This window comes from Saccostrea cucullata, unplaced genomic scaffold (assembly GCF_032062105.1).
Source record: "Saccostrea cucullata isolate Sc308-1 unplaced genomic scaffold, CSIRO_AGI_Scuc_v1 ctg527, whole genome shotgun sequence".
Lineage (NCBI taxonomy): Eukaryota > Metazoa > Mollusca > Bivalvia > Ostreida > Ostreidae > Saccostrea > Saccostrea cuccullata.
Window position 1 is genome coordinate 288,359 of NW_026930262.1, and position 122,964 is coordinate 411,322.

General features: G+C 33.3%; 5 protein-coding genes and 1 long non-coding RNA gene across 6 annotated transcripts in view; 4 read left to right on the forward strand and 2 right to left on the reverse strand.

Moving 5' to 3' along the window:
- The window catches only part of LOC134283456 (DNA annealing helicase and endonuclease ZRANB3-like), a 15,090-nt gene extending 2,947 nt beyond the window's left edge, over positions 1 to 12,143 (forward strand). The window contains exons 2-19 of the mRNA XM_062765910.1: positions 479 to 497; positions 638 to 816; positions 1,467 to 1,701; positions 2,766 to 2,884; positions 3,231 to 3,375; positions 4,174 to 4,326; positions 4,674 to 4,913; positions 5,207 to 5,386; positions 5,691 to 5,855; positions 6,083 to 7,343; positions 7,687 to 7,808; positions 8,688 to 8,818; positions 8,968 to 9,088; positions 9,266 to 9,364; positions 10,561 to 10,704; positions 11,006 to 11,109; positions 11,391 to 11,499; positions 11,828 to 12,143. Of these exons, the coding sequence (XP_062621894.1) occupies positions 479 to 497; positions 638 to 816; positions 1,467 to 1,701; positions 2,766 to 2,884; positions 3,231 to 3,375; positions 4,174 to 4,326; positions 4,674 to 4,913; positions 5,207 to 5,386; positions 5,691 to 5,855; positions 6,083 to 7,343; positions 7,687 to 7,808; positions 8,688 to 8,818; positions 8,968 to 9,088; positions 9,266 to 9,364; positions 10,561 to 10,704; positions 11,006 to 11,109; positions 11,391 to 11,499; positions 11,828 to 12,019 (3,718 nt within the window). The 3' untranslated portion in view covers positions 12,020 to 12,143. The remainder of the gene's footprint in view (positions 1 to 478; positions 498 to 637; positions 817 to 1,466; positions 1,702 to 2,765; positions 2,885 to 3,230; positions 3,376 to 4,173; positions 4,327 to 4,673; positions 4,914 to 5,206; positions 5,387 to 5,690; positions 5,856 to 6,082; positions 7,344 to 7,686; positions 7,809 to 8,687; positions 8,819 to 8,967; positions 9,089 to 9,265; positions 9,365 to 10,560; positions 10,705 to 11,005; positions 11,110 to 11,390; positions 11,500 to 11,827) is intronic.
- A 7,786-nt stretch (positions 12,144 to 19,929) lies between these two features.
- Positions 19,930 to 27,537, forward strand: LOC134283457 (metastasis-associated protein MTA3-like). Its single transcript, XM_062765911.1, has 19 exons — positions 19,930 to 20,131; positions 20,619 to 20,686; positions 20,861 to 20,954; positions 21,332 to 21,340; positions 21,657 to 21,847; positions 22,036 to 22,153; positions 22,352 to 22,457; positions 22,574 to 22,673; positions 22,861 to 23,049; positions 23,163 to 23,296; positions 23,416 to 23,501; positions 23,611 to 23,760; positions 23,878 to 23,942; positions 24,052 to 24,277; positions 24,818 to 25,009; positions 25,116 to 25,211; positions 25,518 to 25,585; positions 25,807 to 25,937; positions 26,569 to 27,537. Exons 1-19 carry the CDS (start codon positions 20,104 to 20,106, stop codon positions 26,687 to 26,689), a joined length of 2,172 nt encoding a protein of 723 aa, XP_062621895.1. The 5' UTR covers positions 19,930 to 20,103; the 3' UTR covers positions 26,690 to 27,537.
- A 1,507-nt stretch (positions 27,538 to 29,044) lies between these two features.
- LOC134283459 (integrator complex subunit 7-like) lies at positions 29,045 to 49,337 on the reverse strand. Its single transcript, XM_062765913.1, has 29 exons — positions 49,170 to 49,337; positions 48,167 to 48,239; positions 47,694 to 47,823; positions 47,255 to 47,387; positions 46,946 to 47,026; positions 46,572 to 46,713; positions 46,041 to 46,179; positions 45,691 to 45,806; positions 45,470 to 45,577; positions 45,074 to 45,201; positions 41,460 to 41,607; positions 41,064 to 41,210; positions 40,679 to 40,816; positions 38,249 to 38,378; positions 37,634 to 37,873; positions 37,431 to 37,545; positions 37,222 to 37,347; positions 36,922 to 37,037; positions 36,387 to 36,483; positions 36,017 to 36,156; positions 33,180 to 33,374; positions 32,805 to 32,960; positions 32,337 to 32,531; positions 32,063 to 32,166; positions 31,725 to 31,790; positions 31,226 to 31,349; positions 30,961 to 31,059; positions 30,658 to 30,849; positions 29,045 to 29,353 (listed from the first exon to the last, which is right to left on the reverse strand). The coding sequence occupies exons 1-29, from the start codon at positions 49,297 to 49,299 to the stop codon at positions 29,063 to 29,065; spliced, it is 3,999 nt and encodes a 1,332-aa protein (XP_062621897.1). The 5' UTR covers positions 49,300 to 49,337; the 3' UTR covers positions 29,045 to 29,062.
- LOC134283458 (COMM domain-containing protein 1-like) lies at positions 42,237 to 43,975 on the forward strand. The gene is made up of 3 exons (XM_062765912.1): positions 42,237 to 42,439; positions 43,196 to 43,486; positions 43,611 to 43,975. Exons 1-3 carry the CDS (start codon positions 42,260 to 42,262, stop codon positions 43,713 to 43,715), a joined length of 576 nt encoding a protein of 191 aa, XP_062621896.1. The 5' UTR covers positions 42,237 to 42,259; the 3' UTR covers positions 43,716 to 43,975.
- A 14,561-nt stretch (positions 49,338 to 63,898) lies between the features above and the next one.
- Positions 63,899 to 86,023, forward strand: LOC134283463 (HHIP-like protein 2). Its single transcript, XM_062765915.1, has 9 exons — positions 63,899 to 64,264; positions 66,449 to 66,534; positions 68,722 to 68,903; positions 69,908 to 70,051; positions 71,351 to 71,480; positions 71,774 to 71,916; positions 72,113 to 72,194; positions 76,486 to 76,658; positions 85,741 to 86,023. The coding sequence occupies exons 1-9, from the start codon at positions 63,899 to 63,901 to the stop codon at positions 85,932 to 85,934; spliced, it is 1,500 nt and encodes a 499-aa protein (XP_062621899.1). The 3' UTR covers positions 85,935 to 86,023.
- Positions 74,110 to 75,212, reverse strand: LOC134283437 (uncharacterized). Its single transcript, XR_009995481.1, has 2 exons — positions 74,902 to 75,212; positions 74,110 to 74,479 (listed from the first exon to the last, which is right to left on the reverse strand). It is a non-coding gene; the product is annotated as an uncharacterized LOC134283437 (long non-coding RNA).
- Positions 86,024 to 122,964: the final 36,941 nt, after the last annotated feature.

Here is a 122,964-nt window from a genome sequence, read left to right on the forward strand (position 1 = left end):
TCCCTCATATAGTATAGTGTTTTTGAACTAACACAGGTCTAAACCAAAGACTATTTCTACTTATGTAAACATTGTGACAGTGTCACTGCGAGCTCTTAAAGTAACCCTAAGCAAAGACAAATTCAGACATTGATCCCAACAATTTTTTTCAGCAGTTACCTCTGGACCCATAATGCAAGGCTTGTTAAAATTACCATCTCACGAAAATGACTACAAAAGTTAAACAAATAATAAATTTGCTTTGATTTAGTAGAGATATTGCTCACTCTCACTTTGAAAAAAATGTTGAAGGGGAAGTTATAAAACTCATTGAATCATCAAAATAATCTTATTGTGCATTCATGTAAGTTCTTAAAGTAAAATAATTTCAATTCTGCCATCTGTAAGCACTCTATAAGGACAGCAATGCATTATTTAATTCAAATTTGTTACCTTGCAGAAAATTTTAAATTCAACATTTTCAAAATTTCTCTTCCAGATGTCTTATTGCAGATGAGGTATGTTAATTGAATATATATGAATGGCACCATGGTATAGTACACACCATCATGTAAACTCAATTTTTGATTTTTGTCAGATTAAAAGATTACTTCAGGATTGTGAGATTAAAAGTTTCTCGTGCAATGGATTATTTCAGATGGGTCTTGGAAAAACCCTGCAGGCTCTCTCAGTGGCCTACTTATACAAATCAGAATGGCCTCTGCTTATCATTGTTCCTTCCTCCTTGAGATTCTGCTGGGTGGAAGAGATTGAAAAATGGTTCCCAGACACAAGTCCAGAAGATATCTTTATGGTGCAAACTGGGAATGATGCCAGGTAAATTTGATTGATTTATTGTATGTTGTTTTACATCCCATTGGAGAATATTTCACATATTTAGAGGCGTAGAAGTTAACAAAAAATGTTGGTTGTACCTTATACAACTTCAAGAATATTTCTGGTGCTGTGAGTAAAATAAAAGAATGCATGCTGCTTTGATTTCATTCATGAGTAATAGCATAACCTTTTTCTTTCTATTAGATAAGTATTTAGATATTTGATATCTCAATTCATACAATTTTGGTCCCATCAAGTTTAGATACTTGTATTGGGGTTTGACCAACTATTTTCTTTATACATAAAACTTCACAAGTAGAAAACTTTGAAGAATATAATTCTAAATGTTTTTAAGCCATAATGTACAAAAATCTGTCTAATATATAGTTTCAAATCACCCATTCCTTCTAAAATTTTAATCAGATAGAATAAATACATGAAGTACCTAGATTACAGAGTTTCAAGATAAATTACCCTGTTTGTAATATTGATTTATTGTTTTACCAAAGACCCAGTCGTACTTGCTAAATGTAAAGTTATTAGTTAAATTGTTTCAAATTCCTGCCCTCTCTATATTTTTCCCCTTTTAAACAAAATTTATAAAGGACAACTAAAACACATTATTTGATATAATGATTTTCACTCCACAGTTGGATTCAGAATGCAAAGATTGTCATTGCCACGTATGGCTTGTTGTCAAAGACTTCCAGCAAAGTGGTTCTGCAGGCGCTGACCAATCAGAACTTCCAGGTGGTGATCGTAGACGAGTCCCACTACATACGGAATATCAAGACAGCCTCCTGTAAAGCCATCAGCCCACTGATCCGCAACGCTAACAGGCGCATCCTTCTGTCTGGAACGCCTTCCCTCTCCAAACCAGTAGAGGTATGGTTAGCATCCAAAACAGGAAACAGGACTATAAACATAAAATTTTTTATATCAATTAAATTATGGTATATTTCAGGATGTTTTTGTAAAGGTTTACGGGGTTTGATACTCATAAGAATTTGATCTCACCCTTTGGGCCACCTTGGTACTCATCAGGGTTCAGGTTGCCCGAATGAATTTCAGGTCGCCCGAATAAAATATCAAATGAAACAAAATGTGTAAATGTTTAAAAATTTGTGAAGATAACAGAAGTTGCACTTTTGTACTATGAAATATAAACCAGACATTATAAGGCTAAAAAAAAAATTGTTTGATTCCTTAAATGTTCCCAATAAATCAAGGGTTGGTAGGTTGAGAACAGGGTAATGATCACATATTAAGACTAACAAGTAATAAAAATAATTTAATTCTAGTTTAAAACTTTCATTTTGCCTACCATAAAGGCCTAAATAAATAGAGTCAAACATCCCTGGACTGAATAATCTAGGTGTGATATTTACAATGAACACCCAACATGGCTGCCTAGCAGCAGAAAACGAACATCAGAAAGTTGTGGGGGATACGCAAGATGTTACAATAATGATCATTACTCTCTATATTTAAAGTGATTGTTTACTAGATTAACATATTTTATATCTCAAATAAAACTTAATTTAACATTTTTGTTAAAAATTGCATCAGCTGATTCATGAAACATAGATTTGACAGAAAGAAAAATGTACTTGGCTGCAAATTGAATGGGTCCATCAGGTCACAGGAAACAATATTTTCATGACCATAACAAGTTTATATTAAAATAAAATCATTAATACCAGATATTATTTAAGGAAAATCAGGTCGTAAAAAAATCATGACGAGACACCCTGGGTTAACTGTAATATTTATATGAAATGCAGTTCTGGAGATCAAGGTTAAATAAAAAGTGACTATAAGATATTAAGAAAAATTAGAATCTGTAAAATATTGTTAAATACATGTACTTTGAATAGATACATGTACAATGTAGGTTAATTAAACAAATAATTGCACATGAACATGTATATGCTTTATTTGTCTTGCAGCTGTTCTCTCAGATTGATGCTATATGCCCTAACAAGTTCGGGAGCTGGTGGACCTACACAGCTCACTTCTGTGATGCCAGAATCCAGCATATAGGAAAAATCCGCAAAAGAAATGTAGAGTAAGAAATTCTGAACTAATTTTGTTCCCAACAGCATGTTTTCTTAGGTCAGATAAGATTTTCACCAATTATAATACCCTGGAGGATATAAGTAGTCTATGAAACTTTGGTTGTACTTGAGGCCTCATTGTATTGAAGTCAATGTCCAAGAATTAAAGCCTAAAAATATAATTTTTATATTGATAGGATTTGACGATTTGTATTGATAAAAGGAATCTATATCATGTTGAATAAATAGAGAAAAATATCCTGTAAGCCTTATCTTATTGCACATATCAGTAGGTTGGTTGGAAGACCAAGTGTTGTCCTCTTAAAATTTTAATTGTTTTTATTTTTTTTTGTTCAGTGGTTCCAGTAACTTGGCAGAGCTTCAGAAGAAACTAAAGGATTTGTTAATGATTCGAAGAATGAAAGACGATGTTTTGACCCAGCTGCCAGCTAAACAACGACAACAGATATTGTTTCAGCTGAAAGATTCTCAAGTCACCAAGGTAAATCATGTTTGGTAAGATTTGCCTTTTTCTAGAAGAAATTCTTCCCTTAGTAAAATTCACTGACAATCAGTATTAAGCTCTGTTAGATTTTATGCTTTATGTTTATTATACATGTAATGTGTAATTCAGGTAATAACTCTCTAACATTTTGTGACAGAATTGAGAAATTTTGTCATTTGGAAATAATTATGAAATCAGACTAAAACCTCAGTGCATATCAAATTGTCAAATTGTACATTTATTACTATTTTCCACGTGGTATTAAACATCACAACTGCAGCAGCATATAACATAAATATAAGGCATATAGTGACAATCTAGAAAACTCTCTACAGAAATTGGCTTATACATTACTCCAGTATCTTAACATCAGAACTGCAGCAGCATCTATAGAACCACTCTCTACCATTGGCTCATACATTCACCTCTGTCGTCGGCTCGCGTATATCACAGTGATAAACGTTCAAAATAGTGCATTTGTTTTAATTTATTATATGTCAATTTCTAAGTGCATGTCTGAGTTTTGAGATAAATATTTACCAAATCAATCCAGAACTATTAATTTAATTTGAAAAAATTCTACTTATATTTTGCTTTATACGTTATGTCAAAAATTTTGTCGTGAGCCAATTGCAGAGGTGTCTGAGAGAGGAACGAACAACAGCTCTGCATAGGAGATTGCTATAGAACATCAAAGAGAAAACAAATTAAGTAATTGCTGATGTTCTTGATCTTTCATAAATTTTAAGTTGAGCTTATCAAATTTGTGTTATAGTTAGGCATATATATTTTCAGGACATTCAGAAGACTTTTCAAGAGTTGAAATCCTCCATGAAGAGAGACAGGTGCCAGGTGGAGAATGTTTGTGACATGGCGACCAATGATGGCTGCTCTGGTAACACTCTCAGTCTGATACAGAAGTTGTATCAGCTCAGTGGGGAAGCCAAGGTACTGCCAGTAATCTATAGTCATCAAGAGTTCAGTTAAAAATCAATTATTTCAATGGATTCTTTTTAAATTTAGTGACTCCAATTTCCTTTTTAAAAAGATGAACATATTTTTTTCACCATTTTGAAGATCTGGCTCTGGGGCCATAAAACTTAGATTAGCTCACTTTTAATCTGAGTCTCACTTTTGTAAAAGTGAATCAGAGATCAAAAGTGAGTTTGTCTAAGTTTTTTTGGCCCTTGGCCTTTACTTTGGATGTCAATTTACAAGATACACATGTAATACATTTAAAGATTATAATATGGCAGGGAAGAAAACAGATATTATTTGATTCTTTGTTATTCTAGATAGGCCCTGCTCGAGATTATGTTGCCATGTTGTGTGACAACAAAAACCTCAAGTTCCTGGTCTTTGCATACCATCGCGCCATGATGAATGGTCTACAGCAGACATTGATGGAACATGATGTGAAGTTTGTGAGGATTGATGGGGAAACAAAGCCTTCTGACAGACAATTATATGTACAACAGTTCCAGTCTGACCCAGATACTAGAGTTGCCATTTTGAGCATCCTAGCTGCTGGAGTGGTTAGTATAGAGATTACAATTGGAAGGGGTTGTATGCATGTGATTAAACAATTTTGCCATATTGAAAATTCAAACAGCAAGAGTAGTTTGTTGAGGATAAGGTCTGACTTTGTTAAGCACCATAAGGTTTCAAAATCTTACATGGAAAAGAACAGCAGAGCCATGATAAGTGATATTAATTTACAATTATCTGTAGGTTTTCACATCATGATGTATCATGTCATCACTGTTGTTTTATTGTATTTGATATATTCCAATATTTAATTGATGTCATCTTCTTTTTATTTTTTAAGGGGTTGACATTTACTAAGGCCACCCTGGTAGTGTTTGCTGAGATGTACTGGACCCCAGGGGTGTTAATCCAATGTGAGGACAGGGCACACAGAATTGGACAAACTAGATGTGTGTCTGTTCATTACTTGGTGGCTAAAGATACCATGGATGAGTGGGTTTGGTCTGCAATATGTAGAAAGGTAAAAAAAAAATGTAACATCCAAAGCTAGGAGACACATTGATATAAAAAGATCATGGATGAAATATCTTTGACTTATCTTGTTTGGGGTATTCTGCAACTTATCAATTTCCAGACAACTTCCAAAAAAGACTCTTAACCTTATTTTGGTCAAATGGTGACTCTTAAAGTTTACCTAAAATAGTAAGTGTAGTTTCTGATATTTTTATCTATTACATGTCTACTAGAAACAAGTCTACTAATCTAGTATTAAAAAATTCAACAAAGTTTAGCATGATCAGTAAATATAAAATGTCTGTCTGTAGACAATTGTGACCACCACAACACTGAATGGTCAGAAGCAGGTGATGAAGGCAGATAAGGGAGACAAGTACCAGGTGGATCTGCTGTCAACAGCTGACGTCTACAAGGCTCCGTCCACAGAGGAGGCGGGTAACACAGACTTCGCGTCAATATTTGCTTCTCAACAGGTGACCCTTACCTTACATTAAAATTCATTAAAATTTGTGAAATGTGTAGATGAAAAATTACAGACAAATCTTTTTATATACGTAATGAGAATATTTTACATAGCTATTAGTTTATTATTTTTTAAGGGCATATCTAAGCACAGGTTGCTAATGAAATCCATAAGAAAATGAAAGTTGCTTGAAATACACTGTAAACTGATTTACAGTGTTATTGTTTTAAATTGCAGCCAAAAGACCAACCTTCAATTCTGGATTTCATTAGTAGCGGAAAGAAAAGAAAGAGAGAGGAAGGAAATGTATTCAGAAAGAAAAGGAAGAGTTTCATCAACACACAAGGCTCAGAGGATGTCATAGAACTCTTAGACAGTGATGGTGAGAATGAGATTGATGAAAACACTCCTCCAAGAGACCAAAATAACATAAAATCCCATTCACAGGAAAATTCATTGAAATCAAAAGGAAAAATTAAGGACTTAAGCCAAAGGATGTTATTTTCTCAACAGCAAAATGATGAAGAGGATGAGTTTGTTTTTGGTAAGACAAAACTGACAAGGAAACCTTTACATATGAAGAAGGCCGACTCTTTATCTGATACTTGGAGTTGTTCAGGATGTACATTTCAAAACCATGCTGACCTCCCCTACTGTGAAATGTGTAACACTCCAAAAAACAAGAGGCCAATGAAATCTAGTCAAAAGAAAGACAAGGGAGGTTTGAGTGCTTCGCTAGACTCATATCTGAAAGACGGGGTTTTACATAAAGAATCTCAAGAAAATAGTAATGTTTTGAAGTGCAATGATTCCAAGAGATCCATGAAATCTAGTCAAAAGAGTGATGAGGGAAGTCTGAGTGCTTCTCTAGACTTGCCTGTAAAAAACAGTGTTGTTGAGTCTCAAGAAAATAGCAATGTTTTGATTTGTGATGCTGAAACATGCCATAATGAAAATTTATTTCAGTTGTCTTCAGGCTGTGATAATTCTAGTTCTGCATTGAAAACAGAGGAATCGTTTGATCAGAGGGACATTGAGGATGATCAGTCAATGTGTGATCAGTGTGACAACGAAAGGCAGAGTGAAGACACTGGGTCAATCTCAACAAAATCTAAACAGAGACGTAGAACTTTCTTCCTGGAGACTTATTCCCCAAATTTGAAATCAGGAGCAGATCAAAGCAGTCAATCATCTGAAAACTCTAATTGCAAAGACCAGTGTACAAAAAGTAAGCAAGATATTTATGAAGATGATGGAATAGAATATCCAGATAAGGAGGAAAGGACTGGAGGCAATGATCAGGAAATGAGCTGCAGTCAGGAATTGACTGATAGTGAAGAGAGTACTGTAGAGCTTCAGTCCTGTGAGGATTCATCACAACCAACACAGAGTGCCCTGAGTGATTCAGTGACGGAGGGTGATCTTGACACTACTAGAGAAACTGATGATGGAGGTGAAATGTTCGATGATGATTGGGATCAAGAAGTCCTGTCTCAAGGTAAAAGTTTTATCATGATGCGTTTCTGTGAAAACCAGTTTAAAAAAACACAGCACATATTGACTGTCTGGAGTTTAGATGAAAAATTTATCATTTATAGTGAGAAGTTGGTAAATAATTTCATTCGGTCATGGGCTGATGGATTCTCATGAATCTTAAATGATTCTTTCTTGTCACAGGGCACATTTCCCATACCCTTTCCTCTGAATTTCAAAGACAAGTGTTGAAACCCCAAAGTTAGCATGGCTGATGATCACTAAATGTAACTGAATTTTCCTTAATCTAGCAAACCCATAAATATGAAAATATCAAATTAGAACTGATTTTTTTTTTCTTATTGCAGATGTTGAGTCTACAAAGACAGAAGACAATGTTGTTATAAAGGATATTTCAGCTGTTCCTGTCTATAAGAGCTTCTGGTACAAATGCAGTGCATATACAAGCAGAATATACCTATATAATGAGGTAAAGGGTCATACTTAGCCATCGATGAATGTGGCTGTATCTACAAAAGGCAATTTAATCTTTGTCACAGAAACAAACATTAAAGCCACCATTTTATAAACTCATGGTCAGCCATTATATCATTTTACTGACAAATTTATTTTGATATATGTAGTAGAAACATTTTGTTTGATATATCCTAGAGTCATTTTTGCTGTAATAAGCAATAATTTTTATTCCACATATTTTTTGGATGGATTTACATGAAATATATGTTCTGTCAACTTCTGTGTGTGCAGTTGAACATCTCGGTTTATTAGATTTTCACCTCTTAATTACAAATAGCTTTCATGTGCTTGGTGTAATGGCAGACATACTTTGTACCATCGGTGATATTCTAGTTTTATCTGGATATGATAATATACATGTAGGGCCTAAAAAAAAAAAATGTTTGTTTCCTGTAACCCGACCGACCCATTCAAATTATCCCCGGGTGGATTTTTTTTTCCCTGACAAATGGCAAAACTTCGTTTGATCAATCAGCTGATTCCATTTATTAAATAAAAAAAATACCTTAATTTGAGACATAAAATATGTCAACCAAGTTTACATTTACCTTAAATATAAAGAGTAATCATTAGTGTAACAACAGTTTCCCCCTACAACTTTCTGAAGTTCGTTTTCTGCCGCTGGCAGCCATTTTGGATGCCATGTTGGGTGTCCACTGTAAATATAACGCCTGTTATTTTCAGGGATGTTTCAACATTCATAAAAAAAAAAAAAAAAAAAAAAAAAAAAAATGAATTTCCGACCTACCGACCATTGATTTTTTAGGAATGTTACAGGAAACAAACTTATTTTTTTTTTAAGCCTAGTCTTAAATTGCTACTTTGGTTTCAGACTGGTGACTCTCTCCAAGCCAACTTTGTGCCACTGGATGTAGAAATGAACAACCAAGGAAATCTCCCCGACATCTTACTACATCCACAGAATTTAAGACTGGTGCAAAAATTTATGAGGGAGTGGAATAGGTAACTATGAATCTAGTCTTTAAATACATCCCATTTCTTAAGTATAGTATGCATATGATTGAAGGAGTACACTCAACATTAAAATTTCTTGAGTAAATCTCGCCATAATGTGACTTTAAATTAACTATCCTCTCAATATCAAATTTCAGCCTAACTGAAACCAAGCGCCGACTAATAGTGAAGGCATCCACACTCTTTGACAGTCCACTTGTTGCATACGAGACACTGAAAAGTGACAGATGTGTCACAACTATCCGCCATAAAACAAAGGTTTTATCTAGTTTCCATTTTTATATATGACCATCCAAGTAACTTTTTTTTTAAAGATGAAAGTTGTATAATTTTAAATATTTTTAAATTAAGTTATTAAAAACAGTGGAAGCAATTCAGGTCTAAATTAAAGTAGAATTAAACATGTGAAATGAAATTATACATTGTGTTTGTTAGGAGGACATTGCTGCCCAGTCATTAGCAAAAGCCAATCAAATTCAGGGGAATGTCAGAGTGGTTAAACGATCCCACCAATCAGAAACCAGCTTACTACAGGTAAACCCAAAAATATACTGTAAATTTAGTTTTATATTCACAAAAACTTTATTTTTGCATAATTACGCAAGACAGTGTGCTCGTGGAAATATTCACACATACAGTCAATTCTCGAATTATTGCCATTCGATTCATCGCCATTTTCGCAATACCGCCATGATTTCCCAAGAACGTTTTTCCTGCTATATAAAATTCTCTTTATAACGCCAAATTCGCATACCGCCATCCGCCACTCTGTTTTCACAACAAACGTCCGTTTTTAAGTGTCAATTATCTCGATAATACCGCCACAGGTGCGTGTGGTCAGTGAAGCGCGGTTAATTGGTTGACGCTATCCCTGTCGTAAACATGCAAAGCCAGTCAAGGTACATGCAATTAAGTAAACAATAATTTTAACATGAGCTGTTAAAATAATTTTGTTTTCTGTTTGATAAAATCATTTAGTCAAGGCTTCGCCACGAAAGTGGTCGTTGTAAAGTACGCCGATAACGATATTATTTTGATGAACTCTGCTTTTAAAAACAATGCAAAGTTTGCTTAAAAAATAATTATAAGTCAGGAATTGTGAACCTTTCATTAACAATGACTTCATAAACAATGAATTTATTCAAGAACTTATTTTAAGTACTATAGGTAATATATCACGACGATCGACCCAGCATTTTTTTTTCAATATCAGACGTTCAGATTTACATGCATACACATATATGCATGAACCTGTCTTAATTTCACAACTGAATACTTTGTTTTAGCGAAATTGTACATAAAAAAAATTACATGAAGTATTTTCAAATTTAGATATATGTTTATATATACATGTACATGTAATAATAAAAATAGAAACGCTAAATGGCATTTTTAAGAACGATAACTCTACGTCTTATTTCCTAAAAGATGGAAAATTCAATTCATCGCCAAATTCGTTATACCGCCTTGATTTCTAAATTACAAAAGGTGGCGGTTTATCGAGAATTAACTGTATATTATTAGTATTGCTAAAGGTAATATAAAGCGATTTGGGAACATTTTGTTTCGCTTATAAAGAGTAAATGTCTATCTCGCGAAAATTAGGTTTGGTGAAAATTAAGTGATCTACAGGACCGAGGAATACTAAAGTCTTACTTTAAAAAGAACTGCAGAATAGGATTGTATGAGAACATAAAGAATACATTCTATTATATTTTTTGTTTCATTAGGCCACCACCTCGGATGGTATTCCAATCTGTTTGAATTGCAGTAAACCATGTGATAGCAGTCTACTTTCTAAAGAAACCTTGAAGGACTCAGATTCTGCATGGGCCACAAGGTTTTGTTCCCAGAAATGTATGAACAAATATTGGGTAAGTATTGGGATAATAAGTTGGGGCATTGCCTCCAAGAAAGATACTAGATAGAGATTATTTCTGTATTTTGGCTCATGTTGAGGTGCAGAGCACAAATAATAAAAAGAAAGTTTATTTGCCTCAATTTTTTTACTTATGTTCATTTGCAAATATTGAAATATGTATTTTAAAAATAATCCTTCTTGTGTAGTTTATTTCCAATGTCTTTGGAGAAGGGGAGCATGGGAAGTGTCCAAATAGGATAAGATCACAGTAATTCAACAATTACATAAAGACAAGTTATCATTTGGTTTTACAGATCCAAACCAATTCCAGTTACTGCAGAGACCAGCTGTATGAGGCAGAGCATGGCGTTTGTCAGTTATGCAGCTTTGATGCACACTCTCTGTATAGACAGATAAGGTATATTGTTTTTGTAACTGAAAAAAAAAAACCCAACTTTTTTATGTATATGTGTTGGCAATTTTGATGTGCCTGCACTTTCACTAGAATATCAGCTTATAATGGAGATTTTTCCTGAATAATGCTCAAAAATATACATGTAATAGGCTACTAATCTTTTTTCCTTGCACTTATTGTCACGTTGTTACCCTACAAAGTCCCAGTAATGGAACAATATCTTGCTTGAAAGTAAATAACATCTAGAATGTAGCATGTGGTTAACTTGTGTGCTATTTTTGCAGGGATACAGATGATGTGCAGAAAAGAATAGATATTCTTCATTCCAGTATATTTGACAAACTAAATCCGAAACAGAAAGAGGCAATAGTGAAAAACCCAGTGGCAGGACAAGTAAGTCCTTATTTATTTGTAACTATTTTAGGGGTTGTTAATGAATAACCTTATGTTAGAGTGTTAAGGTACTAAGTTACTGATTTTTTCTTTGCTAAAATGTCCTATAAATTTTCTGCTAAAATTGTGCCTTTTTTAAGACTAATTATTTTTTATGAAAATGGTCAACAAAACATAATTGTTCTTTTCTTTGTTTTGGGAGAAAATTTTGATTCCCCCCAAAAAACCTAATTTTACCAATATATTGAGATAGATTTAAATTAATTTGAAATTATCCTTTCAAAAATACACTTATCCAGTCCTAATTGATATAAATTTGATGTTACAGTTCTGGCATGTGGACCATATCCAGGCAGTGTGGGAGGGAGGGGGACAGTGTGATATTGACAATTTTAGGACCCTGTGTGTTCTTTGTCACCAAAAAGTCACTGCACAACAAGCTAGGAAAAGAGCAACCATCAGAAAACTTGGAGTAGCCACTGGTATGGCTGATATATCAGCTTTTTTCCAGCCAGCATAAATTTAGTGCTAAGTCACTGTTGACAGTCTCTCTGTGTTTTATTTATAATGCACGTCATTGATATTCAATGGATTTAAGATTTTTTTCGTTGAATTTTTATTTGAATAAACTGAATATTCAGTTGTTTGAGTTATTGCTCTTTATTTTATATGCTTAAATTTTCATTAATTTAGATATGCTGCAAATGTCCATAGTTCTGCATACTTCAATACTAGTATCCTTAAATCACCTGAGTTACTAGATGTTGTTTGTTGGTCATCTAAACATGTCAGCCTCTTCTCAAAAACCAAACCCCTAAATCAATTTCAACCAATCTTGGTATAGTGATTAAATATAGCATTTTTGGCAGAGATGTGAATTTCATGTTCTTGAGGTATGAGGGTCTGCTTCAAAACTGTTTTAATTAATTCAGTCAACAAACATCTTCTTCCATACTATGGGACATCAAGCAGTCAAACTGTTTGCATGTTTTTAACATGAAATGTCTTTTATGAAGATTGTTAAAATAATGGCCCTAGGAAGTTCAGGAGTTGGATGGGGCTATATTGACCATTTTATGATTACATTAAGATATGTCGAGTTTGAAGACAATTTTGAAGGGAAATTGTCTTATGCGCATGTAATGATTGAAAATTAAATTACAAGGAATGAATTTAATAGCTATTGAAGTTAAACTAGTATTACCTGGGTTATAAATAGAGGGTTGGAGCAGTTTACACTTTTTTATAAACACTTTTACAGCATAATGTATAGCTTTTTGCTTGGTACATATAGTACCCCCATCTAGTGAAAATGCCCTCCCTCTTTCACTAAAATTGTTTCCTATGGGCCCAAACTAGACTGGTAAATAATCTAAAGATAAAAATGAGACAGAAATACCCTAACTTTGTACATTAAGGCTCTTCATAGACCAGCAAAAGCCAGTGGAAGAGGGTGCCATTGTTTACTCTTGTATGTGAGAATTTTAGCACTGGCAGGTACATGCAAAAAAATGATAAATAGATCGACATAAATATTTGTTACTGAGGTACATGCAAAAAAATAATAAATAGATCGACTTAAATATTTGTTACTGAGTACCTACTTAATTATATTTTTGATCCATGATTATCCTTTTTCTCTTGCTTTTGGACAATATATCTAAATCTAACTGTTTGCAGCCACGTAGCATCGGTTTTGAAGAGGGGGGGGGGGGGGGGCAGCCAGAGAATTTTTTTTTACTTCCCAGAAAAAGTTGACAAGTAAAAAAAAAAATTGCCCAAACTCGAAAATCCTATTTCATGGGGGATGGGGGGGGGGGGGGGGCAACTTCTTTAGGTACCAATTTTCCTGCTTTCTAGCTTTCTATACTACATTTTCCTTGATAATAACTTAGTGTACTATAAAGTGGGGGGGGGGGGGCAACCAGCCTTTCAAAGAACATTTCCAATAGTAAAAGTAATGTTGCCCCCCCCCCCTGCCCCCCTCCCCCTGTTGCTACGTGCTTGGTTTGTTTTGTTTAGTTCAAGCTTCTAGATGTTTAACAGTGCCGTTTTCAGGCGGTGCGTTCAACCGCGTAGCTGCTAAGTAGCCCCTACTTAAAGCTACGCTCTTGAACGCAAAGCTTGCCTAGCCACTTCGTAGAGAGAGCTAGCATAAATATTGAATGCTTATTAGCAAATCCAAGATGGTTGATTATTTTCTACGTCTTAGCGAATCATCTTAGCAAGATTCCAAATCTTGGACTTAGCAGCTAGTCTAACTGTCCGTTCAATAGAGATATCTATCTATCACCTAGCTGCTAGGTTAGCCGTTACAATCTTGAATGCAGCCCAGGAGACCGTCCGGGTCCTTGGGGCCTATGTTTTCCTTCAGGTTTGATTTTCCAAAGTATGCAAGTTCCAGTATTTTCTTCTTGTGCAATGTATAAGATGAATTTAATGCAGACACGTTTACGTACATAAAAGAAAATATTGTTTCCCAAATATTTCTTTTGGTCGACAAGAGCGAGAGTTGGAACCTACCCACCCACCCATTTCTTGTGTTGTCTGTCAATTTTTATTTTATTTATTTTATTTCAAATTTTTACTTTAAATTTAATTTAATTTGTAGTTCTTTGAATATCATGCATCCAACCTGGGATATCAATGCAAGAGTTATCTCTCTTCTTAGCCAAACCATCAAAAATAAGTTTTTTTGAGTATTGTATCCTGCTTGATTCAACCAATATATAAGGGGAAAAAAAAAGAAAGGAAAGCTTACAGAACAATACGGACGGGATTTACAGAAAGATGAGAGAAGACTACATCGATCTGTGTACAAATGTTTGAACGTTGGGATTTCTGTGGAATAATTCGTTCATCAATCTGAAATCAATATTAAGTTTATTTAATTAATTTTCTGGAGACTGACAAACCAGGAAGTGACTAATTATTAATAACACGGTTCTATGACTTGACTGAAATAAAGTCCGGGTTTATTATGTTGTACGACAAAATTTTTAACTTAAGTGGATTGTGCAATTTCAGAAAGCCGCTTAACAGTAATGATTCCGATTTCAACTAGATGCCTGTCAGTTTGGTTTTGAGTTTTACTTTGTTTTCATTTAATCGATATCGCATACTCACATGAACAGTCTAACCTTCCCTCGGGAATATTTGGCATTGAAGGAGACACTAATGAGGTTGATGTGCTGTCGTTTTTCGCCAAAAACAAAATAATTTTGCTTCAAATATGATTTTGAAAAATAATAAGCGGAACATAATTTCAGTGATTTGTAACCCCTTCCCTTCGCTAGCTGTCAATTACAGGTAGTATCAATAGTTCAATCCACTCCCTTTTTATTTTAAGAAGTCAGATCTTAAACTAAGAAAGAAAATTTTAGTTCAAAATCCCCCAACTTTTTGATTTTTGTCACAGGATGTTTAAACCCTCCCTCGTTAATGTAGCCGAAGCCAAAGAATAAAATTAGAAATTGGACCTGGAAGCCCCCCCCCCCCCCCAACTCCACACACACACAACCGTATACGATATAAAATAAGATACTTGACTCATTCCGAAATTCTAACAGTCGCTTTCTATTAGAATTCCGAATCAAAGATGTGATTTTATCAGGCCTATATCCCCCCTTCCCTTCCGCGAAATCTGAAATTTCCGTATTAGCACTCCCTCTCTTTCTAACTCTCTCCTGGGGTGGGGGTTTCCATTTTTCCTTGCCCCCCCCCCCCGCCTCCTTCTTTAAAACGATGCGACGTGACTATCCTGTGATCCTGAATTTTTGCATCTACTAGTATTTTACATTTTCTGAATGTTTAAATCTTTTTAATCTTATCTTTTTTGAAAATTATAAAGTTATCTACCAAACCTTGTTTATTGTCTGGTCCCGAAGATTAGTTTGAATGCAACAACCAAATTTTAAGACTTAACGTAGAAAGAAAATTGACCTTTTCAGAATATTGTCAGGTTTGTAATGTCCTATTCATGCACTAGCTCCTTATAAATTTGCCCTTACGCCTGTAAAACACAACCAGAAGTCTCCTGCGAGACTGTAGCTCTACTGGTTTGTACTTATAGCAAAGGATGAGAAAAGAAGCCATTGCCATCAGACCATAACTGTAGAAGGAAAGGAGTAGCGTTTTAAAGGAATTTCACAAAAAATTCTATTTTAGTAACCATGGCAACATTGTTCATAGAAATCAAAAACGATGCACTATTTTATGTATCTTAGTGTAGTCTACTTCTGTGCCAAGCAATATTGGAATCAGACCAAAACTGTAGAAGGAGTAGCGTTTTAAAGGAATTTCACAGAAAATTCTATTTTTAGTAACCATGGCAACACCGTTCATCGAAATCAAAAACTGATGCACTATTTTATGTATCTTAGTGTAGTCTACTTGTGTGCCAAGTTATATTGAAATCAGATCAAAACTGTAGGACAAGTAGCATTTTAAAGGAATTTCACAGAAAATTCTACTTTTAGTAACCATGGCAACACCGTTCATCGAAATCAAAAACTAATGCACTATTTTATGTATCTTCGTGTAGTCTACTTGTGTGCCAAGTTATATTAAAATCAGACCAAAACTGTAGGAGGAGTAGCGTTTTGAAAAATTGTTTACAGACAGACGGACAGACAGACGGACGGACGACGGACACCTTACTATCGCATAAGCTCTTCTGGTCTCTGACCAGTAGAGCTAAAAACGGCCTTCTATGACATTGTTAAAAAATAATATACTAAAAGTATTCAAAGTTTATCTATACATAATTAATAATATACTAACACATTCAAAGTTTCTATATTTATACATAATTGATAGGTGATAATATTTAGTTATGTAGAGAAAGCGATTGTGCGGCTTGAGATATTTTTCTGCAATGACGGCAACATTTATCATTACATAATAAGTCATATCATTTTTCATCCTATATCTATTTAGATTATTGGGAGAGAATGCGTAAAAAAAAATATTATTGGTTTTATTGAAATAAGATAACAACGAACAGCAATCAGTTCAAAGCTGCATTAAAACTACACAGATTGAGAGTCAACATGGGCCTTGAAAAGAACATGAGAGATGGGATCAGGTGCCATGAAGACGTAGACATCCCTTCGATCGGTCACATCCGCCGTGAACGTGCTCTTTTTATAATAGGGCAAACAGAGAAATCAGAATATTAAACATATTGGCCTAACAATTGATATGAAAAATGTTAGTAATCGTCCGACTTAATGTTGGGTTTTATTTGCTGGGAAATTCATTGTATCGACCATGAACTCATGAACTGTACGAAATTTTTACTTAAAACGACACTGTTGATATCTTTTATTCGTCAATAGCTTGTCTAGTTCATTTTAGAAGTTGTTAGTACTTAGACTAAGAGTATGTTCTTGCGTATCTAATCTCGGTGGGGCTATAGACGCTGCGCGTCCAAGACCAAATTTCTATAGCCCAGCAGGAAAGTTGATGGACAGTAGAAAAGTTTGATTTAGCACGTTCATACTGAAGTACTGTTGTTTGGTTACCATTGATGTCTTTCTCTATAGTATGAAACCGAAGTGTCAGAGTTAGACTGTGTTTAACATTCAATTTGAACATGCAGTTCAAATGAATCGGTGTTAAGGTTTCGTCAAAGGTCAACATGTCTAAAAATTTATTCGTACAATTGCTACAAAACTGTATGTGATATAAAGTCAAAACGTTTACAGTCTTTAAATATATCACTGAATAATAGATAGAAAGTATTACTTGATATCAAATATTTTTGAAAAGATATTTTTTGAGAAAAATTGTATCAGAAAATGTGCATATTTTAAATAAATGCACCTGCTTAATTCTGTCCTTTTTGTGAAAACTAACATTGTAGAAATAATATATGTTTATCATTGAAGGGCAAGTTGGACGTTAATGGTCTTTGTAAGGTTGTTATTTAAAGCATGACATGTATAAAAACAAGACCCCTATACAATCCGCCATTTGCAGTGTACTTTCACTTTCACGTCTTAACATTTGGACAAAATAAACAGGGAAAACAACTTTCCAGAGGCTATCCAAGTCCAACTTGCCCTTCATTGATAAACATATTTTGTTTCTTCAATGATGGTTTTCACTAAAATCACAGAATTAATTAGGTGTATTTTTTTGAAAATATATGCATTTTTAAGAAGAATTTTTCTCAATTAATATTATTCCAAGTATTTTATTTTTTTTATCAAGTGATACTTTTTATCTGTTAATCAACAAAAAAATTATGAAGTGTAAAAGTTCTAACTTTATACCTTACATAGTTTTGGAGCTATTGTAAAAATAAATTTTTGGACATGTTGACCTTTGACGAAACCTTAAACCAGCTGTATTTCCAGTTTGATTCGACATCCCGTCATCATCAGAAAAATGGTGTAAAATTTTCTGAGAAAATAGTCAGTACCAGTGTATAAAATATTTCTCCCTTTTCGTACACTATAAATGAAGTAGATGTCCCACAAAACCTCCTAAATTGTCATATTCCAAACTCTAATTTGTGAGGAATGGTAATTAACAATTCAGATTGAGGAATGACTCGGTTGAGATTGAAAATATTTTTGATTAATTGTGGATTTCTTTCTTGCCTCATGATTTAGCGCAATGAAAATTAGCTTTGTGTTGTAATGTAATTTAAGATTCGAGGAAGACTTGAACTTGCTGTTGATTATTGACTTGTTGGTAACGGAGGGCGTCAATGGGGTTCAAGATTAATTAATGAATCTGACTCCGTTTACAAGTTGAATGTGTTCCCGGATCAGCAAAGAGGCGGAAACTCTCGGATATATATTCTGCATTCCTTCCCCATGATAGTAAAATGTAGAAGTAGAGACAAATTTGGTGCTACGTTAGTCATGTTAGTGATGTGTTCGTGTTAAGGTTGATGAGGTGTGCAGTTAACTTTGACGCAAAATCACTCATCTATAGAATGTTATGGTTCATTTATTTTATTTGCCACGTCTCTTCATCTCATACTACTAGTATTACTCTTTACATATTTGTACAAATTAAGAGACTTAATCAAAGAAAATATACTCTATAATTATATCTATTAGCATGTTTATATCATGTACATACTTGGAAAAAAGAAAGGATATTGTAACCAAGAGGTTCTAATCGAGCACCATCACGTACTGGAAAAGTACTTCGACATTGTTTGCCGCACGTTATTGCTTGAGTCTTTTGGATTTCTCAGTTTTGTTGCCTGTAAATTTATAGTACATGTATCTACATCCGTGTCTCTCAGAATGATGTTATTTGTTTTATAAAAAAGAATTAAAATTATATACATCTATGATAATCAAAAAGATTTTTTCTTGTTTATGTTCCCACAAAAAAAGCTGTCTCAGAATTAAACTTTTTTGCAGTAAGACTTATATTTATATATTTTAATAATTTTTGAGAAATCTGAATAAAGAAGAACATTTTTCGTATATATAAAATGATCAGCGCCTGTTGTCCTGCAAATCAAACAATAGATGTGTCCAAACACGCGTTTACTTTTGGGATTTACAAAAGTAAATTTACAAAAATAAAATTCATATAATAATTAGGAAAAAATAATGAATTTACAAAGTACATTTATTAATGGCTTTATCTATCAACTTGGCTAAATTCTGTTAAAACCATATATCTACTTTTTCCAGGGTGAGTTTCTATTTAAATTGATATTCGGAGTTTAAACTATGCTGATGGGTATCTATTTGCATAAACAATCTTATATCGCCGTTCCAAGCGCATTTGTCGATGATTAGGTATAAATAGCTGCGATCTGGATGATTGCACATAAAACTGCCACATGACACTCATTAAGGTACTATTTCTCAGGCGTAAGTCCATAGATGTGATTAACCCATGACGTCATATAGTTGCCAAGATACAAGTTTTTTCACTTGTGCAAAAAGCGCATGAGTACCTTCAAGAAAGGAATTTATAGTTCCGTGATGTGGACATGTATCTACATTTACCCCGCCGGTTCCTCTACGAGGCCAATCAGTGGGACGTTTAAACATCGAAAGTCTATTATATAGATATTTAATTTTCGCTGCACAATGCAAATGACTTAAAAACACAAGAAATATACAAAGATTTAAAAGGATATTTTTTCTGGATAAAAAACTTAAGAACAGATATTGACTGTAGTCTCAGAAGTTTCAACTGAATATTGATTTTTATCGATTTATCATAAGTTTCACCAAATACTACTAAACAATAGAAATGTCTTTTAAAATTAAAAAAAAAAAATTTCATACAAATTTTAAAAGTTGAAGAACTTCATTGAATAAATAGCAACTTTAGGGGCTTCTTCGCATTTGTTAATATGTATTGTGTATAATCACTTTAATTATTCCTAGACAAAAATATATAGAACTTATGGAATGCCAACGCCACCGAAGGACGTGTGACGTCACGTGTGAAAAGAGGAGGAAGACAGAAAAGCCCGAGAAATGGCGACTCCATGATCTGTCGTCGTCTGGGGTGACTCGAACTGGACACCTGAAGTGGCTGGTCCATCATACTCATTTCAATGACCGAGACTTATAGTGGTTGTTTGAAATCCAAAAGGATTACCTAATCTTGGAAATGGCTGCAAACATGTACAGAGTTGGTGGTAAGTACAATAATTTTCAAAGTGTAAAACAGCATGGACGGACCCAATTTTTCAATTGGCGGCGTGATATCAATATTTAAATTATAATTTGAAATGAAGCTAAATTGTTATGAAGATATTTTTAGGTGATGTAGAACGAAGATAAGCAACAGAAAAACACGTTGAATGCTTATTTAGAGGATTTTAGAACTTGTATTTCTTTGTAAAATTTTCAAGAAAAGCGAGGCCCCAATGGGGTGGCGGTAATTTGGTCATAATGATCGATGCTGTTTTTGTGCGTCGTTTATCTTGAAATCCACTTGTAAAACATCGTGATTTTTTGCATTAATTATCTTAAAGATGTATCAAGCAATATTATGACAGTCTTTTTTAAGTGAAAAACGACTCATAAATCGTCGTATTCGACATGTGTGCACTATATTTTATCGCGGTGGGATTTATTGGGCCGGTAATTTCACACAAAGGTCTTTCATTTCTTTACCTTCAGATTATGTCTTTTTTGAGACATCATCAACAACTCCTTATCAGATAAGAAGGATAGAAGAATTAAACAAGGTAGGGACAGTTTTAAAAATCATATCCATTGTTTTTCACACAAAGCTTGGTGTTGAGGCCACTGAAGGGGCAAGAAGGTCCCGACGGGGTTTTTTGATTCCATTTCGCGCAGCTAATGTTCCACTTGAGTGGTTACATTGCCATGATCTAAGTGTTTATCACTCGCTTTTCCAGACTCCAAACGGCAATGTCGAAGCCAAAGTTGTATGTTTCTACCGACGCCGGGACATTTCAAGTTCTCTTACACTTCTTGCCGACAAACATCAAAGTGAGTATTTGATTAGGAAAATCCACGAACTTGCATTTTGTGACCAGAAAATCCATGAATGAGAAACTTGAAATATGAGTTTAAGTGACTATGTCCCGTCAGAATGAGAGAGAAAAAGACAGTTTTCGATGTAAAATCAGCGAAACAACCTTTATATTTTGTAAACATGGAGAAAGCACGTGTATTTGTGTTGTTAACTGAAAATAGTCCGGCTATGCTTTCGTTTGATTGGTTGACTTCATTCATTCATAGCATCTATTTTACTACAAATACTACTACAACAAACGAATAAGAAATATTTTCTGTGTAAAATATCAATTTATTATTTATTCCTTAATATTTATCTGTTAATAAGACTTTAATTTAATTTTTTTTAGCTGACAGTGGTGAGTATAGAGCATGTCTGTGTCATCAGCAAGTCAATATGTGTACATTTCAAACACATATTAATAAAGATGTTAATTTTAGAAATAAGAAAATATAATTTTATGAATATAAAACTTTTAATGATTTTATTTTAAAAAGTTTATTAATTTAAGCAGAATCTTAAAAGATTTTTTTTAAAAGGTCTTTTAAATTAAGTAATCAGGCAAAGGTCAAACAATACTTTGAATAAAATAATTGACCTGATGTGCCACATAATTAAAGTACATCGCAGCATAATTGTACACTATGAACACAAAATTGTGATTGCTATTGAAGACTGCTTGGATGATGCTGAACTGGAATCTAAATTGGATGAAGTGGGTGACAAACAAAAACACCAGCTGAAGCACAGGGAGCTTTTTCTGTCACGTCAAGTAGAGACCCTTCCCGCAACTCATATACGAGGGAAATGTACTGTCACTCTTCTGAACGAAACAGAGTCCCTGCTTTCCTATTTAAATAAAGATGTAAGTTTGATGGGAAAGTTTTTAGAAATACCTGTCTGAGAAAGGAAGTGAAAAGATTTTCCATCAAAATTGTTTCCTTCTTTTGCACGATAATATTTATTTTTCTTCTTGTAACGTTTTTGTTTTTTTTCCTTTTGTGTTACATTTATTTCATAACAGTAATTCATAAAATATGTTTGTTTTTGTAGGACACATTTTTCTACTCATTGGTGTATGATCCACAACAGAAAACTTTACTAGCTGATAAAGGTGAAATTCGAGTCGGCTCTCGTTACCAAGCTGAGGTGCCAGATAAGCCATTAGAAGGTTAGTTTATGAATCTTCTCCTTTTTTATCAAAACCAAAAAAATGAAAGTCAAAAAAATTTTTATGACTTCAAGCTCTTGAGCTCGAATGCTATTTAGTGGGCGGCCAAACTTTATGCGACCAAATGTAACAGTCCATGCATCTGCAAAAGAAAATAACGATTTCAATGCATAATTTTTTTTCATTTTCAATTTTAAGGAGAAGATACAGATAATAGAAAGATGGAAGAACTAGAAGATTTAATTTGGACACCAGAAAATGGGCTAGCAGATAGACAAATTGACCAGTTTTTAATTATATCCAGGTTAGTATTTCTATAGAGAATGTGTTGGGTTAGGTATGATATACTGATTAAGCGTTTTGAAAAGAGTAGTTTCTAATAAAAGGTAAAATAGTAACCAGTTGATTTTGTTTCCTCAGATCTGTAGGAACTTTTGCCAGAGCTTTGGATTGTACAAGCACAGTTCGACAACCAAGCCTTCACATGAGTGCTGCAGCAGCTTCAAGAGACATAACTCTTGTAAGATTTTAAAAATTTTAACTTCACAATTCATTATTTCTAATTTTTATGTTAAATTAAAAATTAAAGTTAAATAAAAAAATATTTTTATTTTCTGCCTTTTAGTGACAAGTTCGTCAATATTGATACATGTAGGTTCTAGTTTGTTGTCATTTTTAATTTTCTGTTTCTATACAAATTGTTATAGTTCCATGCCATGGACACATTGCACAAGTCAGCGTATGAACTATCTAAGGCCTATGCTAGTCTTGTTCCCACGGGAGGTCCTATGCTATGTCGAGACGAGATGGAGGAGTGGTCAGCATCAGAGGCCAATCTGTTTGAGGAGGCGCTAGACAAATATGGCAAAGACTTCAACGACATTCGCCAAGATTTTGTAAGCACAATAAAAATTTAATTTTCTTCTTTTAAGATTTTTGGGTTTTTTTTCATATCCCTTTCAAGGGTTTTTGTGATAGACACCTTCATGTAATCTTGTTTTATTTTTAGCTTCCATGGAAATCTTTGAAGAGCATTGTGGAATATTACTACATGTGGAAGACAACAGATCGCTACGTCCAGCAGAAAAGAATCAAAGCAGCCGAGGCAGAAAGCAAGCTGAAACAAGTGTACATTCCCAACTAGTAAGTGGTCTTATGATTTATGTAGATGTTGGACTGTTAGTGAATTCCTTCAAACCTGATATAGTTTATTCACATATGCCTTTAATTTTAAATCAATGCTTTATACATCTTATTTATAGTAACAAGCCCAATCCAGCAGCCATTAATGGTAAAATGAATGGCGTGGATGGTCAAGTGTCGGGAAGAGCTTGTGAGAGCTGCTATGGTAAGGCTTATCTCCCTTTAACTTTAGAGATTGGCGAACTGTCTTTTGTTCTAACTTCTAAGTAGACATTAAAATTCATTTTAAAGCCCTCTTGTTTCAAAAATTGCAGCTGCCCACTCCTCCCAGTGGTATTCTTGGGGTCCCGCCCACATGCAGTGTAGGCTATGTTCCTCCTGCTGGATCTACTGGAAGAAGTATGGAGGACTGAAGATGCCAACAAGATTGGATGGAGAACGACCAACACCGAACCAGCGACAAGGTAGGGTCTTATTGTTCAATGAAAATGAACTATCCTATTATACATGTAAATCAATTTAACGTATATAAATTATATAAATTTATATTTAAATCAATTGATACATGAATTTTTTTCCAGAGAGAATAGCAGCCCAGATAAACTCAATGAGAATGCACAGGTGCACCATAGCTGGCTGTGGAAAGGTAATAAAAAGAATGCATACTTAACTTACAGTTTATGTAACCTTAATCTTGGAATAAAAAAGTGTAAATTAGTTTACTTTAAATAAAAGCTATTTTATTTTTCTTTAAGGAATTCCGTCTGAAAGCTCATTTAGCACGGCATCTTGCAACAGCTCATGGATTAGTGGTGCGTTCAGGTAGCCCAAGACCTGTAATGAAAACCAGAGCAGCTTTCTGTCTGATCACGACGCCTCTCACTCGCATCTCGCGGCGTCTGTGTAAAGACATCCTCAACCCACGGAGAGCAGCTCGCTCACCATTCATACCTGTCAACATAGCAGCCATCAAGCAAGAATGTAAGTTTACAGATAAAAAGAAACAAAGATTGTCTTTCACTTTATGTTCACTCTCTAATAATGATAGGCTTTGTTAATGATCTTGCTTCTTAAAGTTTTTAGTGAAATCAAGTTTATTAGGAGTCGTTAAGAATTTACATTTAGATTAAAGAAAAAATCTGAAGTATTTGATGTTGACTCTGACCTTAGATTATCTGCGTAAACACGTATTTCTCAGGAAAGTCAACAAGTGGGTATCATTGTTCAACAAAATGGCTTTATGGAAGATGTCATTTTTCAGAGACTTCCATCAGAGCTATGAATTTAGATTGGTAGTGTCTCAATGAAAATATATAGGTTGAGGGAATTTTGAGTGTCAATTCGTCAAACATTGCTAGGGGTTTCATTTCATCTTGGAATAAATACGGATATTCTTCTTTAATAACTGGAAAAATTCCAACTTCCAATTTCAGGTTTCTAATTGAATTAAGGTTTTGCTTTAGAAAAAACTTCAGTCTCAATGCTTGTCACAAATGTAATATCTTTACTGATTTTTTTTAGGCCAACTTCGACTGACAGAAGTAGAAGACTATGTGCCAAACATCAAGCTTAGGAGTCCAGCGACCCTGGAGCCTGTCGTGGCTCGACTCGGAATCAACACTGAAATGGAAAAGCCCACCTTGCTACTCAAGTCAGAAAACGATCATAAAAAACCGGAGAAAATCTTCTTTCCTCCCTCGGCCTCACAACCTCGTAAGATTTTACATTATTTTGTAAATTAATAAGTCAAGTTTTTAGAGCACAAATAATGTGCTTTCATGTTTGATAGTAAATAAAACTGACATTAAATTTTTTGTAGAATTCCGAGCACACACCCCAAGTCCTTCCAAGCTTACCACAGGCTCTCCCTCCATCATGAAAAAGAGAGGCTATGAACAAGCAAATGGTGTAGATGGTAGGTATACACTGTAGAGACATGTATTAATTGTGTCAATGGCATGTGTATAGTTGTAAATACTAATTGGTAAAGATGATATGTGTACATATACTGTTGGTGTATTATGGTGTTAATATTTTAATCATAATAGTGATCAGATTACAAGTTTAGTGCATTGAATAGTCAGCTTTGATAGAGTAAAACAGCATGTACACTTTGTCAAATTGGCTATAAAACTTTAAAAAAAATTGTTTTGGTTGTTTAGTAATCTGTGACATTGGCCTGATACATGTAATAATTAAAGTGACGTTTATTTTCCAACAGGACCAGTAGCCAAGCGTCCAAACATGGGTGTTATACGACAGATTGGATCATCCATGAGGTCTCAAGTTGTAAGTAAAATGTTTCCCAATTCCAATGAAAATGTATGACAAGTTGTGGACAAAATTTTATGTTGTTTTTCTGATTGCATGAACAGCTGGATGATTTTTTTGAGTGGAACCTGTAATTAAACACAACTCGGAAGATTTTTTTTGGTTGATAAAATATGTGTTGAAGTTACATCCCTGATGTGAACGTTTAAAGATTACTGAAGTTGATGTAATCTTTGCAGAGAGGTAATTTAATGAATCACAACATGAATGGGCGTGGCAAAGCGATGGGGGTCCGGGGAATGAGAATGCAAATGATCAACTGGTTGGATGCCCCAGATGACGTGTATTTTGTGGCAACCGACGCCACCAGGTACAACTAAAAATGATTTTGCATTTGTGCATAGATATTTTGGTTTTCTACAAAGTTTGGCAGATAACTGCACTGTTTGTTTCGCACACCTTTCCTTTTTTTTTTTTTTTTAATTTGGATGCTTGTAAATATTATGCTTAAATTTTTTTTTGTGTTTTAGTCAATCTGACTTATCTTTCTTATTAACCCATCATTTGTATTTCGCTTTCGTCACCTAACAAATAAGTAACTTAATATTTTTGATATCATAAACTCTCTGCCTAGATTCAAATACAGATAGCTTTTGCTTTTACATGTATACTTTATTTGACAATATGGCCACCTATTAATTTTGTTTTTGTACTAATTGGTTCGAGTCAAAATTTTTGAAATTTTTTGAAAAATATGGTATACATGTTAACACCCATGAATATATACATGTACAGTAAGCTAAATGTATGTGTCAGAATATTGTTATCTTAAAGTCACGTGTGAATAGAACTAACCATTTGTCCCTTGAATAGTTGTATTTTAAAATATTTTTAAATTTAATGATACATATTGAATGTTAATGTTGTGTGAAAGAGTTAATTATCCTTTTATATTTTGTATATTAACAGAAATAACAAAGATTCAATGTTGTATTTTCTAGGAAGCTCAGGAAACAGCTGCAGCCCCAGGATTTCAAGAGAACGGCCAGAAATCCCTGGCGGAGTGTGCTAATTAAACCACCGATAATGGGCGGAGACTCGGAAGTCGTTGTGCTTGATTGACAAGGATGCGGACTAATTATGGACAGAAATGTTTCTTTCTAGGAAGTAGCCAAACATTTAACATCTTGCAATAGGAAGGAAATCCATTGTGATGCTGTCAGACTTAAGACGGTTGCTTTAAATAGCTCAACAGCTTAGCAAAAATGACAAATCGGAGACTGAAGTCCAAGAAATATTAAAGCAATACCAAGTATAACTTCCCTCAAGGACAGAAAGGGTTGTCAGTATTATGATAACGAGGAACTTTGTGATCCTGACACTCAAGTGAGAGTCTCTGGGTTGGAGATAAAAGCCTCTGTACAGATGATGTAAATTATTAACAAAATTGTAAATAAAACAAAAAGGGGGAGGTGGCAGATGTTCCTGTAGTTTGATCTGGATGATTGAGTGAATTTTTTGTACCTAATTTTCTATTTCCTTTTTTTATTGTATTTGATTTTTTTTCTTCAGAAGATGTTCTGCCTCTAGATCTCTAGTGTTCTCCAATCAGGGAAGTTGAGTGTTGAGACTAGGATAATTTATTTTGTGTTGATGTGACTATTGTGTTCATCATTCAATGATGTTTTTCTTTTTTGTACAGTACTGAAGTAAAATGCTTTCATGTCAAACATCATTTAGTCCTTCCTGCTATATTTTCGCATCAAAGTGGACGACAAAATTTGCCATCTGCATCATTTAATTTATTTATTGTTGGATTATATTCATTTAATGTTTGGTACTCATATCCATTACACTTTTCTCATTTAAGAAACGAACTCGTTTTGTCTTGCATATTATTGCATGAAATAAACTATACATGTGTAATTTTCATACATGTGTAATTTTTCCAGAAATAAAGTGAATGCAAATATGTTGTTATTTAATACATATACCTCTACAAATGATTAAAACAAGCTTATTCAGGTAATTTATGTCCCACACTTAAAGTATGGATGGAAACCTTAGAAGAAAATGTAGATAAAAAAGGACTGACTCTTTACCATTTACTCTTGAAACCAATGAGTCCATCACTTTGTTTCAATGGAAAAGCTCTCAATGAACTGAAGTTACATGTATCTGGAAACCATTGTACGCAACATTAATTTCCATCTTTTAATTTTCTTTACCTCAGAAGCAAGAGAAGTTTTGTTTCAAAAGAAAAGCAGTTTTGACTTAAAATTTAATTACAAAAGCTCAAAGGGAACAATTTTTCATATGGAAACCATGATAGCAAAATATTGATTTCTGTCTGTTTGATGTTAAAAATCAAGAAGGAACTTGATTAAGACTGGAATTATCACAAGATAATTTTATACAAAATATGAATTAATGTCTTTGACCTTGGTTTCAAGTGCAAATTTCGACAAGATGAAGTGAAATTTCATTTAAAAAAAAAAACAACTGAGGTATCATTAGGAATAAGATTTTAGAAGTGTTTCACACAAATGGGGACCCATTTTACAAAGCAACTTATGGCTATTAAATCTGCTGCAAAATGGGGCCCTTAATGGTAAACCAAAATTTCTATAATAGTCCCCACTTTCAGTGAAAATTGGAAATAAGTTTTCAATAGCTAATATACATGTAAATGTGGAGGGTTAAAAAATTACAAGGCTTCTTATTGCTTTTAACTTGAGTGTTTGTGATGAGAATGTGTCATGTATTCTTCCAGTAAAGGGTAAAGATCTAGATATGCATATACATCTATAATGCTTGAGCTTGAAATGTATAAATATGCAGTATTGATCTAATTTGAGTGAAGTATCATTTTAAAGTAAAACCTGACTCACTTCTCAACTTAATAAATTTTTTCAGATTATTTCTATAATAGAAGCCATAACACACTTCAAAGATAATGCTTTATCATACACATGTATAAGAAGAAAATTCTATTTAAAAATTATCTGTACACTGCACACTAGAGTTGTGGTTTTGTGGTATGATTTTGCAGTTGGAGTAATCTGCCCCTGGATCTAAAATCATATTAAGCAGTGCATTGCTCAATTTGTAATTTATTCAAGCATTTTTGATTTACATTTTAATAGGCCAAGCTAAATTAAGTTCAGATTTTATTAGCATATATATTTCCCCCACAATTAAATAACATTGATTTCTTTTTGTGGGTACTTCACTGTCTTTTAACATTCTTTCAGAAGGTGAACACCAGGTATCTTATGTTGAAATTGAGATAGATGAGCTTAATATTTACATCTTTATATAATATTAGTGTAGAGAGGGTCTATTTTTAATGCTTGAAGCATGCAAAGCCAAACTTCAAATTTGAGGAAAGTTTATCTGTATCTATCAGCATCAACGATTTTGTCTAGTCTTTAGAAGCACATAACCAACTATGCAAATCCACAAAAAACAAAACCATTCCTTGCTAAATAAGTTTTATTGGTTACTAGCACTAGAAGTGGATGACACACTTGGTGGCATTTGGCCAAATGATGTTCTGACAGGTTTATGTTGAGGTTTCTTACTGATTGAGTCATCATAAGACTTCACAGATAGAGAAAATGTTGGGCCTGTTTTCCACAGTGTCTCATTTTCATCAATAACATCTGCCCGGATGTGAACTGTGTGTGACCCCGTGACAGGAAAGGTCAACAGGAAGTTGACAGAGAAATAGTCATTGTGAGGCTCCACATTCTGAGTCAGATTGTTGGTAGTAACCAGGGAAACCTAAAACATAAGTATACTTAATGAGGCATGATTAAATCTAACATGTGTTAATATATAAACAGAAGTGGAAAATGAACATTATCAAGACAGTTATGGTGATACTTCTCATCAGCTAAAAGAGACTACACTGATTCAAAATATATTTATTCAATTTAATGAACAGGATTGAACAGCAGACATAATGTCTATGATCGTTTTCTCCACAAGAGACTATATTCAATAGCAAATAAAATTGTCTTAAGGGTACTCCACACCATGTGACTTGTGACGTACATAGAGAAAAATACTTTTACTTCCGGTTATATCTAGTTTGTGCACTGACGATTTCCCTGGCACCACTTGTAAGAGAGTCTTACAAACGCTTTTGAGATAAATGTTTTGCTATGGGAAAAGTATGCAGTACACTGAGAGCGACACCCTAATCATAAACAATGAACACATGGCATGATCAGGGAGTGACAGATAGAAAAAGATGTGCGGTTTTCTTTTTCAATAAAAGAACAACAGACGTCTGGGATTATGTTACATAATAATTTGTACACAATGGCTGCCGGTATGATGAGAAATTTTTAGGTTATTTATATTTTCAGGCTAATCAACCGAGTGTGTGTTGAAAGTTGATATTTTTGCACACTAATTTGTGCATTTCAATAATACATTATCTCATTGTGTGTTTATAAATACTGATAAAATAGTGTGTGTTTCTAGTTTTCCTATTTTACATCTGTCCAGTTAATAGCAAATAATGAGTAACTATATTCATGGTGACGTATGCGGAGACTTGCCAAAGTTTTTGAGTCCCAGACAACAGGAAAGATAACTCCAAAAAGGAACTTTGATACCAAAGATTTTGAAAATATTTTTTCTACATCAGTGAATAATTTTAATTCAAATTTTTGATGTAATCTAATTCATTGCTGTTTTTTTTATACAAAACATTTCTTCATTGATTTTTCTCTGGATGTATTTTAGAGAAAATGAGTTTTATCTATTTTTTATAAATTAAATAAATTTCTCTAAAAAATATGTTGATCGATAAAATTGAGTTTTTATGGTTATTCTGTGAGCTTAAAAATAGGCGAAAGGGTAAAACAAAATTTGTTATGCTAGGTATGAAAACGCCTTGGGAAAAATATCTTGAAACTTGTGAAATTATTATTTTAAAAAATCAGTATAAACTATGTTTTAATTCCTGGCCAGTTTTAAAGGTTGATATATGCCTCTTATTAGTAATCCTCAGTAATATGAGAACATAAGTTGGGTGTGTGTGGAGGACCCTTAAAATCTGTGAGTGAAAAGCATACCTTATGATCAGTGGAGGTTGAGGCTTTGTTAATAATTTCTGAACTGGCAGATACTTGTACTTTGGCTACTTTTCTGAACAGATTTCTAAGTCTTCCATGTTGTACAATGCCCTCGACCTTCACGGTCAACTGAGTGTCCTTGTGAACCTGAACCGGGTCAAGGGCTGAGGCCTGCTGAGGGGAAACTGCCAACTACAACAGGAGATTTTTTTTTAAAGAAGCATACTGAAACATGGGAAAGTCAATAACTGAGATTTAGCCCGATTGACATTTTCACAGAAAACAGTATATACTGATTCTTACCTTTATGTTAGTGGTCTGCAGTGTTTGAAAGAAGAACCTTGGATAGGTAAATGGAGTCTGTACTAATTTTCTGACACACTGACACAGGAAATCCACATGCTGAAAGTAAAAGCTCAATTTTTGAATATTTTAAAATGATACATAAAATCATAAACATGCACCCCCCTTGTCAATTTTTTTTTTTGGACTGGAGTGTCATGCGTCACTTATGTTATGATAGATTACCCGGTAAGTAGTTTATTATTTTGGCTGATTAGTTGTTTACCACATGCGTCAGTCCCTCACTGCTCTGATTCTGTATGATGCTGTTGAGATCTCTTTGTATGGACTGTATGGTGACAGTTAATGTGTCTCTGTCAGTGGTTGTTAGAGCTCCAAACTGTAAATACCTGGAAATAAAGAAAATGAAATTTACAGTTTATGGACCTTTTACCGTAATTAATAATCAAGAATCAGAAGTAATCTGAAAACTTTGGAAGTAAACAACTATTACACCAGGTGTAACACACATACACTGTAGTAGCTTGATGAAGAGACCTCTATTTACTGTTCACTGAATAGACAATGAAAACCTTGTCAAAAGTGCTTCCTCTTTTACCACATAAACCTCATCAGGTGACTTTTCAGTCAGCATATGTTTGAACAAGGCGACAAAAGCCAGCTATTGCTCTTTCAGTCTTTGTGCAAAGAGCCTGGACAAAAATGTCATGAAAGCAAGCCACAGCTAATAGTTAACGATTCATATTTTAAGTGCTGTTGCTCACCTGGCATGGCTGCTTCTTATGAATGTAAGAATACAGGACTTGATCACCTCACAACTTTGCTGCAATCTAAATCAGTTAAGGGTATGAACACATTAATTTCTAAGCATTGAAAAGAGCCTTGAGAGAAGTAAAATTTGGTTCTTTTCAACTCTGCAAGTATTTACTCTGCAAGTATTTCCAAAATTTGATATGAAAATATGAGTGTTCAGTTCATAAAATACTGCTTGAATGATGGATAAAAAACTTGCACACAATAGTATACAAATATGAATTCTAAAGCAAACAAGACTTTGGTATTCTTCATGTTTTCATCTGTATACATGCTGATAGAAGGATACAGAAGAATGGTGTGTAGAGTGTGATTATCTGCATCAAACGCCGACTGATAAAGATCTGCGAACCTCTCACTCAGGGATTCATACTCCTTCAGACACTTCCCCAACTGAAAAAAAGAAAAAATCTGAAGAGGTCAATGGACCATCACAGTCAATTGGATATCATTAATTTCTGACTTTCAACTTAGACTCGAAGATCTCACCTCATGAAAAAATTCCACTTTGGTGTGGACTTGTAACAGGGTATGAGATACATGATATAAGACAATTTTCTGACCTGATTCAGTATCTGGCTGACCCTGGAGATTTCATGTCTGTTGGAGACCGCCATAGCTGTAGCAATGGCCGGAGGGGGACATGTCCTGAAGGTGTTACAGGTGTGGACCAACTGTTGGTGTGTCTGTAAGAGCCAGATCCTCAGACAGACAAACTCACACTGAAAGACCATACTACCCACACCAGTGGAGGCTGCCTGTAATGAATAAACCAGAAGTCTGAGGAGACTGTTTCTTTTTAGAGCTCTACTGATCAGGCTCTGGGGCTATAAAACATAGATGAGTTCACTTTTAATCTCAGTCTCACTTTTCCAGTATAAATTACTTAAATAAAAGTGAGACAGAAATCAAAACTGAGTTCATCTATGTTTTATAGCACCGGAGCCAGAAGACAAAATAAATTTGCCAGCTATTAAACAAAATTATTTTTGCAGCAATAAACAGTAGGTCTGTTAGTAAATTTCCCAGACCTTTAGTGATACCAATGCTCGTTGATATAAGACCAGCATCTCTGATTCTTGAGACATCAGAATCTTCATGTTGGTCTCTGATTTGTCTACACAGGCCTCTGCAGCACAGATTCCATGGAGTCCAGTCAGCCAGAAGTAATTGTGTTCAGATGCAACCTAACAAAACAGCGCTTGTAATAATTGTAAGAATTATATTTAGAGTTTGTTTCTAGGTTTGAGAGTGTTCTAAACTTCATGATTAAGCAAAATCTGTCAAGAAAATAATTGGAGGCAGGAGCAATCTTCATGTTTTATTTTTATTTTTAAACGAAAAATTCAATTTTAAAGAACACTTAAAAGTTAAGTAGAATATATTTTCTCCTACAAAATCCTTACATGTTGTGCAAGATTACGAAATATCTCGGATGCGATCTGATACTGTCCATATCGCATGCCCTGTCTACCAACTTTGTAACCAAACCAATCATCCATGGCTGTAGAAACACACTGTAGTATCATACTCTGGACATGTAAAGGGATGGGGTCACCTCCAGCTACTTGGAAAAAGACAGTCCCCAGATACAAACAACACTGAAAATAAACAAGAGGCCCACGGGCCTTATAGGTCACCTGAGTTTCATGTAACAACTTCCAATGAATTTTGTTTGTGTTTTAAACCAGAGGCCATGAAATTCACAATTTTGCAAAGAGGCACTGCTGCTTATCATAATTATACACTTAGCAATGCTTACTAGATAGTCACTTAACACCCATAAGTAGATTAGAGTAACTAAGAGAAAAATGCACTTCCATTCTAAACCATGCAATTGTGCACCCCAACAAAAATAGACCCTGGGGCCACATATTTCAAAATTTTATCATCATAAATGTTATTTCATCAAATATGGTTCATTAATACTTATGAGTAAATTTCAAAGCATTCATTTATTTTCAGACTAGACCCCCCCCCCCCCCGATACCCCTGACCCAAGGGGGCATGAAATTAACCATTTTGCTAGATGCACCTTTCCTCATCATATATATATATATATATATATATATATATATATATATATATATATATATATATATATATATATATATATATATATATATATATATATAAATATATATATACTTAGATCATTGACCCAGGAGCAAAGGAAAAGATTTTCAAAGAATTTATGTAATGTAGAGCCTCCCTCCCCTTACACCAAGTAGCTAAACCCCTGACATAGGGGCCATGAAATTAACATATTTGGACAAGGCACTCTTACTCATTATAACTATGTACTTAGTTAGTTTATTTAATACTCAGGGTCAGAGGAGAAATTTTTTTTTAAAAATAATGTATTTTCACTGAATAATCTATAGCCCCACCCTAGCACCAGAACCCCTGACCCTGGGGCCAAGAAATTCACAAATTTGGAAGAGGCACTCTTGCTCATCATAACTATGTACTTAGTTAGTTTATTTGATATCCAGGAGCAGAGAAGAAGATTTTCAGAGATTCAATGCATTTTCACTATATAATCAATAGAGCCCTGCCCTAACACCAGAACCCCTGACCCTGGGGCCATGAAATTCACAAATTTGAAAAAGGCACTCTTGCTTATGATAACTATGTACTTAGTTTGTTTATTTAATACCCTAGATCAGAGAAGAAGATTTTCAGAGATTCAATGCATTTTCACTATATAAGACCAGCATCTCCGCCCTAACACCAGAGTCTCCCTGACCCTGCCATTTATTCACATTTGAAAGCCTCTGCACTCTTGCTTATCATGGATGTACTTAGTTTGTTTATTTAATGTTCTAGAGCAGAGAAGAAGATATTCAGAGATTCAATGCATTTTCACTATATAATCAATAGAGCCCCGCCCTAACACCAGAACCCCTGACCCTGGGGCCAAGAAATTCACAATTTTGGAAGATTTTTCTTTTCATAACTATGCACTTAGTTAGTTTTTTAATACCCAGGAGCAGAGAAGAAGATTTTCAAAGAAATAATGCATTTTCACTATATACTTATTTAGCCCCACCCTAGCACTAGAACCCCTGACCCTGGGGCCATGAATTTCACAATTCTGGTAGAGGACTTAATGCTTATTACATTCATGTCAACAGTTAGCCTGCTTGATGTCCAGGAGTAAAGAAGAAGATTTTTAAAGATTCAGCTAATTTTAGTGGTTTTGGCCCCACCCCAATCATCCATGGGACCATGAAATTCACAATTTTTGTTCCCCTCACCCATAGATGCTGTATACCAAATTTGGTTGAAATTGGTTTAGTGGTTTCAGAGAAGAAGCTGAAAATGTTCAAATGTTAACACACGACACACGATACACGATGGACGACCTGAGTGACTCAGGTGACCTAAAAATAAAGATGTAAATACATGTACGGTCAAAAGTAGAATTGGTAATCTTAATTGGATGGAATTTTTCAAAAAGCTCAATCAGTTTTACTGTATGTTCTTATACAGTTAAGATTTATCAGCGAGGGAGACAACAAGACTCCAGTTCCCCACAAGCAAATCTACTTATAGGGCCTATATTGTATGGGGCCTTTATTGTAAGTACATGTATATATTGTACAACATACATGTACTTTACATTTTCTCTTCTGTGAAAGCCCAAAAACAATGTAAATGCTCTAACCTTATTTTATCTCTGGCTGATGCTTTGTTACCTCTAGCTGATGTTTTGTTATTTCTAGCTGATGTTTTGTTATCACTAGCTGATGTTTTGTTATCTCTAGCTGATGTTTTGCTATCTCTAGCTAATGCTATCTCTGTTGATTTTGTTATTTCTAGCTGATGTTTTGTTATCACTAGCTGATGTTTTGTTATCTCTAGCTGATGTTTTGCTATCTCTAGCTGATGTTTTGCTATCTCTAGCTGATGTTTTGTTATCTCTAGCTGATGTTTTGTTATCTCTAGCTGATGTTTTGTTATCTCTAGCTGATGTTTTGTTATCTCTAGCTGATGTTTTGTTATCTCTAGCTGATGTTTTGTTATCTCTAGCTGATGTTTTGTTATCTCTAGCTGATGTTTTGTTATCTCTAGCTGATGTTTTGCTATCTCTAGCTGATGTTTTGCTACCTCTAGTTGATGCTTTGTTATTTCTAGCTGATGTTTTGCTATCTCTAGCTGATGTTTTGCTATCTCTAGCTGATGTTTTGCTATCTCTAACTGATGTTTTGCTATCTCTAGATGATATTTAATTATTTACCTCTAGGGAATGTTTTGTTGCTGCTTTAGATGACAAGTTTTGGAAAACTTGAAGCAGTTGACCCAGATTCTCTTCTATCAGCTGATGACTGGTTGATCCCAAGGCAGCTAGACACTCACAAATTTTGACACAGTTCTCATCTGATCAAAGAAAAAAACAAAACCCATTTTAATGAATACTTGATGATCCAAACCCTCAGATGTACTTGATGGGATGAAGGAAAAACTTTGAGATATCTGAGAGTTAAAAAGATGTAGAGGTTGAAATATTTAGGAAAAAAAGGTATGAACCTACAACTCACTTTGAAAAATTCATGGTCTGTGTATTTGAAACACTGATGTTTGAGAAATGAAAGTTCAATTGCATTTACCTGTTGCAGATTCCAGAATCTGTGTTAATTCCATTATATAGGTTCCACCAATTTCTGGGTAAGTTTTCACAAGTTTTACAAGACATTGCAGACAACGCTGGAAAAGACAAAATATTGAATATACTGGTAAGAAATATACTTAACTCATAACGAACCTTCTTATAACACATTTGTGAACACACACCACTTAAAAGAGCATTGCTTTACATACTGACTCTCATATATTTATTTATTGTGTCAGAGAAAGTTCTGTGATTTGATCTGCAAGGATTTTTCCAGTTTTTGATATGCAACTTTGGTGCTTCCAATTGATCTCTAACCTTGAGATCAATTTTTTTTTACATACATGAAAATGTAACTAATTTTGTTGTTGTTGCAAAAATGTACTTGTATAAGCTGCAAAAATAGGCAACCATAAAAACTACCAAAGATTCTCCTATACTCTTAATACTGTACATGTATAAAAGAAAATTACTGTTTTACAAAAGTGGAATGAAAGAACGGAATAAATATAATAAGTGCTTAGACTGCTTACCAGTAGAGCTTGCTTGTCCTTGGGTTCCTGACTCCATACAGAGATACAGATCTGTGTGGTGATGGCCAGTCGAGCCCCTTCTATCAAATCCTGTTCTACTTCTATCATACAGGCTTCTGAAACACAGAAAGCAAAAATCTTATAATACATGTACCTGTAAACTCATTAAAAAGAATTAGATCACTAAAAGCATATTTTAAAAATTTTAATCAAAGTTTTTTCTTCCTCAAGAAATATGCAAAACACTGCTGTAATTTTATCCTTCTTCAAATCAGTTATGATGATAAATAACACACTTACTGCTTTTCTTGTAGGCAACAGCTACATTGGAGTAAAATTCTATAGCTTTACTGGACAGGACAGCATTCTGAGTCTGATAGCAGATGTTACACACTTCCAGAACTTTCTGAATATCTGTTATTGTCACTATAATAAATAAATAAAATCTATTTCAATTTTGAATACACATTTAAATTGCAAAAACTGTAGATAAATATAAGAAATCTTACTGTCTCTGTGGAGAAACATCTGGAAAGCAAACGAGGAGGAGAGGGAGGTCAGCACCTGGAGACACGCCCACTTCAACAGGAAGGAGGGACAGGAAGTAGCAAAGGTCAGTAATTCCTACAGAACCCAAAAGAGCAGGGGATGAAAATTACTCTCTACCTCTTTTTCACTCAATCGATCAATTTAATTGATAAATCATAGCTACCTCAACAGAGTTGTATTTCCAGAGCTGGGGAGATTTCCTAGCCAGTAGATTTAGGCTCCTTAGGGACACTAATTTTACACTGTTTCTGGGATCAGTTTTGAGATGATGTATCAGAAGTTCTATTTGGCTGTGTACATCTCCTAGTGATCTCACCGCTAAATGGGTCAAGGTCTCCAAATTCAAAGTCACAAATTTTTCAGCTGGGAAAGTGGATAGCAAATGAAGACAAATGCCTCTTGCCTGAAAAGAAATCAGAATATATGCAAAATTAGCCTTCAGTAGATGTGTACAATAAGCATGCGTTTCTTTTAGTATGCATCTCAGCATAAAAGTTTTAAGAGCTTACCTACCAGTACAAAATAATTATGCGGTCAAATGAGAACTTTCTAAAATGTTCATCATGTGTAAGTTGAATAAAAAGATTGGTTGTAAATGTACTTAATTCTTCTTGCGAAGGAAAATACCACTGTTTACTTGATCAAAATAAATAAAAGACTGAATATTTAGGAAATCTAGACTAAAAGCAAAGAGACCCAATACTCTCTAAACTGCTAGATGTCATATTCTTTGTAAAAATAAGAGTCCTCAAGAACACTTTTTAAATAAATAACCTACCTTGGCAGCTGTAGAACTGTCATGATACATATTCTTCATTATTGGGATCAGCTGAAGTTTTAGGTGTACAGGAGTGGCAATATCCTCAATCATTTCAGCTATCTTACTACAAATATTGGCTGCAAACACCCTGAAAACAAAATCCAACTCATTTAAAATTGTACCAATTTTTATTATCTGGGAAACTAATTTAAACAAGAGGCCCATGGGCCTTATAGGTCACCTGATTATCATGCAACAACTTTACAACGATTGACTTTGGTTCATGTTTTAACACTGTTTAAACTAGACATCATGGCATTCACAATTTTGAAAGTGGCACCATTGCTAATCATAACTATACACTTAGCATGTTTAGTTACTTAATACCCATAGACACAGTAGGGGAACAAAAAAATGCATTTCGACTAATCAGTAATATTCAGCAATAATCGGTATAGTGTCACTACCACACATGAACCCCTGACCCTTGGTCCACACATTTCAAAATTTTGGAAAAGGCACCCTAACTTGCTTATCAAAAATATTTGATTAATACAAAGGAGAAGATTTCAATCAATTCATTTTCAGTATATAAGTAGAGCCCCTCCCCCCCATGGTACCCCTTACCCAGGGGCATTGAAATTCACAATTCAGGAAGAATGGCCCTTGCTCATCATAGCTATATTGGTAGTTCATCTGCTTAATACCCAGGAGCAGAGAAGAAGATTTTTGAACAATTTCTGCATTTTCTCTATATAACCAATAGAGCCCGCCCTAACAACAGAACCCCTGACCCTGGGTCATAAAATTCACAATAGCATTCTTCCTCATCATGACTATGTACTTAGCTAGTTTATTTAATACCCAGGAACAGGGAAAAAGATTTTTAAAGAAATAATGTATTTTCACTATAATTATAATCAATAGAGCCCCACCCTAAGACCAGAACCCCCTTACCCTGGGGCCATAAAATTTCACAATTTTGGAAGAGGCATTCATGCTCATTATAACTATATACTACATTAGTTTATTTAATACCCAGCAGCAGAGAAGAAGATTTTCAAACAATTTCTGCATTTTCTCTATATAACCAATAGAGCCCCACCCTAACACCAGAACCCCTGACCCTGGGGCCATAAAATTCAAAATTTTGGAAGAAGCATTCTTGCTCATCATAACTATATACTAAGTTAATTCGTTGAATACCCAGCAGTAGAGAAGATTTTCAAACAATTTCTGCATTTTCTCTATATAATCAATAGAGCCCCGCCCTAACACCAGAACCCCTGACCCTAGGGCCATAAAATTCACAATTTTGGAAGAGGCATTCTTGTTCATCATAACCATATTATTAGTTAGTTTGTTGAATACCCAGCAGCAGAGAAGAAGATTTTCAAACAAAATCTGCATTTTCGCTATATAATCAATAGAGCCCAGCCCTAACACCAGAACCTCTGACCCTGGGGCCATAAAATTCACAATTTTGCAAAAGGTATTCTTCCTCTGACATCATAACTATGTCCTTAATCAGTTTATTTAATACCCAGGAGCAGAGAAGATTTTTAAAGAAATCATGCATTTTCACTAATCAATAGAGCCCCGCCCTAGCACTAGAACCCCCGGCCCTGAGGCCATAAAATTCACAATTTTGCAAAAGGTATTCTTCCTCATCATAACTATTTCCTTAGTTAGTTTATTTAATACCCAGGAGTAGAGAAGAAGATTTTTAAAGAAATAATTCATGCATTTTCACTATATAATCAATAGAGCCCCACCCTAGCACTAGAACCGCTGACCCTGGGGCCATGAATTTCACAATTTTGGTAGAGGACTCAATGGTCATTCCATTCATGCTAACAGTTTGACTGCTTGATGTCCAGGAGTAAAGAAGAAGATTTTTAAAGATTGCACTAATTTTAGTGGTTTTGGCCCCACCCCTCAGGCCCCAGGGGGGCAGGGACCATGGAATTCAAAATTTTTGTTCCCCTTCACCAATAGATGCTTTGTGTAAAATTTGGTGGAAATTGGTTGAGTGGTTGCAGAGAAGAAGCTGAAAATCTTCAAATGTTAACACACGACGCACGAAGAACGACGACGGACAAAAACAGATAGCAATAGGTCACCTGAGTTTACTCAGGTGACCTAAAAATCTTAATGAAAAGACATTCCTTTAAAGTTTGAACTTAATAGCCTAAATGGTTGTTGAGAAGAAAAAGGCTTTAAAGTATAAGCCCCCTATGTTAGTTTCACCAATATTTTGAACATCTCCCTTTCAGAAGGGTCTAACGTTTTATTTCAATAACAAGTAGTTTAAGTTTAAGTGGTCTGTTGGTTCTGGACAGGAAGATGACAATATTAAAATACAGATAAAAAAAACACCACACAGATGTAATAAAAATAGTTCACCCAAAAATTTTGCACATATAAGCTAAACATCTGAAAACTCACTTGGACTTTGCGGAAAATTTATCTGCAGCAAATATAGCTGCATCTACTTCCACTGCATCATGGGAATCCAAACCATTGACAACACTATGGTGAGCATTCTTCCTCTCTGATATAATACAGGCAATACTGCCTAATGTTCTATAGAAAAAAGTTAGAGGAATATAAATACTTCTGAAATCTCAGGAAACTCATCAAATTTCACTTGAAAATTAGCTGAGATATATCAAAATACACAAATATATGTACATGTAGCAAACCATGTAGTGATGTATGAAAATTATGTTATAACAATGGCATTTTAAACATTTATAGTACCGGTAGTATAAAACTTTTATAATTGTTGCTTATGAGAGATTTATTTATATTGTATAAATTTCTTTCCTACCTGATAGCAAGAGCCCGAGCCACAGAGTCATTACTGTGTATGACTGTGTAAAGTCTCCTTACAAACTCGTCTACATTGAACACTTTGTCCAGGTGTTTGTCACTCTGCTGTATTACCCTCAGAATGCACCATCGCAATAAATTATTCCTGAAGTAAAAAGATGAATTGTAAAATTTACATCTGCATATTCTACACACTGAAACAAACCTTTTGTCTTTAAAAGCAAATCTCCTCAAAAAAAGATATTTTATCTTCACAATTAGGCAAGATTTTTTTTTAGAATTTTTAGAATTTTTACAATAAGAGACTATTCAATCAATATATAATTGTCTCCATTCTTCTCAATGATGATTATTTCAAAACTACAATACTTTTTTTATTGCAAAAATCACTCACCCTTCTTTAAATACGTCAGCAACCCTAAACACATCGGCAAGCTTTAGAAACGCAGAATTGATTATGATGGGAAAGGGGTACTTCTCAAACAATCTTGGAAATTTTACTACTGCTTCACATTGCACTCCCAGCTTTGCTGACCTCAATCCTGAAAGCAAAATTAATGTGTTTTAATTTCCCTTTTGGTGAACTACATTCCTTAGGTTTTAATTATTTACACCTATAACATTATGGGTTTTTTTTTATTTTCTTCTCTTGTGTAAGTGTATAATTCTTCATAATTAAAACATTTTTATGCTTGTTTTTTCCTCTCTTGTAAAGGCAAAATGTAATATATCTAGTAGTAAAAAAGCAATGACAAAAAAACAGCCAATTATGGCCAATGCTAAGAGTCAATAATGAATGCCACATCAGTTACATGTAATGCTATAATTTGAATTTAAAAACCTTTCTCCAACTCAAGAAAAGCAGTATTAGCATCTTGTTCCTGATCTACAGAGCTGGATTCCTTGTGCAAACTCGTGACACTGTCAAATTCGCCACTTCTTCGGTATAAGTGCCTTGCCATAACTTTACCGGCTTTTCTCAGCGCGGTTGTACGCCAAAGTATTCGTTGTAAAAAAAACTTAAGTTCATTTACATGTTCGCATCGATAAAGAAGAGGTATTTTATATTCTGAACATTCAAACATTAACATTTTTATAATATTTTTAAAAGGACAACATTCAGTTCAACTTATACTCTAAACGAATTTAATTCATTATTGAACAAATTAACTTTTGCTGTAGGTGAAAAGTCACATGACAATCAAAATGGCAGACAGTGTGAAAAACATATCAGCTTTGTTAACGGGATTAGCCAAAAGAAATTACTACAATGAATCTGAATACACAGATGATTTTTTAAAGAGTCAAATATTTCCGGATGTAGCTGAAGAAGAGTATGCATCACTACTCAAAAGATGTTCAAGTTACATGAAGGTTTGTGATGTAGTCCACAACAAACATACACAAGCACCTTTATATTCAATAAATTGTATCTACCTGTTGCATTTAAGAAGGTCAATATTCAGAAGAACAAAATAACAGTAGTTTTTAAAAATTATGATTTTATGCCATTTTGTATTTGATGATCTGACAGTGTAAGACCAGATATAATCATACATGCAAGTTCTTCATTATTTATATTAAAAAAAAACAAAAAAACATTTATCTGTAAACACATGGGCAGGTTGCACTCTCTAATTTTGCTGGTTCGTGGTGAGATACTCTCGACTTGCTGTGAACTTGTCACATCAAGGTATATAAGCATAAGGGGCGTTATATATAGGGAATATTAACCAAGTCTCTCACTTGTTAATTTGCGGAAGTCAAAAGTATCTCACTGTGAACCTCTGTCATGATGGAGAAAGAAATGACCCAGTGGAGGGGAAATTCAAGAATTATTTTATATTTCTATGACCCTGAAACAAGTTTGCTCCTTCAAAATTCAGGCCAATTTCCCAATATTTTATCTTTGTTGCTTTTCTTTTTGCTCAAAGTTCCTAAAAGTATAAAAAAAAGTGCCTTTGAAAATTTTGTTTGCAAAATTACTTTACCATGAGTATCCGTAAGAACATTTTATCATGTTTAGTGGTGAATGTACTGAATCATTGGGACTTTTAATGCATTGTTTATAGAGCCATCATAAATATGCGGCATTTAACAATGATACAAAACTTTCTTCCGCATTTTCAGAGTATAGTATCAGCTGATATGGATTTCAATCAATTAGAAGCATTCTTAACCTCACAAATGAAGAGGAGGGAGGCAGCAATGTCAGAAGAAGAGGCTAGTGCATACAGAAAATTCTGGAAAATACATAAAAATAAAATTCATGACACTTTAGTCTCAAAGACAAATTGGAACAATACCCTGAAAAAAGTGTCATGGCGGATTGATGTCAAGTCACAAGCTAAGAATACAGAAAATATGAACGAGCCAACAGCTATAGTGGAACTCCAAATAGAAAATCCTCAGGAATCACAGGTATTTTTAAATATCTGCCATATTCTTGTAAATTATAATTTATCACTTACATGTAATTGAATACTAAAAAATCTTTTTATTAAAAAATTTTTTACAGCATGCAGTATTGAATTTTTCCTTTCAGAAAGCTGATGTTGTGCAATTTGAAATGGACGAAAACAGATTAGCACATGTCTTGCAAAATATGAAAGACATTGAAGATCAAATTGTCCAATACTGCCAACAGTAAAATTGTCAATTTGAAATAATATTCTAAAACATCACATCGGTATGCCAAACAACTTGCTAACACATTGCTGTAGGAAAGTGAGATTTGATTTTCAAATATTGGCAATCACAGACCAAGCTTTTCAATGCAAATTTTGGATGAACTACTGCAAATGCCAATATCCTGAAGGCAACCATTGTTGATGTAATATATGAATATACATGTATCACATTATAACAATATAATGCAGCTATTGAAAGATCAATATAAAGACCATATAAGAACTACAAAGCGTCTTAAATGTTTATGCAATAAAAAAATTAAAACAGACTTGGATTTACAAATGTACACGTTTACATGACACTGAAATGGACAAACTATGCTACAAAATATTCATGATTGATGAAGTTTGTCTTAGATGAAAACCCAAAAAATAATGCACAGTTTATGTCACAATTAAAAGTGTCAATGGTTATGTCCTCTTGTATAACACCATCTCCTCTGATGTTACCAATGTGTGTTGGTATCCTCACCATAGAACTGATTGGATCTGCCCAATACAGCAGATTAGATCCTCCCTTTTCACTGCATTCAGAGGATTAGATCAAATCTGCCACTGTAAAAGACAGAAAATCATTCAGTAAAAAGAGTGTGTTAGTTGCATTTTAAATTAAAAAGTTCTTAAAATATCTACTATTTTATATACTGTGAAATCACTAATTTTCGTGGGGGGTTTAATTTTCTTGGTTTTCAAGGTATGAAGAGACCCACAAATTTATTTCCATGAAATGTAATTGCCATCTTCCCAAGTCAAGAGTTTCTGATCCGCTCTGCTCCACATAAACCCTTGACCAAATAGGATACGTTTGGCGGGGTTTACTGTCACACCATCTAGTGAGATTACACATTTTGAACTCTACTGACCTCTGCTATTAGCCACTCAGAGTAAACGAATTCAACAGAGAATTTGAGATAATATTGGTAGTCGGTAATAAATTCAATATACAAACCTTTAACTTGGCTATTTAATGATAAAGACGGTATTCTTGGGATTAAAACTGACGTGTTTTTCAGTTTATGATTAAGTTGCAGTTTAAATAAAACAATGATTTTGATTAGTTCATGCAAACTTGCTTGAGGCCAATCAGAGAACGCATTTCTAACCCCGTCAAACTTAGCCTATTAGGTCAAGGGTTTATGTGGAGTGGAAAGGATCAGAAACTCTTGACTTGGGAAGATGTGTAATTGCTTGCATATCACAACTCAACAATTCTTCATTCAGAAAATGAAATCCCCACAAACCCATATTTTTTCTCAAACCACGATAATATGTGATCTTACAGTGATATTTTTTTAGTTAAGTCCTTGTAGAAACTAACCGTTCATTGGCATTTCATCAATCTGTGTGGCATAGTACTGTTCAATGTCTCTCAGGATTCTGATGTCATCATTTTTGACAAAGTTAATGGCCACACCCTTGCGTCCAAATCTACCTGATCGACCAATTCTACAAAGCAGGAAAAAATCAAATTAAAATGTTTCAACGGTCATACACAGCTTCTTGAGCAACAATTTATTTAAAGGCTCAGATTAGGGATCTGTATTTTCATCAAACTCCATTAAGAAATAAGGTAAATGTGAAATCATCAGAGCCCTTAAACTTGATGTAGTGTGACAGTCATAGTTTAACATCATTTGAACTGAAGAAAAATGCAACATCACATAAAATCTATCAGCTATGCCCATTCTGAAGGTCACTGATAATTATGGCTTACCTGTGGATGTACAATTCTCTGTTGTTTGGGAGGTCATAGTTGATGACAAGAGACACTTGCTGTACATCAATACCTCTGGCCCACACATCTGTTGTAATTAACACTCGACTGAAATTAGCAAAATACATGTACATGTACATACAACTGTACTTCAGAATCAATTTAGCAATTTTAACAATCTTGATTACTGATTGACAGGAACAAGGTTACATTATTGTTACCTGGCCCCTGATCGGAATTCTTTCATGATGGCATCCCTTTCCTTCTGTACCATGTCACCGTGCATGGAGGACACGGTGAAATTGGCCTCCCTCATCTTCTCTGTTAACCAATCAACCTGTCAGACATACACAGATGGTTTCAAATCAATTGCCAAACTTACACATGTATGTTTCATCGAGAGAAAACTTCATTTATGTAAAGATGAAGATTTCTATAAAATAAGTTGTTTTTTAGACACTGTAGGTAATCATAATGAAGTATTACATTTGTGAGGAAGTCTCCCTTTCCCAACAAACAAATAATGCTGACTTAAGATTAATTTTTTTTAATCAATGCCATCATAAGATACCTTTCTCTTTGTGTTGCAAAATATGACTGCCTGTGTGATGGTTAGGGTATCATAGAGGTCACACAATGTATCAAACTTCCATTCTTCTCTCTCCACAGCCACAAAGAACTGTTTGATTCCCTCCAAAGTCAACTCATCACTGGAATTTACAAAAAAAAAATATTATTATTCATTTTTAAATACATGTATTTAAAAAAGATTTCATAAAAATCAATACATACTGCTTTGTGCATAATTATTTGTGAGTATGCAAGTAGATTTATAAGCCAAGGACTAACAATTTCCTTGAAATACATGTAGCACTGTCACAGATTCATTACATGTGAAAGTATTAAGTTGATTTGAATCTAGACTTGGTACACAATAAACAGAAAAATAAGCCTTCAATAAAATGGAATATACAGTGAAATTTATCTAATCCAGATGGGTGTAATCCAAAATCTTGTCTAATATGATGAAAGTCCCTTGTATCAAAATGTTCATAACTCAAGATTTTGAAAGCCTTTTTGTATTTGAAATCAAACAACTGACCGCTTGACCAAGATTCTGATGGGGTCTGTCATGAATTTGTTTGTCATCTCCAGAATCTCATGTGGGAGTGTAGCAGAGATGAGGACGACTTGCGTGGCTGGAGGGAGGTATCTGTACACATCATATATCTGCTCTTTAAACCCTGTTTGTAAGAATAAAATTTGTAAAATTGCTGTAAGAACAGTTCAATCAAAACAGATCTGCTATTTTATCTTGAATGAAAAGATGCAGTCAAAAACATTCTTTAATAATTTTTTGATCATGTCTAGCATTTTTAAACTGATTTTACATGAATAAAATTTTACACATGGTTCAGTTCATACTTGCAAGTTTATTTGGGATTCATTTATTCTCATTAAAATAAGGCAACCCACCTTTATTTAACATTTCATCTGCTTCATCAAAAACAAGCATTTTTATGGATCTTGTTCGGAGATTTCTTCTTCTGATCATATCTGAAATGTACGATATGTTATAGAAAGGACATCATTAGTATACTCTCTTAAAACAGACTTTAAAAAAAAAAAAAAATCACCTTTATTACTTATAAGTAATGTTTATAATAATGCAGTGTATTTATTCTGTGCATCAGAAATTTTTTGGAAGAAAAGGTCTGACTCTGAAAACTTGAAGAAAAAAAAGCCTTGGACACTGTTCTGAACATCAGAAAACTCAGTGTTTACCAAACACTCTTCCTGGGGTTCCAGAAACAACATGTTGTCCATAGTCCAGCTTCCTGATGTCCTCTCCGATGTTTGTACCACCAATACAGGCATGACACTGCACACTCATGTAATCTCCGAGGGCAAGGATCACCTATAACAAAGGAAAATATTAAATTGTTTTAAACAAAAGTTTTTTTTATTAATGATGCGATAAAAGACTTGAAGACTATGCTTATGTTATTAAAGTACTGATTTCAATTTGTGATTTAATGTTAATTATTAACTTATTGAGCAAGAAGTCATTGTTTCATCTTCACTATCCAAGATTTTTGGTCTTCTCTTTTCCCCACGACAGGAGCAGAGGAGACTAAGAGTAGACCTTGGGTAAACTCTTGGCTAGGGGAGATGTACAAATGTGTATACATTATTTTTTAAAATATGGATTAAAATTTGATACCTTCTGAATTTGAACTGCCAACTCTCTGGTTGGGGAGAGAACAAGTGCTTGTGTCTCCCTTATCTGTGTGTCCAGACATTGTAGAATGGAGATGGAAAAGGTGGCTGTCTTTCCTGTTCCCGACTGGGCCCTGGATTCATAATTTTATTAATAAATGTTATTACTCTTTAGATTAAAAAATCAATAATGTACACATAGATTAAGAAAAACATATTTGTTGAAACCAGATTTCTATTCATGCTCTGGCATACAGTTGAACTTCGGTATCTCAAATTCTGATATCTTGAATACCATGGATATGTTGAAGTGATTTGGAAGTCCCAACCACATATTCTTTAAGCATTCAACCTTTGATATCTCGAATCCTCAGATATCTTGAAGTTTTTTCTCAGTCCCATTAGGTTCAAGATAACGAAGTTTAACTGTAATTATATCTTCTGTCAAATTTTGTATCAATCTACTAAATTACTTACTGTGCAATGACATCTCTTCCTTTTATTATTGGTTTTATTGATCTTTGCTGGATGGCTGATGGCTTTTCAAATCCTGAAAATAAATAATTTTTCTCTTTTAAGTATCAACTTCATATTTACAAATGACATTAACGGTTAACCACTGGTTGAACACTGTTCATTTGAAAAATGAGGAAAATTATTTAAAAAAAAAGAACATGAAACAAAATAACGAAAAACCAAGAAATGTGTTTAGCTTTCGCCTAGTTAGAATAATCTAACTGTGTCTCGGTACAGGCCCTCACCACAGTTAGAATACCACCCATATACTCGCAATGTAGCAAAAAATTAAATCGCAAAACGATTTTGAAGAATATAAAATGATTTGCACTGAAAATAACTACCAAAATAATCAAAAACAAACCTTCTTGAGATTGCTTATGCCTTTTATCCCAAAAAAATAATCCATATAAATAGGAAAATCCAATTCATTGTCTCAACGTTTTTCTCTCGATTCAAATTGCCTCCATGTTTACATTCGGAACTCTCTAGATTGTTCCTAGTAAATGCATTATGCGAGTTATCGCCCGTGTTTCTTTCTGCTACAAAAAAGAACATGTTAAACAACAATATCATTTTAACGATAGAACATGTGTTTAGCTTTCGCCCAGAGTTCTGAACTGGCATAAAAAAGGCTTCTATAACACCACTGAGTGTGGGGGAGAAAAACCCACAATGACTGAATGTCACTACTAGGTAAATTATTGTAGAAGAAAGCAGTAGTACTGTTTAGTTTTCCATTGCGTTTTCTCTGAAAACGAAAATGAATGGAATTCTGGGGAGTTAGCACCCCATGTAAATTGGAGCTATATACCCGGTTACAGGATTACAGGGACCTATAACTATAAAAATTCATATGACTCTGCTTTTTGTATACACTGGGGAGACTTTTTAAAAATGAAACAGGTGCCTGTTCCCTGAATTCCAAACAACGTAATTTACTTCTTTTTGTAATTTTACCAACCATATGCATATATTCCTCTTAAAAGATCTTCCCTTAAACCCATGTGATCAAATGTCGGGGTAACATCAACATCTTCGCTTGTCTCAAATTCGATAGTTTTCAAATCTTCTTCCAGCACGCGTCTCGCCATTTTTCTTTTTCGGTGGAATCAACGTCACAAAGATGTTTGTGTTCATGATCGGAGAAACGTTTGATTCTACGGAGAACAGTTACTGCTAAATATCCTCAAAATTAATTTCGGAAAAAATATTCAAAAATTTCATTAAAATATTTATAAAATATTTAATAAACAAAACAAAATGAAAAAAATTAATAATAAAAAAAAATGAATAAAAAAACGAACAAACAAATCGAAAAAAACTTTATGTATAATCGATACTTTTAATAAAAACGGTTGGTGGAACAACTTTTTTGTGAACGTTTAATGCAGTATAAAAATGTTCATTAAAGTGTTTGTACAATCATAATTACTCGGTCATTTCATCCGGTGATGGAAGGATGATGTTTTAAATACATTCGAGGTTGTTTTTCCGATCTCTGACTGAAAGACCCGAGATGATACGGATGTTGAATAGAGCGTGGCGGAGTCAGCCGAGGATTGCCGATTAATATTTATCGTTCACGGAAATAGCCGAGTAGTTACGATTGCGGTTAATGGATCTTTACATCCTTATATCCCCTAAAATAAATTTGTAGTTGAATGTAATTGTGGGGAGGGAGGGAGGTTTGAGGATGGATATATAATAGCGATTTTTTCAACAAGAATGTTGTCTTTTTTTTTTCATTATACCCCCACTTTTATTTTCAACATCGAACTTTAAATTAGAGAGAACGATCATAGGCATTTATGCCTGCTGTTCAATCCATTTCTAAATGAGTAAAATATATTTTAAACTAACTTTAAATGGAATTATGAATTAATACAACCTGTTTTGTTTATTTTAACCCATTTTCTCTCATTGCATGTGGTTTCGAATTCGGCAAATTGCGTAAAGATGAAGATGATATGGATTACTTAATGAGTTTGCATCATTTGATCTTATGAATCATATTACAGCTGTATTAAAAATATATCTTGTTGTTTTTTCCTCTGTCAATACGATGATGTATATATCTATGAAGTAAAAATTTTTACCTCGCCCTCCGGGCTCGGTGAAGTTGTACTTCTCGGTGGCTAATCATCGTATATGACTGAAAAATATACTGAACACCACTAATTGTATGCACTATATTATTCATGATTTGGAAATAAATATGAAAAGTATAATATGGGACATGCATGCTTAATATTCTTGGGTATGGAAATGCACGGTGTATTATTGATTATAATTGTTGTTTAACGTCCCTCTTGATAATTTTTCACAGTCAGAAAATATAGTGTATGCTATATAGTGATCATGCATTTTACACCTAGATTTTTTTTTTTAAACTTTAAGGTCAGACGACATGTTCCTGAAAAATATATACCCCCCCCCCCCAATAACTTGCCATTTATGTATTGCTACTTAACAAGTTTCCTCACGAAAAATTGATGTACCTTACCAGTCATTTCTGCAAGATACAGATACCAGAGGGTGATGCTTCCCATATATTCTATTTGGTAATCTTTTGAATTTGAAAACATCCCAATTTTTGGTATACATATTTTGTAGACATTTTGAAAATAATATAGAAATAACAAAAGAATGATAATCATAGATATTTTTTTTTGGGGGGGGGGGGTGATAAATTACGAAGAGATACGAAATAAGATTTGGAGGAACCTTAATTAGTAAAGCTGCAATGTATAGAGAACAGTTATTTATAAATTTACTATTCAGACTCCAAATTATAAACAACTTACATTATTCATTAATAAATATTCTAGTTTGTTTTGTACTTTTTTTTCGGGTGTTCAAGTTATGAGGATATACGAAAGCCTATTAGGATCAATCTAAAGAGAAAAAATCTTAAAAGGCGTTATAGCGCTTTTTGAAAAGGCGTAATAAGGCGAAAAAAGGCGTTATTATGCCTTTCCATTTCAAAAGGTGTTATTACGCCTTTCCAATCCAAAGGGCGTTATAACGCCTTTCTGAAAGGTGTTATTACGCCTTTCCATTCAAAAAGACTTTATTACGCCTTTTTAAAAGGCGTTATTACACCTTTCCAAACGGCGTTATTACGCCTTTTAAAAAAGGCGTTATTACACCTTTTTAAAAGGCGTTATAACGCCTTTCCAAAAGGCGTTATTACGCCTTTCCACAACGCGTTATTACACCTTTCTAAAAAGCGTTGTTACGCCTTATCAATAGGCGTTATTACGCCTTTTACTTTCAGTATGACTAAACATATTTCCACAACGCGTTATTACGCCTTTCTAAAAGGCGTTATTACGCCGTTCCAAAAGGCGTTATAACGCCTTTTCAAAAGGCGTCATTACGCCTTTTCAAAAGGCGTTATTATGCCTTTCAAAAACGCGTTATTACGCATTTCTAAAAAGCGTTATTACGCCTTTTACTTTCAGTATGACTAAACATATTTAGCCCAACTGAGGGGGGGGGGGGGTGCAGAAATCGTACCTTTGGGACATGAATTTCACAATTAGATATAAGACGAAATTCTCCAAAAATAATTCAAACAGATAGCAATTAGATCTCCAGGAAAAAAGATTTTTTAAATGCGACATATGTTTTTAATGTTGAACCAATAATGTCCTTCTTTGATACCAGACACACCTCTACTAAGTCATTGATTTCAATTGCTCATTATACCGATGCAAATAGTTTGCCTGCTTTTTTCCAAGAAGAGAGAAAAATGTCTTCAAATGACAGGAATTTTTATACATGGCAAGGAAAGCTCCAAGATACATCTGCCTATATCCTAGATTTTCATAAGAAGAGGCCTGTTAAATGCAAAATAATGGTTATTCAAATAATAACCGTTTTGAAAAGGCGTTAAAACGCCTTTTAGAAAAGCGTTATAACGCCTTTTAAAAAGGTGTAATAACGCCGCCTTTTTGAAAAGCATAATAACGCCTTTTAGAAAGGCATTATAACGCCTTTTAAAAAGGTGTAATAATGCCTTTTAAAAAGGTGTAATAACGCCTTTTTAAAAGGAGTAATAACGCCTTTTGGAAAGGCGTAATAACTAGAGTTGGGTATTGCGAGTGAAAACCATATTGCGATATATTGCAATATTTTACGTTGAATATTGCAATATATTGCGATATATTGTAGATTAATTATCTTTAATAAATTTGACTGTGCAGAAAGTTTAAAATGCTGTCAAGTTCAAAGACTATTTGAATTTATCTATAAATTTTAAAGGGGGAAGGGGATAAGACATTAATCGTGCACATAATTATAAAAACTTTTAATCAAATACCAGGTAAAATATTAAAACAAAATGTACTGATTTATGTATTTATAAATTGAAAAAAAAAAGTATGCATAGTATATTCTCATAGTATATTCTTTATACCTTTCTTTGGGGGGGAGGGGGGTGTTTTATTGAAATAGCATAAAATGTAACTTAATGTTTAAAACAATACGTACTATATGGAAATTTTATGTGGTCACAGAAGGAAATTAAAGCCAGAAAGAAATTGTGACATATTTTTGGGCGTTTGGTGTTTTAGTCTGACCCGACCTAATTTCACATTATGACATACGATCAGGAACTGCATTGGCCTGTTTCTATTGTTTTAATATACATGCTCCTAGTATAGCGTGAAGGTGTTTAAAATGGCATGAAACTTGTTAAAAAATAATAAAAAGCAACACTTTATCAAGTGAAAACATGGATGGCAATTTATTTGTAATATGTATCTTGAACTCTACATTCATCGTCGATCGTGTAGATTCCATGAGATTTTGAGAACCACAGTACACATGGTATACACCTGTAGAAATGTTTTATACATTTTCTTTCTTAATAATTTTATTTAAAAGTCCTTTTATTAAATATTAATTTTATTTTAAAGTAAGATATTTAAAATTGCGACAGTGAATGAAACCCCCCCCCCTCTCCCTCTCTTCTCTCTATCTGCCTCTGAAAGCTGACGAAGTATTTTTTTAACTAGATTGAAAAGGCTTGGGTAAGTTACAATTATTAATTCAGCAATTTCTACAAAACAGGAGGTTTTTATATATTTTTATAAATATCGTGAAATACCGGTATCTGATTTTCATATCGCGATATATTATCGTGGTGGATAATACCGCAATATACCGATATACCGGTAATATTGCACAGCCCTAGTAATAACACCCTTTAGAAAGGCGTTATAACGCCCTTTAAAAAGATGTAATAACGCCTTTTTAAAAGGCGTAATTACACCTTTTTGAAAGGCGTAATTACGCCTTTTGGAAAGGCATAATAACGCATTTTGGAAAGGCGTTATAACGCCTTTTAAAAAGGTGTAATCACGCCTTTTTTAAAAGGCGTAATAACGCCTTTAGAAAGGTGTTATAACGCCTTTTAAAAAGGCGTAATAACGCCTTTTTGAATGGAAAGGCGTTATAACGCCTTTTTTCGCGTTATTACGCCTTTTCAAAAAGCGTTATAACGCCTTTTAAATTTTTTTTTCTTTAGATTGATCGTAATAGGCTTTCGTAAGGATAAAACAGCATATTTATTTATTTTAATTTAAGAACAATAATGTACTTATGAAGACTACACATATTTACATTTTTCCCTGCAAATAACATTGTAACAAACAATTCCAACAACTTTTTAGCCAGAAATGGTAGTACTAACTATAATATTGTTAATTAATTTTCAATTATAGATTTTAAAATGTAGATGGTTCTTTTATTGAATATTCGCGTTTCCTGAAAATATGTACGCTGATTTTCCCTATGTAATAGGAATGGCTATTCTTATGATAAATCGAAAGAAATACCATGCCATGGGTAAATACACACTACTTTGTGAAATCGGAGACTTTTCTGTTGGTGATTATCAAAACCCGAGGATCGAACTAAGCAAAAAATTCCTAACAATTTTTTTGTTTTTTGAATGCTTAGAATTATGACATTTTACGAAAAATTCACATAAAGTAAATGGTCAGACAAAAGTGGAACCAAATGCCAATTCCCTAATAAAATGTACATTTAATTCTATGATAATAATTTGTTTTGAAAATATTAACGTTTTCGACCGGTGTCGCATAATATTTGGTCCGCCTCGTTTAAAGGTCCGGCCGGACCAAATACGATAACATATTTGGTCCGCCTGGCTCTATAAGAAAAGGTCCGCCCACGGTCTATTATACAAATTGTATACCTGTGTTCATTCGATATTAATTGAAAAACTATTGTTTTAAAATTAATTAAGGATATAAATCCGTATTAATAGCTAGTGTTTCCTTCAACAGAATGTAGTAAACAATAAGCAAGAAATTATTAATACATAAATAAGGGATTGTATAGATTTATTGATCGAGTTTCCTGTCGGGAAGATGGGACATGCTTATTTTGTCGTTTATATACACTAATGTCAACATTACCATTAAAAAAAATATTAAGAATACAAATGTACATACATTTACCTTCACCTCCTGTTTACTGGCAGATTAATCAGTATGCAATGAACAGATGAATATTCGTAAGTCCAACACGGATCATTTAGTTACACTCTCTTTCCAATAAACATGATAAACGTCCGACTTCCACTCGCAAAAAAAATCACATCTTTCAAAATATATTTCTTTATAGTATAAATAAAAAAATCTGTCATTTTTACGTTTAATATTGTTGTCATAACTGGAGGCCTGTGACAGGGGCTTATGTCACGGTGTACTACCCTACACCCGTTATTGTAAAAACAACATGCCTGCAGATTGGGCAGTTAAGGGTTAGCCAATAATTGTCTCGTTTGAGAAAACCTAAAGTACCATATCCCCTGTGTTTTTATAAGCTAACACTGTTTCTTACCTATTCAAAAGCTAATTATTATTTCTACTAGATCTCTGCATTTCATTTCCTGAATTTTGCATTTGCATTTTCCGACAATTTTTGTTATTATTTCGGAATTCGACATTTTTATTTTCATTTCCGACATTATATATTTATGTTTGTTTTTTCCACGTTTTCGGATTTTTTTAAAAAGATACTTTGTTTATGGCAATTTAAGGTTATTAGGTTAACATACATAACAAAGATGGAAATTGTAAATATGTATTATATAATATTATTTATTTCAAATCACATTTTTAAAAAAATCTAATAATACATACATTCTGTATACAATATTATGTCTAGTTATAAGTAAAGAAAAGAGTTAAGTGAAAGTTCACAATACCCACATCTGCTCCAGGGTAAAATTAATTAAGTTTCTTTGACATATGAGCAAAGCCTTTTCTTTGAATATCTAAAATATTGTACTTTAAAATTTTTTATAACGGAAGTATGATATTTCTTTTCTATTGCCGAAAAAATGCTGACATGAATTTGACAAATGTCGGAGATGAAAACTTTTAAAATGTAAAACTGTCGGAAATGAAAAGTTCAATTTGTTTTTTTTTTTTTTTTTTTTTGGGGGGGGGGGGATTCCGGAAATGAAATGCGGCCTACTAAACATGACTCCGGGAAAGGGTAAATGTGCATTAATTGGCGAAATCAAAGTGAAGTCGATAAATTGCTAGTTTATAAATGCCTTTATTAATCATATTTAATATACAGGTCGGTCATATAAAATCTCTTAGCACTGCATTTATAATATATTTATACCCATGTCTCTCGGTTTAAAAAAAAATCCGATCATTTTATACGCCCCTCCTAAATGGTTTTTTTTTTTGGGGGGGGGGGGGGGTATGGGGCCTTAAAATCTCGCTGCTAACGTGTCAAAAAAGTTTAAAGTATTAATGAATACCAGTATCCAGTATGTACATATATATCCCACATTTTTTTCCAGAAAAAAAGAGCTTGCGTTTAAAGCCACCCCCAATTTCAGAAGCCTGGTACTAGAATTTCCCGTTAGCTTCTAACAAACAATTTTGATTTTCCACCAGAGAAATACTACTCACTTCAGTACAGATTTTTTCTCCCTTCCCACTGTTTTACTATAGGGAGATTTTTTTCAACCAATACTTATTAAAGAGAAACTTGATGCGCATACCATTTTTTTTTTACATGTAAATTACTAGTAAATAGAAAGTGTCTTTTAAAATCATGACGCATCAAAAACTTCGTTGTAGCTACTTGGTTTACGTTAGATTTTTTTGACTGTAAGAGGCTATTTTGATTTCTTTGTATGTGTGTTTGTAATTAGTTTATTCTGTTGCGTTCAGACAGAAAATTTAATTCAAGAATGAATGCAGATATACAATACAGAAGACATATCCCCTGCAGTGTACATACACTGGATTGTTAATTAAAATCATTGCATTTTTGACTTCTTGTCGGTTTAAATGAACAAAAAAAAAATTCAAAACAAACTACTAGTATATATCACGAACCAGAAAAAAGTTAAAGGAGCTCACAGCATCATGGAACACTGATTTACAGGTATATTTAATAATAGGCGCGATTTAAGGAATTTACTCTCTCAATGTACATAGGCGTCGGAACCAGGGGGGGGGGGGCACTTTGTTTGCAAAGATAGTCATATTAATGTATATGTAGTCAAAGAAGGGTAAGAAGTAGTGTTTGGGAAAAAAATTGGTTCTGGAAAAAGTTAAAATCACCTACCCATCCCCCTGGTCAAAATTTCCTTTTTTCTTTTTTGTGCTTGTCAAGTTTCTATTTGCGGTTTGACAATTTTTTTTTTCCATTTGAAATAGCCCCCTCCCCCTTCCAATTTGCTTCCGACGCCAATGATGTTACAGCAATTGAAAGTGTATTTCTAAATTTTTAATTCTAATCTAAATTTTTAATTCCAAAGATGGTGTTTAAAAAGTGTAAGACAGAATTATCTTACGTAGATTTTATAAGTATATTCCTTGCTTGTATATTCAAGTTATCTGAAATACAGAGGGCGGACCTTTTCTGATAACTGCGTTTTAAGGTCCGCCCTGTCCGTTTCTCTAGTTTTTAAGCTAAGAAAATAAACCCTGTCCAAGAATTTCCCTTTATGACATAAAGATATGTGAAATACAGAGGGCGGACCTTTTCTGATAACTGCGTTTTAAGGTTCGCCCTTTCTCTAGTTTTTTTAATTACGAAAATAAACCCTGTCCAAGAATTTCCCTTTATGACATATAAAGATATCTGAAATACAGAGGGCGGACCTTTTCTGATAACTGCGTTTGAAGGTCCGCCCTGTCCCTTTCTCTAGTTTTTTTAAACTACGAAAATAAATCCTGTCCAAAAATTTCCCTTTATGACATAAAGATATCTGAAATACAGAGGGCGGACCTTTTCTGATAACTGCGTTTTAAGGTCCGCCCTGTCCCTTTCTCTAGTTTTTAAGCTAAGAAAATAAACCCTGTCCAAGAATTTCCCTTTATGACATCAAGATATTTGAAATACAGAGGGCGGACCTTTTCTGATAACTGCGTTTTAAGGTCCGCCCTGTCTCTTTCTCTAGTTCTTTTAAACTACAAAAATAAACACTGTCCAGAAATATTCCCTTTATGACATCAAGATATCTGAAATACAGAGGGCAGACCTTTTCTGATAACTGCGTTTTAAGGTCCGCCCTATCCCTTTCTTCAGTTTTTTTTAAATTACGAAAATAAATCCTGTCCAAAAATTTCCCTTTATGACATAAAGATATCTGAAATACAGAGGGCGGACCTTTTCTGATAACTGCGTTTTAAGGTCCGCCCTGTCTCTTTCTCTAGTTTTTTTAAACTACGAAAATAAATCCTGTCCAAAAATTTCCCTTTATGACATAAAGATATCTGAAATACAGAGGGCGGACCTTTTCTGATAACAGCGTTTTAAGGTCCGCCCTGTCCCTTTTTCTAGTTTTTAGGATAAGAAAATAAACCCTGTCCAAAAATTTCCCTTTATGACATAAAGATATCTGAAATACAGAGGGCGGACCTTTTCTGATAACTGCGTTTTAAGGTCCGCCCTGTCCCTTTCTCGTGTTTTTAAGCAAAGAAAATAAACCCTGTCCAAAAATTTCCCTTTATGACATAAAGATATTTGAAATTCAGAGGGCGGACCTTTTCTGATAACTGCGTTTTAAGGTCCGTCCTGTCCCTTTCTCTAGTTTTTAAGCTAAGAAAATAAACCCTGTCCAAGAATTTCCCTTTATGACATAAAGATATTTGAAATACAGAGGGCGGACCTTTTCTGATAACTTCGTTTTAAGGTCCGCCCTGTCCCTTTTTCTAGTTTTTAAGCTAAGAAAATAAACCCTCTCCAAGTATTTCCCTTTATGACATAAAGATATATGAAATTCAGAGGGCGGACCTTTTCTGATAACTGCGTTTTAAGGTCCACCCTGTCCCTTTTTCTAGTTTTTAAGCTAAGAAAATAAACCCTGTCCAAGAATTTCCCTTTATGACATCAAGATATTTGAAATACAGAGGGTGGACCTTTTCTGATAACTTCGTTTTAAGGTCCGCCCTGTCCCTTTTTCTAGTTTTTAAGCTAAGAAAATAAACCCTGTCCAAAAATTTCCCTTTATGACATCAAGATATCTGAAATACAGAGGGCGGACCTTTTCTGATAACTGCGTTTTAAGGTCCGCCCTGTCCCTTTTTCTAGTTTTTAAGCTAAGAAAATAAACCCTGTCCAAAAATTTCCCTTTATGACATAAAGATATCTGAAATACAGAGGGCGGACCTTTTCTAATAACAGCGTTTTAAGGTCCGCCCTGTCCCTTTTTCTTTTTTTTAAATAAGGGAAAATAAACCCTGTCCAAAACGTTTCCTTTAGAACATAGGAAGATAACTAAAATATAGAGGCGGACCTTTTCTGATAACTGTATTTTAAGGTCCGCCCTATTCCCTTTTAATTCTTTTTATGCTTAAGTAAAGAAGCATATCTAAAAATTCCTTTTTAAACATGAAGATATCCGGAAAAAAGAGGGCAGATCTTTTCTGACATCTGCGTTTGTTTTTTGTTTTTTTTGGCAATTATTTATCCTACAGTAAAGAACCATATCTAAAAAAAAAAAATCCCTTTTTGAAACATGAAGATAGCTGAAATACCGAAGGCGGACCTTTTCTGATAGCTCCCTTTTAAGGTCCCCCCTATTCCCTTTTTTATTTTTTATGCTTCAGTTTAAGAAGCATATCTAAAAATTCGATTTTTAAACATGAAGATATAAGAAAAAAAAAGAGGGCGGACCTTTTCTGATAACTGCGTTTTAAGGTCCGCCCTGCCATTTTCTCCTTGTTGATGTGAGAGAGAAAAAAATGTACCCCGTCCTTAATTTTGGCTGTGCAATAGAAAAATATCTGATATACAGAGGGCGGACCTTTTCTGATAACTGCATTTTAAGGTCCGCCCTGCCATTTTCTCTTTTGTTAATGAAAGATGTACACCGTCCAAAAGTTTTGCTGTGAAATTTATCTGTGCTGTTGTACACAATCAAAGCACAGAGATTTTTCTTGGATTTTTACAAAAATTTTATCAATTGATATCTTTTCAAAAGCCCCTGGAAATGCATGCTGATTTTTTTGTCTGTCAACATCTGATGACACGACAATCTTAAATTAAGAATGTCTTGAAAATCTCTCAGTAGGTAAGGTACGTTGCATATGTCCTCAAACATAAGAAGGGGGTGGGGTCATGTTACAACGTACATGTATCTGATGTATGTCCTTGACAGTGACAGGGGGATCAATTTATCTGAGAAAACTTGACAATAAAAAAACGGGGAAAGAATATTGTCCAAATTCCAAAATCCTATTTTGGAGAGAGAGAAAGAGGTGGGGTCAGGTTCAACTTCTTTCATGATCCTTTCTTCATTCAAACATTGCCCTCATTATTACAGCCTTGTTCGTGATCATTTGCTTTGTATTTGATACGCAATGAGCAGATGGAAAAAAGGGAGTCCCCCTATTCACTTCATTGCCCGAGGTGCTTGTATTATCTTTTTTAAAATTATATTATTTTATATATATACAGTGTATTCTATAAAATTATTAATTATTATTTTATCCAAAGTTGTATAAGGCAATGTCTGGAACAGCACATGCGCAATTTATAGCATAATTATATAAAAATCGAATTCCGAGAATCTTTCATGGAACAGATTGTATTATTTTCCATATGTTTACCACGGAGAATGACTGATGACTTGTGACTTTGTAAAGTTTATTTTAAGGACATCGTTAAAGTTCCTAGCTTTCATATACATTTTTAAAGAACTCTTGCGTAGGTCATCAAGAATTGGTATATAAAACATGATATCAATCAATTTATCCACCCTTTATTTAGACTATGACAAATCAATAGATTTTATTACTGTTTCCTGTGTAGAATGTTGGTAACACTTTAAAAAAAAATCTTACACTGGAGATCACTCTCCGCTAGCTTTAAAAAAAGGAAAAAGTATAATAGATAAAGTTAAATAATGATTAATTTTATTCAATTGATTAAAAAAATGGTTGAAAGTGGTCGACAACAAGTAAATGCACAAATTATTTATCATGCGAATCTGAAGCCTGAAAAAGAAATTTGATTAACACTTGTCACTGAAAATTATATATTATTTTGGGTACTGTTGCAGGAGGGGCACAGTTAAAAATAAAAAAAAAAATGATACACAACAAATAAGAGGGTCAAGTGAACATGATGGATCTTGTAAACACGTGTATGCTTTAATTTTTAAGTAAGTGGTTTCACCATATCGGACACATACCTTGATTTAAATGGCAATAAACTCTCTTTCACACATTTTCTGTGTATTTAGTTTGTTTTTGTCATAAAGATGAAGATTTAAATTTTTTAATGATGATGGTTTATCTAAAAATACCCCGCAAATGGCCTGGAAGTTATTTTTATATTTTACATTTCATAAAGGGGAGATTTATTTATTTTTTTTTTAGAAATGTTCTTTTTTCGATGATTTCATAAAGTCAATGAATGAGATGAAAATTTAAAAACTATAATTAAATATATCAAATGTTTGTTTAATTCTTATTAAGCTGGTTTTTATTCTATTTTTTCATCTTCTTTAAAGGAGTCGAGATAAAGGCTTTATACATTTTCATACAGAAAGGTTTTGCGGAATTGGTAAATAAAAACTCTATATTTTCAATCAAAATACAAGTTATGATATATGACTGGAATTTTACTCTATTTATTTCTACAAAATATAATGAAAAAGGCGCGAATTACGGCATTTAAGCATTTTAAACAAGATTATCTCTGTATTCTTTATACAACTGTTATAATAGATAAATTACAGTAATGAGGGTTATTTTTATTAAAAGATGAAAATAAAATGGATTTTAAAGCATGGTGATAAAGGTATGCACAAATTATTTATCATGCGTCTGTCCGAAATAGAAATTTGATTAACACTTGGCCGTCCTGGTGAATTTTCTGTAAAAATCGTTTTTGGGTACTGTTGCAACATATAATTAAAAAAAATTGTTATTTTAACAAACTAAATGTTAAACTCCAGGAAATGTTCCATGATGGATCTAACTGTAAACACGTGTATGCTTTATTTATTTTTTTCTATTTTTGGGTATATGGACGATTCCTTAAAAACTTTTTTCCCCTCAAGCTTATAATCTTTTCATACAGGCGTGAGATAAAGGTTTTATCGAAAGGCTGTCGGTTAGAAAAGAAAAATAATTTATCGTTATGGTTACTGAAAAAGAGTTCAAAATATAATCTTTATTGCAAAACAAGATCATCCTGTATTCTGCAACTGTCACAATAAAAAATGTAATAATTTCTATTTCTTTTTTGGCAAAAATATATAAATATATTTATGTGCATATATCGTTATGTACAAGAATGGATTAGATCAAAACCATTAAACTTTAATGCTGATGTATACTGTAGTTATGTTTTCTTCCTTTAGTCTTTAACGGACCGGAACATTATAATCATGTATTTTGTTTTGTAGTAAATGTAAAAAAAGATCGAATTCAAGGTGAGGTTATATTTTACACAATCAACCAATAAAGGACCAAAATATGATTATAAACGGGAAAAAATGTAAACTTGTGACGACTTCTAACTACTGTAAACCAGAGAATTACATGTACTCTTTATCGGTATGAAACTCTACACTTGGATGAGAAATTTCTGTAAAGTCATATAGGGTGTTTTTTTTAATAAGTTCAGAGAAACTATTATTAAAAGATCTTTCTGTTTGTTTTTGTACTTTATATAACGATATGACCGCTGCATTTCATTCCCGGAATCGGCATACTGTAGCATTTCCTATATTTTTTTTAAATTTCATTTCCGACAAATTTTCATTTCTTTGCCGACATTTATTATTTCTTTTCATTTCCGGAATTTCTGCTAGGTGTCTCTCCGGCAAATTAATGTTTACCAAGTATTTATGAATGGAATTTTGAAAGATCATATTGCACACAACTTTTTTAAGATACTGACAAAATATACTAAGTATTACAAAATCTGTGTATTTATACAATTGAACATGTAGAACTAAATCTAGTTAAAGAGTTCAAAGAGCATGTAATTTTTTCATGATATTTAATTTTCACTAAATTAAATGTCAAAGACTGCATCGAACTTATGTCCAAGACATTTAATATACTATACAGAGTGTAATTTATTCTTTAAAATTTTTAATTACCGAAAAGCACTTCCTGAAAAATGTCGGAGATGAAAACTTTTAAATGTCGGAACTGAAAGCTAGAAAATGTTTGAAATCAAAATTGAAATTTTTAAAATCCGGAAAAAGAATAATGAAATAAATAATATAATAAATAATAATGAGAGGATAATGAAAATTATACATCTTTTATTAATGGTAATCAATCGCGTTTTAAAGATATCAGAAATTAAAAACAATGAACGATTTTTATCGACTCGGTATTTAAATATCAGACACAGTTAAAAGTCAATTTAACTATAGAAACAAGGGGATATTTAAGTTCAAAATCGAATTGAAATTTAATTTTGAATTTAAATATCAAATCTCATGTAAATCTACGCTCATTCATTTCGGATTCTTATTTTTTAGCTCAGATACGCCACATTTAATTAGCTCTGAATATTCAAAAAAGACGATATATAATCATGATTATTATAAATGTCACAGGTTTGAAGTGTACGCATGAATATTTCCTTGACATTATTTATGAATTTAAAAAAATCCAAACGTATTGATATGTCAAGGTAAGTCATTAAGTTCTCAAACCATTCAATTACAGCGCCATCTGCCGCGGGCTCTACCTGCAGGTACCTGTCAGGTAAACAAATACGTCACACCCCCATTGTTTTATTAGCTATACACACCGACAGATTTCACACCTTTAATCGAACTAATTTACACAAGGCATATTCTAGAGAAAAACAAACACTTGCACAATAATAGTGCCATTATTTTAATTTTAATCATGGTATTAGATGTGTAAACAGCAATGCTTAACGCTGAACTGAACGAGGAGTACATGTAGATTCTTGTCCTAGAGATATGTTGTACAAAACATAAAACACAACAGGGTAAACCCTTCTTTCATTATATAGTTTAAACAAAATCGATTAAATTTCATATGTTTAAGTCAAAATTAAAACGTTTTTTCACCACCCGGACCAAAAAACGTAGGCGGACCATTCCTTATACGGGCCGGACCATTTCTTATAAAAGGCGGACCAAATATGTTATCGTATTTGGTCCGGCTCATATTTATGATGCCGGACTTTGTAATAATTACCTTTAGCTGTAGACAAACGAGGCGGACCAAATATTATGCGAATGGGTCAAGTGAAAGTCATCCTTTCTTGGACATTAGCTACCAGACTGTCAACTCAAGAAATGAAGGCGATGAAAGAGGTTTATTGGGACTAGCATTTCATCCCAATTTTCGACAAAATGGCAGATTCTTTGTGTATTATTCCACACTACTTGAGCGCCATAATGACTTAATGAATAACAACCATAAGATCCGCATCAGTGAGTTTCTAGTGTCGAGCCTGGATCCTAACATCGCAGATGCTGGGAGTGAGAGAGTGATTTTAGAAGTGGAGGAACCCTTCTGGAACCACAACGGAGGAGAGGTTTGTATTGGCATTAAGGTGGTGTCTACTTCCTTACTACAGAACTAAACCTTCATTTGAATTAATTAAGGAATTGCGCAGAAGGAGCTTTTTTTCTAAAGAAAAACATCCTTCATGTGGCGGGATAAGATACTAAATATATAGTGAAATAATTAATAAAAAACATAAATGAAGTTGAGATGTCACTTATTTCCCCTTTTTTCCATCATAAACATGCATTACGGTATTACCAGTTGATAAATGATATTTTTTTTATTTTTGGACACCTTTATATGTGTACCAATTTAGAAGGCTATATATATACACCCCAGGCAATAAAGCAACAGCATTTGAAGATTTAATACAGAACATAATTTCTTTACCATCATACCATGCTATACATGTGATAAAAAATTGCAATTCTGCCAAGGTGCTTTTTATTTTAAAAGATTTCTTCTGTATGCTTGTCAGCTAGAAGTAACCATGATGATATGTTGTACCAAGAGTAGTGACTTGTTGATGTTTCTGTACAACACTTTCTTCATGTTATTAGCTCTTGAGCTGTTTGCCACAAAGGCCCTTATCATTCATGTAAATCTTTGTCTATTCAGACACACAAAGTTATTACCCACGAAGAAAATTTGAGAGCCAGAAACTTTTTTAATGTCAGCATTTGGGGAAAGTGGTTATTTCAGGCGATGCATGAAAAAGCAAGCTAAATTTGCTGATAGATGTTATCAAGTTACATTAAGGTTTAGGTTAAATTGTTTAATCTTTAATCCACCTTTCTTTTAACGAATTTCAGTTTAATTAACTTTAAATCTACAGATTCTGATTTGTTAATTAGATTTTTGTATTTTTTTTACTGCGTAATAATTTTTAGTCTTTAACATATTAACCTTGATGTTGATTAAGGATTTCTAGATAGGAAATTTTGTTCTAGATTTTTATGACACAACCCAGATTCAACTTTCAAGTAAACTTAGAAAATTTAATTAAATGTTATCTTGAATCGCATAATCCTCATGCATTTATAGTACATGTTAAATTCCCCAAACATCAACAAAGACCCTTTTGTGGTTTAATATTCAAAGGGATTCAGAGTATGAAGGTATTGTATTTCTGAATCAATATATCCATGAAGGTCTTTCTTGATCTTCAGATCATATTTAAGCCTTTTTACCCTTTCAGAAAAAGTCTTAAGTTTTAAAAGAATGATTTCTTTATCTTATAATCAATATGAACATGTGCTTTAATTTCTGAAGATTTAATTTCAAAAGAGAAAAGAATGAAAATAGAAAAAAAGCATTTTGATGAAGTTACCTGTTCTTATTTGTATTTTAATTGGATTTCCATATCTAAAGCGTAGAAACATTTCATGAATAAATTATTACCAATGAAATATGATAAAAAAGATTACCGGTTTATAAATGGTAAGAAAATATTTGCATTTTTTGAAAACTACAGTACATATATCTAGTACATTCTTTGAGTTAAAGTATAAATACTAATCATGAATGTACATGTACAAAATTGCAAATTTTCTTTCTGCATGCATGTAGTAGGGAAAATTCATTGGTAAATATGAATTATGTATTACACAAAAGAAAAGAAAGTGCTCAGGCCAAAGTAAATAAATAATGTGCTTCCTATTCCAACCAGAGAAAAAATAGGGTAGGTAGGTAGGTAGATAAAACATTTTATTTTATTCAAACATTTTATAAGCAAGCACTGACAACCATTTTTACTGTGTAAATCACTGTCAAAACATTTCTGCTCAATGTGTATGGATTATGCATTTACTCATACCATGAAGTGGTTGAAATTTAGATTTCTAACAGCAAAACCAGATTTGTTAACTTTCAGAAAGATTGATGGATAAAATTTCTAGGGTCGGCTCATATATTTTAGGGTGGGTCAGGGAACTGGACACACATAATTTATTTATCTAGGCATTAATAGCTACAGATTGAAATGACAAGTAGATTTCAACAATTGTATCGCTGTTTGCATTTTGTATAACAATGTTATTAATAAATGAATCTCTTAAAAAATGACCCCAATTACTATAGTACTTGAATTCAGTCTGAGATGATGTGTATGTGTGTGTTTTTTCATTACAATTAATCATTTGCCAAACAAAATCGATTTTATTTGGCAGTATATTTCTTATTTCTTATTTTTTGTTTTCCTCCTAACTTTCAGATTTTATTTGGAGATGACGGTTATTTATATATCTTTGTGGGAGATGGTGGGTCCAGAGGAGATCCCCTGGGAAACGGTCAAAATAGGTAAGTGGACAAAATAGGAAAGTGGACAAAATAAGTAAGTGGACAAAGTATGTAAGTGAACAAAATAGGTACAAAATAGGCAGGGGGACAAAATAGGCAAGTGGACAAAGTATGTAAGTGGACAAAATAGGTAAGTGGACAAAATAGTTAAGTGGACAAAGTATGCAAGTGGACAAAATCGGTAAGTGGAAAATATAGGTAAGTGGACAAAGTATGTAAGTGGACAAAATAGGTAAGTGGAAAAAATAGGTAAGTGGACAAAGTATGTAAGTGGACAAAATAGGCAGGGGGACAAAATAGGTAAGTGGACAAAGTATGTAAGTGGACAAAGTAAGTAAGAGGACAAAATAGGTAAGTGGAAAAAATAGGTAAGTGGATAAAGTATGTATAAGAGGAAAAAATAGGTTTAAAGTGGACAAAATACATAAGTGGGCAAAATATGAAAAACGTACAAAATACTGGTGGTACATGGACAAATACCAGTATGCAAGTGAAAAAGGAAATGTAAATGGACAAATACCGATATGTAATTGAACAAAAGACTGGTTGAAAATGGACAAAACATGGGCTGCTTACTCCTCCATGGCACCTGATCCCACCTCTGATGTTTAAGAGGTCTATGTTTATTCTGCACCACAATTTGTATTGATAAATGGATCTTTCAGTTCATTGTCTCCAAATATTTCATTGTTTACATGTATAAGGGGACAAAATATGTAAGTGAACAAAATACTGTAAACCAACTTTTATTCGCGTGGGAGAAATTTTTGCGAATTTCGCGTCAGCCTCGTCATCGCGAATATTTCTCGCCGCGAACCGGTACTTAAAGCCTCTCTGTCTATTTACATCAGATCGAAAAAGGCCTGATCGCGAAAATTAATCGTCGCCAACTACTTTACCGCTGGTAAATCGTGAAATAAAGTCGTCGCGAATAAAATTTGGTTTACAGTTCTGTATATACTTGCCTATAAGTTGGTTTTTTTGGAGTTAATTTTTGGTCTAAAACTCTATTTCCAACTTATAGGTGAGTCATATTAGATTGATATTTTTCTGGAAGGCAAAATGTAGTATTTGTTATGCATAACTGACAATTATGCTTAGATTATACATAAAGTGCAAGTATTTACATATTAAATTATTTTATTAGTATTTTGAGTGTGTATTACTTATTTGATTTATGTTTTAAAATTAAGTATCATAGTCAGTTTGAAAAATATTTATTGAAAACAAGTTAAAATCACCAGTGGATTTGAATTTGTAGACCTTATGTGTCAAAAAATGTACCGACTTATAAGCGGGTCAATGGAGAAATGCCTCCAAAATAACCTTAAAAAATTCAACCGACGTATAGGCAGAGCGACTTATAGGCGAGTATTTACGGTAGGTGCATGGTATGTAAAGCACACAAAATGGGTAAATGGACAAATACTGGTAAGTGCACAGAATATATATGTTGACAAAATATGATATGTAAGTGTGGACAAAGTATGGAAGACAAAATCTTAACTCATTTGATATATCATTCATTATATTCCCCTTTTGTTCGTGCTTTGGGCTCCTTTATTCATTATGGAAGTTATATACTCTTAATGATATGATAATTGGCTCACGAAATTAATACTGATTGATGAATGTCAATTAAGGAATGGCTTTTATGTGTAGTCCATGAATCTGTATTATTACCATATTGCTTAATCAGGCATGATCAGAAACATTAGCAAAGGTTGGTTTACTATATATTGATAACAGTATTATTCAGTGTGTCATTACTTATGCAAAACAAATTATCATTAACATTTAGTACATGTAGTTCATTATCACATAGTATATTTACGATGTTCTTTTCTATTGGGCAAATCTGCAACAAAAGTTGTTTCATTGGGTTTTATATTTTATTTAGGATTGAAATAATTTAATGCTATTTAGTTTTATTTTGATACATTTTCAATGGCAATTCAGCTATGCTTGTCTCACATCCAGTATAAAATCAATAGAGAATATTGGACATAACCCCCCCCCCCCCCCCCCCACACACACACACACACACACACACACCCTCACACACACACACACACACACACACATACACAATGTAAAGGATTCGCTTACACCATATTTTAATCTTTAATCCTCTAAACCAAAAGTTAAAAAAAAAATTGTATAAAAATCCGAATTTTCAAATTTCAGGAGCACCCTCCTGGGTAAAGTGTTGAGGATAGATGTGGATACAGAGTTGGATTATCCGTTTCCCTACAAGATTCCCCTGGATAATCCATTTGCCAATCACTCAATGTTCCGTCCTGAAATCTATGCATATGGAGTTAGAAATATCTGGAGGTGTGGAAAAGATAGAGGGGATCCTCGCACAGGTAAAAGGATGAAAGTACTGTAAATCACTTTTTATTCGTGAAAAACTTTATTTTCGCGTAATTGCCCGAGACACTGAGCTCGCAAAAATTTCATTCTCATGTATAATAGGACCTTAAGACTATAAAGAGGAATAATAATATTTTGTGAAAATTATGTCTCGCTAATTAAGAGTCAATGACTATTACACGAAAATAAGGTGTCACGAAAATTGAGTGATCTACAGTAATGCATTTTGACTATCTGAGGTTACCGGAAACTATGAAATCACTAATTTTTGTGGGGTTTTAATTTTCGTTGTTTTCAAGGTATGGAGAGACCCACGAATTTATGACCACCAAAAAATGTAAAATATTTCATATGCATTACTACTAAACTTTTACCAACCATGAAATCAAATCCCCACAAAGTAAAATTTTTTTCCCCATACCTCAAGGCCCCATGAAAATATGTGATTTTACAGTACATTACAGAGCAGGTTTGTTACTTTCTGAAAGTATTTAAACTGAGCCCAAATTACTGTGTGAAAAATTCTTGTTGATTTCTTTCAATCTAAATATAAGAGGCTTGACTTTATAAAAATCATATTTAAGTTATATGTACAGTTATTGGGGTGCACAGAAATAAAATGTGGCATAATACATCTAAAAATTTTACTTTGAAAAGTCTTGCAATTATAAGTGTTAATTAAGTTTTTCTATCATTATTTTGTTGTTAAAAATTTACAACTATATAGTAGAAAACATCTATGTTCTTACTAGTAAAAATGTTTCACAACAAGCCAAAACTGAGTTGCTTCCCTTTCAACACACTGTCAGTTTTCCAAGAATTGATTCCAGTCAGTGAAATTTAAGTTATTTTGGAGTGTTTAAACCTGCCAGACAGAAGAAAATTTACTAATGCTATTTAAAGTTTCACACAAAAGTGCTGTAGAAAAATGTCATATACATGTACTTAAAATATGTTAATTGAAATAAATATACTCATTATTTTACAATATTATTAGGAGAAGGTAAGGGAAGAATAGTGTGTGGTGATGTTGGCCAGTCAGCACATGAAGAATTAGATTTACTGATCAAGGGAGCTAACTATGGATGGAATGCCAGAGAGGGTCCAGCATGTTATGATAGAGAAATCTGTGGACACATTGGTAGGTATTCAGTTTCCTGGGTAAAAGCACCCTTTACCATGGCTCATACATTCAGATCTGTCAATGGCTGTCCTAGCTACAACACAGTTATAGACATGAGAAAAAATGCAGTAAATTTTGTGTTTTAATTCTTTATACTGGTACTTAAATGCCTGCACTTCAATATTTCTTCTTTAAAATACTAATAGATTTAGATGTACTGAATAAATATCTTTTTAAAGAACAAACATCAGTGCAAACATTTGAGTTAAATAAGTTAAAACAAATGCACTAAGTACACCTAAAACTATTAGTCTGCTTAATTTTTTTTTTTTTTTTTTTTTTTTTTTTTTTTTTTTTTGTGTGAATATCATGGTTTTATTTGATGTCAAAAATTTCGTGTCTCAGCCCATTGGAGATGTGCCTGAAAGAGGAACAAACTCTGCATGGCCTAATTATTGAATTTTTCTGAGGTGGTTAATATGATAAAATAACTATTAAGGGTGTGGATTTATCTCTTAGTTTGTTAAACATACGTTGTGTATTCAAATCCCACTTTGAGATGTGGAAATTGGTCCTTTGGATGAGAAAGCAATAACTGAGGTCTTGTGTTACAGTAGGTGCTGGCATGAAAAAAACCTCTCGCTGCTCAATGGCCCTTAGTGCGAAGTGTTGATCTAAAATTTGCAGTTCTCCACTGGAAGTGTTGGTTCTTTAATATGAGGAAAAAATTCTCAAAAGGGACATAAAACAAACATACATATTGAATAGGATTATACATGTATTAAACTTTTTTTTTTCCCCAAGTTAAAAAAATGAGTTATTCCCCTTTTTATACATTTTAATCATATAGACACACAATATATTATTTCTAAATTCATGTGGATACTGTCTTTTATAAATTAACTCTTTTATACAAATCATTTGAATACACTATTTAAAGTAGAGTACATGTATATCATTATTAAGTAAGAATCAGATGTAATCATCAATTTGACATCTGTTGATCGACTCACAGGAAAAAAAAGCAAAAAATCCACGTTAGACCTGCTTCAAAAAAAGAGGAAAAACTAACATTTTTCAGCATTGATTTTTGAAATTGTTGTCCTGAAGAATAATTTTTTGTCATAGGTAACTGTCTGGTTTGATTGTCAAAAAACAATATGTTACATAAAACAAGGGCTATATGTAAAATCAGCAAATATGTGAATCATGTGAGCTTTGTGGCCCTTGAACCCCGTTTACAGTGTGTATATATAGACTTAAAATTAAAAATAAGATTGTTTATGATATGTTATCAGTTAAAAATTTAATTTGTAGGACCAGAAGTTTTTCCCATCCATTCTTACCCTCACAGGGTGGGAAAGTCAATTACTGGAGGTCATTTCTACCGGGGCTGTCTGAATCCTAATCTCAATGGATTCTACATCTTTGGAGACTTCATGAATGGGTAAGATATATTGTAACAGAATTAGAAAAAACAATTGTATCATTTTGATTAGACTTTTATTTTAGTCATCTATATGAAAAATGCATATTTTAAAGGGACCTGTGTGTGTATACAGTTGGGAAAAAATTCTACAAGTTTTGTTTTTGAAAAAAATTACATGATACTTTTAACTTTCAGTATATATGTAAATTTCATTTTTTAAAAAAATCAAGCAATTAAAGAATAAAATGAGTACTGAACTTTATATAATGTTTTTACAGAGAATATTATGTGTTTTTTTTTTTTCTCCACAGCCGATTGTTCCGCCTTCTCCATGACCGCCAAACAAATACCTGGAATAACAAGGAGTTAAACATGTGTGGCCCGGAGATGTGTACCCCACCCCTGATCAATTATTACGAGCCTCATATTCTGTCATTTGGAGAGGATGAAGGAGGTGGGTGATATAAAAATTTTTAGGTCTGGGAAGAGTGGGGGAATGGTGCTAGGGATAAGTGATAGTTTTACATAAAGAGTTGCCACTTAATTATGCTGTAAGCAGTCCTTGTGACCCTTTAATCATGTTTTTTCGTACTTTGATCCCCCTCGCAAGGAAAATTTGCAAACTAAATGTTTTGTTCCCTCCTTTACAGGTGAAGTGTACATGCTGTCTACTGGACGGGCTAGCTCAGCAGACTCCAGTGGAAAAGTCTACAGAATTGTGGACCCAGCGAGGTATATATGTCTAAGAGACTTAGGCATATTACAACAATGTTTCAATTAAAAATTCTAGCTATAATACTTTTGTTCTTTATAACATGCATACTTATGATCTTGTTTGTTCATATGCACATTGTTTGTTCTGAGTTAGGGTTTCCTGCTTGACTCACCTCCAACCCCATCCCATCCAACCCCTTCTTATTTTTTTAGCATTGGAAATAAAAACTGAATCCCTATTTTAATGTTTCTTACATTTTTAGCTCACCTCAACAAAGTTGGGGGAGCTTATGTGACGCCCTCACCCTCAGCATTAACATGCAAGTTAATCTTTTGGAGCAGAACTTTGTTCTATATAATATTGATTAGAGATGCATGGTTGATATATCACCAGTCAGGTTTTAAATACTGCACTTTTAGCCAAAGAATGACCAGTTTAATATTTTAGCTCACCTGAGCTTTTCTAATCATGAGTTGTCTGTCTGTCCTCCACCTCTCTGTCCTTTTCACATTTTCAACTTCTTCCCAAAAACCAATTTAAGCGAACTTAGTGAAGGGGAGTTTAAATTATAATAATGAAGGATCAAGCTCCCTTACAAGGGGAGATAATCAAGGAAGGACAAATGTAGACCAATGGGCCTCTTGTTTTAAGCTTATATTAGGTGTTCCCATAATATTTGATTGGTTAGAGCTAGTTCTTTCAAGTCTCACATGTGTATTCTTTGAGATAAGATCTTTTCTTTTGAAAACAGCATTTTTGTCCTCTTGACTCTGATCTTGGAGCATCACCCATCTTTTTACAATACTGATATGAGATAAAAATGGGGTTTAAAAATCATGTTTTTTAAAAAGGAAACAGTAGAGGCTCTTCCTTACTGTAGCTGGAGGACTTTTTGGTAAATATATAAGCTCAACCCAATTTGGATGACTTCTCAAAAGACACAGACATTGTGCTTAGTATTTGTAGTAAAAATAAATATTTTTGAGAAAAGCTAGGTATGAAATTTATTGTTGACAAACATTTGATGAAACAAGAATATCAGCAGCCTCGTTTAAAGTCATCATTTCCTGAGTTCTATGGTCGATACAATGACCTTGTCAGCAAATACAATTTATCATTGAGTCAAATGTTGATTGACATTTTTCATGCTAATTGTTAGTTCATTATTTATACACCAAGGAGCACACGGCGGGTGTGACCAATTGGCAGGGGATGCTCACTGCTCCATGACACCTGATTCCACTTCTGATGTTTTGGAGGTCCCTGTTTGCTCTGCTCCTAATTAGTATTGTTTCGTGGACATTGATATTGAATACTGTTAGTTATTTCCATATCCTTCATGTATATTTTGTACCAAAAATGTGAATTATTTCAAGCATAGGGTTATTGTTGCATGGTGCTTTAATTTTATGCTTTATCATATGTATGGGAAATCCTGTCTTGGCTTTGAATCATGACTTCAGACATAATAGTCAGTGCAAAGAGAGAAATGTATGTACCTCCGCTTGGGATTGAACATTGGACTTCTGGCATACCAGTCTAGTGCTCCATTGATTAAGCTAAAGGGTTAACCCACTAGCCCATTATACCCGGGGTAGTAGAAAGCACACACTAATACTGTCCAGATATTTGAATGAGATGTCCTCAGCTTTTTGGGAGTGACAAGGTCATGGGGCGAAATTCTTGGGGCAATAACTTTCACCTGTCAAGAAAACCCGGGTCCCAAAATGGCCCCAAATGCAACAAAAACTTGTATACATTTTTGCTTGGGATTGAATCCAGAACCTCTAGCATGCTAGTCCATTGCTCTACCAATTGAGATAAAGGGTTAACTCACTAGCCCAGGATAGACCAACAATTTTTTTATTTCCTGTTTTACAGGGAGCACCGACCCTAATTTGAGCTATAAATGAAATAAAATTAAAGTCTCGATCTACTTCAAGTTTTATTTTTATTTCTCCCAATAGTTTAATAATAGTCACTGAAAACAATAAAAGAAACATACTTGTAATCGGAAGCAGTGAATCACACACTACTACAAAAATATGCACAGGTTCAGGATTCCCATGTGCAGTTGAACTCTCTTAACATTCTACCTTAATAATACAATTTCCTGTCCAAAATTACCAAAAGAATTATTTTTTATACTTATTCGTACTTAAAGTAGGCCATGTTCTTTATGCAACTTGAAAACCTGTATTTGGTCATGGGAATGGAGTTATATTACATGTAATACTAAAAGCAGGTCTATATTGCTCCATTACGATCTGTTTCTGGTTCCTCATAAAAACAATTGGCTGGGCTGTAAAATGTATAAATACATGTAAATATACATAGATGGCACTTTTTTGCCTCATGGCTTGGTCTATAGTAATTAGAATAGTGACAAGAAAATTCTGCAGGTATATATACAATTGTATTCTCAGTATGTTCTTGGAGTTAACAAACTTAAAAGTGAAAAAAGACTTTAAGAAGATTTTTAAATATTTCTTCTGTGTTTTAAACCTGTAAATTTGAACTCTGAAAGAAACATATAGCAGAACGAAGCTTATTAGTTTGCCTTAAATTATTGGTTAAAAGTGAACCTAACTGATCACTAAAATGAATTTTTGAGGCCTTTTACATTATTTTAAAGAGCAGTCAAGTTCACTATCCCTTTATTACCTTGAAAACTATTTTCTAACAAAAGAGAAAGAGAAAATTGAACTGTGGCAAATTTAATACCTTTGGAAATATTTTAAACAATGATGCTTGGGACAAAAATCCTCTTAAGAAAGCAAGGGAGCATTTAGAGTTATCTCTCTTAGTGAATTGTCATTTCTTCCTTAATTCCTTTGGGGTAGAAAAAAAGCCTTCTGTAGACCTTTCTTTCCATTCAACATCTGTCAGCTTTGCACATGATACATGATAGGAAAATGGTATGTAGAATCTGTTTCAAGCAACTGTAAGAAATTAGAAAAATCCACTTTTATAATCAGACAATGTATATAAAGAATGCTTTGAAAACAAACCTGAGAGGGTCTTGCAAGAACACACACCCCAGTCAGTGGCAGAAGACATGCTTTCTGTCATGTCTTGTAAGATCGTGCCACTCAGCACTCAATGTTTTGACATCTATATGATTGTAAAGTGCATCTTCTGCACAGAATGAAAACCTGCACCTTCTCTTTCAACAGGTGCAATGGAGCACCTGTGTAAGAAATATACAGTTTTATTTGATTGATGCTTGATATTATCTTGATAACACAATGATTGCTCATGATTACTCAATGAATGCCATTTATTTTATTACACACAGTGTGTTATGTGTTTTATAACAAGTTATTTTAGGAGCAGTATTAGAACCAGAATTAGGGTCATGACCTTTTCATGATCGGAATTCTATTAAGATAGAAACACTGCATTAATTTAATTGCTTTTAAGATCATCCCCTGTAAAAAAGATTTCTGTTTATATATTTTGATATTGATTTCATTGCGCGACTCCCTTTGGAGTCATTACCAGCACTTAGTGTACATCTCTCTTTCTGTTTAATTGTCTTAATTAGAGAATCCTCAACCAGATGAGGCCTTCACAAAAAAAACCTATTTATATTTGGTGTTTTATTGTTCAGTATGGAATACTATTGATTATTAAGTTTATATATAGGATATTATATCTATAACTTTGAAGGCAGTTAGATTTATTTTGTCATTTGTAGCCATTTTATGTTATATAAAAGCTAAAGCTTTTCACAGCTTGTCTGTCAAAACCATTGCATCATTGTGGATGGTTTAGATAACTGCAGTAACTATTGATTTACTATATTTATAGTTAATGAGATTTTCCTATCTTATCTAGTAATAAAAAAGTTTTTTTGTGAACAATAAAAAAGAAAGATTGATCAACTTCTAGGAGAATAAATGAAGTAGATCAAGGCAATTAAGTTATATATTCGTTGTACCTCTTAGCAAATAGTGTCAGACTCAGCATTCAGGAATTGGTTCTACAGTTATTACACCTGAAAATTCATTTACACCTACAATGTATTGCATTGGAAATTATTTAATTGAATTAAAAAAAATAATATCAATTTTCGTTGTATAAAACAAAGTACATGTATCATAAAAGTAATCTGTATAGTTCAGTATTATAAAATTGTATAAGTCATTAAGTGAGGTGGACTAAGACAGTTTTGTCTCTGAAAAACAGCATTTTGAGACTTTTTTAGTTAAATTATGAATTAAAGAGTTATCCTTCCTGGCTGAGGATCGGAGTACCTTAAGCTTTAGATTTACATGATTGCACAATAAATATATTTTTTTTCAGGAGAGGTAACCCTGAGCAATGTGCCTCAGCTAGATTGAGTGGACCCCTCCCAACACCACCCCTCTTCACCACTAGTCTCCCCATTGTAACCCCGCCCACCACCACAACACAGCGTCCAAGCAGGGCCACAAGTACGGCGTCTCCAGTGACCACCACGACTTCGGGCAGAGTTGGTATGTTACGGCATGCATGGGGCACTGCTGTAGCAATTGTGATGGCTTTCTGTCTAAACTCATGATGACATTTTTGTCTACTAATTTTAGATCTGTAACTTGGGACTTTGTTTAAAAAGGGTACATTGATGGTATCTAGAAGTTAGGTTGTAGAACTTTCTTTGTGATAGATATATTAACAAGTCCCATCTCAATGTAGTTTAAGAACAAGTTGTTGATTTGTATGTAGTTGTTGGTTTACAATGTCTTTTCTAGTCAATCAAAATCAGTATTAGATACCAGGAGATAAAATTATCCCACCCAGTGTATTATTTTACTAGTGAATAGCTTGACTTGTCCCCTTTGTGAAATCCAGTGTCTCATAAAGTTTTTTTTTTCTACCTAGGCCCGTCCCCTGTGTGAATTCCACCATTTCTAATATTGTTATAATCCACTTTTGTCTTAATAATGTAAGTTTGTTTTTTTACTTATGTTTGGCCTAACTTTGCAGATAATTCATAGGGAACATTCCATAAATCCATCTGTTCGGGTGTTTTTGTCCCCTTGATTTCATTCATACTTCAAACAGGTTCTTTCAGGGATAATGCTTGATAATATTGTTACAATATTTTCAAAGTCAATTATACATGTCTTGTCCATTTTATATTTTACGTTCCTCCGTGTCTTTATGCTTTACCCATAAGGAGCACATTGCCTCTTACTATTGGATTGTATAAAATCAGTTGTCTTCATCAATTTTCAAGTTAAATCACAAGGGGTCTAATGTCAAATGACCTTGACCAAAGGATCTTAAAGGTCAATGACAAAACAGAAATAGTAGACAAAGTAGACATAATTTTTTGTACCCTTTGCACACATTACTCATACCTGATTAATCAAGTGTCTTCGAATATTGAGTGTACGTGCCTTGTCATCCAATAGTACATGTAGTTCTTAATGCAGAGTTAAATTCTCTGTGGGCTCTGTTTCATTTGTAAAATTAATACAGCTGTACCCATAATGTCTTTGGGTAAATGATGTGCCTGAACTCAGGAAACAATCCAACTGTAAAGTCAAGGTCTGTTAAGATCATTGTATAAATTTCATTCTAGGATCTTTTTCCCTGGATTTAATCCTTCTGGTTCAGTCAAAATGGATTACTGAGATTAAATCCATAAAAAAAATATCCATTTTACACTTCTTTTAATTAGGAAATTTCTGGGCTAAGTTCCTCATCTCTCTAGTCACTCATATAAAATTATTCATTAAGATCATGATTATTTTCCAAAAGAAATCTAATTTGTACATAAAATGTAGAAAATTTAAACATACCTTAATGTGTGTCAAAATTTTACAGAATTAACGTTTTCATTATAACAATTCAAAACGAAAAAAAACAGACATTTTTTCTAAGCAGAGTTAACATTCCTTTCAGAGGGTCAATTTACCTTAAAGTTATTATATATCCAGTTGCATGTATATATTATATTTTATGGATCTCTCAGGAATTAGAACACTTTGTTGTCTATGCAATTAATGTTTGCAAACTGCATTTATATGCCACAGTGTCTTAACAGAAGTCCTTTGTAGTAGAAAATGACTTCAAAAGGGGATGATGAAAGTAGGAATGTAATTTTGATTGTGCTTCTTACTTTCTTAGTAGATATTACAATGCTTGATAATGGATTTTCAAGTATTTTCAGATTATTATATGCACTACAAATATCTAGCTCTGTATATAATCTCATAGATTCAATCTTGAATTAAAAATTTTATGTTTTGGTAACAATTACCCTGTTTGCCCCATCAAGGAAACAAGATGCTTTATACAAACTGGTTTGGGAATGCCAGGTCTTATCAAATTCTCCTTTGCTAGTTTTTTAGTCAAATTAAAAGATTATTTTTTTAAAACATGGTGAAAATATATATTTACAAAAATTAATGTTGTATTGCAAGCAGGTTAAAGTAAGTATTCTTATATTTCAATGTGAATTTTTGTTGGAGAGAAGTTGGTTAAAAACTTTTGATGTTTAATAATTTTTTTTAAAATAGAAAATGAAACAAGTGAGGGTTTGACACTTTGCAAGTACTTGAATAGATCTGCAATTTGAAATCGATTTCACCTTATTAACCTTGATGTTCTTATATATTTACATGTATTATCTACACAATATTTTTGAATTTTTTTTTATGATTAATTTCTTTTGAATATTTTTATACAGGAAAGGTAATTTTGAAAGTTTTTATTGTGTTGCAAACAGTACGGTATGCATGTTGGGGGTATCTTGCAGTTGTATACTAACCAAGATGTTTCTTAAGTATTAGCAGAAAGAATCTTTAGAGAAAGAATATCTATTTACAGATGCATTGCATTTTAACAATTTTATGATGAAGCGGGTTTTTTTTCTGTGAAAAATTTAAATTTCATATATCTTTTTGATTTCATTCTTCAAAAATAAATGACAGTCAAAATTTTCTTTGAAGATAATTATATGTACGTATTCAGACCTCGTTTTTTAAGGGACTGTTTACAAATTAATGCAGTGCAGTAAAATTTTCAAAATTGTTCATTATGTTGTAAAAGAAAACTGAATTTGAAGGAACTTTGCCTTGTGGAAATTAAAAAAAAAAAAAAAAACTGAAAAATATTTTTTTTGTGGAGAATCAATTCATTGATTAAATTTTAAGGGATACATTTATACCATTAATAATTGTGTAAATAAAATGAATAATTTTTTACTATCATAATTTATATATTGAATGTTTCTGCTGCAATTATTTGAGTCATTCAGCTTGCCAAGTTGAGAGATTTGAAAACATTTTGTATTTTTTATATCTTATCATTTCCAGTATTATAAGATAATTTGTATTACATGTACAAATTTTAACTTTTACCCATTTATGCTTTTACTTTTTTGAAAATACCTGTACTTCCCAATATTCATCCCCTTTGTTAAGGTTTTTATTATATATGTAAACAAACAATTTTAATGAATAAAATAAAACCATTAGAAAAGTTTCTGTTTTAGCTTATGGTTAGCAGATATTAATCTAATTTTTATATACCTGTACATGTATTTCAAAACAGATCTAACCATTAATTTAAAACATAATTCATCATTTGCCATGCCATTGGGTGTTTTATATGCTGTTTCCGTGCATCTGTGAAAGTACTTGTATTTATAAAGTAGACTGAAGGTACTTGCTTATATTCATAGGTAGATTTAAATGGCTGCTCGAGAAAGTTAAAAATTTCCTGTTCCTAACATTTTATAATCGATGGTAAGTTGTCAGAATTAGTTTTAGATGAGGGCCTTAGATGGTTGGGGAAAACTGGTTACTGGTAAAATTAGTTTAAAAGGTGTATGGGTCAAGAGTTTTCTTATGAGAATAAAAATGCCTGCCAGTATTCTCTTTAGAGAAGAGAATAGGCTTTCACCTACATCCATGGATATAGGTGAAAGCTTGTCCACTTCTCTATTAAAAGAGAATAGCTTGCCAGGTAACAAACAATCCTACTTTTATATTAACACTTTGGTTAATTTAGATTTTTCCATAGATGAAAATCATCCTACTTTTCCAATTTGATGATAATTAATACTAACTTGTTCTTGTATTTTTTTTAGAGTAATGTATGATAAGATTTGTACATGGGTACCAGTCATTATAATTACTCACTTGGAGAGGTTTTACTTAGTAATTCCTTCAGACTGAAGAAATTTTCAGTATAATGGCTATGTCATTAGCTAGAAAAAAAATTTTTAGCATTTGAATTTCAACTGGATAGAATTTTGTAATTAATGTTTGGCGATTTTTAAAACTTTTAATACATAATCATTTTGTTTAAAAGACCTCCATGATAAATATATGCATATCTTACACAAACCTACTTAGTCAGGACCACCTGCAGATTCCAGATTTTTCAAAAAATAAATTATAACTAAATTTTTAAAAATACAAAGTATTGTTTTAAACTCAATGATGAATTTAAAAATGTTTTATTTTGTGGAATATAGTGTGTATATTGAAAAACTTGTCTCAGTTATTATATCTGTGAAATATGAAAGCCTAAGCACCAATCATTCTAAAGTTTTGGCCAAGATTAATCTTCTTTTTTTTAATTTGGTCAAACTCAAAGGTCAAGGTAACATGAATGATACCCCCATGATAAGTCCTGTCATTATTGTCTTTCACAAATTAGCAATTTTCAATTGCCAATGAGTTCATGATTAATTAGAAAATTGTTAGACATTAGTCATATTCAGAAAAAATATTAAAGCCATAGCACCAACTGTTCAAAAGTTATGGCAAAAGTAGGCCAAACTTCAAGGTCAAAGCAAGGACAGAGCAAAAACTGTACAGTATACACTGTTTATTCCCCCCCCCCCCTTCTGAATCTTCGATTACGGGGGAATAAAAAATGAACAATTCAGCATCTGATTAGATGGTTACTTTATAAAATTGTAGAAATTGTAAAGAGAAAGTTTTGCATTGCCAATAGCAGCAAAACTTTTTAAGGAATTAAAGGAATATATTATCTAATTGCCCTTACTTCTATTGAAAGAAAAGAATTTTTATTATTATTGGCATATACATGTATCACATGTTCATCTGTCCAATCATTTTCGAAGTAGAATTAAGAAAATTTTTATAAATGTAGGTCGTCATTGCACTGTTAAAATCGGTCTTTTTCAGGGGGAATGACCCTGGAAATTTCCATTCAATTTTCTTGTACAAAACGAATGCAATAATGATCCCAATTTTACCTTTTTCATTCAATCAATGCCCTCTCATGTGCCAATATATTAAAATGGCATTTAATAAAAGTTCAATCTTCGCTATCTTGCCTTACGAGGGCATCAGTGTTTCACAAACACATCTTGTTTTTTTTCAAAAGTAGTTCATACTTCAAGATCTAGGTAAAATGTCGAAACTAGCTGTTCTGTCATATTGTAAATTTTGAATTTACTGGGTGGCAGTAAATTTAAAATTTACAAAATGTTTTAAATTTTGTATTTACTGCCACCTGGTATATCCAAAATTTACATGACAGTACCCAAGGAAAAGTCTTGTTACATGAAGTAAAAATTTGAAATTGTAAAGCCTCAGTTCTACATAACATTTATGGCCACTGATAAAGTTTTAATTTGTGGGTCAAAATCTAAGTCAACCATAGAATGATCTTGTCAGAAGGTATATATATTATAGAAAATGAAAGCTCTAGCAGTCTAAACATTCGATAGTAAATTGACAAGGATAAAGATTTTAAAAGTAGGTTCAACTCAGAGGTCAAAGGATATTTAATTTGTTGGTACCCCTAAAAAGATCTAGTGGCAATGGATATAATAGGATAATAATAAAAGTATCAACCGTTTGAAAAACTTAAATTGTGACCAAGGTTTAAGGTTTTCAAATATGGTTTAATTAAAAACTCCAAAGCCAATATGTCAAAGGATCGTGCAATAGTTTGTACCCAACGGAAGGTCTTGTTCCAAGGAATATTAAAGTCTTAATTTCAATTATTAAAAACTCAAAATTCAAAAACAAGTTTTCTTTAAAGTGAGTCAAACTCAAAGACCAAAGAGTCAAATCATTTCTATCCAAGGAAAGCTTTTCATAAGCACGAACATTATGAAAGCCCTTGCAACAACCGTTGAAAATTTATGAACAAGGTTAACGTTAAAGTTAAGTAAATTTTTGTATTAAAAAAAAGGCCAAGGTCAACTGGTCAAAAACGTTGCTACCCAAAGAAAGGTCTTACAAGTATATGTATCACAAGGAATAAACATGCCATGAGGAATAAACAAGTAAAATATAAAAGCCATAGCTCCAAGCATTAAAAAGTTATGAGCAAGATCAGAAATTCTGCGGACAAACAGACAGCTATAAAGACGGATGAACACAGCAATAAAATACTACAGTATATGGCCCCAAATCTTCAAAAGGGGGGGGGGGTTAAAAAGTGAATTACGAACAAATACTACAGTAAACGTATGTTTTTTTAATGTCGTGAATCATTTCTAATAACAACTTAATCCATAATTATATAAAACAAAGTTTTTCAACACGTGTATGACAGCATGGCTTGACATGTAGTTAGTGTACATATGCATTATGGGCAATGGTTGTTGACAAATGCACGATTCAGCATGTTTGTGAAATTCAGATAAACAAAATGATAAACAAAATAATGATTAATTATGGAACGCCATGGCTGCCTTATGTTAGATGATTATATTATATGCTGTGCTACTTATATTATATGCTGTGGTTTTATAATTATATGCTGTGGATCTATTATTATATGCTGTGGGTCTATAATTATATGCTGTGGATCTATTATTATATGCTGTGGGTCTATAATTATATGCTGTGCATGGGTCCATTATTATATGCTGTGGATCCATTATTATATGCTGTGGTTTCATTATTATATGCTGTGGTTTCATTATTATATGCTGTGGGTTCATAATTATGTGGGTTCATAATTATATGCTGTGGGTTCATAATTATATGCTGTGGGTTCATAATTATATGCTGTGGTTCTTTTATTATATGCTGTGGTTTCATTATTATATGCTGTGGGTTCATAATTATATGCTGTGGTGTATTGTTTCATATTTTGTCGGTTTATTAGAAACTAGCTATTCGAATCTGGACTTCTGTTTTTCTTTAGTTTACTTGCTCAAAAAATGGCGGCAACTGCACCAGGCCTAACCGTAATAGGAATGAGAGAGTGGAGTGCTGAATCAATCGGCAATCCTCGGCTGACTCCGCTACGCTCGAATTGTTTGAAATTAAATTAGAATAGTATTTTTTTTAATTTTTTTAAAATATATAAATGTATACTGGGGTATTTCCTCTCGGTGTGTCGTCAAATAAAGAGCAAAATATCATATTTTTTTTTTGCCTTAAATTCACTTCACATTTTAAAAATTAAGATCTCTATAAGGAAAAGAGTACCAATTATTTTCCCACAGAACTCTATACAAACCTTTTGTACTTTTACTTGTTTTTGTGTGTTGAGATTTGAGAGGAGTTATGTCCTTTGTTAAAAGGGGGGCAGTGAGAAGAATGTAGATATAAGCATAGTCGGAACCAGGGTTTAGCCCCCCCAAACTTTTTTTCCAAACATATACTTAGTATAGACATTGAACATTGTTTCTTAGGTTTAGCCCCCCCCCTTTCCACAGATACGTCGCAGTATAGGTTAAAAATGGGGAAATTGGTGGTGTTTGGAAAAAAACTGGGTACTAAAGAAGTTTGTCGAACCTAACCACTCCCCCCCCCTCCCACGACTCGAAATAGAATCTTTGTGATTAAGCCATTTTCCTTTTTTTTTTTTTTTGCTTGTCAAGTAAGTTAACAATTAGCTGCAGATCTGTAGCGTTATGGTTTTGTATACTTGTCTTCGACCAAAGTCAAGTATATAAAACCATAACGCTACAGATCTGCAGCTAGTTAACAATGTGCATCAGATTTCTCTTAATATGATAAATATTTGAAGTGTATGGCATCGTTTAAACTTTAATCCAAGCGCTTATAAAAAAAAATCCCCCCAAAATCAAAATTGCAGTTGATAAAAATTAACTTATAGGTACCGGGAGTAAATAACACTCTGCCCCCCAAATAATCAACCCCCACCCCTACAATCTCCCCTGGTATTTCTATATTTCTGTTATATTCCTACACTCCATAAAAAAAATCAACCCCCGCTCTTACAATTTCCCTGGTATTTCTATATTTCTGTACTATTCATACATTCCCTCATTAATTTCAAACATTAATATTTTTACTTTATAAAAAAAAAATAATAAAAAACATTTCATACTTGTTTCTCATTTAAACCAATCAGGTAATGCCTTCCTATTCAGCACTCTCTCATTCCTATTACGGTTAGCTGCCATTTTTTGAGCAAGTAAACTAAAAAAACTAGAAGTCTAGATTTGAATAGATAGTTTCTAATAAACCGACAGAATATTTAACAATACATCCACAGAATATAATTATGAACCCACAGCATATAATAACGAAACCACAGCATATAATAATAGATCCACAGCATATAATAACGAAACCACAGCATATAATTATAGACCCACAGCATATAATTATAAACCCACAGCATATAATTATAAAACCACAGCATATAATAATGGACCCACAGCATATAATAATAGACCCACAGCATATAATAATGGATCCACAGCATATAATTATGGACCCACAGCATATAATTATGGAACCACAGCATATAATATTAGAACCACAGCATATAATTATAGACCCACAGCATATAATAAAAGAACCACAGCATATAATTACAAACCCACAGCATATAATAATAGACCCACAGCATATAATTATAAACCCACAGCATATAATATAAGAACCACAGCATATAATATAAGAACCACAGCATATAATAACAAACCCACAGCATATAATTATAGACCCGCAGCATATAATTATAAACCCACAGCATATAATTATAGACCCACAGCATATAATTATTGACCCACAGCATATAATTATAAACCCACAGCATATAATTATAAACCCACAGCATATAATTATAAACCCACAGCATATAATTATAACCATCTAACATAAGGCAGCCATGGCGTTCCATAATTAATGCTTCGATCAATTGTATTTTGTTGTGTACACGCAAGTTTTAATAATTTTTCATTTGGTGGGGGCGTTCTTTTTTTATTATTATTACAGAGAGGATATTTAGTATATGTAATTAACAGCTACTTTGAATAAAAAGTTAAAACAAGCTACTGTTCTCACCAGTAAATGGATTTCATTGTAAAACGTAAAACTAGTCCGAAATGTCTTACGTTTTCCTGGCATTTTAACGATTTTGATATTTTACGTGCCAGGAAAACCAAAAATTCTCAAAATCGTAAAAAGCCTGGAAAACGTAAGATATTTCTGACGAGTCGTAAACCCAAGTTTGCAGTCAAAACATTTTAAAATTGTTGTTTTTCATTTAATTTACTTTTCCCTTTGGCTTTCAAAAAAGTTCATCACGTTAAATTCTACATACATTTTACATAAGAATAATATAACCTTTGACTTTTTTTTTTAAATTAAGGTAAGCGGAAGAGAAAAAGGAAGCGGAAAGAGAAACGGGATAGGAGACGGAAAAAGAAAAAGCGACGTAATAAACATCATCTACGTATAAAGGGAATCCGGATAAAGTGGTGTTCGAAAAGACCCGGACTTAAAATGTGCAGAAATAAATTCGCAAATAATCCAGCACCGGTCAAAACGGACCGGAACAAATAATTTTGTTTCAAAATCTCAAGTATTGTTTGTGAAAGTTGAATCCAATTTTCTTTGTTGATCATCATACATTAAACAATTTGAAATATAAATATAGATGTTGATAGCTTTTTATGAAAAAAATTATAGTATAATTCTCTGTCAACCCTGGACTTTCAGTAAAGTGTGGCATTCTCGACGCTACGCAATCGACGTCTCTCAAAGGACGAATACATTCTCAGTGGTTAAGAAATTGTTGACAACGATGAGACAACTTAAGCCCCTCCTCTTTGCCGTGCGGAACGCTGTCATTGGATCATTGCTATACTTGTTGACATTCAAACCCGCATTTCTATCCCATGTATATTTCAACAGTGAATGAAAGGCTGTGTAACTTTCAGACGCTATAACGTCGATAATACCACGCCTTTCTGAAAGTCCAAGGTTAACAGAGAAATGTACTAAATAAAAGCAGTGTATCGGGGAGCAGATCAGGTTTGGGATTTACGTATTCTATATCAAAGTCCATAAACAATACTAATTAGGAGCATAGCAAACATGGACCTCCAAAACATCAGAGGTGGGATCAGGTGCCATGGAGGTGTGAGCATCCCCTGCCGACCTGTCACACCCGCCGTGTGCTCCTTGTCATGATCGGGAAATAACGGAAAAATCCGTCGTCAATTCAGTGTAAAAATAATGGACTAACAATTAGTATGAAAAACGTCAGCCAGCATTTGAATCAATGATAAATTGTATTTCTCACAAGGATTGGTATCGACCATAGAACTTACGAAATGATGACTTTAAACGAGACTGCTGATAGTCTTGTTTCATCGACTTGTTTGTCAATAATTTATCTCGTTTTAGAAATTGTTCATATGTAGAGCATGCTCTAGCGTATCGAATCTACTGAGATATGTAAACTCCGTATGCAGGTAATGAAGGTATATTGCTGCATAGGTAAGGGAAGTTGATAGAAAAGTTAAAGTCATCACGTTTATCATAGAGCTTGGTTGTTAGATTACCATTAGTGTCTTTTTCAAGTAAAATATCCAAGTATGAAACAGATTTGTCAGACTCTGTGGTATCTTTTATCTCAAGCTCACCAGGATATATCATTTCGACATAGGAATGGAAATTACCATTGTTAATTGACAATACGTCGTCGATATATCTAAATGTTGAGTTGAAGACCACAGCAAGTGTTTTCTTCTATTCACACATAAAATTTTGCATAAATTCTGCTTCATACATGCACGTAGCAACGGGGGGGGGGGACTAAGAGATAGGTTTTTCGAGTTTCGGCAATTTCCTTTTTATTTTGCTTGTCAACTTTTACAGGTAAGTAAAAAAAATTCTCTGGCTGCCCCCCCTTTCAAAAACGATGCTACGTATCCTGGCGTATTGTATTTTCGACCTATTTAGATATTATTTATTAATTTATTGCAAATTTTATAGAATCTGAAAAAATATGGGCTTAAAATGTTAGCAAATGTGTCTATAAATAAAATCATATAACCCAAATTGCAGTTTTGTGTTTATTTTATTTATATGCCATAATATGGAAAGGGTGCAGTTTTCCTTACAAAAATATTAGCGTCTTGTGTTTTCGACCTAAATATAGTATCAACGCCCAATCAGTTTTGGCTATTAATATCTATTGGATATTCCAAACAATAAAAATACAATTGTCTGTCTTTCAAAAAAAATTTGAACAAGTTGCATATTTTGGTTGCAAATACATTTATTCGTTGGTTGAACCCATCTGTCAGTAGCTGTGCATTTAAAAAAAATCAATGAAATTACGTTGCAATTTTCAGTAAAAATCTGTAAGAAAATGCCCATATTTAAGGAAGAAAAAAATTTGTTTGATCCACCCATTCATTTCAATATTCACGTGTCTCTTAGACAGAGATCTTAATTTTTTTTCGGAATAATGTCATTAAAAAAATCTTTGTAATTAACCGATTACGACTTTGATTAATCAACAGCTAAAATGTGCATTAGTAAAAAGACTAGAATTTCTGACATCGGACTAAAACCATTGGGGAAATTCCGTTGAATTATTTATTTTGGGTATTTTCACTACAGTTGTGCTTCAAAGACATTTTTTCCAAGTGTATAGCAAGCGAAAATAATGCTGTACTGCACGGTATCTGCATGGAAAGCAGATTGGGAAAAATAGGTCGAAAATACAATACGGTCGAAAATAGGATACGAGACGATACCTGTCATATGAATACAAAGATAAGTCTGCTAATAACGCAGCGCAATTGGTACCCATGGGAATTCCACGATTGTTGGAAGACCAAAAACCACATAGATATTGTCAATCAGAAACTCAAGCATCTTTTTTATGTCAACTTCAGAGTACTTGTGTGTGCAATCAGAATGTGTTTTGACAAAATAATTTTGCAAATGACCAATGACGAGGTAAGTTATGAAGATGGGGGGATAAGGCGGGCAGAATGCCTATAGCGTCAAATATTATGAAATCACATTTGATATGTAAATTGAGTATTTAAATTTACTTCTCATTATTGAAATTTATGAAATTATGAGGGGAAAAAACATTTTCTGAGAGAAATAAAACTCTTAAAAATGTTCATTTATAAAAATATTAGATGGTATACGTGGGATTCGAACCCCAGCAATAACATACCGAAGTATCATACTGCTTTGAGACTAAAGCGCTAACCACTATGCTATGTGACTCATGACGATTATGGACATTTCAATCATGTTTGTGATATGACCCTTGTGGCAACGCACTTTGAAAAAATTACGCACTTTGAAAAATTTTTTCAAAGTGCGTAAATTTTTTCAAAGTGCGTTAATTTTTTGACACACTCAACGCACTTTGAAAAAATTTTTCAAAGTGCGTTAAGAATGCACATAAACATTTTTTACCATGGAGGCATTTAACGCACTTTTTTTGAAAATAGATTTTAGTAATAGAGGAAATCAAATTGTTATAATTATATCTTTCGAAAAACTTTTTTAAATTTACATGAACTCATTTAACCTCTTTGAGAACAAGGAGAAGACGAGTAGAAGGTCTCTCATCCCAACTCTTTTTTTTCTTAAACATTGTACATTTAGCAAATTGAAAGTTGACCCCACAGGTAAGCCCCAATTTTTAATGCATACATGTTTATATTATGTATATCTTTGAAAAATATTTATATGCCTACATGTAACCCCCTTTCCGGTACTGATGCCTATGCTACACCCAAATATATGTGTTTACATAACTGGTATGACGTTGAAAACTTTCAATAAATTTAAGTTAACATAAAATGCATGCAAACTTGAAAAAAATTAAGTACAGTAAAGCATTTAAGCGAGAAAGAATTTTCAAAGTTGGAAAAATCAAAATCGATTTCACATCCTGAAGTGACCTCTTCACAGAAAAGTTATCCAACAGGTTCAATTATTTATCATACCTAAGATTTTCAGGAATATTGACCAAGCCATACACATTTTTTCAAAGTGCGTTAATATAGTCGATATCAACGCACTTTGAAAAAAAATAATTATTTTTTCAAAGTGCGTTGATTTAACGCACTTTGAAAAATTTTTTCAAAGTGCGTAATTTTTCAAAGTGCGTTGTAACAGACCCTTGACCTAATGGACTTGAAGTATTTCTCGGAAAGATTAGATGCGAATGTTTTGTCACAAAAGTGTACTTAAAATATTTATTTTATCGCTAACTTCGAGGATTATCTTTCAAAAAATGGAGCGAAGACCCACTCATATTGAAAAATTTTGTTAAAGTATGAAAAAATGATCGTTTTTGTTCTTTTAAGTCTGTGTATGCTTTTTCATAGGCAAATATTTTCAGTCCTTGTGAGATTTTTGTAAATTATAGAGATTTGACATTAAGTATACTTTAATATTAGATGAAATATGAAATAAAATTCGGATATAATTGAGATAAAATGTTTCACTTCTTATCTGTCGCGTTAAAGGTACTTGGACACAGATTTGAAGTTATTATTTTCTCTATAATATTACGACTTTTATATTTTAATTGCATTTCACACAAAAATTAATTAAAAATCTTATTTCATATAATAGATATTAAAATTTCAAATTTTTTTGGCGGGTTTCATTGACATCCTTGCACTTTCACAAATTGATTTTATGGCAATCTCGTTGTGTATAAATGAAAAATATTAATACTATAATCCAGAATATTCAGAGTAGACATGTTCGAAAGCAAAACAAACACGCAATATATTGTCAGTCCGTGCAGTTGTGGTAAGCAGACTGTGACAATTGAACGCACCCGGTGAATTATAAACATCAACAATAACAGAAATCGTGCCCTGTTTACAAAAATTGTGTACATAACACGAGTTGCTCGATTTGCTAAACTCTGTACGCAACTCTTAGTTCGGAATGACGATACTTGTGAAGGAGTTTTGCTTTCTAACATTTCTACTCTGAATAAAATTATTTTTCTCGATAAAAGTTTTAATATTTCTCATTAATACACAACAAGATCGCCACTTTTCCTAAGGATTAAAATATATTAAAATATATAAGTCGTAATATTATAGAGAAAATACTGACTTCAAATCTGTGTCCAAGTACCTTTAACGGCATTCTACCCGCCTTATCCCCCCATCTTCTATACGAGTTCCATTTTTATTGAAAAAGCAGCTGTCAATGATACCAAAAAGCCTGGACTTTAATTTATCGTGGGGAATTGTTGTGTATAAAGTTGAAAAGTCGTAAGTTTTTAAGCTGTTGATTTTGGTAATATCTTTTGATTTCAAACTGTCTATAAGTTCTTTGGAATTTTTGAGTATCCACGTCTGATTCACACCACTTCTTGAATATATTGTTGCACAGTGCTCTTGAAGTTTTTCCTTCACTACTGTCAATATCTTAGTGAGGAGTAAAGAAAGAGGCTTGGTTGAACATTTACTGGAACCCGCAAAGTATCTTTGTTTGTAAGGATTCTTATGAAGTTTCGGAATCCAATATACTAGTAAATATATAGTTCAAATTCATTTTGGTTCTTCGGGATATTAAAAATATTCAAAACTGAATTATGATTTTAAAAGATTTCTACCTTAGACAGGATCTATGAATATAAGTTGGATTACCACCATCGTTGCAAACCACGGCCAAAATGTACGACCCTCTCCCATTCTGAGAGCTATGTGCGGACTCCGAACCGAGGCTTGAGACGATGGATTACCACTTGTAGAATTAAATCCAAGTTCTGCTAAAATACAATTTATATAATGAGCCTTACAAACAAAGACCATGTTGTTACCTGCTTTGTAAGCAGGGACCAGTACGTACTGATTATGTAATCTATCTAATACTTGTTTCAATTCTGGATTATTGAATACAGAAGGATAGATGGTTTTCATATTGCCCCTCAATCTTTAATTCCCTATTTCAACATGGATCTGATACATTTGATACATTCTGACGAAGTGTCAACGTCTTCTTTTTCATATCTGGCCAATCGTCTGGCGTAATCTTCAACAGAATCCATAATTATACCCCCGCTTGCAATTGAAAAGTGGGAGGGTATAAAAGTGATTGAAATCTCCGTCCGACTCTTAAGCTTTGGGGTACCAATCTCTTATCCGCAACTCCTCTTTTAAGACTCAATGAAATTTTATGAATCTTTCTTAGAATCTTTGTTCCATAATACCATATGCACCTCCGAAACAATGTTTAGTTTTCTTATAGCCTATAGCATAACATGGAGAAGACCATTCTTTTTGTCACATTGAATGGTACCCATCTCTTATCCGCAACTCCTCCTATACCACTGAATAAAATTTAATGATCCTATAAAAGATTCTTTATTATATAATGCCATTGTGACCTTCTATCTTACTTTTTGATTTTACACTAGTCTTATTTCGGGTCTCCCTGAGCAAAGCATGGACTTTGCCATTATAACCACAAGGGAGGGGCTATCATTTTATTGAGCTCATTGCTCACAGAACCTCTGGTTGTTTATAATTCTCTTACAGCTGACAAGTGTAATTTAAGTGTTCTTAAATTGTTCGCAATAAAAAGGATGTCTGAATTCCATGGATCCCTAGCTGCAATAATGTAGCCCTCTCCGATTTTTCTGCCCCCCCCCCTCCAAAAAAAGGGGAGAGGGCTACATTATTCCAGCTAATGGACCCCATCTGGACCCGCTCTTTTCTATTTTTGACCTGGGCTTAGTTTTTTTATGAACCAAAAGAGACAGAAAATAACTTTCAAGGTATAGGCCTAGCTCTTATCTGAACTTTGTGGTAGCCTTTGTTTATTTGGCAAGAGCAATTTAATACGAATGATAATATTATGAAATGTTGGGTTTAAAACAAAATACCTGGCGTATGGATGATGTAACAGTGTAGCGTAAAAAAGTTCCCAAGCATCTATATAATGATTAACTATATCATGTATTACACCCCCCCCCCCTCTTTTTACTAAATAATCTTTTTCTACTATAAAGAGAGGATCTCTCAAATCTTTTTCTGTGAAAATATATATTCACCGTCAGAGAGTTAAGAAAATTTTGGTCTGATATGCTAGAAACTCATTTTCCCCCTTTATTTTGTATTATTAAAAATCTAAGAAGGAGAGAAGTTGTGCTTTCTCAAAGTGGATCAGAAACAAAACTAGTATTTAAAAAAAAAAAATCATGGTAATGTTTATAAAAATTTGCAGCATATTTACACAATATATCTCATATTATTGTACTTTAAAATAATTAAATACCCAATTAAGTTTTTTTTATACATTAAATTATTATTTTTAGTTGTTTTTTGGTTTCTTTTGAGTCTTTCTACGCCATCAGCTGTGTGCTAGTCCTTGTTAGGGCACCAGTAAAGTTTCACTTTCGCTTTATCTTTATTTGCCGCAAAGACGGGTAGTAGTGTGAAATTAATCTTGGGTACTAATTCAGACAGTGTTTAACGGTTTAGACTTATAAGTCAGAGATATTCTTCGAAATTTTAAAGCACAGAGATGTCTAATTTGGATGAAACAATAGCTGAATCTCCAAGAAAAAGACAGAGACAGGTCGAAGATTCACGACAGAATGATGCATGTTCATCGACACAGGCAGAAAGGGATTTACCATTTAATCAACAATTACCATCTAGAACAAGAGACTGGAGAGAAATTCATTTATCGCAACTAAACATAGAAATTGACAGTTCTCCTCTCTCAGCCATTGGAGTTATGACCTATGGATACACAGAATTTCTTAAAAGCGATTCTGTCCTTCCTGTGTCAAAGGTTGTTGAAGAACTATATGCATCCAGAAATCCACAGATACGAGCATATTATGAATGCTGCTTGTTTGCTTGTACGGATTTTTTTACAGTTGACAATGATACCATCTTTGATATATCCTTTGAACACATTGAAAGACTGATTACGGAGCTGGAAAAGCCATTTAGACATTCAAAATTAGGTAAATGGTTGGAATCGTTTTCAGTTGGAAAAAGTGACACTATAAAAGACTTCATGATGGACACATGTAGAAGGTAAATTTTTAGTTTATTGTCAAACAAAAGGAACATAAAAACTCTGTACTCCCCTCTTTATAACACAAGAATGTTTTTATTCATAAAACAGTTGTCAGAACTATTAATCAATATATTGAATAGCAAGGATATATCAAAGTTGATTTGAAGTCTTAAATTACTTCTTCATTATGTTATTATGTATTTTAACCTCAACAAATCTCCAATATCTCAAAGCTTTTACTATGCCCTTTGAACATGATGGAGATCAAGATACAGTTTACACACATGAGGTTTGAATGTATGTGTTACATTTGACTATGTCATTATCAGTTTATTTTATTACAGTATTTACATACGGATAAAAGACTTCTGTGACCAGTTATTATACATGTTACAGTGTGGGGCAATGGAAACAACAAACGAAATGTATGGAGAACTTTTTAAGCTGTTTCTGCGAATTTTTGGTTTAAAAGTGAGGTAAGTTTATTATGATGTGTCTCTTAGGCTCTCTCCTATTTTTCATAATACAAATAAACGAAATAATTAAAAAAAAACAACAAGTTTTACCTTCGATGGTTGTCTTATAAATACCATTAATTAGAAGTATTTTAAAAAGCTGACACTCATCTGACATTTTGAAAACTTTTTTCCAGGCAATGTTCAAACTACAAAAAGACAACTTCAGTTGTTGCTATTGGTGAAAAGACCATAAAATCAACTCCAGATGCACTTATTTGTAAAACTACCAAGACATCTCCTTCAAGTGAAAAAATGTTAGCTGTAATTGAGGCAAGTTGTAAACAGTAAATCATAACATTATTCAATACAATTGTCCAAAAAGAACTTTTTCTTTTTTTATTTTTATATACAAAAGTAAAAAAAAAAAGTTTTGAAAGAATCTTTTCTTTAATTTCATATCAAGCAGATGAATAGACTATCATTGTTCACACCTTTTATTTAGGTGAGCAAATATGGCAATACTTATGACAGAGAATTAGGAGAAACTTTGCAAAATACCAATGGGAAAGCAACAGAGCTTGACCCAGTTGACTCAAATTTAAAGGGCCAACTTATGGGGGATATGTTAGCAGCATTGCCTGGGTCAGTTTTTGGTCTAAATGGTATATATGGAATAATTGTTCAAGGAACTGAGGTATGATATCAGTTCAGCTTTAGTTAAGTCACACTGTTATTACTACATGTATATGAAATAAAGTCATGTTGCTTTTGTAAAAATCTTTGAATTGATAATTGACATTGAGTAGGGAGTTTCAATTAAGATTTGGTATAATCCAGGAAACATAGGTTAAACTATAGAAAATGTTTTTTTTTCATATTCATAAATGAGATAGTATTGTGGTCCAAGTAAAGTGATAAAATGTAAAATAAAGGAATTAAATTTATGAAAGTGAAAATATACAAGTATTCTGCTAGATATCAAGTACTTTTTATGTTTTATTAAAAATCTAGAGTTTCAATTGGGATCAAGAAGTACCTGTTCTAGTTTTAGTCCTGCTCATTGACACCATTAATTGTTGTTCTCTTCTTCTCACTAAATAAATTGATACAGTTTTCACTTTAATGTTATGTTTTATTTTAGGTAACCTTTTCTTCAATGAGTGTAGGAGAAAACGGGTTTGAACAACTAAAAAGTGGATCTTTGCTTGGTACACCACTTCATGTGAAGCAAAGTAGTTCCTATAACTTTCTCAGACAAAGGGACAGGGAAAATCTCATTCAGATGTTTGTTGACATGAAATCACTACTTGATCTTCTAGTGTAACCCATATCAAATCTGAGAGAGCTTACAGATTAAAAAAGTTCTTTTTTAATGGTGATCATTATAAGAACAATCTAAGTCCTGTGATTGTGCTTATACCAGTATATATCATTTACAAAACCTTGGGTAATTTTACCACATTAATGTTGCCTTTTACATGATTTGACTGTTCTGTACAAATAAACAATATTTTTAAAGTACATTTGTTCAGTTAAATTTTTTTATTTCAAACACCCCTTCCAAATTTCTGTATGTAAAGTATGGCACTAGGATCTATCCAAGATGTGATGCATACATCCTGATCATTATTTACCCTCTGACTTTTCAAGAAGGGGATATAAAGTCTCATGAAATTTCATTCAGTGGTATAAGAGGAGTTGCAGATAAATTTCCAAGGTCAAGGTCAACAGATGAAATAGGAATTGTCTCAATGAACAAGCATGTGAATATTATGAAAGCCAATGCACCATTGGCCAATGTTTTAAGTTTTTTTTAAAGTAAGTCAAACCCCAAAGTCAAAATTGTAGGTATCCAAAGATTAATTACAGTTTAAGGTTTTCATGCTTTACATGTGTATGACTTGTTAAGGTTTTTTTTAAAGTGGGTCAATCACTAAGTTTAGGGTCAATAGGTCAGAAATCCAAGGAAGGCCTAGTCACAATAAATGTAAAGTAGGAAAACCCTAGCACTAACTATTCAAAAGTTATGGCCAGGGTTAAAGTTTGGTATTTGATATTGGACCTTTATGTTTACATCTATTGCTTAATGCTGAACATTTAAAAAGGATCAATCATTTCATGAAATATGTTTTCTGTTATTATTTCTGGTTACAGCATAATGGTCTAGACAAACCAATCTTAAGCGGAAGCCCTAGAATAATATACATAAAATTATCCCTCAGACAAAAGGATCTAACTGTTACAATGATATCATTTGTTGCTATATGTATGACATAACGAAGTGTATGTAAAAAAGACTCGAATAGGTCAAGAAAGAAAATATATTGTAACTGCTTTCCTTTCTAGAAAAAAGCTAATTTGGTCCTGTCTTTCTGTATATCTAACACTGGTTTTAAACATTGTAATTTTTCTGAAAGAGGAAGATGTGTTTTGTTTAAGCCCTATGTCAAATTTTATGGTCACTAGCACTTATTTTTTTTCATTTGATAAAATATTGAAATATTTTAGTGATGCTCCACGGTCGAGGTCACTAATACTCTAATTATGAAAAAAAAAATCCAAATATTGCATTTACTTGAGTGTATCAAATTATCAATGCAGGTGCAGCTGAGGTCGAAAATATTCTTATAGGGGTTAAAATTTTTCAGCATTAATTAAACTCAACTACATGCAATATTTAAGATATTACACGAATTTTTTTATACAAATTTATAGAGAATTGAACCTTGCACGCATAAATTCTGCACAGTAACTATTTTTTGAAATATTACCCATCGTCAAGCAATATTATTGACTGTTGCTACATTTGAAGGCTTGGTTTCATCATTCAGCGAGATCAATTGAATCAGATTCAACTTATTTACATAAAAGTATAATACTGGCAGTATTGAACAATACAGAACTGAATGTATCTATATATAGTAAAATTGACCTTTTTTTTTTCTTTATTAACAATACTTTATTCAATGAAAACATGATAACAATACAACTTTGGGGCAATGACATCCGCAGATGTCCTCCTATAATAATCCTCACTAGGGGTGCCAGGGGCTCCCTAGATTGGATAGTAAAATACATGTATTTGACAAATGTAACATATTTAAATCAATGTAGTATATATATTAATCAATTTGTATATTGACAAAGTACAGATACGGATAGAAGATGATACCTTTATGTTGCTAGGGGAACACACAAAACACTGTCCAACACACCCCTGAGCAACATGTATAGAGGGCCAGGTCACCCTCATATACTTCATATATATAGATTATATAATAATAATAATTACAAGTTTAATGCCAAAGATCTCAAAATGTGAAAATTGTATGAGATGCTTTGGGATCGTTTAGTCACAAGATAGAATTTCATGAGAGTATTTTTTAAAAAAATTAACATATCTTCACTTGTAATGTTATTTTTCATAATTCTACATTTCATTTTATATTTAAATATTTTACAAGCAATAAATGATAAGACATTATTCAAAACAAAAGTATTTTGGTTGATACCATGGCTAAAACCAACACACAATATTTCTCCAACTAATATCTAATGGTAAAATTGATCTAATTGGGCTAAAACATTTCTTTATCTCTCTCTCTCTCTCTTCTGTCTCTCCCTCCCCTTGTATGAAAGTTTCATCAAATTATTATAAATTTAATAGACACATTCACAATATCTCTAAAAGAAGTTTTCAGTCAGTTGTGTTGAATGTATTTAGCTACAATGCAATCTCTCTCTCTCTATCAAATAGTTGTATTCACAATATAATATCTATAAGAGGTCATCAGTTCATTGTGTTGATTGCAATTAAAATTTGAGGTTTATTTCTTTATTTGCACTGTTTTGCACGTGTCGCTTTTGTTCAAAACTCATCTGCAGGACCACGATTCATCATGTGATGAAAAACCAAGTCACATTGACTTTATCGTTGTGTAGTGAGACTGATGTTAAGGAAATTCCAAGAGAACTTCTATTTAGGAACATTGCAAGGCACTGCAGTGCAATACAAGAGGCCTTTTGTACTGCAGTTCAGATTTTTCCCTCAAGCAAGCACAAAATCTCTTCTTGTACAGCGGAGGAATTTACCCACCACCAACCTTCAAAGATGTCCTTTTATACAAATTTTGCCTTCGCCTCAGAAATGCATATTTGAAGTCACTTCTTAGTAAAGTTAGATAACTCCACTTAATGTGTCCCTTTGACTTACACGCATACAGAATTGGTCGAAATCCACATCATATTTAAATGCTATTTATAACCCAAATAGACCCTGTGCTAATAAATGACCGTTCTCTTATTTCCATTCAAATTGTGTCAAATATGCAATACAGTTTTGCAACAAGGACTAGAATTCTTAGATGAATTTTGATAGGACATCAGCTTCTTTAGCTTTCTTGAGCGGATAACCATCTGAGAGTTAACAATGAATAGCGGACGGCCTAAAAGGGGTGAGTTTCTCTCATCGTATTATTACGGAACCGTTAGACATTTAATCCTTATGGTCTGAACAAAATATTTACTTGCACGGATGGCTAATAGAACTCTCATGATATGAAAATTAAATATTTTGTCATATGCAATGTAAATTACTCCCAAACTACTAGATGCAATTTTGTAACAATCAAAATTCAGAGAATAATTCTACAATGTAACAGGGAATAAGACCCCTCCACGTGCCTCAAATCAACAAAACATGAACAATGAGAACATATTAATTGATTAATTTGCTCTTTTGCAGAAACTTGATATCAACGTTTTAAAAATATGTCTGAGGGATGAAAATACTTAGCATGATATACCGGTAGATACACAAAATATTAATGTTTGAAGCATAAATTTCAGGGACAATTCAATTCATTTCTCTCTCTCTCTCTCCCCTCGTATGAAAGTTATATTAAATCATCATAGATTTAATAGATACATTCACAATATCTCTAAAAGAAGTTTTCAGTCAATTGTGTTGAATGTATTTAGCAACAATGCAATCTCTCTCTCTCTCTCTTTCTCTCTCTCTCTCCCCTTGTATGAAAGTTTTATTAAATTGAATTGATTAATCAAATAGTTGTATTCACAATATAATATCCATAAGAGGTCATCAGTTCATTGTGTTGATTGCAATTAAAATTTGAGATTTTTTCTTTATTTGCACTGTTTTGCATGTGTCGCTTTTGTTCAAAACTCATTTGCAGCACCATGATTCATCATGTGATGAAAAACCAAGTCACATTGACTTTATCGTTGTGTAGTGAGACTGATGTTGAGGAAATTCCAAGAGAACTTCCAGTTAAGAACATTGCAAGGCACTGCAGTGCAATACAAGAGGCCTTTTTGTACTGCAGGTCAGATTTTTCCCTCAAGGAAGCACAAGATCTCTTCTTGTACAGCGGAGAAATTTACCCACCACCACCCTTCAAAGATGTCCTTTTATACAAATTTTGCCTTCGACTCAACAAAAGGTTTTGAAATTTGCATAATTGAAGTCACCTCTTACTCAAGTAAGATAACTCCACTTGATAATGTCCCTTTGACTTACACTCATACAGAATTGGTCGAAATTCGCATCATATTTGAATAAATGCTATTTAAACCCAAATAGACCATGTGCTAATAAATGACCGTTCTCTTATTTCCATTCAAATTGTGTCAAATATGCAATACAGTTTTGCAACAAGGACTAGAATTCTTAGATGAATTTGATAGGACATCAGCTTCTTTAGCTTTCTTGAACGGATAACCATCTGAGAGTTAACAATGAATAGCGGATATAGTTTCTTGCGTATTATTACGGAACCGTTAGACATTTAATCCTTATGGTCTGAACAAAATATTTACTTGCACGGATGGCTAATAGAACTCTCATGATATGAAAACTGAATATTTTGTCATATGCAATGTAAATTAAAAATAGATGCAATTTTGTAACAATCAAAATTCGAGAATAATTCTAACAGGGAATAAGATCCCTCCACGTGCCTCAAATAAACAAAACATGAAACAACGAGAACAAATTAATTTTATAATTTTCTCTTTTGCAGAAACTTGATATCAACGTTTTAAAAATATGTCTGAGGGATGAAAATACTTAAGCATGATATAAATATATAAAATATTAATGTATGAAGCATAAATTTCAGGGACAATTCAATTCATCTCTCTCTCTCTCTCTCTCTCTCTCTCTCTCCCTCTCTCCTTGTATGAAAGTTATATTAAATTATCATAGATTTAATAGATACATTCACAATATCTCTAAAAGAAGTTTTCAGTCAATTGTGTTGAATATATTTAGCGACAATGCAATCTCTCTCTCTCTCTCTCTCTCTCTCTCTCTCTCTCTTTGTATGAAAGTTTTATTAAATTGAATTGATTAATCAAATAGTTGTATTCACAATATAATATCTATAAGAGGTCATCAGTTCATTGTGTTGATTGCAATTAAAATTTGAGGTTTATTTCTTTATTTGCACTGTTTTGCATGTGTCGCTTTTGTTCAAAACTCATTTGCAGCACCATGATTCATCATGTGATGAAAAACCAAGTCACATTGACTTTATCGTTGTGTAGTGAGACTGATGTTGAGGAAATTCCAAGAGAACTTTCATTTAGGAGCATTGCAAGGCACTGCAGTGCAATACAAGAGGCCTTTTGTACTGCAGTTCAGATTTTTCCCTCAAGCAAGCACAAAATCTCTTCTTGTACAGCGGAGGAATTTACCCACCACCACCCTTCAAAGATGTCCTTTTATACAAATTTTGCCTTCGACTCAACAAAAGGTTTTGAAATTTGCATAATTGAAGTACCTCTTATCAAGTAAGATAACTCCACTTGATAATGTCCCTTTGACTTACACTCATACAGAATTGGTCGAAATTCGCATCATATTTGAATAAATGCTATTTAAACCCAAATAGACCATGTGCTAATAAATGACCGTTCTCTTATTTCCATTCAAATTGTGTCAAATATGCAATACAGTTTTGCAACAAGGACTAGAATTCTTAGATGAATTTGATAGGACATCAGCTTCTTTAGCTTTCTTGAACGGATAACCATCTGAGAGTTAACAATGAATAGCGGACGGCCTAAAAGGGGTGAGTTTCTCTCATCGTATTATTACGGTACCGCTAGACATTTAATCCTTATGCTCTGAACTACATGTAATTATTTTTTTGCACGGATGGCCAATAGAACTCTCATGATATGAAAATTAAATATTTTGTCATATGCAATGTAAATTACTCCCAAACTACTAGATGCAATTTTGTAACAATCAAAATTCAGAGAATAATTCTACAATGTAACAGGGAATAAGACCCCTCCACGTGCCTCAAATCAGCAAAACATAAACAATGAGAACATATTAATTTTATAATTTGCTCTTTTGCAGAAACTAGATATCAACATTTTAAGAATATGTCTGAGGGATGAAAATACTTAAGCATGATATAAATACACAAAATATTAATGTTTGAAGCATAAATTTCAGGGACAATTCAATTCATTTCTCTCTCTCTCTCTCTCTCTCTCTCTCTCTCTCTCTCTCTCTCTCCTTGTATGAAAGTTTTATTAAAATTATTATAAATTTAATATATTCATTCACAATTTCTCTAAAAGAAGTTTTCAGTCAATTGTGTTGAATGTATTTAGCGACAATGCAATCTCTTTCTCTCTCCCTTTATATGAAAGTTTTATTAAACTGAATTGATTAATCAAATAGTTATATTCACAATATAATATCTGTAAGAGTTCATCAGTTCATTGTGTTGATTGCAATTAAAATTTGAGGTTTATTTCTTTATTTGCACTGTTTTTGCACGTGTCGTTTTTGTTCAAAACTCATCTGCAGGACCACGATTCATCATGTGATGAAAAACCAAGTCACATTGACTTTATCGTTGTGTAGTGAGACTGATGTTAAGGAAATTCCAAGAGAACTTCCATTTAGGAACATTGCAAGGCACTGCAGTGCAATACAAGATGCCTTTTTGTACTGCAGTTCAGATTTTTCCCTCAAGGAAGCACAAGATCTCTTCTTGTACAGCGGAGGAATTTACCCACCACCACCCTTCAAAGATGTCCTTTTATACAAATTTTGCCTTCGACTCAACAAAAGGTTTTGAAATTTGCATAATTGAAGTCACCTCTTACTCAAATAAGATAACTCCACTTGATAATGTCCCTTTGACTTACACGCATACAGAATTGGTCGAAATCCACATCATATTTAATGCCATTTTTAACCCAAATAGACCCTGTGCTAATAAATGACCGTTCTCTTATTTCCATTCAAATTGTGTCAAATATGCAATACAGTTTTGCAACAAGGACTAGAATTCTTAGATGAATTTTGATAGGACATCAGCTTCTTTAGCTTTCTTGAGCGGATAACCATCTGAGAGTTAACAATGAATAGCGGACGGCCTAAAAGGGGTGAGTTTCTCTCATCGTATTATTACGGAACCGTTAGACATTTAATCCTTATGGTCTGAACAAAATATTTACTTGCACGGATGGCTAATAGAACTCTCATGATATGAAAACTGAATATTTTGTCATATACAATGTTAATTACTCCCAAACTACTAGATGCAATTTTGTAACAATCAAAATTCCGAGAATAATTCTAACAGGGAATAAGATCCCTCCACGTGCCTCAAATAAACAAAACATGAAACAACGAGAACAAATTAATTTTATAATTTGCTCTTTTGCAGAAACTTGATATCAACGTTTTAAAAATATGTCTGAGGGATGAAAATACTTAAGCATGATATAAATATATAAAATATTAATGTATGAAGCATAAATTTCAGGGACAATTCAATTAATCTCTCTCTCTCTCTCTCTCTCTCTCTCTCTCTCTCCTTGTATGAAAGTTATATTAAATTATCATAGATTTAATAGATACATTCACAATATCTTTAAAAGAAGTTTTCAGTCAATTGTGTTGAATATATTTAGCGACAATTCAATCTCTCTCTCTCTCTCTCTATTACTCTCTCTCTCTTTGTATGAAAGTTTTATTAAATTGAATTGATTAATCAAATAGTTATATTCACAATATAATATCTATAAGAGGTCATCAGTTCATTGTGTTGATTGCAATTAAAATTTGAGGTTTATTTCTTTATTTGCACTGTTTTGCACGTGTCGCTTCTGTTCCAAACTCATTTGCAGGACCACGATTCATCATGTGATAAATCAAGTCACATTGACTTTATCGTTGTGTAGTGAGACTGATGTTGAGGAAATTCCAAGAGAACTTCCATTTAGGAACATTGCAAGGCACTGCAGTGCAATACAAGAGGCCTTTTTGTACTGCAGTTCAGATTTTTCCCTCAAGGAAGCACAAGATGTCTTCTTGTACAGCGGAGGAATTTACCCACCACCACCCTTCAAAGATGTCCTTTTATACAAATTTTGCCTTCGACTCAACAAAAGGTTTTGAAATTTGCATAATTGAAGTCACCTCTTACTCAAGTAAGATAACTCCACTTGATAATGTCCCTTTGACTTACACGCATACAGAATTGGTCGAAATCCACATCATATTTAATGCCATTTTTAACCCAAATAGACCCTGTGCTAATAAATGACCGTTCTCTTATTTCCATTCAAATTGTGTCAAATATGCAATACAGTTTTGCAACAAGGACTAGAATTCTTAGATGAATTTTGATAGGACATCAGCTTCTTTAGCTTTCTTGAGCGGATAACCATCTGAGAGTTAACAATGAATAGCGGACGGCCTAAAAGGGGTGAGTTTCTCTCATCGTATTATTACGGAACCGTTAGACATTTAATCCTTACGGTCTGAACAAAATATACTCACCGTCAATAGAAACGCAACACCCTAATTTTAGGGGTGAAAATTATATACGGGATATAACTATGTACCAAAAGAGTTAGGACATCTTTTACTTTGCCAAATCAGTTATTTAACGGTTGAATGATTTTCATTCCATGACCGGAAGTTGATTTTTAGCCCCCCTGAACAGAAATAAAAAAAATTAGCATTTTTAATAAAATTTTTGTCAATATTTTGGGTTTTCAAGGTTTTGTACCTGTTAATCATAAGTCTTATACTAAAAGTCCGGAAAAAATATCCCTCTTTCTCTTCCGGATGTGATGCCTGTATCTCCTCAAAGTAACTGAAAGCAAGCATTTTCATTGCTAATGTTGGAAATTTTCAAAATAAAGAAAAGGGAGAGCTACAGATGAAAATATACACTACATATCGACTTTTCGGGCTCATGTGTTTCAAAAGCATGAATGACAGTTCCTTGACCGGAAGTCCAAGGGTTACTACACTACGCCAAGTTAGAGAAAATTCGACCTCAGTATATGAAAAACAGGCATTTTAAAAAGGACAAGAATATTTATTTCGCTCAGATTAAGAAATTGATAAACTTAATGCATGGTAGAATTCGGGCTGCTTATGTTGTATATGGCGGACTAACACGTTTTAGTTGAATGGTCGGAAGGGGGGATGTTTTAAAAGTTATGTGTTACTTTCTAAGGTCTAAAGATAACATTTAAAGATTAAATGAAGTATCATTGTTTTGTAAATTTACTTTTTACATTTATGTATTCATTATTAATCTTATCTTTAAACCTTATAAAGTAACACATAACTCTAAAACATCCCCCCTTCCGACCATTCAATTAAAACGTGCTAGTCCGCCATGTACAACATAAGCAGCCCGAATTCTACCATGCATTGAGTTTATCAATGTCTGAACCTGAGCGAAATAAATATTCTTTTCCTTTTTTAAATGCCTGTTTTTCTGATACTGAGGTCGAATTTTCTCTAACTTGGCGTAGTGTAGTAACCCTTGGACTTCCGGTCAAGGAACTGTCATTCATGCTTTTGAAACACATGAGCCCGAAAAGTCGATATGTAGTGTATATTTTCATCTGTAGCTCTCTCTTTTCTTTATTTTGAAAATTTCCAACATTAGCAATGAAAATGCGTGCTTTCAGTTACTTTGAGGAGATACAGGCATCACATCCGGAAGAGAAAGAGGAATATTTTTTCCGGACTTTTAGTACAAGACTTATGATTAACAGGTACAAAACCTTGAAAACCCAAAATATTGACAATAATTTTATTAAAAATGCTAATTTTTTATTTCTGTTCAGGGGGCTAAAAATCAACTTCCGGTCATGGAATGAAAATCATTCAACCGTTAAATAACTGATTTGGCAAAGTAAAAGATGTCCTAACTCTTTTGGTACATAGTTATATCCCGTATATAATTTTCACCCCTAAAATTAGGGTGTTGCGTTTCTATTGACGGTGAGTATATTTACTTGCACGGATGGCTAATAGAACTCTCATGATATGAAAACTGAATATTTTGTCATATGCAATGTTAATTACTCCCAAACTACTAGATGCAATTTTGTAACAATCAAAATTCCGAGAATAATTCTAACAGGGAATAAGATCGCTCCACATGCCTCAAATAAACAAAACATGAAACAACGAGAACAAATTAATTTTATAATTTGCTCTTTTGCAGAAACTTGATATCAACGTTTTAAAAATATGTCTGAGGGATGAAAATACTTAAGCATGATATAAATACATAAAATATTAATGTTTGAAGCATAAATTTCAGGGACAATTCAATTCATCTCTCTCTCTCTCTCTCTCTCTCCATATTTATTCGTTGTAAAGGGCCTTTCTCTGACTATTGCAGATTTGACCTATTGGCCTAGACATTGGAGTTGGACTAACTACAAAATTAAACCAAACTTAATCCTTGGCCATAACATTTGAATATTTTGATTTTTTTTTTTGTATTTTATGTGAATTTTATTTGACCAAACCTTTATTGGGTACAAACTTTTTTTTTTACCTTTGATATTCCGATTACTATATACCTTCCTGCTTTTCTTTGAAACTTGGTTCATCTAATTGTTCTAGCAGAATAAACAATTAAACGTCGAGTTATTACATATTATGAAGATGAAATATAAAGAGATAATGAACAGTATTCAAGCTCCAAAAGCCTATAAAACAATACAAAATAGGAGTAGAGAAAACACAAACATCAGAGGTGGAATCAGATGCCATGGATGAACGAGCATCTCGTGCAGGCCGGTCACACACGCCGTGTGCTCGTTATAGAAATTGTACATACTTAGAGCATGCTCGAATCAACTGAGAGATATAAACTCCATTAATTTGCAGGTGATGAAGGTATATTGCTACATAAGTAATGGAAGTTGACGATTGAAAAGTGAAAGTCATCACGTTTATCATAGAGCTTGGTTGTTAGATTACCATTAACGTCTTTTTCAAGTAAAATATCCAAGTATGAAACAGATAGGTCACACGCTGTGGTATCTTTTATCTAAAGCTCACCGGGATATATTGTATCGACATAAGAATGGAAATAACCATTGTTAGTTGACAATATAATATGTCTTTGATGTATCTAAATGTTGAGTTGAAGGTATATTCTACTTCTTACGAGTACAAAATTAGGTTTGCTAATAACGGGGAAAAGGTAACAGATAATACATATTTATACCCCCCCCCCCCCCCCCCCAGGGTATATAGTAATTGTTATGTTCGTCCGTCTAGATGTACTTCCCTCATTCTATCCGTCTGTTACACTTTGGGGAACTAATTTTTTATCCGCAACACCCCTTTTCACCACTAAATGAAATTTAATGAAACTTTCTCAGAATATTTGTTACATATTGTCATTGTGCACAGTACTGCACTTCCTGTTTTACTTTTTGATTTGACACATATTTAGGGGTTCCCAGAGCAAAAACATGGACACGGCCATTTTTCTATAATATTGAAGGGTACCCATCTCTTAACTGAATAAAAAATATTGACACTTTCACAGAATCTCGATTTTCATAATGCCAGAGTACACCTCCTATTTTACATTTTGACATGACTTTTCACTGCCCATAACATGGACCTTAATTGTCATTATAACCATATTAATGGAGGCAATGGTATCATTTAGTGAGTTCAGTGCTCGTGAACAGTAACTCTAGTTTAAATTAGCACGTTATAAAATTCCCGTTAATGTGACAGGGCTAAACTTTTTATCTTTAGTGAGAATGCATACACATTTTTTTAATAAAACACCTGGAAAAACAGTTTTCACCTAATGAATATTTTTTCTATTTTCTTATTAAAAGACAAAAAGTGGACTTTTTTTAAAGGCACATAAATACGTCTACGATTTCTATTAACAGCTCATTACATATGCACATACAAAGAACACACAACTGAAATTGGAACACTTGTCGAATCGCGACATGAATTTTGAATTCAGGAGGGTTTTTTTTCGTCTTTATCATATTTAAAATTAATCAAATTTCACAGATCCAGAGCATTCTTTGACTGGAACTTATCTAATTAGAGTTACACTGTAATTGTAAAAAATGGTTATATAAATTTGTCTACGAATTCTATTAGCAGCTCATTACAAAGTGCACAAATAAAGATACACAATCGCCAACGCAATGCTGTAATATGGAACACTTTTCTATTGTCTAATCGGCATGGAATTTTACTCAAGCCACATAAGAGCCTGAATTATCTAAAACGATAATTGGATCATCGATTTACTCAGTTTTATAACACGAAAAATATCATTTTTGTAAATAAGAACAATTCCAGAAATACATGTAACAAGGTGTGTTTGTGAAACCCCAATGCCCCCGTATGGCAACATAGCGAAGATAAAACTTTTCTTATATACAAATTAAATATGTTGGTACCCAAAGTAAGGTCTTCTTGTAAGCAATGCAGTTGTGAAATGTGAAAAATCTAGCAATATCTATTCAAAAGTTTTTGAAAGGTAGGTCAAACTCAAGGGTCAAGGCCTAAGGGTAAAAGTTGTTGGTTTCTAAAAAAAAAAATGTATTCTTACAAGGATTGCATAAGTGAAGTATGAAAGCCCTAACCCTAACCATTCAAAAGTTATGGCCAAGTTATGGCCAAGGTTAAATCCCGTATTGTACACTTTGTGTATTATGAATAAAATTTTTTAAACTAAACTAAACTAAACTATGAAAGGTTAAAGTTTTTTTTTTAAAAAGGGTCAAACCCTAAGGTCAAAGGGTAAAAGTTTATGGTATCCTATAAAATGTCTTGTCACAAGGATTAAATATGTGAAGTATGAAAGCCCTAGACCCATGCGTGCAATTTTATGGGCAAGGTTAAAGATTTTAAAAAGTAGGTTAACTCCAAGTTAATGTCAAATGGACAAAGTTCTTGAAATGTAATGAAAAGTCTTGTCACAGGGATTAAATATGTGAAGTATGAAAGCCCTTGCCCCAATTCTTCAAAAGTTATGGTCAAAGTATGTTTTTCAAAAAAAGTAGGTCAAACTCCAAGGTCAAAGGATCAAAGTTCTTGATTTTCAATGAAATGTCTTCTCACAAGTATTACATGTGAAGTATGAAAGCCTCAACCTATACCGTTTAAATTTTGTGGCCGAGGATATTTTTTTTAAATACATAAATGTCCAAGGTAAAGGTCAAAGTTGTTGGTATCCAATGAAAAGTCTTGTCACAAGGATTTATCATGTGAAGTATAAAGCCTTGGTCCCAACCTTTCAAAAGTTATGACCAAAGTAAGAGCTTTAAATTTTTATGTAAAAGCGTATCAAACTCTATGGTCAATGTCAAAAAGTCAAATTTGGTGGTACCCAAGGAAAGGTCTTGTTAAAAGAAATTCACATGTGAAATATTAAAGTCATAGCTCCACTTGACTACATCAAAAGTTATGGGCAACGTTAAAGGTCTTTGCAGACGAACAGACAAACAGATATACAGCTGGACAGACGGATGGACACGACAAAAACTATATACCCCAAATCTTCGATCAAGGAGGCATAAAAATGAAACTTATCTTGATAAAGTCTGTATATTTAAAGATATTAATTGTTAAATTATTCCATTTAATGAGCAACAGCTTCTATACAGCGATTTTGCGCTTTCATCGGGTAAGTAACTACAGCAGCCGTTAATGTCTTCTTGGACGAATTCATGTAACCTTTAAAGGTTGGGAATTACATTGGAAAGAGAATCACAGGCCCTTAATACTAAAGTCCCATTTTTCCGAGGTTGCCACCCCTTTTCACTTTGAATAAGGCCTATATCAATCTATTTGGACGACGTAATATCAAATTAGCAAATAATAAACAAAATAAGTATACAAAATGATAATTACCCTTACATGGATAAACAGAAATTACTGCTCGTTATATTTCATAAAAAGGCAAAGATCAAGGTCAAAAGGACAAAAATATTTATGCCCAAGGAAAGGTCTTCTGACAGTGAATAAACATGTGCAGTATGAAAGCCCTAGCACCAGCTTTACAAACGTTAAATCCAAGGTTAAAGTTTCATTTTTGTGTTGTTAATGCAAAAGTGGGCCAAAATCCGAGATCAAGGTCAAAAGTATAAATTCTTAAAGACAAGTATTGTCACTTGGAATTATTTCGAAAAATAGCTAAGCTCCAACCACTCAAACGTTATGTGCAGGGTTAAAGTCTTGGAGGACAAAACAGACAGAAAGACAAACAGACGGAAAAACAGAAATAAAAACTATATACCCCCAAATCTTCAATTTCGGGGGCATAAAAACAAAATCACTGACGAATACTTTAACTTTGCCCATAACGTTGATCCAGCGCTATGGCTTTCATAATTTATCCGAGTATTCCTTGTGAACAAACCTTTTCTCTGGTTTCTGAGAAGGTGAAATATTCAATTTATATTTGCTTATATGTCTCATATATTTAGGTGAAAGAGATTTAAAAGACCGTATTTTTCTTTCCTCATCACAATTATACAACTTTAAATGGAAATGGTAAATTGTGTTCGAAAACTAGCAGGCAGGGACTATATTTTTTTGGTGGCGTATGAAAATATCTTCTTTCTGCCTCTCAAAATTATTATGGAACAACGAATTTAGTTATAATTTTTACACAATCAAAGAATTTTTTCAAATGTTAGCTAAATTAATAATAAGGGACTAAAGTTTAAAAATATATCAAATAAATATGATTTTCCAAACAAACTTATGTTACCTTTCAATATAAGTACAGATTTGGGCCAAAAATCCGTAGAAAGTGTTTTTACTCTCTTAGTAAACGGTCAAAACTTTTTGTTTTTGTATCATTTTGTATCTCTGTAGGACTTCTTTACTATATGTGAGAAAAAATTAAATATAGGGCGCAAATAAAAATGACTTAAATATCCTAAAAATTTAAGAAAAATGGAGAAAATTCGGATAAGCTAAAAAAAATTATTTTAAAACTATTTGTTTCAATTTGGTAATAACATCTTATAGAGCCTATATGGTAATATCATTTTAAGCAAAAAGAAAAACATTTAATTTCTTGAAATAGAAGACCCTATCGCATGATTGGATGCAGTCATTTTTATTCGTAATGTTCAGGGAAATGGTAATGACCTTGACCCGACCTTGACTCTAATATAAAACGGTCAAAACGAATATAACTGATACCATCCCTTAGTAATATTGCCTTCTTGATTCTGTGAAAATTTCATTAAATTTTTAAAAATACAAGAAATACAGTTTTGTATAAGAAGAATCCTACCATAAGTATCAACATATTTGACCCACTTTTGCTAAAAAAAGAAAAAAAAAACAATTCTTGACCATAACTTACGAACAGTTAATTCTAGGGATCTCATACTTCAAATGTGTATTTATTGTTATAGGTCTTTTCTACTAATATCAATATTTTTACCTTGACCTTTGAGTTTGTCCCCACCCCAATTTAAAAAAAAACAAACTTTAACCTTGACCACATCTTTTGAACACTTAAGACTAGGAACTTCATCTTTCACTGATGTATTTCTTGTTAAAAGACCTTTCTTTTGACCACTGCGTTTGCTAGACCTACTTTTTCCATAAATTTTTAACAGTTGGATCCAGAGCTTTAATTTTTTAAAATTCTTACAACAATACTTACCTTCCCTTGGGAACCATAAATTTACCTTTTGACCTTGGAGTTTGACCCACAAATTTAAAATGATAATCTTGGCCATTAAGAATGGTTGGTGCTAGGTATTTCATACTATCGAGGCTAGTTCTTTTGGGCACATGAAATAATAATTTCCATCTCTTAACCTTGGAGTTTAACTTGCATCTGGGAAACTTTCGTCGAGAGATGCCATACGTGGGAATCGGTGTTTCACAAACACATCTTTTTTTTTTTTATTTCATGAATGATTTCATTAGTCATGTTACTCACTGGTAAATTACTGCATGAGAAACAAAAGTAAAAAGATGAATTAAAATGAATGCAGAATAATGGAAATAATTCTTCATGTTTAGCACATTTTAGTTACATTTTTAAGTTATGCTTGAACAAAATTATTTTTTTTATAGGTTTGGGTATTTTAATGTTCTTCTTTAATAAATCTGTTGTGATGTTGGCAATCTTGTCCAGTATATTCCATTAGCACATACCTTGCCTCTGTTTTTAAAACACAAACGTGATATGTTGCTTAGTTACTTTATTTGTGTAAAAGTATGAATATCCACTTTATTGCTAACAGTCCTTTAAAACCGCAAAATTTATTTATTGCCTAAAAATGGAACTTATTTTCCTTGACCGATAGCCTCCAGCCTGGCTAATAGCACGCCTTCCTAAAAGCCATAATTAAGAAATTTCTTCTCCATAATAAAAAGCTATTTTGCATTCAGTCAATTTGTGGACTTGTGTTTACAAGTCTTTGTAAATGACATTTCCTTTTGCATGCCTGAGAATGGAGAATGGAGCACTGTCCTTGTGCGAGGAATATGGCCAATAAAAATTATACACGCATATTGCTCTTAATTCATTATTGTTTAAATATATAAATATTCATATTGTGAGTTCATTCGTGGGTCAATTCAAATAGACTAAAAAGATACAAAATGTCCCAAGATATGGAGAAAGGGGAGAAGCAATTATTTTGTATGGAACGAAGAAAGTTGAAGTGTTAAGATATGAAATACCTGTTTACTTCAGGGCTATAATAAAAAAGTATGAAGTGGTATTAGAGTATGTTGATTTTGTGTGAAGAGCACTCATACTTCACACAAAAACTTCAAAGAGATATAATATAATTGAGAAACAATATTGTTCTAATTGTCTAATAAAACACATCTTCCTCTCAGAAAACAGAATGTAGCACATTATGCCTTGGCTGTCGGGGTTCAACAGGTTCTGTCCGTATAGATAACATATTCATCCTTTTCCTGATTCTGTCTTTTTCTGTATTAAAAAAACTCAACCAAGTTGGAAATCAATCATGTGGTCGATAACGCGTTTTATCAGCTCTCACTTTTGATTGTTACGAGTTTCCAGATTGCAAACTCAGTAAATTAATGAAAACATGACAGAAAGACAAAACATTTCCAGGAGATGAACAAGCCTAATAAAACAGTGGCATCTTTCAACTGTTTGTAGAAACGAATCAGCAGAATAGTACATCACCCCCTCACCCGCATGTCGGAAGTTCTACAAACACCTGCAAAGCTCAATACAGAGGAGGGATCGCTTTTTGTTTGAACACCTGGTGAATGAAGAATACACATGTTTTCATGCCCTGGACTTCATCAACATTCCGTAACTGTTATGCATACTTTACAACTGTACTTTATTAACCTTTACACTTTCGATTTTTCTTGAAGTCTATCATAAACGAAAAAACTTTCCAATTTCCGACAAGAAGTATTAATGCTTATAAAATTAAATATTTACATCCACTGAATATTTTTTCCTTTGTTTCATAAGAAGACCATTGCCATTAATCAGTGCATAAACGGCATTCGTGCGTAGATTTCTTGAACAAAGGCTGTTCCATCAATTATATGCATATAATGACATATTCATCTGTTAGAATATTTAATATATTTTAATTTAACTTTGAATGTTTTTTCATACAGATGTAAATATAAACAACATGTGAAATGTCTTTCTTTGGTTGTTAGTATGGGAATTAACGTTGCAGCTATCGCAGAAAAAACAAGATGTGTTTGTGAAACACTGATAACCCCGTATGGAAACATAGCAAAGATTAAATTTTTCTTAAATGCAAATTTAATATATTGGTACCAAAAGTAGGGTATTCTCACTGGAAATACAATTGTGAAATATGAAAGTTGACCAAGGTTAAATTTTTTTCATAAGTACAGAAATCTTCAAGGTTAAAGTCATTGGTATCCAGTGAAAGGTCTTGCCACAAAACTACATATGTAAAGTAAGGAAGCCCTAGCCCTAACCGTTCAGAAGTTATGACCAAGGTTAAAAATTTTAAAAAGAAGGTCAAACTCCAAGGTCAAAGGTCTTGCTATCAAATGAAAGGTCTTGTCACGAAGATTAAATATGTAAAGTATAAAAGCACTAGCCCTAACCCTTTAAAAGTAATGGTCAAGGTTTGCTTTTTAAAAGTAGGTCAAGCTCTAAGGTCAAGGTCACAGTTCTTAATATCCAATGAAGGGTCTTCTCACAAGGATGACGTAGTGACGTATGAGATCACTAGCCCTTAGTGTTCAAAAGTTATGGTCAAGGTTAAAATTTTTCATAAGTACAAAAATCTCCAAGGTCAAAGTATCCAATAAAAGGTCTTGCCAGATAACATACTTATGTAACCTACAAAAGCCTTATCCCAAACAGTTCAAAAGTTATGTCCAAGGTTAAAAATTTTTAAAAGGAGGTCAAACTCAAAGGTCAAGGTCAAAGGGTCAAAGGGTCAAAGGTTTTGCTATCAAATGAAAGGTCTTGTCACAAGGATTAAATATTTAAAGTATGAAAGCTAGCCCCCAATCCTTTAAAAGTTATGGTCAAGGTTTGCTTTTTAAAAGTCGGTCAAATTCCAAGGTCAAGGTCAAAGATTTTGGTATCCAATGAAGGGTCTTTTCACAAGGATTACATAAGTGAAATATGAAAACCCTATCCCATACCGTTCAAAAGTTATGGCCAAGGTTAAAGTTTTTTCACAAGTACAGAAATCTCCAAGGTCAAGATCAAAAGGTCAAGGTTGTTGGTATCCAATGAAAGGTTTTAACAAAGAATACAAAATATGAAGGATAAATGTCCTGGTATCTACTGTTCAAAAGATATGGCCAAAGTAAAAGTTTGGAATTTTGGTCTAAAAGTGGGTAACTCCAAGGTCAAGGTCAAATTTGGTGGTACCCAAAGAAAGGTCTTGTCACAAGGAATACACATATGAAATATGAAAGTCATAGCTCCACTAAATCAAAAGTTATGGGCAAGATTAAAGTTTTTGCGGACCAACAGACAGACAGAGAGACAGCTAGACAGACGGACGGACACGACAAAAACTGTATACCCCCGAAACTTCGTTTACGGGGGCATAAAAATTCATAATCCGTTTACGCGGGTATTGTTTTTTTCTGCAACAGCTGCGACGTTAATTCCCGTACTAACAACTAAAGAAAGCTTTTATTTATTTTATTGTCCCCCGCTTTCGCGAAAGCGAGGGGACATTAATTCGTCTGTCCGTCCGTCCGTCACAAAAACTTTAACCTTGCCCATAACTTTTGATTTAGTGAAGCTATGACTTTCATATTTCACGTGTTTTCATTGTGACAAGACCTTTCCTTGGGTACCACCAAATTTGGCCTTTTGACCTTGACGTTTGACCCACTTTTACACAAAAATTCCAAACTTTTACTTTGGCCATAACTTTTGAATGGTAGAAACTAGGACTTTCATATTTCACATATGTATTTTTGTGGCAAGACCTTTCATTGGATATCAACAACTTTGACCTTTTGACATTGACCTTGGAGATTTACGTACTTATGAAAAAACTTTAACCTTCATCATAACTTTTGAACGGTAGGGGCTAGGGCTCTCGTACTTCACATAATATGTAATCCTTATGAGAAAACCTTTCATTGGATACCAAGAACTTTTACCCTTTGACCTTGGAGTTTTAACTACTTTTTAAAAAACTTTAACCTTGGTCACAACTTTTGAATGGTAGATAAAAGGACTTTCATATTTCACATATGTATTTTTGTGGCAAAACCTTTCATAGGATACCAACAACTTTGATCTTTTGACCTTGGAGATTTAGATACTTATGAAAAAACTTTAACCTTGACCATAACTTTCGAACGATAAGGGCTAAGGCTTTTATACTTCACATATGTAATCCTTGTGAGAAGACCTTTCATTGGATACCAAGAACTTTAACCCTTTGACCTTGACTTTGGAGTTGACCTACTTTTAAAAAACTTTAATCTTGGTCATAACTTTTGAACGGTTAGGGTTAGGGTTTTCATCCTTCACATATCTATTACTTGTGACAAGACCTTTCTTAAAAAACCTACAACTCCGACCCTTTCACCTTGGAGTTTGACCCACCTTTCAAAAATTTATCCTCGACTATAACTTATAAACTGTTGGTACTAGTGATTTTGTATTTCACAATCGTATTTCTTGTGAGAAAAACCCTACTTTAGGTAATAATATATTTAATTTGCATTTAAGAAAATTTTAATCTTCGTTATGTTGCCATTCGGGGTCATCAGTGTTTCACAAACACATCTTGTTCCTTATATTGAGAAGAGATAGGGCTTTCATATATGACATGTGCATTACCTGTGAAAAGATAATTTCGAGCATGCTATTTCTTACCCCTTGACCTTGACCTTCACGATTGACCTTATTTTAAAAAAAAACAACTTCAATGATAATTTCTAAATAAATGACATATGATAGGGTGTTCATATTAGACACAATATGTCATAAAAAATAACATCTCACCCACAAGGACACCGAAAGCGGGGAACCACAATTCTTTGAATTTGCTTGTATTAAACTAAGATGCTTTTCATATTTTCAGCATTTTGTGTTGTATACTTGACCAAAAAAGTTTTTTTTCTTTTAAAGAAAAGGAAACAAACTTTAAACTTGACTTCACACCCTTAACCAAAGACGCCTGCTTGTTATGACCTTGACAACTTGTACAAGGCTGTGAAGTATGAGCAGTCTCATGGCGGCTTGGTGTAAATTGCGGAGGATGGAGTCTCCAAATTGGAGTGGGATGGACCCTCCTGTGTCAGATGATGCAAGAGGTGGAGCATTTTGTTGCAATTTTAGCACTTGCATATAAGATCTGACAATTTAATGTCTAACTTTTGGTGAGATCAGATTATCCAAACAATTAAAAACCCTTTGAATTTGGCTGAATGAATTTATTTTATTTAAAAACTCGATTTTGTGTAGACTATCTGACAATATCTTTTGGAATACGTAATAAAAAACAACTATGAAACTTGTGACTTCCACATGTCAACAAAGGGAACAACCTTTCTTTTCATTAATTTTTTTAAGATGATAGAGACTGAAGGAAACAGGAACATTATCAACATTATCCTTAAGTGCATTTCTGTCAACAAAATGAAATTCAGACCAAAAAATGATCTTTAAATATCTCAAACAAAAGGGACAAGTGGCCTGTGCTTGTAATTTAAATTTTATTAGATAACATACTTGTATGCCGATTACAACAGAAACATTGGTAAGATTTGTGTCCCGTTTTGCTATCCCACAGTAACTCAAAAGTCTTGAAATTGAGGCTCCATCCCTTGTACTCTGTGACACTCCATTCACACCGCCATCCTCTACATTTTACACCAAGCCATTATACCCAGGACATACAGTATATTTTACCTGATTTAGTTTATGGTATCATAGAGAGCTTGAAGAAACTCTCTGGCTCTGCGTGCAACGACATATATATATTTATATATATATAAATATATATATAATTAGTCATTCTAACGAGTAATGCTTTGTAGATATTAATTGCTTCTTTGGCTAAATGGACCATCAAAGCATAGGATGAAACCATTAAGAAGTAAAGAGAGACAATAGCATGCTATGTGGCAACGCACTTTGAAAAAATTACGCACTTTGAAAAATTTTTTCAAAGTGCGTTAAAATTGGGACAATATCAACGCACTTTGAAAAAATTTTTCAAAGTGCGTTAAATTTGGGACCAACTCAACGCACTTTGAAAAAATTTTTCAAAGTGCGTTAAGATTCTACATCAATATATTTTACCATGGAGACACTTAACGCACTTTGAAAAAAAATCATATTTTAGTCATGGAAAGATTTTATTTGTTATTTTACTTATCTATCTTTCAAAAAACTAAGCCTAATCATAACCTCAAAAATGAATTGATTTAACTCCTGTCGAAAAGAGGAGAAGACGGGTACAGTCCAAATCTTTATCTTTCCAATACATAGGTGTCGGTAACAAACTGGGGAGGGGAGCAATAAACCTAAAAAGGGTACGCTGCATTTTCAATGCTTATACGATGTATATATCTTTCCAAAATAAGATCCCCTCCCCTGGCCCTTCGCCCAGTCTCGATGTCTATGCTATACTCAAAGCATTCATATAATTATGTATTTACCTTACTGGTATGACGTTGAAAATTTTCAATAATAAATGAGTTAATTAAAACAGATGAAAACAAGAAATTTTTAAGTACAGTAAAACGTATGAGAGAGAAAGAATTTTCATAGTTTTGAACAATCAAATTGGCCCCTTTTTATTATGATAAATGCTAAGTTGCTTGAAGCTGTCGTCTGTTAGTGCCCCCTATATATATATATATATAGAATTAAAAAAAAGAATAAACGAATTAATGAACTTAAACAATCGTCAGTCTTTTTTTCAAGACCCTTTCATTTTCCCTTTTATCTTATCAAAACCTTAAATATTTAAAACGTCAATATCTCAGGTCCTACTGTGACTTTATTATGAAAAAATTATAAAACCAGAATCTGTTTTTTATCATACCGATTATTTGAAGGAAAATTGATCAATCTTTACATTTTTTTTCAAAGTGCGTTAATAGATATTAACGCACTTTGAAAAAAAAATATTTTTTTCAAAAGAGCACTTTGAAAAATTTTTTCAAAGTGCGTTATTTTTCAAAGTGCGTTGTAACAATGCTATACAACATGTCATGTATACACCCCGTTTATGTGAAAGTAATTAACATTAACACACGAGTACGAGTCATATTTGTGGCAAATTACAAACTATGGTGGTTGTTTTCACATTTGGAATTGTGATGGATTCAAAACAAATCCACCATCCCTCATTGCACCATTTTCTTTTCATCTGTTTTTCTGTCTCCATAATCGAAGATTTGGAGGTGTATAGTTTTCTGTCTGTCTGTCTGTCTGCAAAAAAACCCTTCAATCTTGACCATAACATTTGGCTAGGTGGGGCATATTTCACAGGTGTATTTGAATTCCTTGTGACAAAACCTTTCTTTGGGTACCACCAAATTAAGTTTGACCTCTTGACCTTGACCCTCGAGATTGACATACATTAACAAAACAATACCAACCTTTCAGCTATGCCATTACCTTTGAACAATTGGTACTAGGGCTTTCAAATTTCACATGTGTATTCACTGTGACCAGACCTTTTAATTGGCGTTTATATTTTTGGCCTTTTTGACCTTGACTTTAAAGTTTTACCCCCTTTGTAAATTTTTTTTTAACCTTTGCCATTACTTTTGAACAGTTTGTATTACGGCTTTCAAATTTCACAGGCGTGTTCCATGTGAAAAAGACCTTCCTCTTGATTTCAACTTTTTGACCTTGACCTTGGAGTTAGACTTGGATTTGAGAAACTTCAACCTTTACCATAAGCTGCCTTATGTAGGCATCAGTGTTTCACAAACACATCTTGTTTTTTTTTAAAATATATTACAGGTTGCGATAAGATATCTACATTTTGGGTAAGATTTCAAATAATAATTCTAGATTTTCTTGAAGGTGGTGACTACTCGCATGTCTATTTTGAAGGAGTTCGTGGATATGAGTTCCAATGCATCAAAATAGCATCCCTCGAACATCCTAAACAACCAAAAAAATCAAACATTTTGATAGTAACGTTTCCTCTCAATCCTACGTTATGAAAAAATTTCGGGTTGCAAACCTTTGATAGTATATCTAAAGTATTGTTTACTTCATAAATTCCACTTCCCTTTTCTTTTTTGATAAGCGTTAGAAACGTGTTCTAGAGACTTGATTTATCAAGATTTTTATTTAGCTATGTCAATGTCAAGTGAATAAAACATATAAATTGGGAATATGTCACTCCCAATGCCCGAACAGCTGTAGGGTATACGTGAAAAAAATCAGCTAAAAAAGAAAATAGCGATGTTATAACAATTTTTTATCCTAATATACGTGCTATGCATTCTGAAAACAAATGGCCGTTAACTTTGTAAAAAGTGGCGCGGCTTATACAGCTGGGTGGTGGGGCTTTTCGTGCCGACCAAAGCAATAAAAATATGTTTTTGTGAAACACTGTATGACAGCTTATGTCGAAGGTTAAAGTTTTTCAAATGCAGGTCAAACTCCAAGGTCAAGAAATTCAGAACGTTGTTACCTATAGAAAATATAGCACCAGCTATTTAAAAGTCATGGCCAAGGTTAAAGTATTTTTTTTTCAAAATTGGTTCAAACTCCCAGGCCAAGGTGCTAGATATGTTTGTTTCGATAGGAAGATTCATATCTGTGAAATATGAAAGCCATAGCCCCAACCAGTCAAAGGTTATGGCAAGGTTAATTTTTTCCAGAAAGAAGACAGATGGACGGATTGATAGGGAAACAAGATGTGTTTGTGAAACACTGATGCCCCCGTATGGCAACATAGCAGAGATTTAACTTTTCTTAACTGCAAATTTAATATATTAGTACCAAAAGTAGGGTATTCTCACTGGATATACAACTGTGAAATATGAAAGTAGGCCAAGGTTAAAGTTTTTGTTATATAAGTACAAAAATCTTCAAGGTCATTGGTATTCAATGAAAGGTCTTGCCAAAAAAAATACATATGTAAAGTATGGAAGCCCTAGCCCTAACCGTTCAGAAGTTATGGCCAAGTTAAAAATTTTAAAAAGTAGGTCAAACTCCAAGGTCAAAGGTCTTGCTATCAAATGAAAGGTCTTGTCACAAGGATTAAATATGTAAAGTATGAAAGCACTAAAAGAAAAGGTTTGCTTTTTAAAAGTAGGTCAGTCACAAAGATCAAGGTCAAAGGGTCAGAGTTCTTGGTATCCAATGAAGGGTCTTCTCACAAGGATTACATAAATGAAGTATGAGATCACTAGCCCTTAGCGTTTAAAAGTTATGGCCAAGGTTAATGTTCTATCATAAGTACAAAAACCTCCAAGGTCAAGGTCAAAGTTGTTGGTATCCAATGAAAGGTCTTGTCACATAGAATACATATGTAAAGTATGGAAGCCCTAGCCCTAACAAGAAGTCAGGAAGTTATGGTAAGGTTAAAAAATTTTAAAAGTAGGTCAAACCCCAGGGACAAGGTCGAAGGGTTAAGGTCTTGCTATAAAACGAAAGGTCTTGTCACAAGGATTAAATATGTTAAGTATGAAAGCAGCAGCCTTGACCCTTTAAAAGTTATGGTCAAGGTTGGCGTTTTAAAAGTACGTCAAACTCCAAGGTCGAGGTTAAAGGGTCAAAGTTCTTGGTATCCAATGAAGGATCTTTTCAGGAGAATTACATATGTGAAGTTTGAAAACCCTATCCCTTACCGTTCAAAAGTTATGGCCAAGGATAAAGTTTTTCGGAAATCTCCAAGGTCAAGGTTGTTGGTATCCAATGAAAGGTCTTTCAACAAAGAATACATATGTGAAGAATAAATGTCCTGGTACCTACTGTTCAAAAGATATGGCCAAAGTAAAAGTTTGGAATTTTTGTGTAAAAGTGGGTCAAATTTCAAGGTCAAGGTCAAAAGGTCAAATTTGGTGTTACCAACAGAAAGGTCTTGTCACAAGAAATACAAATGTGAAATATGAAAGTCATAGCTCCACTAAATCAAACGTTATGGGCAAGGTTAAAGTTTTTGCGGACAAACAGACAATTTTAAAAGTAGGTCAAATACCAAGGTCAAGGTCAGAGGGTTAAAGTTCTTGGTATCCATTGAAAGATCTTCTCACAAGGATTACCATTCAAAAGTTATGGTCAAGGTTAAAGTTTTTTCATAAGTACGGAAATCTCCAAGGTCAAGGTCATAAGGTCAAAGTTGTTGGTACATGTATCCAATGAAAGGTCTTACCACAAAGAATACACATTTAAAATATGAAAGTCCTAGTATCTACCGTTCAAAAGTTGTGACCAAGGTTAAAGTTTTAAAAAAGGTCAAGGTCAAATGTTCAAAGTTTTTGGTATCCAATGAATGCTTTTTTCACAAGGATTACATATGTGAAGTATGAAGGCCCTAGCCCTTACCGTTCAAAAGTTATGGTCAAGGTTAAAGTTTTCTCATTAGTACGGAAATCCTCAAGGTCATGGTCGAAAGATCAAAAATGCTGGTATCCAATGAAAGGTCTTGCCACAAAAAAACTTGTGAAATATGAAAGTCCTAGTTTCTACCATTCAAAAGTTATGACCAAAGTAAAAGTTTGGAATATTTGTGTAAAAGTGGGTCAAACTCTAAGGTCAAGGTCAAAAGGTCAAATTTGGTGTTACCATAAGAAAGGTCTTGTCACAAGGAATACACACGTGAAATATGAAAGTCATAGCTCCACTAAATCAAAAGTTATGGACAAGGTTAAAGTTTTTGTGAAGGACGGGCAGACAGACGGATTGACGGACAGATGGACAAACGAATTTCGCGAAAGCGGGGGACAAAAACACGTCTGCTATGACCTTAAAATTTGAAACCATTTTTATCACTGTAAAGATCAATTGGTCAGACCGGTTCAATTAATTGTACACGACCAATTCGATAGATAGAATTCATCATCATAAATAATGCGTAGCCTTAAACAAAATAAAAACTTTCATTTTTCAGGCTATTTTTGACGAAATTTTTAACGTTTAAAAACGTTTAATTTTCACTTATGATAGGTGTTACGTGATCAAACTCAAACAACAACCCAAGAAACCAAAAATATTAAACCTTAAGTAACTGGGTATAATCAATATTTTCCTAAAAATAACGTTCATGGTTGCCATGGTAACACAAAGAAACTATTTTAAAATAAAAGGTATAACAAAACATTTATTGACTGTGTTCTCGGGCAAAATGCGTTTTGTCGACCCTCAAACCAAATTGTCTACCTGTTGCCCTCGATCTCAGTCAATAAATGTGTACTGTTGCTATGGTATTCAAGAAGGAAAATGTTCGATTTTTTAATATCAATCTTAAACCTTACTTGCTAGATTCTTGCATCCAATTACAGATCGGGTGTTAGTCAAAATTGAAAGTCGGGTTAGTTTTTCATAAATGGTTTTGGAAATCTGAGGAATCCAAGGAAACAAAACAGTTTTGATTTTTAAACATATTTTTCTACTTATTTTCATAGCAACCCTCTTCTTACGGAATTTAATTTGATCTTTTTGAAAAGTGAAAATTAGGAGCACACCAACGCCCTAAAAATCAATCATCAGTCATATAGAATTATGCTTCTTTTAAAAAGAGGATCAAATCAAAACATAAAGAGTGTAAATATGAAGCTTTACTGTGGTATAAAAATCATGACAGTCATCACCAACCACAAAGAAATATATTTTATTATATTTGGTGTACGCTTCAAGAACCATTACTCTATTATTATTTGATTGCATTTTAACCTATAATTGTTTATTTTTACGTATTTGACTTTTTAAAATTCATTCAATAAAATTATTACCTTTGAATACTGTAAATCACCTAATTTTTTGCGACATCTTATTTTCGCGAGATGATAATTAATATTCTGTATTAGCGAGACAAAATTTTTACGAATTTGGTTATTGCTCTTCATGTACCAGTACTTGATCTTAAGAAATGCTAATAATATACGCGAGAAAGAAGTTTTCGCGAGAACGCTGTCTCGCGTTATTTCGCGAAAATAATTTCGCGAATTAAAAAAAATGATTTACAGTTCTTTTTCATTAGTTAAGTATGTAAAAGTATGTTTATCATGCATTTAAGACATCAGGCCTTCAACTTTGGACTATGGGGCAAAATGTCATTTTCCAAACCATGACATGATCTCATGGTAATAT

Excerpts from the sequence above, each read along its gene's own strand:
- LOC134283457 (XM_062765911.1), top strand. The coding sequence starts at position 20,104 with ATGGCTGCAAACATGTACAGAGTTGGTG. Across the intron at positions 23,297-23,415 it reads CAAGTGTACATTCCCAACTA|TAACAAGCCCAATCCAGCAG; the intron begins GTAAGTGGTCTT and ends TCTTATTTATAG. Across the intron at positions 25,212-25,517 it reads ACAAGCAAATGGTGTAGATG|GACCAGTAGCCAAGCGTCCA; the intron begins GTAGGTATACAC and ends ATTTTCCAACAG.
- LOC134283458 (XM_062765912.1), top strand. The coding sequence starts at position 42,260 with ATGACAATCAAAATGGCAGACAGTGTGAAAAACATATCAGCTTTGTTA. Across the intron at positions 42,440-43,195 it reads GATGTTCAAGTTACATGAAG|AGTATAGTATCAGCTGATAT; the intron begins GTTTGTGATGTA and ends CCGCATTTTCAG. Across the intron at positions 43,487-43,610 it reads AAAATCCTCAGGAATCACAG|AAAGCTGATGTTGTGCAATT; the intron begins GTATTTTTAAAT and ends TTTTCCTTTCAG.
- LOC134283459 (XM_062765913.1), bottom strand. The coding sequence starts at position 49,299 with ATGGCGAGACGCGTGCTGGAAGAAGATTTGAAAACTATCGAATTTGAG. Across the intron at positions 38,379-40,678 it reads AAATTTTCCGCAAAGTCCAA|GGTGTTTGCAGCCAATATTT; the intron begins GTGAGTTTTCAG and ends TTTTGTTTTCAG. Across the intron at positions 37,546-37,633 it reads GGAAATACAACTCTGTTGAG|GAATTACTGACCTTTGCTAC; the intron begins GTAGCTATGATT and ends TGGGTTCTGTAG.
- LOC134283463 (XM_062765915.1), top strand. The coding sequence starts at position 63,899 with ATGCCGGACTTTGTAATAATTACCTTTAGCTGTAGACAAACGAGGCGG. Across the intron at positions 64,265-66,448 it reads GGAACCACAACGGAGGAGAG|ATTTTATTTGGAGATGACGG; the intron begins GTTTGTATTGGC and ends CCTAACTTTCAG. Across the intron at positions 71,481-71,773 it reads TTTGGAGACTTCATGAATGG|CCGATTGTTCCGCCTTCTCC; the intron begins GTAAGATATATT and ends TTTTCTCCACAG.